This window comes from Notamacropus eugenii, chromosome 1, assembly GCF_028372415.1.
Source record: "Notamacropus eugenii isolate mMacEug1 chromosome 1, mMacEug1.pri_v2, whole genome shotgun sequence".
Taxonomy (NCBI): domain Eukaryota; kingdom Metazoa; phylum Chordata; class Mammalia; order Diprotodontia; family Macropodidae; genus Notamacropus; species Notamacropus eugenii.
Window position 1 is genome coordinate 227,150,428 of NC_092872.1, and position 138,132 is coordinate 227,288,559.

Sequence of the window (138,132 nt, forward strand, 5' to 3'; positions counted from 1 at the left end):
ACTTTGAAATTAGAATTATTAGGATTAGACAGCTGATTAGGTATGGGGTTGGAGAGAGGGCCTGAGAAGGAAGAGTCACAGATGACTAAGGTTTTGAGCCTGAATGATTGAGGGGATGCTTGTTTCATCAGTAAGGAATTTGGAGGGGGGCAGATATTTTGGGGAGTGGGGTGAGATGAGTAGTCTTGGGTATGGGGCCTGGTCCCAAAGGCAGTTGGAGGTTTTGGGCTTCTGGGGAGAGACTGGGTTTATTAATCTATCTAGGAGTCCAGTGCTAAGAGGTGATCACTGAAGCATTGATTTAGAAGGGAGAGGAGAAACAGAGCTTCGGGAATGGTGGCTTCACTAGGAGTATATTCACTTGGTGGGTAAGGGGAAAGTGGAGGTTGGGGAACCTAAGAAAGAATTGGTCTGACTGCCTGGAGAAGCTTTGAAGTATCATGAAAGCTTAGGGAGGAAGGAAGGAAGGTATCCCTTTGTCTGTCGTACAATGAATGCTCCCGGAAGGTCTTGGTTAGAGAAGTCTGTGAAAAGACCACAGGACTGGGTACTTAAGACACCATTGGTGATCTTGACCAGAGTTGGAGTGGTGGGATAGTCTAATGCTGTTCCGGTTGCAGAAGTAGGTGCTGAGGAAGTACAGAAGGGTACTAACTTCCTAAGAAGTTTAGCCACAGCATCTTGAAGGGTAGACATGCCGTTTCTTGAACTAATAACTAAATCTTGTGCTCTTTTTGCCAGTCTCGTTGTCAATTCAATTGACATTTAAGGCCTCCCACAATCTAGATATCATGGTACCTGGTTCTGGGTTCCAATCCTACCTCCCATACTTACCACTGGGTAGCTTTAGATAAGTCAATTTAACTTTTCTACAACTCAGTTTCCTCATCCATAAAATGGGGGGAGGAAGAGAAGGCACACTAACCTGCAATCCATGAGCTTGGCTGGTTTTCTTTTTAAATATTTTTATAATTGCATTTCATTAGAAAGGTTTCCTTTGTAGTCCTATATATTGTATTTTATTCATTTAAAAACATTATCCTGAGAAGGGGTCCATCATGGCATTTAAAAAGTTAAAAACTTTTGGACCAGATGATGACCAAGATCCCTTGGAGCTCTAGATCTGTGAACCTAGTTCTCACCACATACTTCTATTCAGGCCCTCTATGTTTTAATCAAACTGGGCCCCAAGCAGCCCCTTAATCTTATTCTGCTCTTTCCTGCCAGAAGCACACTCCCCACCCCTTCAGGAAACCTTTCCTTATCCCTCCCTTCCCAAACCCCAACTAAAAGTCACTCCCACCTCAAATGTTGCTCAAGAGAGCTACAAAGTCATAGAAAACATAGATCATGTTCAATTCTCCCATTTTACAGATAAAGAAACTGAGTCTTCCCCCCTCAAAAAAAGGCTGAGTGGCTAATGAAGAGTTGCACATAGGTATAAGTGGCAGAGCCAACGTTTAAATATTTTGGCTTGAAATCCAGTGCTCTTTTTTCCCACTGTAAAATATCAACCTTTTATCATACTTACTTGTGTCTTATGTCCTTCCTCTCTTCCAACTGACTGCAGGTTCCTTAAGGATATGAAACTCCACCCTTTTTCATTTTTCTATCATTAGCCTAGCACACAGACCTCCACATAACAATGTCTAATTAGGAGGACTCTGCTGAACTTTGAGAGAAGTGTCAGCAGAATGATGGAGGTAGAAGTCAAACTTCGAAGGGCTGAGGAAAGAGTGGGTGGTGAGGAAATAGAAGTTACAGACAAGGAACCCACCTTCAAGTAGTCTAAAGAGAGGAAGAGGTAGGCAAGGAAACTAAGGTGCCTCTTTTAGGATAAAGGAAACACAAGCCAAAAACCAACTCACTTACAAGTCTCTTAGTATCTGCCCAGGAGCATAAGGATCCCTTTGGAGGTATCTTGACTTAAAAAACCATACATTAACATCATCTTTATTTTATTGTATTTTTATTTATTTGGTCAAATACTTCCCAATTACCAAATTTTGTCAATCTGTGATCTGTCAGTTGTGTAGAATCCTTCCCAACTGCAATTTAATCAGTTTTGAAGACTGTTCTGCCACCTCTGACTCAAAGCACATAAAGGTTGGATGACTTTGTCCAAAGTCACATACCAGTGTGATTTGAACCCTGGTCACACTAACAGCAAAGGACACCTCTTTATCCAACATACCACAACTACTTCAATAACCTGAACACATGTCAGTATAATTTATGGAAAAAATCCTCCAAGTAACAGTGATATTCAACTGGAATTGAGCCTGAGCAATACTGAGGAGAGAACAATAGGAAAAAGTAACTGATCCATTTCTAGACACCCCTTTTCACCCAATCCCAATCACATTCAGATTTCCTGTTCTGGACTAGGTATACCTCAGGAAATAGAAGGCAAAAAACCCATCCTAATGGATTTCTCTTTGTCCTCTGACTTATCCATACAGCACTTTAAAAAAATGCTTTCATATTCATTTAAATCAATAACAAATTCAGTAAAACAAAAATCAATAAAAAAGAAATTCAAGTCTGCATCTTTCTGGAAGCCCAAAAGCTCAGGATCATAGAATCATAAAACTTTAGAACTCAGAGAGACCTCAGAAAATGATCATTTCCTCCATTTACAAAAACCACTAGTGGTGAGATCTTTCAGCATATTTCTGAGAAACCTAGTTGAATCTAAATTATGGAAGCTTATCTCATATGACCCACTCAACTCCTAAAGGGTTGGGCTCATCAGTCACCTTGATGCCAGATACTTCTTGAAACTGAGAACTCAGAATCTTGAGTTTTGGATTCCCCATTAGAAAGGGAAACTTGGGACCTTCAACGCATTGTTGCCATGATGGAAGTCTGGGAATGTTAACTCAAAGTTCTGTCTCGAACATATTCCAAAAAAAATTTAAAAAAAACTATGCCCCTTCTGGACCTAAACATCAAGAAAAAATATATAATACACAGACACATCTGCATCTCCTTTTCCTCCAGCTAAATTGCTGGGTTTGCATTCCCTACAATACAGACGGGAAAGGGGGGTTGGGAGACAGGAGGGAGTACAGTGACTACTCTTACTTCCTCTTACAAAGGGGAGAAAGCAGAGGGGAGCAAACTGCTTTTTAGGATTTCACAAGTTCTTCTGGTGCCTGTGCAGCAAACAAGATATGGTGGGGCCAGAAGAGGGAAATATTCAGCTGCAGAATACACCCAAGGTACAATTTGGTACCCCAAACACTGCCCAGATGGTTTAACATTCAATTATTTTCACACACCACAGTTTTCCCACTGCCAAAATCAGATGCTATAAATACACATACACATGGCTCTCTTTAAAAACAAGGAAACAGTGATACATGTATCTGTTTGAGAGGTTTTTGTAAATGCTCTTAGCAAGATTGCTACTCTCCTCCTAAAGATAAACTTAGGCTTTCAGAAGCAATAGAGACCAATTGTCTTCAATGCACAGCTCACTCTAACTAAGCACACTCCAATTCTTTCTAAACACTTTTCTACTTTCTTCTACAAGTGACTCTAGCTGCCACATGGAGCCCCAAAGATGACACACTATGTATAAACTCAGTTGGCTTTATACCTCAATTCCCTAGGTACACCCTAGGGAAAGGCCACCAAGATGGAAAATAAGAAAATCTCAACTAGTAGGTGAACTCTTGATATGTACAAATCTATCAACTGTATTTATATTTTCATACAATATTCATTAAAGAAAGGCCAAAACCTCAAAAGCACAACCTAAGAAATAGCAAAACCTGAGGCAATGTGAACTTGGGAGTTTTAAGAGACCTAAGTTTGAATCTAACTTCCCATGAGCAAGTCACTTACTTCCTGAGCCTCAGTTTCCCCATGGAGATAATTATGCATCTACCTCACAGGGTTATTGTGAGGGTCAAAGAAATAATAAATATGATATGTTTGCCATTGAAATGACAGCTAATAAAATTACTACTTTAGTCACTGAAGACCGAGAATTTAAAACAATACCTCCACCCCCACCCAAAGCCCAGGGCAGGAAGTGAGTTACAAAGACTATTTGGTTTTGATGCTACTGCCTCCTTCAAACATGGCTGCTCCCAGCACACCATTAATCACATCCCAACAGAGACAATGAGATTTTCAGGCTGGGGTCCCATTGATTCAACGACCCTCATTACATCAGAGTTCACGTTTACTCTTTTGAATAATGCCAAGCCTAGGGATCTCACGATCTCACTGAAAAAGCTGTCGGGGGAGAGGGGGGAGGAAAAAGACCAACCAATCACGCCAACCACTGGCAGAAGCAATCATTCATCAGTCAGCAGTCAAACATTAACCAACTCAAACCACTAAACCTCTCTCAACTTTAAGAATTGGGATAAGGGAGAACCAATCTCCCAGGGCCTGCCGGGAGGAGGGTAAACACCGCCACTGTCAGGACTCACAGGAGGACTTTGGATGTGGGGTACGGGTTTCCTCCAGGTCAATGGACCGGCTGTCTTTACCCAAAGAAACTCATTTCTCAACCAGTCTCACTCAGTTTCCTTTTTAGAAAATGAAAGATCTCGCTTCTTTCCATGACCCACCGACCACCAGTGGAAAGACTTAAGAAACTTTTACCTGCTCCACTGCTAACCCACTCTAGAGCTTCTCCCTGTGATAAAACCAACCTGTTCCGTCAGTCCACTTCCATCTGGGAGACTTCTTACATAACCCCTAGCAGCTGCAACTTAAGGCTTCAACACAGCTTATGGCACACAGGAAACGCTTAATAAATGCTTGCTGACTGACTGAGCAGGGCGTAAAGTAGCCACTTCAGGGGACTGAGGGGCTTGGTGCTTTCTTAAATGCATTTCTGAAACCCACTGACTTAAAAAAACCACTGCCCTTCTTCCCTACCCCCCCCCCTCACCCCAGGGGTCCTTCACGAGGCTTTTACTCAGGCCATTGGCCAGAATAAAGTCAGCAGGACCCGGTCTTCCCTTTCCCTTACCGAGGGCCTGACCGATCTCCCTCTTTCTCCCCACGTCCCTACCCGAGGGTGACACCCTGCAAACAAGACCTCCCAACACGTTCTGGAATGGGGCAGGAAAGGGAAAGGAACTGAACTCTCGGGGGAGTCGGCGGGTGGGAGGCGGGGTCCTGGTAGCCGGGGCACCCATCCCCAGAGAGGAGCCCAGGGCACAAGGAGGCTGCCCGCTGGGGTGCCAGCCGTGTGTCCCGGAGCGTGAGAACAAGTTGGAGGCCCAGGACTGAAAGCGAAAGGGGAGGGGAGGCTCGAGCGGCCGAGAGGAGCCCCGGTGGCCGGAGACAATGAGGGGAGGAGAGCCCAGCCTGGAAGGGGAGCCCCTCGCGGGCGATCGGCAGCGGGCACGGGCGGGGGGCTCCCCACTACTCACCCGCGGGGGCGGCGGCGGCGAAGGCGCTCTGCCCGGGCCGGGGAAGTTTGAGCAAGTTAAGCCGGGAGGAGGAGGTGGCGAAGCTTGGGCTCACTCAATCCATCCGGGTGCCCCGAGCATCCGAAAAGGGGGCGGGAGAGAGGCGGAGACACTGAAGCGGAGCCAGAGCCCCCGAAGCTCGCGAAGGAAAGGAGGCGAGCCTGCCAGCCCGCCTGGGCGCCGGGTGGGATCCTGCCCCTGGCACAGCGGGGAGCGCAGCACGTCTCGGGAAAGGAGGCACGAGAGGCGGGGAGCGCTTCAAGGCCCACGGGAGGCGCTCGCCCCCTTCGCTGGATGGGTGGATGGATGGATGGATGGATGGATGGACGGATAGCTCGCCCTCCCCGATATTCACAGCGCCAAGCCTGGTCCCCTTGTTGTTATCTGAGGAGAGCGGAACTTCCTTGCACTGCTGGTCTGCCCGCCCCTGGACCCTGCCACCACGCCCCGCGCCCCGCCCCGTCCCTCAGCCCGGCCCAGCCCCGCCGCCGGCGCGGGGACCTGCGCCCACCCCAGAGCCCGGAGACCTCGGCTCAGCCTCCTCCCCGCCGCGCGCCCCGCCCTGCTCTCGCCTCCTCCGGAGGCTTGTCCCTTCTGGCCCCCTCCTCAGCCACCTTTGGAGAGCTCACGCTGGCTCCTTTGCTGCCTCTTCTGGAGCTGGAGCGGCGCCTGCTTCCATTGTGTGTGCCACGCGTGTTCCTGGAGCGCCGCTGGCCAGGGAGAGCCCGCTGATCGTGAGCGTGGACATCTGTGCCTGGTCCTTTGTAATGAGTGCCCTCCTCTGACAGCTCTCATTACCCTGTCCATGCACATACTAGCTGTTTGTTTGCCAGCTGTTTCATTAACCTGCGAGCTCTTTGAGAGCAGGGAACTCTTCCTTTTTTTCCTTTCTTTGGTTCCCCAGCGCTTAGCACTGTGTGTCGCACCTAGTAGGCGATTAATGCCGACTAACTATCTGATTAGGGGACTTAGAAAGTGTCTGTGCGTGTTGTGGGGAGGGGGACCGGGATCCCTGGGACCCGCCCTGCCTCGTGGCCCCTTCCGAGACCATTCCACCGTTAGCGGAGAGGCTGTCTTAATCTCCTGCCCCTCCACACCTCCTAGAGGAGACAATTCGGGAAGGCTAACCTCTAGGTGCAGAGCCGGCAGGATCGGTCTAGGCAAAGTGACCCGTTTAGTTGGGCTGGGCCACTTCATTCTGAGGAGGAGGGGCAGGAGGTCTCAGTTCCCTAAGGTCTGTAATTATCTTTGGGGGAGACTGAAGCTCCCACACAAACCAATTTCCATGTGTATGCAAACCACACCGAACTACTGACGACGTCCAACACACCCCCTCTTGCGGCAATTTCTACCCTGGTGCTAAAAATAAATTCCTTTTTTGGCTAGCACGCTAGCCAACCAAGATTTTGATCCAATCTCACAAGGCTTATCAAAAGGGAGCGGTAAGACCTTCTTGGTGACTGGCCTGTAGCAGTGGGGCAAGAGGTACCCAGTTTACCCTCATATTTGGTGACCTCTCTTAATTTGCATACGAAGACCTACATATTTGCTCAAAGTTTATCAAAGAAGCCTGTTAGGTCGATAGACAATGCAAAAAAAACCCAAAAAAACCCTCTTTCCTTACTCTTTTTCTATTGTGTATTCAACTTAATTCAACAAGCAATTGTTAAGCACCTACAGTGCGCAAGGAAGACCCTGGGACATAAAAACCAAACAGTCCCTTTCCCCAGATTAGGCCCTACTCGAGGAACAGAACATGTTCACAAGTAAAAACAAAGTAATTTCGAATGGGTGAAGGTTCAGATTTAGGGAATCAGGGAGGGTCTCCTGGGATCATGTGACAGCCTAAGAGTAAATTCAAGGAAACCAGGAATTCTACAAAGCTTCCAGAGGGAAGCTAGCAGGCTAGTTTGATTGGAACAAAAAGGAAAATGAAAGAACAGGGGAAAAGTAGGTAAGAGTCAGATTGTGGAAGCTTTCATTTAATGCCAGCTGGAGGAGTTTATCCCTAGAGGCAGCTGGAAAGTGTTGAAGATTTTTGAGTAAGGGGGATTACATGGAGAAAAGTGACTTACAGTCTCACAGATATTAAGTGTCAGAGCTGAGATTTGACACCAGGTTTCTCCTTACTCCAAATCCAGGGCTCTTTCCTCTATAACTAAAGTATAACAACTCCTACTATGTTGTCTTCCCATCCTACCATTCTACTTTGTGACTGGGTTAAACCTTGTAAAAGTCAAGGTGGATTCTTTCCTGTCATTCACATCATAGAATTATGAATTTAGAGCTTGAATGGATAGTGGGGATCATCTGGTCCAAGGGTTCTTAACCTGGGTACTGGATATTTGATTTAAAGACACACACAATTTTTTTCAGTATAATTGTTTTTATTTATAATCCTCAGGTAGCTTATTGTTTGTCTTTAAAATAATTATTCTGAGCAGAGATCCACAGGCTTCACCAGACTGCCAAAGGGGTCCATGATGCAAAACAAACTAATATACTCCACAGTCTTCATTCTACAGATGAGGGAACTGAGGCCCAGATAGATTGCCTAAGGTCATACAGGTAGTAAATGGCAGAGGTAGAATCTGAACCTAGCTCCTCTGACTCCAAACTTAGCAGTGTTTCCAAAGTATCACACTGCCTTCCTATGTCTTTCTAATAAATTGTACTTCCAGTTCAGTGATCACGAACCCCGGCTTTACATAGAGGCTACAGTGCTTTTGAGGTATATGAGCTGCTCAAGGAGAACTAGAACCTCTGGGCTGAGGCCTTGATGAGCCTTGTTCAGGGTTGCTCATTCACCTTTGGTGTTCACCTGTCACCCAACTCTCACCTCTGGCTCCAAAAAACTGCAACATTCACCACAACCCCATAAAACTGTCTTGGTAGGTAGGCTAAACTATATTGAGAATAACCAACAGGCCTCAAACCTATCATCGAGTTAGGGGGATATCTACCCCAAATATGTGAAGACTTTCCCTGGTTGAATGGGTGGATGAAAACAATTCGTTCCAATGGCCATGAAGGCTGCTGAAGAAGTCAAGGTGGTGATCAGACTTTGAAGATGCCAAGTTCATCCTCTGCATCTCAGGCCATTGCCAGTCATCTTGACTTTTGTCCTGTCACTGGCCTTCAATGACTTAGGAAGAGTGAGGCTACAACTTTTTGAAACTGCCCCACTTAAATCCAATTCATAAGAAAGTCAAGACATCAGCCTGTGATGTCATTGGCCCTCTTCAAAAAAATGAAGAATAAACAACAACAGTGCCTTCAGGTACTTGAAGGGGAAAGGAGGAGGGAGAAGTGCCAGGCCTAGAGGCCTGTGGGCTACCCGAGTCTTCTTACCTCACCTCCCGAGGTCTTCGGTTGGCCAAACCGGATGCTCGTATGAGAGAAAGGACGTTCCAGAGTCGAACAAGGGTTGAGCTTTATTTCAGGGTCTAGTTACAAGTGCAGGGGAATTCTTCCTTAGGAGGGAAAGAGAATCTCCCAAGGAGGCAAAGATCTTACAATAAGGGATTGGAAGTAGAAGTGTAAGTGGGGAGAGAGGGGGAGGGGAGAGAGGAGAGAGGAAAAGTGGAGCCTTTTGTCCTGTCCGCTCCGCGCCCCTCCCGCCAAGAGAACTTTCAGGCTTTCCTGATCCTACTTAGACTCTCCAGCAGCATAGTTTGCATCTGAATACCGTGCTGTTAGATAACAATAGTGTGCCCAGATCCGGGACAATCTCGAGGGCGGGGAGAGCTCTCTCCCATCACGTTTAGAGGCGGAAATACACGAGATAGCTCGGTTCACCTCGATTCCCAGCCGTTTCCTGGGGGGTCTCGTGAGAACTCTAAGATTTAGAAGTTCCCACCTTTACCCGCCCGAGACTGTCCACATGGAATTGAGCTTCCAACCCTAGCAGAGAAGGGAATTCAAAAAAAAAAAATAACACATCAAATATATTTATTTTATTTCATTTTTCTCTTATAGAAATAAATTAGTACAAAGGTGCTCTTCTACTAAATGAAAGGGCATGTTCAAGTTTACAAGTTGGTTATAATTAGTTGTTAGTTTCCCAGGCCAACCCATAAAAGCCTATTTAACTGACGTTGTAGCTACTTTCTAGTTCCAATGATACTAAAAAGCCTGAGTTCTAGGGCTTGTGGGGCTGGAAGAGGAAGAGAGTTTCCTTCCCTCATTATTTCCTGTCTTAAGGCAGAAGTTCAAAACACAAAACCCTAGTGTTTGGCATCTTCCCAAAGAAGGGGCATTCTGGGATAGTAGAGAACATGCTGGACCCAGGAGGGGAGGCACACTGATACCTAAGTGCAAAGACTCCTACTTACCACCTGTGTGATTCTTGGCAAGTCATTTAACCTCCCTTGACTATGGTTTCCCTCTCTTTAAAATGAGGGGTCAGACTATAAGGCCTCTAAGTACTCTTCCAGCTCAAAATCTACAAGCTGATGATCCTTCAAAGCAAAACTCATTTCCTTAAGGCAGGTGATCTCAGGGGTAAAGAAGAAAGCAATATTATTGTTTAGTCATATCAGTGGTATCTGACTTTTCATGACCCCATTTGGAGTTTTCTTGGAAAAGATACTGGAGTGATTTGCCATTTCCCTTCTCCAGCTCATTTTACAGATGAGGAAACTGAGGCAAACAGAGTGAAATGACTTGCCCAGAGTAACACAGCTAGAACTTCTCTGAGGTCGTATTTGAACTCATAAAGATGAGTCTTCCTGGCTATTTACAGAGCTACCAAGCTGCCACAAGAAAACAGTAGACTTAAGCTAATTCATGGTAACATATAATGACTAAGAGTGCCTTATCCCTTTCAGAATACTTTAGTTTTGGAGGTTTTATTTTGTTTTGCTTTTTAAAAGGTGATTTGTTAGCCTACATGAATGGATATAATTACAACAGTCTAACAAAATAAGAGAAGACCAACACAAAAATAAGTTGGAAGTCTCTGCTTGAGAAACTGCTTTCAGCATTAGGTCCCCTTACTGAACAACTGTCTTTTCTTACATCTTCTCTTCCTCTACTTTCAAGCCCATGTACATTTTCTAAATGTTCCAAGTGCTTAACAAGGGCTGTGGCCTCAGAGACTGTAGCATAGCCATTTGTAAACAGGAGGTCTCAGTAAATTCAGCGCTTGTAAGTTAAGAGCTACATAATCAACAGGGTATTTTTGTTGCTTTGGAGTTATAGTTCCAAACATAGCTTATCTAAATGACCATGTAAGACTGACTTGGAACTATCTGTCCACAGCTCCTTGTTGAAGATTTTTAAACTCAGGATACAGCTTTTGTCTTTCTTCTTTGATCAAATCCTAGTGGTACTGTGGAAAGAACACTGGCTTTAGAGAACCTGGATTTGCATTTCATAAATGACTGAATCAATCGTTATAAATTGCATTGTCATTAAAAAAAATGAACCTGTTCATTTTCTAGATGTTATATCAACTGAGGTTCATCTGTGTGGCCTTTGGCAAGTCACATCATCTCTCAGGCCTCAGTTTTCTCATCTGTAAAATGAGGGGATTAGACAAGATGACTTCAAGGTCCTTTCCAGGTCTGAATCTATGAACCTGTGATCCCACTATAATGTGCCAGCTAGCTTTCATTTGGTGTGTGTGTGTGTGTGTGTGTGTGTGTGTGTGTGTGTGTGTGTGTGTTGTTTTCCCCCATTAGATTTTAAACTCCTTTAGGGCAGGGGTTGTCTTTTTCTTATTTGTATCCCCAAAGCATAGTACCTGACATATAGTAGGTGTTTATTAAATTGAATTATTTTCCCTAAAGTTCTCTCCATCCAGAATGTCTTCTGCTCTCTCCTTCAGCTATCCAAAGCCTGTCTGTCTTCAAAGCCCAGATCAAGCCCCAACTCTTCCAGGAAGTCTTCCCTGAATATATACTGTTCATCTTTTCTCAAACTTCTAACAGCTTTTAGAGTTTGTAGGACTACATATTATAGTGTTAGGCTTTGAGTCTGGAAGATCTTAGTTCTAACTGTGGCATTGATATTACCTATAAGACAATGGTCAAGTTTTTTCACTTCCCTAACACTCAATTTCCTATCATTGAGTAGGACTGAAATACTAGTAACATTGGTATCTATTTCACAAGATTGTTGGAACTCCAGTGAGAGAATGTATCCATACTACTTTTCAAACCTTGCAAGGCTTCTTATACTTTTTCCACTAGTGATCCCTTCAGCAACCCCATATGGAGTTACAACCTACAGTGCTTAGAATACTAAATAAATATCAATTGTCATCACCAAGATAGCTAAAGTTTAGTACTAACTTATGTATAGTCTTGTACTGTTTTCTTATTTCATGTAGTTAATTCTTGCCTCTTCAATGACATTGTAAGGTCCATGAGGACCAGGATTACCTCATATGGACCTATAGCGATAAATCTTTGTAGATTGATTGATCATGATACCAACTGACTGGAATGTTAACAGGCTTTGATTTACTCATTTCTTTTCTTTTCTCCTTACCAACTCTCCAAATGCAATTCTATTTAGCATTTTTATATTGCCATGCTTGGTAACAGTGATTTTCAATGAGAAAAAAAATCCATACTAATTAGAATTACCATCATCCTTTGTTAAGATAAGGGAAATTAGATCCATGGAGAACTGAGGACTTACCTTGACTTGAATGGCACATGATGGTAAAAATCGTCTGTGAAATGTCTTCTTTAACATGAGAACAGACTTGGGAACCCAACGATGTTAGGCCTTTCTCTTGCCTAGATTCTCATTTGGGCTGAGGCACAAATTCAGTTTTGGAATCACTTTTGAAGAGGGTATACTTTCCTGCAGAAAAGTAGTGGTGGATTTGTGAGACTTGTGAGTCAAACCGGTGTGACTAGATGGGGAAGTAGGAAATATCAAGAATGGCTCATGGAGGGAAGGGCAAGTGGGGGGAAGGGAAAGGGAAGGACAAAGGATTTCTTGGCCACTCACACAAAGCAACAGAGTTCATTAGGAAAATCAAGATTTAAAAGGAACGTCAACCCTCAAAAGGTTGGCCCTCAGAGGCCAACCTTGGCACATGGTGTTTTCTGTAGATTGTACCACCAAGCCTCTGTCCATCACAAAATGAAACATGTAGCCATAGAAAGTTAGAACTTGGGACTTTCAAATATGGATTCGATTCGATAGTCCCCGAAGTTGTGGAACTAGGTTGAGGCTGAGGACAATTACAGTTTTCACAGGTATGTCCATATTGCCCCAGTCCTGCTGCTTGACAGTAGTATACCAAGGACCAGGGGTGCCTCGTAAAGATATCATTCTGCCTGCACAGTTGGTCTGTGTCCCCCATGAGATGTGTACTTTGCGGGAAGTTCTGCCCATAGTGAGTAAAAAAGTCACCATTCAAAATTAGGCCTTCAAAATAATTCAGTAAATCTCCATATTTAAATAATAATAATTGTAACAACTAGCAATTACATAGCACTTTTAAAGTTTGCTAAGTGCTTTACAAATAAAATTTCACTTTATTCTCATAACAACCCTTTGAGATAGGTGCTATTTTGCCCATTTTATGGAAGAGGAAACTGAGGCAGACAGAAGTTAAGGGGACATGCAACTAGCAAGTATCTAAAGCTGGATTCTAACTCAGGTCTTCCTGATTCCAAGTCCAAAAAGGATCAGTCATCCATCCAACATTACCCAGTGAGCTAGTGACCAAGTGGAGGCTAGAATGGACATCTCATTCCCATGCTAATTAAATTAAGAACTATAGTTGAAAACCAGATGGAAAACTCCTATGCAGTAGAGCACACCACTTTTGTTAAAAGAAATACTTATTGGAATAAGGTAGATCTGTTGCTGGTTGATTGATTTTTCTATGTAATGTGTGGCATTTTTGAGTTCAGTATTAATATACGGTGACACATAGTCACTTCACTTCCTTGACTTCACTTTATTCAAGTCTAAAATGAAGGGATTAGGCTATAGGATCTCTAAGGTCTCTTCCATTTCCTAGAATTTTATGAGTTTACACTGGTAATCTTTCCAATAAATTGATTCAGTTCAACAAAAGAAATGGATAGAATTCATGGAACTCAAATCAACCAGCAGAGGTCTCTGCTAGATACTATAGCAGACTTCTCAGTTCCCTGATCTCTTACTTGTAAACATAATGTGTATTTTTTTTTCCTTCCTTAAAACCTCCCTGAAATATATATTATAGATATTAAATACATGTTTAAAAAAGCCAAGTCTCCTACACCTCCACCACCACCTCCCAAAATTCTTTTTAGGATTTAAATTGGAACTACTATTTTTTCTTTAAATAGTATTTTATCCCTTCCCCCCAATTACCTATCAAGAAAACTATTAGCATTTATTTTTATGAGATGTTGAGTTCTAAATTTTTCTACCTCCCTTCCTTCCTCCCCTCCCCTATTCTGAAAATGGTAGGCAGTTTGATATAGTTTATACATGTACTATCATGTAAAACATATTCTCATAGTTGTCATACTTGTTGAAGAAGAAACAGATCAGGAGGAAAAACAAAACACACGAAAGAATAAAGTGAAAAAAATATGCTTTGATCTGCATTCAGAGTCCATCAGTTCTTTATCTGGATATGGATAGCATTTTCCTTCATGAGTCCTTCGTAATTGTCTTAGATCTTTGTGTTGCTAAGAAGAGCAGTCATTCACAGTTGATCATCACACTCTGTTGCTGATACTGTGTACAATGTTTTCCTGGTTCTGCTCATTTCACTTTGTATCAGTTTGTATAAGTCTTTTCAGGTTTTTCTGAAACAGTATTCCATTTTATTGATAAACCACAGCCTGTTCATCCATTCCCCAACTGATGAGCATTCCCTCAATTTCCAATATTTTGACACCATGAAAAAAGAATGCTATAAATATTTTTCTACAAGTAGGTCCTTTTCCCTTTTTTATGATCTTTTTGGGATACAGACTTAATAATGCCATTGCTGGATCAAAGGGTAGGCATAGTTTGGCTGTCCTTTGGGTGTAGTTCCAAATTGCTTTCCACAATGGTTGGATGAATTCATAACTCCACCAACAATGCATTAGTCTCTCATTTTCCTCACAATGTCTCCAACGTTTATCATTTTCCTTTTTTTATTGTATTAGCCAATCTGATTGGTATGTGGTGGTATCTCAGGGTTATTTTAATTTACATTTCTCCAATCAAAAGTGACTAAAAGCACTTCTTCATCTGCCTATCAAAACCTTTGATTTCTTCATCTGACAACTGCCTGTTCATGTCCTTTGACCATCTATCAACTGGGGAATGGCTTATATTCTCATAAATTTGACTCACTTCTTTATATATTTGAGAAATGAGGCCTTTATCAGAGACACTTGCTGTAAAGATTGATTCCCAGCTTTCTGCTTTCCTTCTAATCTTTCTTGCATTGGTTTTGTTTGTACAAAAGCTTTTCAATTTAATATAATCAAAATTATCTATTCAACATTTTGTAATTTCTCTCTCTCTCTCTCTCTCTCTCTCTCTCTCTCTCTCTCTCTCTCTCTTTCTCTCTCTCTTATCTGGTCATTAATTCTTCCCTTCCCCATAGTTCTGGCAGAAAGACTATTCCTTGCTTTTCTAATTTGATTGCTTCATTGTCTACAGTACCTTTAAGCAAGATGTAGTTTCCTTCCTTATCTCTTTTAATTAGGTCTATTTTTCCTTTAGTCTGAGATCAGGATTGCTGCCTCTGCTTTTTTTTACTTCAGTTGAAGCATAATAGATTCTGTTCCAGCCCTTTTTTTTTACTCTGTATGTGTCTCTCTGCTTCAAGTGTATTTCCTGTAAGTGACATTGTAATATTCTGGTTTTTGATCCACTCTGCTATCCATTTCTGTTTTATGGGAAGAGTTCATCCCATTCATATTCACAGTTATGATTACTGTGTATTTCCCTCTATCCTATTCTTCCTCCTATAAGACCTCTTTCCTTTCACCCTTTCCTACCTCACTAATGTTTTGCTTCTGTCTCCCACCTTGATCTGCCCTCCCTTAGGTCAGTCTTCACCCCCATCCCCTTTACTTAATCTCCTCCCCTCTTACTTCCCTGTCTAGTAAGATATTCAATTGATTATGTATATTGCTCCCTCTTTGAGCCAATATTGATGAGAGTAAGGTTCAAGTGATGCCCATCACCCACCCTCCCTATTTCCCCTCTACTGTAATAAGTCTTTCTTGCCTCTTCATGTGAGATAATTTACCTCATTCTACCTCTCCCTTTCTTCTGCACCCATTGTACTCCTCTTTCTCATCCCTTATTTTTTCTGTCATTCCCTCAAATTCACTTTATGCCCATACCCTCTGTGTATGTATGTTCCTTCTATCTGACTGTTAATGATATAATTTTTAAGAGTTACAAGCATCATCTTCTTTTGCAGGGATGTAAACAGTTTAGATCTATTGAATCCCTCATATTTTCTTTTCTCTTTTTATCTGTTTATGCATCTCTTGAGTCTTGATATTAGAGGTCAAATTTTTAGTTTCGTTTTGGTTTACTTATGAAGGCTTGAAATCTTTCTGTTTCATTGAATGACCATTTTTTCTTCTTGATGTATGGAGCTTAATTGTCTGGTGATACTTGGTTGTAGTCCTAGCTCCTTTCCCCTCTGGAATTATGTTCTATTACTTCTAATTCTTTAATGTTGCAACTTCAAAGTCCTGTGTGATCCTAATTGTGACTTCCCAATGTATGAATTGTTGCTGTCTGGCCACTTGTAGTACTTTTTCCTTGACCGGATAGTTTTGAAATTTGACTTTAATGTTCCTTGAGATTTTTTATTTTGGGATCTCTTTCCTAAGGTGATTAGTGGATTCTTTCAGTGCCTATTTTGCCCTCTGCTTCCAGGACATCAGGGCAGTTTTCCTTGATAGTTTCTTGAAAGATGATGTCCAGGTCTTCTTTTTGATTATGGCTTTCAGGTAGTCCAATGATTCTAATATTTCACCTCTTGGATTTGTTTTACAATTTGATTTGCCTTACCCATGAGGTATTTTATATGTTTCATTCTTTTGAATTTATTTGATTGATTCATGATGTCCTATAGAATCATTAACTTCCACTTGTCCAATTCTGACTTTTAAGGTGTTTTCTTTAATTAGTTTTTGTACTTTCTTTTCCATTTGGCCAGTTGTACTCTTTAAGTAGCTGTTTTTTTCAGTGGATTTTTGTATATTTTATTCTATTTGGCCAATTCTGCTTTTTAAGGACTATTCCAAGCTGTTGACTTTTTTTTTTTTTTTGGTAATTCTCTTGCATCACTCTCATTTCTTTTCCCAATTTTTCTTCTGCCTCACTTATATGATTTTAAGCTCTTTTTGAACTCTTCCATGAGTTCTTTCTGCACTTAATACCACTTCGTATTTTCCTTTGGGATTTTGCCCACCAGTGTTTTGACATGATTGTCCTACTCTGAGTTTGTTTTGGTCTTCCCTGTCACCACGAAAACTTTCTATGGTCAGATTCTTTTTTTGTTTTTTTTGTTTTGCTTTTTTTTTTGCTCTTTCTTTTAAATTTGAGCTCTGCATCCAGGGTAGAAGGGGCACTGCCTCTGGCATCTTGTGCTAGTGGCTGCAGGCCACTGTTTATCTGCTGCTACACTGATGTTGCCCTGAGGCCCACGGGGGACCCTTGTGTCTGGTACTGCTCTGAAGGGATGGATTGGGGCTTGGCTGGTACTGCTACAGGCTGTAAAGATTTGGCAGCTTACCTGGTGCTGAGTTGGGTTCTAGCGGTGGTGTCTGGCATATGCCAAGTCCCAGTATAGTGTTTCTGCATTCCGTCATGTGGTGATTTTTGGAGCTGGAGTCTACCAGTTCTCCTGGCATGGGAATGGGGGAGGGGTCCTGATGTTGGCATTTGCTTGCACCACTATACAGGGGTTTAGGATCTCCTGATAGTTTGCTGAGGTGGAGCTTGCTGCTGGCTTGCTGGGATGCTTCTCATCCTGGATTGCACTCCCCTTTCACCCAAGTGAGACTGACCTTTCTTGCCAATCTTCCAAGTTTCTTGGATTAAAAGATTGTTTCACGCTGTCTTTTTGCTGGTTTTGCTGTTTCTAGGATTTATTTGGGGACTCTATTTTATGGTCGTTTGGAGATGAGTATGGGAAAATTATAGTGATTTACTGCTTACCCTGCCATCTTGTCTACTGGAAGTCTGGAAACACTATTTAAAAGAAACCAATCAGTTACTTAACCTAGTCCTTTAATTAAAGAAATGGGCTTGGTTCACCAAACATTTATCAATTAGCTATTACATGGAAGGCCCTGGATCAAGAAAAGTGATGGTATCTCTCTCCAAATACCCATTTCAAACCTTGGGACAACAAAGCAGAGAAAGAAAAAAAAGAGAGACAGACAGACAGACAGAGAAATGCAGACAGAGATAAGGATGATGGATTATTTACCCTTTAAAAAAAAGTTATGAATGGAGCATTACAACTATTTCAGCAGGCGACATCTCCAACTCCCCCAGCAGCAGTCAGACCTCCCAAAACACCAGACCCCCATTTTTGTAAGTTATTTTTCCATGTGAGTAATTCCTTTAAGTTTGAAGAAAAGAATAAGAAGACCTCTGCTTAAGTCCCATGACTTTGAACCAGTTGCAACCTCTCCAGATCTCCATTTCTTCCTCTCTACTGTGAGGGGATTGTATTAGATGATCTTTAAGGTCCCTTTCAACTCAAAAAATCTATGACTCTAGGAGGCATACAGGGAGAGGTGCTAATTGCCCAAAAGTTTCACAACTACAAGTTAATTAATTAATATCTTCTGTGACATTGGTGGTATTACTTCCAGTACCTGGGCCTCACCTCGAGGATTAGACTAGATAATATCTGAGGTCACTTCCAACCTTCTGATTCTAGAAATCTGTAACTCTGTTATGGTTACAGTAATAATTTTTGTTTTCCCATTTTGTTCTGTGGCCCCAATTCACCGTCCCCTGTCTTCTGCGCTGTATGTCCCAGATACATGGATTGTTGAAAATGATGACTTTCTTGATGTAGGGAAACTATGACTTCTATGATGTAGAAAACTCCCAGTGTGAAAACTCTCCCTCCTAGTGTAGATGCTGGACCTCTGAGAGGTTAAGTGACTTATCCAGAGTCATACAAATAATATGTATCAGAGTTGAGACTAGAATGGAGGTGTTTCTGACTCTAGAGGTGAGATATCTTTCCACCATGCTACTTCTCATAGTAGTGATATTATAATAAAATTTGAAGAATTACTTACTGCAATCTCTTTATTCTATAGAGGGTAAAGAGATTACTCTGACTTGTGGTCGTATGGTATAGTATAAAGAGTACTGGCTCTGGAGTCAGAGGATGTGGGTTGAAATTCTGCCTCAGTAACTTATTATCTGCATGACTCTGGGCAAATCTTTTCCATCTTTTCTTCTGCAACTTTCCTCTGGATGTTTTTACAGCAAGACTGTGAGGATTGTTATGATTCCAGTCCTCTAGCAACATGTCTATTTGTTGCTCATTGGATACGGTTCTAACATTTATAAGGATAACAACCAAGTGTACATTTGTTCATGGCTGAAAAACTATTTGACTTAGTACCTTTTGTCCCTTTTCCCCATGTTTGCCACCATCACTGCAGAAGCAGAAGGGACTCATTATCTTTTCTTACATGAGTTACCATCATGGTGGCCAGTCTACTTGTGATATGCCTTTCCAGGATTAACTCCAAAGGTCCTTAGAATAGAGACTCTACAAAGCCTTCCAATGCCTCATTGTGACCACGAAGGTGACCTTTTAATTTTTACATACTGTGAAAGTAGAGTGTAAGTTCTGATAATATCTCCTATGTTGGAAAGACCAAATAATCTTTTGGAAGAGCAGCCAAGTTAAACCTTTCTATAAATGCATTTTTAAAGTTTTGTTCTACTAAATTTGGTTTTCTCTCCTAGACCTTTAAGAGAACAAATATATCCAATCCTGCATGATGAATGCTACTGAAGTTATTGAATGTGAATTTTATATCATATTACAAGGAGAGAATGGGAGAAGCCTAGTTAAAATTAATAAAGTAGTTGTGGGAAAAAACCCTCATTTTTGTTTTAAGGATGCAAGGGTCCTTAATGCCAACTATTAATACAAGCAACTTAGAATGATAGAATCTTAGTAGGGGAAGGGACCTTAGAAAAGAATCTAATGTAAACATTTCATTTTACAAGTGAGAAAACTAAGGTTAGAGAGGTAAAGCTATGTGACCAAAGTCACATTCCTAATCGGAATGCTTTCTGCTTGAGTGTATTGAAAATAGTCAGATCTCTTTCAATATAGAAAATAACAAAGGTTATTATCCAGAGTATTAACAAGGGAAAGGTAGATAGGTGGTGTGGTGGATAGAGTGCTGGGCCTAGAATCTGAGTTCAAATCTGCTATCAGACACTTACTAGCTGTGTGATCCTGAGTAATCTCCAAGGTTAACCTACAGACACACTCCAGTTAACACAATAATAATAAGAGGGAAAAAGACTTAGAGCCCAATGTCCTGTGAACTGGAACCTTAACTGGTGTCTTATCTCAACTTCCTCCACTGATTCTTAGAAACTCCCTTTTTCACCATCATTGTGTAGAGAGATCTGCTTGAGGATACATAAAGTCCAAAGCAATATATTTAATTTAATGTTGCAGGACCTGAGCTGAAATCCAGACCCTACTACCTATTACCTGAGTTTCAATCCTAAAGTGAGGAAGGTAGACTAGACCATTGGTGTCAGACTAAAATAGAAATGACTGAGTCCAAGTTTTACACAATAGATCTTTTTATTAAGGAAATTTGTTCTGTAACATTTGGATTCAGTCAAAAGGCCGCGCTTGAGAGCGTAGAGGGCCACATGCGGTCTCAAAGCCACTGGTTCCCCACCCCTGGGATGATTTCTAAGATCCCTTCTAGCTCAGTGCAATAAGGCTGCATAGTAGATGGGAACTAGAATGCTGAGGACTATTCCAGGCTAGGTGTCAGCATGCAGTGGTGGGTCAGTGCAGGGTTTCAGAAGGATAGCAATGCAATCATGCCCATGAATTAGGGAGCTTACTTTGACAAGGGTTCAAGCACCCCACCAAGTGCCTATTCATAAAGTCATAGTTTTCAACAGTCAGGTCATTTTTAGAGGAGGGAGGACACCCCACCTTCTAAATACCTCAAATCTTAGCAATAATCTAAACAGTGTCCCCTTAATGCTAATATTCCTAACTTGATGGCCAACAGTCCTAACCATTTTGAAGAGATGTTGTCTGCCATGCTGCACATCCCCTACACTGAGTTAAACAGGCTGGGGGGTGGAGATGGAAGTGAGGGGGCAGGAGTGTGGGGGGGTGAGAAATCTCCTCCCCTCATTACTTTCTGGATCCAGCTGGTGCTGATTTCAAACCTCTTTTATACCTCCCCAATAATTATCACTCATTTACTTGTCTTCATGACTCTGATTTCATTCTGCCTTCCCAGAACTGCTGCCTCCTTCACTGGTTTTGGGGATTGTACTTTGTATCTGCAGAATCTGGTTCTAGTTGATTTCCTGTTTCTGAGATTTGAATGAGAGCTTCTGCCACTCAGGAACGAATTGCAAATAAACCCCCTGGAGCTCAAAAGCTTTGCTTTTTCTCCTCTCACCCACACTAGTGGAGCCTGTCTTAGCTTTGCTCCCCTCCACATGAGCTCCCCATTCTAGGTCCTTCCACTGCTATGTTTCCTCGGTGGCCAGGTGTCCTCTGCATCTAGCACTATCCTGCAACAGGAGAGTATCAGTGTGAGCCATTTAGGGCAGGAGCAGTCAAACAATTCATGAATTACAGGCATTTCTGAAGAGCCTACTACCTCTCCAGGAACTGGTAGGTAGGTGCTGGGGATACAAAGATAAGTATAAGCCTCTGCCTTAGAAGAGCTTACGTTGTATTGGGGTGATATCAACATACGATACACAAAAGAAAGGCATGGTAATTTTGGTGGGGAGGAAGGAGAGAAGTCACTGCCCTTCCCTTATATGCCAAAATAGGGATCAACCTACCAACCTTTTGAAGTCTAAGCATAGAAATGCATAAAGCAGACAAAGTTCAACGAACATTTATTAAGCACCTACTATGTGCTAGGCCCAAGAAAAAGAGCCAAAATGAAACACTCCCTAATACCAAGGAACATGTGTTCTAGAGGCAGGAGGATGAATGTTTACAACAAGTACACAGATAAACAAATGAAAATCATGTGCAAATTAAGCATAAAGTAGTTGGGGGATAAGGTAAGTGCACTAGAAGTTGGGGGAAGGCATCTGGAATCAGAAAGAGTGTCATGTCATTAGAAAGTCGTGCCTGAACTGAGCACTCAAGGGAGTGATAGATTCCAAGAAGCAGAGGCAAGGGGAGTGTGAGCCTTCCAGGCATGAGAGACAGATTGTGCAGAGGCAGCTAGGCTAGTTTGTCTGGAGCACAAAGCATGTGTAAGGCCCTAGAGGAAAATCAATCCCCAAAGACACGTTGGAGCCAGACAGTGCAGAGTTTTAGATGCCAAACAGGCATGTTTGTATTTTCTCCTTGAGCAAAGGCATGGAGTTCAGGATGGAGTTGATGGTGGTGGTCCTCTGCATCCCTAATGTTCCTTTACTATGTTTTTCCTTAGTCTTTGGTTCAGGCTGCAGGAAGAACCTCTGTCTCTTTTCAAGTGCCCAGAGACCTTGTGTTCTCTCCCTATAATTCCTATCTAAACCTCAGGCAAGGCTCAGTTCATTATTATCTTATCCTGCTGAATGAATAGGGCAACCAGGTGGTGCAGCAGATAGAGTGATCTCATCTTCATGAGCACAAATCTGGCCTCAGGCACTTACTAGTTGTGTGACCCTAACCAAGTCACTTAACCCTATTTACCTTATTTTCCTCATCTGTAAAATGAGCTGGAGAAGGAAATGACAAACCATTTCAGTATCTTTGGCATGAAAACCACAACTGGGGTCACAAAGAGTTGGAAAGGGCTGAAACAACTAAACAGCAAAACTGAGTGACTATGTCACTGTACTCCCTCTGTCTCCCCAGGGGCTTTGCATTTTAAACTTTTATCTCCCAGTGTGTCTTCAATCCAATTAAAAGAATTTCAGGCATCAACAAGCAGCTGGAATGCTCAGGGCCTTAATCATAATTACTGTGGGTTCAACCTTAGGGAGAACTCAGCTCTAGAACAGCAACTCCACTCTTTCTACCAAATGCCCAGTACTTTTCCAGTTCTGGCCTCATTGAAAACACTACATTCAGGCAAGGAGGGCATCATTAGCATCATTCTCCCTTCATAGGCTAAGAACATTAGACCCCAGAGCAGTTAAGCAGTTTGCCCAGAGGTCATAATGAGTAAGAGGCTAAACTAAAAACAGAAATCACATCATCTTGGTAGGATCTCCCTGGCGAATTATTCAAGGACTATAATTTTCTAGCTTCAAAGTTCTAGGGCTGGGGGTGCTAAAACACCTCCCACTTTCTGGGATTGGGCTATGCTTCTTTCTCCCTTGGGGACTGTGAATAAGGTATCTGTTGGAACAGGTTTACTAGCTTCCTCTAAGTTAAAGCTAGCATCAAAGGAATCTGGGTGAACCATCCGGGATCCTTGGCAGATGAACAATGGGGAGAATTGGGGACAAGAAATACATTCCTCCCACCTTCATAAGACTCCACAGAAGCCAGACCAAAAACAGCAGAATTTTTATCATTCTCTTGTTTTATTTATGTTTCACATTGCCTTCTGCAGGCTTGCAGTTCTCTCCAATTAAGTTGGCCTTTTGCAGGTAAATTGAAGAATATCTAAACATGGGGGAAATGGGTAAACTTCAGGTCAGGCAAGTTGGTTCCCATTTTCACGTTTGTTGTTGTTCAGTTGTGTTTGACTCTTCTTGACCCCATTTGAAGTTTTCTTGGCAAAGATATTGGAGTGATTTACCATTTCCTTCTCCAGTTCATTTTACAGATGAGAAAATGGAGGCAGTTAAGGTTAAGTGACTTCCTCAGGGTCACATAGCTAGTAAGTGTCTGAGTCTAGATTTGAACTCAGGAAGATGAGTCTTCCTGATTTCAGGCCCAACACTCTATCCATTGTGCCACCTGCTGACCCATGTGAGATTATCACATAGTAGATATAATCATTCATTTAAATAATAAACATTAAGTGCCCTTTGTAGAACATTATGCTTGAGCGATATACAGTTGAGCTAAGAAACTGTTCTTGGCTTCATTGATCTTGTGGAGCAGTAGGGGAATAGGATACCAATATAGGTAGCCATACTGTATAGCAAAATTAAAAAAAATCTGAAGGGGGATATCAATACTACCTGGAGGATAGGGGAAATCAGGAAAATCTTCTAGGAGAAGAAAGAATTTATGTTGGGTTTTTAAAAACAGGCAGAAACTCAACATCAAAAAAAGTGGAAGGAAAATATTCCAGGCCTTGGAAGCATAGAAGGAGGCCAGAGAGTAGCCCAATTTGACCAGAAAATAAATGCATTGAGGTGACTAATTTATGAGATAAGACTGGAAAGGGCTGATTGTTGGAGGGCTTAGAATGGTCAGTCAGAGGAGTTAAAATTTTCTCATTGGGCAATAGGGAGTCACTGAAGATTTTTGTGGAGCCTCCCAAGTAACATGATAAGATCAATGCATAAGGAAGGTTATTTTGGCAGTGGCGTTAAAGATAGACAGGCATAGAAAGGCAGGTGGAAAGAATGGAGGTGGGACAACCAATTTGGAGGTTATAGAAATAATCCAAGTGAGAAGTACTGAGTATATGGTGTTAGCAATCGGAATAAAGAAGAAGGAAATGAGTTAAATTTCTGCTACCTTCCTGCTGAGGATGGAAGCTCAATTCCAGGTGGACAGTCTCAGGCGGGTAAAGGTGGGAACTTCTAAATCTTAGAGTTCTCACGAGACCCCCCAGGAAACGACTGGGAATTGAGGTGAACCGAGCTATCTCATGTATTTCCGCCTCTTCCCATGAGAAACGTGATGGGAGAGAGCTCTCCCCGCCCTCGAGATTGTCCCGGATCTGGGCACACTATTGTTATCTAACAGCACGGTATTCAGATGCAAACTATGCTGCTGGAGAGTTTAAGTAGGATCAGGGAAGCCTGAAAGTTCTCTTGGCGGGAGGGGCGAGGAGCGGACAGGACAGAAGGCTCCACTTTTCCTCTCTCCTCTCTCCCCTCCCCCTCTCTCCCCACTTATATTTCTACTTCCAATCTCTTATTGTAAGATCTTTGCCTCCTTGGGAGATTCTTCACTCCCTCCTAAGGAAGAATTCCCCTGCACTTGTAACTAGACCCTGAAATAAAGCTCAACCCTTGTTCGACTCTGGAACGTCCTTTCTCTCATACGAGCATCCGGTTTGGCCAACCGAAGACCTCCGATAGAGGTAAGGGAAGACTCGGGTAGCCCTCAGGCCTCTAGGCCTGGCAGTTGGTGCCCCGAACAGAGGACTGGGAGCGCAGATATTCTGGGTGCTTTGGGAACACCCGGAAGGGGCTGTGAAAGACACGAGTCCCGAATCCTAGATTTGAAAAGAGAGAAAGAGTGAGAGTAGCTTCCCACACCCATGGGAAAAGGGCAGGGATGGGGAATCAATTGCCAGTAATAAAGCCAGAGGAACAGGAGGTCTGGGCTGAGATACTTTAGAGGGAATGCAGGGAGGTGGGGGTCACTATAGAGTTAAACGACCTCCGAGAATTTTGTAAAAGGATTTGGAAAGTTTCTCCTTGGCTTGAGCAGACAGGAATATCAAGAGAAAGATGGGGAGCGGTCGGAGAACAAATGACCGCTTATGAGCAACAATGCCCCGGGGAGCTGGAGGATTTAGATTTCCTGATATTCGGTGTAATTAAGAGCCTTTTGGAAGGGCCGGAGAGGCCAGGGCGGGATTGGAATGAGAGTGGAAGCGGAGAGAGGGGAGAGGAGAACCCTGGTGAGCAGAAAGTTAAGGAGTGTAGAGAAAAAATAGATTCGGAGCTCCATCTAGCTGATGGGAAAGGCGAAGCAGGGGTGCATACGCCGTGTCTTCCCTCTGCGCCTCCTTATAGCATGCTCCATTGGTCAGACAGTCCAGGGCCACAGCCCAGTTTGGAAAAGGGAATACGAAAGGCTATAGAGAATGGAGAAGACGTAGGGACATTTCCTGTGCTAGAAATAGCGGACCCCAGTGTCCCCGGTGGGGTTCGGAGGAGCCACATACCTATAGAGTGGAAGAGAGTAGCGACTCTCAAAGAGGCTTGTACCAAGCATGGCCCCAATTCACCCTTTGTCATAGCCATGCTTGAGACTCTCAGTGGTCAGTTCGTTCTGACTCCTAATGACTGGAAGAGCTTAGCTAGAGCCTGCCTTACCCCTGGGCAGAATGTGATTTGGGTATCAGAATTTTCTCAGAGGGTAAAGAGCACTACCAGTGGGCTAGGGGCTCAGGGCCCCCAGGCTTATCAGCGATTTACAGGAACAGGGCAGTTTGAGGCTACAGGAAATCAATTACAGTACTCGGCCACCGATTATGTCTTGATTGCCGGAATGGCTATTGCTGCCTGGAAGGTTATAGCCTCTAAGAAAGAGAGAGAGTTTCCCATGACTAGGATTACTCAGGGAAACACTGAGCCATTTACTAATTTTGTGGCCAGGCTGCAGGAGGCAGTAGGCCGAGACATGGGAGAGGAGAATCAAGGGACAGAGATAGTGTTGAGGCTGCGGCAGAATTGTAATCATGACTGCAAAAAGGCAATGCTGGGACTGCCAAAGAATGCATCTGTTGAGGAAATGATACAAAGATGTGACAGGGTAGGAAGTCAGGTCTACTTGGCACAGGTGCAAGGGAAGTACCTGGCCACAGCCTTAAGTAATATCTCTTTGGAGAAAAAATGTTTTAATTGCGGAAAACCGGGACACCTTAAGAAAGAGTGTAGGAAAGAAATAAGTACAGGGAGGGGCCAGGACCCTTATTTTTCATGTGGAAAGCCAGGTCACCTAGCTAGACAATGTAGGAAGTCAGGAAACAGGGTGAGGGGCCCCTCGAGGGCCCCGAAAGTGTACCCTTTGGCAGAGAATCGGGACGGCTCCTTGGAGGGAGAATACAGGAGATTATGGGGCCAGAGGAAGGAATGCAACACCTTTACAGCTTAGAGAAGTGCCAGCTTGCTGCTCATCAGTTTACTATGATTCCCCTGAGAGACCCCATACAGGAGGAATCCCTGATATTACAGAACCCCTTTCATGCACCCGTAGTTATATATACAGGAGTTTATCCCACCGGCACCACAGCACTTCCATGCTCCAATGTGGTAGCCGAGCCAGCTCATATAGACAATCAGCTTCCCATAGCTATTGCCCTTCCCTTAAAGCACTCAGTTCAAATCCAGTTACTAAAGGAAATAGGACAGAATAGACCTGAGTGTACAATCTGGCTCAATGGAATTCCCATGACTGGCCTCCTTGATACTGGAGTGGATAGGACCTGCCTTAGCGGTCACTCAGTACCCTGGCACTGGAAGCTCAAAGAAAGCCAGAGACCAGTATGGGGAATAGGAGGGTGCCAAAATACCTTAGAGAAAATGCACCCAGTAAAGTGGGAGGCAGAGGATCGCCAAGGGACTGTATGGCTGTTGGTGATTCCAGGACTTAGTTTTAACATCTGGGGCAGAGACATCATGAGCCGCCTCGGGATGAAGCTATCAAATTTTTAGTAAGGGCCATTGCTGTTGCACTGGAGTCCCCACCCTTGAATTGGAAGTCAGACACCCCGATTTGGGTGGAGCAATGGCCCCTGACTCCAGAAAAACTCCAGGCACTACAAATACTGGTTAAGGAACAATTAGCACCCTGGAATGCTCCTGTGTTTGTTATAAAGAAAAAATCCAGGAAATTCAGGTTCCTTACAGATGTTAATCAAGCATTTGTGAGCACCTGGCAGCAGCTATACCAAAATAAACAGCCAGTATGCAGCCTTACCAATCTCACCTTAAAGGCGATTCTCGCTAAACAAAAAAGGGGGAGATTAAGAGGTCGCCTAACACAATCAGAGCTTGATACAGCTGTGTATACACACAATTTTTTGCATATCTCAAAAAACTCACATACTACTCCAGCTATGAGACATTTTGTGACTATTCCAAGACAACCCCGCAAGGAAAGTAATACCCAGGCTGGAAATAAGGACACATGGGCCATGGTAAAGGATATGGCCTCAGGGAAATGGAAAGGTCCGTATAAGATACTAATATGGGGTCCAGGGTATGTTTGTGTCTCCACAGGAAAATGGAATGCGTGGATTCCCATTAGAAGGATCCGTAGGTGGAAACCGATGTCGGAGACGGCGGAGACGCAGGAAGCGGAGACCCCAGAGAGCCCGGAGACCCCGGAGAAGGATCATGCACCACCTGAATCTGCTGATGACAGCCTTAACCCTTCTGCCCAGAGAGGAAGCAGCACTCATCCCAACATTGCTGACCACTCCATCTAGGCATCTCTTTCCAGCGGCTGAAGGAGGACTTTGATATCACAAACCCAGGACATTGGGGGGGAAGGGGTGACCAACTTTTCGGGAGATGACCAACTTTTCGCCTGTATACCACAGGCTTGGCCATTCAGGCTTGGCCGTTGAGATCCATTTGCATGACTGAGGGGGGGGTGATGTGTAAGGCGCCAGCACTAGCTGCTTCTCTTAGAATATGCTTTGGAATTAGTGATTGCCCTTTCTCTTGCTGTAACTCAGCCATTTAGCTTCATCTTTGTTTTATTTGATGCCTCTCTTTGTCAGTTGTGCTAGCTGCAGATTTCTGTGTAAATGAAGTCTTGTTGTGGGGTACTCATATGCTAAAGGCCTTCCTAATCCACTCAGCCTCCAGCCACTGTTTGCTCTAGAGCCATGTGCACGCAGCGCAAAACAAAAAGGGGGAGATGCTGGGGATGGAAGCTCAATTCCAGGTGGACAGTCTCGGGCGGGTAAAGGTGGGAACTTCTAAATCTTAGAGTTCTCACGAGACCCCCCAGGAAACGACTGGGAATTGAGGTGAACCGAGCTATCTCGTGTATTTCCGCCTCTTCCCATGAGAAACGTGATGGGAGAGAGCTCTCCCCGCCCTCGAGATTGTCCCGGATCTGGGCACACTATTGTTATCTAACAGCACGGTATTCAGATGCAAACTATGCTGCTGGAGAGTTTAAGTAGGATCAGGGAAGCCTGAAAGTTCTCTTGGCGGGAGGGGCGCGGAGCGGACAGGACAGAAGGCTCCACTTTTCCTCTCTCTTCTCTCCCCTCCCCCTCTCTCCCCACTTATACTTCTACTTCCAATCTCTTATTGTAAGATCTTTGCCTCCTTGGGAGATTCTTCACTCCCTCCTAAGGAAGAATTCCCCTGCACTTGTAACTAGACCCTGAAATAAAGCTCAACCCTTGTTCGACTCTGGAACGTCCTTTCTCTCATACGAGCATCCGGTTTGGCCAACCGAAGACCTCCGATAGAGGTAAGGGAAGACTCGGGTAGCCCTCAGGCTTCTAGGCCTGGCACCTTCCCTTTAATTCACTTTGGAACTTCCATAATTTCACTCTTGTATTTCTTATTTTTTCTTCATGGGGATATTAAAATCCATTTTTGGTTACTTAAGAAGACTTCCTGTCTTTAAGGAATATTAAACAGTGTTTTTTGAAATTTTAATATTATTATGGTTTTTTTTCCAATGACAAATAAAGACAATTTTCAACATTCATTTTTGAAAGATTTTAGTTCCAAATTTTTCCCTCTCCCTTTCCTTTGCCGTCCCCAAGATGGCAAGCAATCTGATATAGGTTATACATGTACAATAATGTAAAGCATATTTCCACATTAGTCATGTTGCAAAAGAAGAAAGAGAACAAAAGGAAAATACACACACATACACACACACACACACACACACAAATGAAAATAGTATGCTTCATCTGCATTCAGAGTCCATCAGTTCTTTCTCCAGACGTGGACAGCATTTTCCATCCTGAGTCTTTTGGAATCATCCTGAATCATTGTGTTACTGAGAAGAGCTAAGTCTATCAGAGTTGATCGCTGCACAGTATTTCTGTTGCTATGAACAATGTTCTCCTGGTTCTACCTACTTTACTCAGCATCAGTTCATGTAAGTGTTTTCAGGTATTTCTGAAATCTGCCTGATCATCATTTCTTATAGCAAGAATATTAAATTCTTGGTGCCATTGACATTTCTTATGAATGACTTCCCACAAACCTTTCACCCCTCTGAGGAATCTGTCCTTCTTATCTATTTTCCTATTGCCCCCACACTTCTTCCTTCCTGCTTGTATGTGCCCTGAAGACATCTGCTATGTCCTATGAAAAGGTCTGTTCTTTATTTGATGCCATTCCCTTACCATGTAGGGTGTGGGACAAATCCCTTTATCCAGAATGTAAAACCATAAGAAACAAAGATGTCCCTGGCTAGTTGTTGTTGTTGTTGTGTTTGTCCTTCATTTTTGAAGAGGACCATGACATCAGAGAAATGATGACATGACTTGCACTTGACTTTGTTTTGAGTGAGGGAGGGCTGTGCAGGTCACCAGCCTCACTTTCTCCTCCTGAGCCATCTGGATCCAGTGATCAGATATTCATCAGGATGACTGGAGATGGCCCAGGATGCAATGGGAGACCTTGGCCTTTTTCGGCTAAGATCTATTCAGGTACTCACTTAAGTAAAGTACAACTAAATGCTTGCTTAGGTATTTAGAAATGAAAAAGAAAGAAGGCAATGAGTCAACTGAATTACTCCAGTAGGTCAGTGGCCATTCATTGTTCATTCAGGCTGCCCGAACCTTTTGAATTTCCAGAGGAACTGGACACTTTAGGGGGAGCCAGCCCTCATAGAAATTGTGCCCTAGTTATTGATGAAGGAACAAATATCACATGTCTTTGCTTCCTTGAACATTTATGAATACTTCTTTTCTGTGATCAGACACAATTGAGGAGCATAAAGATTCACAAAGACTTAAAAGAAACAGCAGAAATGGAATGGAGGCAGTGAGAGGGGGAAAATTTGATTCACAAACATTTTAGATTAGGAGGGGAATAGTGGGGTTGTCATTGATCTAACTTCAAAGAACTCCTTTGTTTTCACAAATGACATGATGTCAAGGTCTACTCCTAGATCTGGATCACAATATGGGCTTTATTTGACTTCAATATGAGTGTATGTGTGTGTGTGTGTGTGTGTGTGTGTGTGTGTGTGTGTGTGTGTGTGTGTGTGTGTGTGTATCATTAATGGAAAGAACACAGGAGGAGAAAAAGGTGGAATCTCTGGCCCCCATTTTAGCTCATCCACTTACTACCTGTGTGACTTTGGGCAAATCACTCAATCTCTCTGGTTCTTGCTCTTTTCGTTTTTGAAATGAAAGTCCAAGGAAAGGGAGGGGGCATTTTTGTGTCCTTAAAAAATATTCTGGGCCCGATACAATCACCCCACATATATATGAAGATGTTCCTTTGGCTTGACACTAATGCTTAGATAGAAAAAGGCTGTTTATATATAAAGTATAATCTTTGCTCAAAGGAGATGAATTTTTATTCTTTGTTTTCAAGGATGCTCTTTGTGGGAGAGGAAAGCGAGAGGAGTACACTGGGAAATGTAGATGATGTAAATAAAGCAAAGAATATGTGTATTTTTAATTGAAAAAGATAAAATTTGAACAAAGATCTTCTTGACTCTGAGTCACTAGTACTAGACTTAGAAGGAAGAGCTCCCTTCATCGATAGAACACTTACAGAATGCCTGCTGTATACAGGACACTGGACCAGGGGCTAGGGAACAATACAAAGATGAACCAGGCAAATTCCTTGTCTAAAGGAAAGGAGGACAAAATTACGGTCAAATCAGTGGCAAATTTTGACTTTAGAAGACTAATAATGAGTCCCGACTCTTGGTAGAGTGGTGGTAGACCTTAGTGGAGAAGGGAAAGAGAACAAGCATTTATTAAGTACCTACTATGTGCTAGACAGTATGTTAAAGACTTTATAAATGTTATCTCATTTGAACCATAAGTATGGAATGGTTAACCTTTTGATATGCTTTGCATGATTATACCCTTTTTCCACAAAAGGAGAGTTCCATTGATAGGCAAGAGAATAGAGCTCTTACAGTGTGATTGGAAACTGACAGCTATGTTTTCTTTTCATTCTTTTTTTTTCTTGGACAGCTATTTTCAAAAAGAACATTAATTAAACCTTTTTTTTTTTTTTCAAAAGAAAGGGGGGAAGAAACTTTGAAGTATTGTAATATAGTAAATAGGATGAGAGGCTTGGAATCTGGAAGATTTAAGTTCAAATCTTAGGGAGTCTTGGACTAAGATATGGACAAGTCCCTTAATCTTTTGACCTCTATGAGTATTACATGGTCCATTTGTAAAATGGAGATATTTATACTTATAGTATTTTATTTCAGAACATTGTTGTAAGGGTCAGATGAGATTATGAGTATAAAGGACAAACTTTCAAAGGATTGCAGAACCTGAGAATCAGAAGGAACTTCAGTGATTATCTTATCCAACCCATATAGGAAATGAATTTCTATTATAATATAGCCAATGCTTTGACATCCACTCTCTGCTTGAAGAAGAGGGAATCTATCAGCCCTCCAGGCAGCCTTTTCCACTTTTGTATAACTCTAATGGTTAGGAAATTTTTCCTGACATCATCTAAATGGTTACTTTGAAATGCCTACCCATTGCTCCTGGGTTCTGCCCTGTGGAGACAAACAGAACAAGCCAGATACCACCTCCATGTGACAAACCTTCAAATAATTGAAGGCATCTACCATTCCCCAACCCCTATCTCAATCTTTTCTTCTCCAAACTAACCATGCTCAGTTCCTTTAAGTAGTCCTCATGTGACATTGACTCAGCCCTGGGGGTGGCAGTAGCTCCTTCTGGAGCTCTTGGCCCACAGAGAGTGTGGGATCCAGTGACTGATACAAAACCCTTGAAGCCTGGGACAGAACACCTACTGCACTCCCACCCCCACCTCCACTGGAAGCAGAGTTCTACCTTGACAAAAAGGTCTATATCTGGCTGGAAGAATGAGCAAACAGTGTAAAAAAACCCTCAAACTATAGAATCTTACTTTGGTGACAAAGAAAATCACACCATACAACCAAAAGAAGACACCAAAGTCAAAGCACCTACATCAAAAGGCTCCAAGAAAAATATGAATTGCTGACATGCCATGGAAGAGCTCGAAAAGGATTTGGAAAATTATGTAAGAGAAGTAGAGGAAAAATTGGGAAGAGAAATGAGAGTGATGTAAGAAAATCATGAAAAGTGAGTCAACAGCTTGCTAAAGGAGACCCAAAAGAACGCTGAAGAAAATAACACCTTAAAAAATAGACTAACCCAAATGGCAAAAGAGGTCCAAAAAGCCAATGAGGAGAAGAATACCTTAAAAAGTAGAATTGGCCAAATAGATAAGGAGGTCCCAAAGATCACTGAAGAAAATAATTTCTTCAAAATTAGAATGGAGCAAAAGGAAATTAATGACTTCATAAGAAATCAAGACATTATAAAACAGAACCAGAAGAATGAAAAAATAGAAGACTGTGAAATATCTCATTGAAAAAAAACCACTGACCTAGAAATTGATCCAGAAGAGATAATTTAAAAATTATTGGACTACCTGAAAGCCATGATAAAAAAGAACCTAGATATCATTTTTCAAGAAATTATCAAGGAAATCTTCCCTGATATTCTAGACCCAGAGGATAAAACAGAAATTGAAAGAATCTACTGATCACCTCTTGAAAGAGACCCCAAAAGGAAAACTCTTAGGACTATTGTAGCTAAATTCCAGAGTTCTCAGGTCAAGGAGAAAATATTGCAAACAGTCAGAAAAAAATAATTCAAGTACTGTGTAAATACAATTAGGATAACACAAGATCTAGCAGCTTCTACATTAAAGGATCAAAGGGCTTGGGACAGGATATTCTAGAGGTTAGAGGAGCTAGAATTAAAACCAAGAATCACCTACCCAGCAAAACTGAGAATAATACTTCAGGGGGGAAATGATTATTCAATGAAATAGAGGACTTTCAAGCACTCTTGCTGAAAAGACAACAGCTGAATAGAAAATTTGATTTTCAGATACAAGAATCAAGAGAAACATGAAGAAGTAAACAGGAAAGAGAAATCATAAGAGACTTATTAAAGTTGGACTGTTTACATTCCTACATGAAAAGATGATATTTTAACTCATGAGACCTTGCTTAGTATTAGAGTAGTTGGAGGAAATATAGATAGATATATTAGATAGATAGATAGATAGATAGATAGATAGATAGATAGATAGATAGATGATAGATAGATGGACGGACGGACGGACGGACGGATAGATAGATAGATAGATAGATAGATAGATAGATAGATAGGTAGGTAGGTAGGTAGGTAGGTAGATCGATTGCACAGGGCTAGTTGAATATAAAGGGATGATATTTAAAAAAATTAAGGGGTAAGGAAGAAAGGAGAAAAGAAGAGATAGACTGGGGTAAATTATCTCGCATAAAAGAGGCAAGGAAAGGGTTTCACAGTGGCGGGGAAGAGTGGGGAGTTGACAGGGAATGAGTGAATCTTACAGTCATTGGATTTGGCTTAAGGAGGGAATAACATAGGCACTCAATTGGGTATTTACCTTCCAGGAAAGTAAGGGGAAGGTGATAAGGGGAAGGGCATGATAGAAGGGAGGACAGATTGGGGAAGGAGATAGTCAGAAGCAAACACTTTTGAAAAGGGTCAGGGCCAAAGTTGAAAATAGAATAAGAGGGGAGTGGGATAGAATGGAAGGAAATATAATTAGTTGTTCACAACATGACTATTATAGAAGTGTTTTCGATAACTCTACATGTTTAACTTATATTGAATGGCTTGACTTCTCAAGGAGGGTGTGTGGAGAGGGAAGAAGGAAGAGAATTTGGAACTTTAAGTTTTAAAAACAAATGTTAAAAATTGTTTCTACATGCAACTGGGAAATAAGATATACAGGCAAAGGGGTATAGAAATCAATATTGCCCTACAGGAAAATAAGGGAGAAGGTGATGGGAGGATGACAAAAGGGAGGGCAGAATGAGGAAAGGGGTAATCAAAATGCATGCCATATCAGGGTGGGGGATGGGAGAGATGAGGAGAAAAAATCTGGAACTCAAAATCTTGTAGAAAAGAATGTTTAAAAATAAAATAAATTAATTAAAGAATAGAAAAGAAAAAAAAATTCTCCTCTCTTCTTCAGCTCATGAAGATGAGTCTTCCTAATTCCAAGCCCATTGCTCTGTACATTGCACCACCTAGTCATCCCAATATGGTATTACACCTAAATAATTTGTAAACCCTGGAATCATGCTCAAAATGTTTTATTTATATATGTGCAATATTAAAAACGTTTGCAAATTTCTACTCTAGTCCACATCTCTCCATCTTCTCCACAGAAATAATTTGAGATAGTCTATTAAAAGCTTGCTAAAATCTAGATGAACTATATACCCAGCGTTCTCTTTATCTAGAAGTGGAATAGCACTGTCAAATCAGGAAATGAGCTTTGTCTACTACTGCACAATTTTCCATACCAGTCGAGATTCTCGAACTTTTTTTTTCACTACTTGTGTGTTTTCTCTCTTTTGGCATTTTCGTGACACCCGTCAATGCAGCGCTTGGGCACCCGCTTGAGCAAGCTAAAAAGGGATTCGCTTTATGCAATGTTTGATTATGCATGAGTTTAAAACATGAGACAGCTCTGCAGCAGCTGGAAGCCAAGAAGACTTATGAGCTCATCCACAAACAGCCTCTTGTCAGGCAAAACCTTTTCAATCAATCAGAATGTATTTATTAAGTAGAGGCAAACCCCATTTAAACTTGCTAATGGTTTTTAAAATAAAAACACCATCGTGCAAGTTGAAACAATGTCTTGGACGCAGTGAGCTCCACAGGAATCATTCTGATATGTACACAATACATAATAAGATGATGTTTAAAGGACATAGGCAGTTCATGCCCCTGAAGTCCATGACAGAACTTAAATCATTATCACTCAATCAGTCAGTCAACACATATTATCAAGTGCCTACTACATGCCCAGATCATCAATCATCTGGTAAGTATTTTTGGGGGCTCATAAAAGATGCAAATTGAATCTCATGGTGTCACAATTGAGTTTGACTATATTAGTGACAATACTGAGAAACAGAGTTGTTGAAATTATGTCAGAGCAAATTTATATAGAGAAATTCCTCCCCACAATACTCCGCACCTGATGAGCTCATAGTCATGCTAGGGGAGCCAACACATAGGTGCAAGAAACAATTAAAGAATGACAAGAACCTGTTTGTGATTAAGGACTAGATTGTGTGGTTCCCAATGAATCACTCATTTTCACTGAGGAGAAGCTTTCTCAGAAGCCTTTGCCCTATTTCTTTCTAGCAATTCTTACTACTGTGCTTCCAGGTTTGAAAAGTCTGAATTCTGCATGCAAGATACACTGGTCTGACTTGCACCATTCTCCATGTCAATTCTATTTGCAATATTCCTGCCTATCATTTCTCCTGTCACTGTCTCTCCTAACTGTAAAACCACTAGCAAGAATTGTTTCCAAGCAGTCTGGTTTTTAGAGAGCTAAACTCCCTTGCTTTGGCTGAATTCAGAAAGGTTTTTGGATGTGCTCATCCAATTCACTAGGACTGTAATCATTAATTCCAAGGAACTAAGAGGTCAGTCAGAGTTTCAGGACACCAGGGAACTAGAGCAGTTAGGTGGTGAAGTTGATAAAGCACTGAACCTGGAGTCAGCAAGTCCTGAATTCAAATCTAGCCTCAGACATTTATTGGCTGTGTGATCCTGGAAAAGTCACTTGACCTCTATCTGCCTGAGTTTCCTTATCTGTAAAATGGGGATAGGTAGCTAACACCAGTCACACTGATCTATATCTTGTTCCTGGACCCAGATGGCTCCAGAGGAGAAAGTGAGGCTGGTGACTTTTCATAGCCCTGCCTCATTTAAATCCCAAAACTTGCAAGTCATGACATCACCTTCCTGAAGTCTGAATAGTTCTCTTGGAGAATGAAGGATAAGCAACAACAAATTGAGGATAATCATAGCACCTATGTGCCAAAGGTTGCTGTGAGGGTAAAATGGAGAAATATTGATAAAGTGTTTTTCAAAAATTAAAATGCAATGTTAAGTAGTGAGGTAGTGTCTAACTCTTCATGAAACCAGTAGGGTTTTCTTGACAAAGATACTGGAGTGGTTTGCCATTTCCTTCTCTGGCTCATTTAACAGATGAGGAAACTGAGGCAAACAGGATTAAATGAGTGACCTAGGGTCACACAGCTAATTAAACATTTGAGGCCAGATTTGAACTTAGGAAGATGAATTTTCCTTTGCTGATTCTAAGCCCAGTGCTCTATCTATTGTACCATGCTGTTGCTGATACTGCTACTAATACTATTGCTGCTTTGCTTAACCTATAGGACCTTTGAATTCCCTTCATGTTCTAATGGACAGACCTCTAAGAGGGGCAGTGAGTTATCACAGAAAGAAGTGGGAAAGAAAGTAGCAGAAAGGTCTGGATTCTAGGTCCATTTCCACTACTTCTCTAAGTGTTTGACCTTAGGCAAATTGCTTAACTTGAGTCTCAACTACTTCATCTGTAAAATGGGGATACTTTAAGGAAAGTGCTTTGTAAACTATAAAATGCTGTCTAAATGTGAGTACTTCATACTCATATTTAAATTAGGTAATATAACATTTCATGATTCTATGGATGCTTAAGTCAATCAGGGGAAAATTCTCATTAGAACTCATGATCCTCGGGGCAGAGCCAAGATGGTAGAGTACAAGGACAGACCTGCTCTAGCTCTCCCCCATAGCTCACAAAAATACTTGTAAAAAATGACTCTAAACAAATTCTGGAGCAGCAGAAGCCACAAAACGACAGAGTGAAACAGATTTCCAGCCCAAGACAGCCTGGAAGGCTGACAGGAAAGGTCTATCACACTGGGCTTAGGGCAGAGCACAACCCAGCCTTGGGTGCACCCCATGGCACAGACAGGACTGGGGTAGGCTTCAGGGTGCAGAAGCATGGGTAGCAGGTGAGGTTCGCAGATTTCTCAACCCACAAATGCCAAAGACAGCTTCAAAGGTCAGTAAGAAAGCTCTTCCACCTAGGTGGCAGGAGAGTGTGGTCTGGCTCCAGCCCCAGCCCCCAGTGGCAGCAGCATACTTTTGGAGTCCTTAGCCTAAAGACCCTGGGAGAATTAAGCAGCTGATCTGGATCTCAGCCCTGAGTGGTAGTCCTGGGGTGAGGAGGAGTATTGGCATGGTGACTGTAGAGAGGGAACACTTCTTGAAGTTCCAGGGCAGAAAAGAATGCTTGTGTGTGCTCCCAGACCAGAGCACAGGCCAGGAGAGGAGTAAACTCTTCTCCCTTAATTGTACCACCTTGGAGGAACTGAGAACTTACAGGTCCTTAGAGCATACCCTCCACTTGACAAAGGACTCAAAATTCAAGTAACTGGCTGGGAAAATGCCCCCCAAAAGGGAAAAAAATAAGACTATATAAGGTTACTTTTTTGGTGAAAAGGTATTTTCTTCCATCTTTTCAAATGAGGAAGAACAAAGCATACCATCAGAGGAAGATATTAAAATCAAGGCTTCTACATCCAAAACCTCCAAAAAAAAATATGCAATGGTCACAGGCCATGGAAAAGCTCAAAAAGGACTTTGAAAATCAAATAAGAGAGGTGGAGGGAAAATTGGGAAGAAAAATGAGAGCAATGCATGAAAATCATGAAAAGTGAGTCAACAGGTTGCTAAAGGAGACCGGAAAAAATGCTGAAGAAAATAACACTTTTAAAAATAGACTAACCCAAATGGCAAAAGAAGTCCAGAAAGCCAATGAGGAGAAAAATGCTTTAAAAAGCAGAATTAGCCAAATGGAAAAGGAGGTTCAAAAGCTCACTGAAGAAAACAGTTCTTTAAAAATTACAGTGGAGCAGTTGGAAGCTAATGATTTTATGAGAAACCAAGAAATTATAAAACAAAACCAAAAGAATGAAAAAATAGAAGACAAAGTGAAATATCTCATTGGAAAAACAACTGACCTGGAAAATAGATCCAGCAGAGGTAATTTAAAAATTATTGGTCTACCTGAAAACCATGATCAAAAAAAGAACCTAGATATCATCTTTCAAGAAATTTTCAAGGAAAACTGCCCTGATATTCTAGACCCAGAGGGTAAAATAGAAATGGAAAGAATTCGCTGATCATCTCCTGAAATAGATCCCAAAAGGAGAACTCCTAGGAACATTGTAGCCAAATTCCAGAGTTCCCAGGTCAAGGAGAAAATATTGCAAGCAGTCAGAAAGAAACAATTCAAGTATTCAATTCAAGAAATTCAAGAAATACAATTAGGATAGCACAGGATTTAGCAGCTTCTACCCTAAGGGCTCAAAGAGCTTGGAATACGATATTCTAGAGGTCAAAGAAGATAGGATTAAAACCAAGAATCACCCACCCAGCAAAACTGAGTATGATACTTCAAGGGAAAAAGTGGAATTTCAATGAAATAGAGGACTTCCAAGCATTCTTGTTGAAAAGACCAGAGCTAAAGAGAAAATTTGACTTTGAAATACAAGAATCAACAGAAACATGAAAAGATAAACAGGAAAGAGAAGCCTTAAGGAACTCATTAAAGCACTAAAGCTGAACTCTTTACATTCCTACATGGAAAGGTATTATGTGTAACTCATGAGATCTTTTTCAGTATTAGGGTAGTTAGGCATATATATACACATGTATATGTATAGATATATATGTAGGTGTGTATGGGTATGTATATATTATATATGTGTAGGTATGAATATCTACATGTATGTGTATGTGTATATATGTATATATGTATTCATAGACAGAGGGCACATGGTGAGCTGGATATGAAGGGAAAATACTTAAAAAAATAAAATGTACTGTTAAATGGAATGTATCAGGAGTAAGAGAAAGGGAGAGGTAAAATGTAGCAAATCATTTCACATAAAAGAGGCAAGAAAGGGCTTTTAAAATGGAGGGGAAGTGGGGGAGATGAAAGGAAATAATTGAGCCTTACTGTCATGGGATTTGGTTTAAGAAAAGAATAACATTTCAACATTGAAGTCTGTTTTACCCTGCAGAAAGGCAAGGGGAAAGGGGACAGAAGAGGGAAGATAATAGAAAGGACAGCAAATTGGGGAAAGGGATAAACAGAAGCAAACACTATTGTGGGAAGACAGGTCAAGGGAGAGAATGGAATAAATGAAGGGCAGGATAGGACAGAGGGAAATGTGATTAGTCTTTTACAACACAAGTATTATGGAAGTTCTTTGTATTGTTACACATGTATGACCTATATTGAATTGCTTGTTTTCTCAATGAGGGTGGGGGGAGAGAGAGAATATGGAACTCAAAGCTTTAATAATGAATGTTAAAAGTTCTTTTAGCATGCAACTGGAAATTAAGCTATACAGGCAATGGAGTATAGACATCTATTTTGCCCTACAGGAAAATAAAGGGGAAGGGGAATGGAAGAAGGGTGGGTAATAGAAGGGAGGACAGACTGGAGGAAGGGGTGGATGAAGTGCATGCTATCCTGGGGTCAGGGTGGGGAGAGATGGGGAGAAAATTTTGAATTCAAATTCTTGTGGAAGTGAATGTTAAGAACTGAAAAATAAATAAATTGTATATTCTTTAAGAAAAAGAACTCATGATCCTCTCTACTCATGGCATTCCACTGCCATCAGGGGACTAGGAAACATATTTCTTTGTCTTCAAATGTAGAAAATATATCTAAAAGAAGGGAAAAAATGGATTCCCCTTTTTCCCTTCCTTTTTAAGCCATCCAAGAAAGATGAAGATTAATTGTCAATTTTGGACCAAGGGTGTGTGGATTAATATTGGTTGTTGGCTGACTTACAAAAAGTCTTTTACTGTACTGACCTTTTATTCAATAATTGTCTAACCCTATGTTACCTTTCCAATTTTACCTTCCTACACCTGCTCTCTGCCCTAGACAGACTAGTTTTCTCAGTGTTTTAAAACAAGTATTTCCTTATAACCCTATCTAGAATTCTCTTCCTACTTCTGTGCACTAGTTCAAACTCTACCCAACCTTCATCATCCAGACAACATCACTTCCTTCATGAAGCTTTTTCTACCCATGATGTTCATTCTCTCCTTTGAACTCTACTAACACTGACTATCTATTCCTCTCCTTTGGCATATAGCATACCCTGGAGAGAAAGGCAACTAGCATTTATGAAGCATTTAAGCGTGCCTTATGCTGCACTAAACACTGGGAATACAGATACAAGCAAAAAGAAAGGCAGCCCCTGCCCTCAGGAAGATTACATTGAGTGAGGAAAAATAGCATCCAAAGGGAGCTAAAAAAAAAGGGGAGACAGAGGAGGAGATTGATGAATTCCAGAGAATCAGAAACAGAGCCAGAAGGGGAATGAATAAAGGATGTCTTATACGCTATATCTTTTCACGGCTTAGCTTCTTACTAGACTGAAAGTAAGTTCTTCATGGGCAAGAATCCTAATTTATACTTCTTTGTACCCCACATAGTGCCAAGTATAGTACTTTCCATTACAAAGAATAACAAACTATTGAGCCTGACCTTAAAATAGGATTTAGAAGTAGAGAAAAACTATAGAAATCATCTGGATGGGTTTTAAACTTTTTTTTAAGACAGTTAGGTGGTGCAATGGCTGGAGTTTGAGACTTAGATCTAGGAAGACCCAAGTTCAAGATCTGCCTAAGACAACTACTGAGTGATCCTTGACAAGTCACCTCTCTCTCAGTCTCAGTCTCCCCATCTGTAAAATGCAGATAACAATAAGACCTACTTCACAGGGTTATTGTAAAGCTCTAATATGATAACTCTTTGCAGACCTTAAACCACTATATAAATGCTAGTTCTGGTTATTGACCATTATTTTATGTGTGCGTCATGGACTTCTTTGACTGTCTGCTGAAGACTATGGACCTTTCTTCAGAATAATGTTTTCAAATGCATAAAATAAAATTACAGGATCATAAAGGAAACTAATAGTATTGAAATCTAGTTATCAAAATACTTTTAAAAAAAAGACAAATTCACAAACTCCAGGTTAAGAATGACTGTTCTAGTCTAGTCCATCTAGTTCATTTTACAGATGAGAGAACTGAAGTTCTGAGAGGGTAGGATGACTCACTATTTGACTCCCTCCAGAGCCAGAATTAGGTTCCTGGACTTCTGAGTTCTAAGGCCAGACACCAACAATGGCCCCTCAGTGTAATACATATTTCCCCCATTTCCCACTTTATGTGGCCTGCCTTCATGCTGACAAATTGAACGTTTTTTGGATCAAGGGAAACTTCAGTCAGCATACCATTAAACCTGAATATAGATTGCCTTTCTAGTAATGCACTTTTTCTGTTTGTGAGATTAATAGGTTCTGTTCTGTTGAGTCCCAGGCTGGGACTGGAAATGTTAAGACATCTCCAACCCCTTCTGGGGTTTGAGATATTCACTCCATCTGTGCTTTGTACTCTTTTCTCACACACACACACCACAACCCCTCCCCAACCCGCAACCTTAACCCCCCAGACTTCCTTCTCTGTCACCATCTCCCTCTACTGATTAAGCTATCTGGTTGAGAGCAATGCATCAGAAGTTCCTGAAAGACTCTTCCTTCCTGAACAGACTTGTAGGGCCATAGAATGTGAGAACAGGAAGGGACCTCATAGACAGTCTAACCTTAATTTTACAAATAGGCAACTAGAAGCCCAAAGAAAGAAAACAACTGACCAAAATCTAGCTTAGGAGAATCAGGGCTAAAACACTTTTGGTGTAATGGATAGAGTGTTGGATTTAATGTCAGGAAAATAGAATTTGAATCCTTCCCCTGACAGTTACCAGCTGTGTGACTGTAGGCAAGTCACTTAACCTTTCCCAGCCTCAGTTCCCCAATTGTAAAGTGATAGGCTAGTTTGACTCAAATGTCTCTAAGTTCCCTTCCAGCTCAAAACCTATTATCCTACAATCACAACTCCAGTATCTGAGTTCAGGGCTGTCTCCATGTTGTATAAAAAGTTGAAGGGAAGGACTTTGTGAAGACTTCTTTGTCCTTGGATGTTTCATTATGTTTCACTTTCTTCTCTCTTCTTGACTCTCTATAGTTTGTTTTCTGACCCCATCCTTCAACTCAAACTAAAGTTACTAATGATCTCTCTGTTGCCAAATTGAATGACCTTTTCTCAATCTTCCCACAGTCTGAAAAAAAAATGGGAATCATTCAAAAACATTTTTAATTATTGAGACTTTGATTATATTAAAAACCACCAATCAGAGTAACAGTTCAAGGTATTATAGTAGCCTTGTTAGACTATTAGTCAAGAAGATATAAATTCAAATCTTGCTTCTGATACAGTAACAGTATGACTATGAGGAAGCTGCCTTTGAGCTTCAGTTTGTTCATCAGTAGCATAGGGATAATAATTCCTATAAGAACATATTTTTAAAATGCTTTTAAAATGCTACATTTTAATGTCAGTTATTATATTCATGTTAATTATCAGGTGAACTCTAGTTGCAGGTAGCCTACTGGACACTAACACCCCTCAACTTCCAGTCACTTGAGATGAAATGCTTTAGTTGACCAAAAAGCCTCTGAGTTCAAGGCTGATAGTGAAGGTGGAAGAGCATTGGTTCTGGAGTTCAGAAGATATTGGTTCAAATCTTGCCTCTAATGATGACCACTAATGGGATTCAGGGTAAGTCATTTAACCCTTCTAGGCCTCAGTTTCTCATTTTGTAAACTGAGGGAGTTGTACTAGAAGACTTTTAATTTCCCTTCCAGTTCTAGAACTATGATCCATAGGTTTTGGCAATAATATTGGGAATATTTTATCCTCCTAGAACAGCCTAGGTGGGAAATGATACATATTTCTTTTCTTTCTTGCATCCCCTCCCCCATTAATTACTATGGGCAGTTAGGTGGCACAGTGGATAGATCACTGGACCTCAAGTCAGAAAGACTCATCATCCTGAGTTCAAATCTGACCTCAGACACTTAATAGCTGTGTGATCCTGAGCAAGTCACCTAACAATATTTGCCTCAGTTTCCTCATTTATAAAATAAGCTGGAAAAAGAAATGACAAATCATTCCAGTATTTTTACCAAGAAAACCTCAAATGGTGTCTTGGAAAGCTGAACACCACTGAAACAACTCAACAACAACAAAGTAGTTTCTAAAATCAGTCTAGTTTATTAAGGCATTAACTCCCTATATACCCTCAGGCTAGTACTTCACCTCACTGCTGTACCTCTATTTCCCTTCTATAAAATGGGAGGATGATAATATATAGTTCTCTCTCTCTCTCTCTCTCTCTCTCTCTCTCTCTCTCTCCAATAACACATGTTATGTATCCAACTTTCTAATCTCATTTGATCCTAACAGACTTGAAAGGTTGGCAGAATAGAGATAATTTTTTCCATTACATATAAAAAAAAACAGAAAAGCTCAGAGAGTTTTCAGTGCTTTGCCTGAGGTCACAAAACTGGAACTTGACCCCTCTGTGCTTTCAACTTACACCCTATTCTCTCTGTGTGCTACTAAGATCAGTAGTGTCCTGGTATGTGGTGTGGTGTTTATTTTTCAAGTATTTTTAGAAGGGGTCTGAAAATGAATCATAGGCCTTATAAACAATTACTGATGCAATTTGTAAGGCCTGAGATTGCTCTGACATTTCTAAATATCAAAAATCACATGTATCACCTCTCTCCCCTCTGAGTGGGCAGGTCATTCAGCTCAAGGTTGGATGCTAACAATGATCTTTCAAAAGCAAAGAAAGAAACCAAGTACTTAAAGATAAAAAAAAGTATATTGGAGTTAATGAGGTTTAGTTAAAAAAAAAAAAAAAAAAAAAAGATCTGGGCTACAGAAAAAAGAACTTTTTAAGTCCTATTTCTGAGTAGTGTTAGTTCTTTCTCCCTCAGAAGAGGCAGAATGGGTCAGTGGAAAGAATCCATGGTTGGGAGGGATGAGACCTGAGTGCTAGTCTTAGGTCTGCCATTGACTTTGCCATGTGCCATGTGTGTATACACACACACACACATACACACACGTATACATATATTGCCTCTCCCTTCTAGGCAGGCTACTCAGCCCAATGTAGGATGCCCACCAGGCTCTATCAAAAGTAAAAAAGAAACCAAGGATCTATAGACAAAAAAAAAAAATGGTAGAGCTGGTGGGGTTTAGTGAAAGAGGTCTGGATTATGGAATAAAGAACTTCAATGAAAGAGACTCACATGTAACATAATAAAACAAAGGAGTCTGTCTTAGACACAGAATTTGGAACTAGAAAGACTCTTAAAGGTCTCTAGTCAGTTTCACGATAAAGAATAGCAAAAAAACCACCTTAGATGTTGTCTAGTTTCACCCTTTCATTTGACAGCTGAAGCAACTGAGACCCAGAGACATCCATGACTTACCCAAGGTCACACCAGTAATTAGAGGCACAGTGGGGACTAGAATCCAGGTCACTTTGCTCTCAGCCCATGGCTGGCTTCATTAAATGGCTCTGCCTCCCTGGGTGAGCAAGAAGAAAATGACAAGTTAGCCTGGCCTTGGCAAGTCCAGAAACCTGCTGAAAGCTCTTTGTGCATCAAATTGGAACCTATGGGTTCCAGGAAAGCTTCAAGATCAGAAGCCGTTAGAGAAGGCACCCAGACCAAGAAGCTTGTGATTCTTAGTCATCATACTTAATTCTTGGTTGAGAAAGCATTTCTGCTTCATCATACCTCAAACACACAGACCAGGGTCACTTCAGCAACAATTTCCCATATGTCTGGACAGTTCCTTCTCCTTTTTATCTGTCAGATTGCTGAGTCACGGCCAATTTTCTGTGAGGTCTTTCTCATATCCTCTATCTCATGAAGCCAAGGAACAATTTGCTAATATCAGGGAAGTGTGATCTGAATCTTATGCATTAGAAACCTAATAGCAGACTCTGAGGCAACCAACAATGATTGTTCTTGTCCTGGCTTTGCAAGAGACCAACTAAATGACATGGGCTGAAGCACTTCTCCCTCCTACCCTATCCCTGCCTTGGTTTTGTCATCTGTAATGAAGTAATTAAGGTACATGGCCTCTAATGCCTGTCTTCATTTACCAAGTGCCATGCCTCTTAGCCAAAGCTGATTTTGGAAGCTCTCTATCAATAACCTGAGAGAGGCATATATAAATAAATGGTAGCACAGAAGGGTCCTTCAAGAAATCTATGACTCTATGCCTGCCATCATCTTTCCTTCTTGAATGGGAGACATCTGTAGCAGCATTTTGGCAACAAAACCCCATGGTTTCTTTAACATGAGAGGAAAAAGGAAAATGGAATCCACAAAGAATCACAGATTCTTTATGAGAAATCAGTCAAAGTTCTGTCCTGGCCCTCTACTTTTTTCTCTCGATATACTATCTTCTCAGTTCCCAAGGACTCAAATTATAATTTGCATTCAAATGACTTCTAAATACATATGTATATGTATACATATATATGCATAAACATGTATGTATGTTCATTGACATATATCCTACATACAACCTATTTACATAGCCTATATTGTCTATGATTAGAACTGGACTTCAGAAAAGATGAAGACTATTTATATATCTAGCCCTTCTATCTATCTATCTATCTATCTATCTATCTATCTATCTATCTATCTATCTATCTATCTATCACCTTCCTCTTTCCTGAGCTCCAGTTCCAATCATAGGCAAACTGCTTAACTCTTTTGGGACTCAGTATCCTTATCTATAAAATGGATGAGTTGGAATAAATGACCTCTGAGGTTCCTCCCTTCTAGCTCTAGAGTGATGATCCTTTGAAATAAGCAAGGGAAGGAAAGGAAAGACTATAACTCACAAGCAAACACTAGGAAAGACAGCATGCTTTATTTGATTATCAAAGGCCCTGTTTTCTGTTTTTTCCCAGTTAGAATTAAGATAATTTCTTTATTCTTTATCTAAGTGGCTCAGTGGATAGAGCATGGGACCAGGAATCAGGATGACCTGATTTCAAGTGTGGCCTCAGATACCACGTGACACTGGGCTAGGGGTGGGGAACCTGTAACCTCCAGGCCCTGGGAGGCTGCAGGCTCCCCATCCCTGCACTAGGCAAGTCACACCTTGTTTGCTTTAGTTTCCTCCTCTGTAAAGAGGGGATAAAAATAATACCTATCTCCCAGGCTTGTTGTAAAGATCAAATGAGATAATAATTGCAAAGTACTTAGCACAATGCATGGCACATTGTAAGTGCTAAATAAATGTCTGCTATTCAAGCAAATATAGGATCAAGACTCCCAATGAGGAAGTCAATGAATGTAATCAAAATCTTCAATTATCCAAAAAACAGTCACATGGAACAAGGGTTAAATTTGTTCTGCATAGTTCTATGGGGGGAGGTATCTTTCGGTCTAGACAGAAGAAAGCGGAAAATTGAAGTAATAGGAAAAGAGGCAAAGATTTAAAAAAAGGAAAGAAAAAACAAATGGAAAAAGCTTTTGTGTAAATTTTGAAGTGAGATAATGGTATGAATGCACATGCAAAATTTAGCTAAATTGTTAAAGCTACAGGGAAGGCTGCCGCTACAGTGGAAAAAAATACATGTGGCAGGATAGGGACTGGATCTATGATTATATTGGTAAAAGAAACTCCCAGAAGAGGGAATTCTCTCCACCAATGCAGGCAAGTACCTTGCTTTCAATTGACAGTTTTAGAGTTGTCCGAGCCACAGGTAAAGTACCCTTTCATGGTTATACACCCAGCATGTGCCAGCGGCAAGACTTTACATCAGTCTTCCTGTCTCTGCTTCTCTCCAGGGCATTCACAGTAGTAAGTAATCCCTTAATTTTCTATATCAGTTTTAGTTTACAAAGTATTTCTATTTGCAATAGCTCATTTAGTTCCTTTAGGAAATTTATCATTGTTATTGATCTCTTTTGCTCTTATATTACTCTTATTTCCAAGTATATTTCTCTAAATTAGGGCCACTCACTGCAGGAATTGGAATGAAGGAGCCTTGGGAGAGAGTTTTTAAGTAAGGAAGAGACTTGATTAGTTTCTCCAGCCCCAAAAGAGGGATTATGTGGACCTAAAGATTGCCTACACAAATAAGGAGGGGAAAAGGAAATCTATAAATAAGACTTTTGCATCCAAAAGAAGTATATTAAAGCCTATTCTTTGCGGTTGTCTGGAGATAGGAGTAGGAGACTAGAGACCTCTATATCTGCATTCACAAAGAGATGCTATTTGAGTCATTCAGTTTGGAGTGGTGTATCACCTTCTCCAAGATGGCTTCCCAGCTTCAGCTTTCTCTTTTTGTATAAGGAAAGTTCCATCTCTGATGTGAGAAATGCTCCTTTCTTTCTGTGGATTCTAGGATTGTGATTGATGGGGAACCCGGCATTATCTAATATCTCTGCTTCCTGATCTACAATTTGGGATTTTTGACTGCAATAATTGAAGGGGATGAGGGCATGAGATTTGAATATTACTTAATTTACTTAGGGTTAATTAACAAAGGTAATATGGTGGGTCTTGTTTATGATGCCAGGTGCCATCTGAGCCTAGGTAAAATCTATAATCTGATTATCAGGAAAAGAGAGGACTTCCTTCTTAGTTTTAGGAATAAAAGCAAAATTCAAGGAATGAGTAGCATTTTAAGGAGAAGAAAAGAGTCTTTCTACAAATTTTAGAAAGAAGAGGAGAATGGTCTTGGGCTATTCCCTCAATGAGGAATCGAAGGCCTTATAGAGATGCTGGGTTTCCCTCTTCTCTTCTCCTTTGAATATTAAATATGAAATGCTAACTCAGATCCCATGGAGGTGGAGGAAATAACTATCCCCCCCAAAAAGCAAATTTCCTAACAAGACTTAGCTTATGGCAATCTACGTGTATATATGTTTGTTCTTTGGGAAGCAACATGGATTCATTCTCATTTTTCTAGAGTTAGAAAACAGTACTTGCAGTCACAAATTTTTAAGGAGCAAAACCATATTCTTTTTATGCATGGAATAGGGAGTCATAGAAACCATAGAAACCAAACCAGACATTATGGGAAGCATTGCAGTTAAAAGTTCTGTCATATCTTTTATTCCTTACCTCCACTGTGCCATTCCATAAAATAGGAAAGAAAGGGAGTGAGGTGGAAAGAAATTTAGTGAAACTAATCAGGCCATCAACCAAGGATGACACTATATCCAATGCCCCACACCCATGATTTCCCATCACTATAAAAAAGGAAGTACATTTTTCCAACTCTTCTCTGATTTAATTTAATTCTTACAGTTACTACTCATCTTCTGTCTCACTCCACATCACACCATAGAGCTTGCCTTTTTTTTTAATGTTCTCTTTGTTCAGGCTGGAAAACTTAGTCATGAAATCATGAGATTTAGGGCTAGAAGGGGATTTATAGATTATCTGGTCTAGTTCCCTTATTTTAGAGATCAAAAAATAAAAGACTGAGGAGTTTGAGTGACTTATCCAAGGTTACCCAAGTAGTGAGTGACTGAACTGGAATTTGAAGCAAGGTCCAAATTCAGTTCTCTTCAAGGTGAGTAATGTGATATTTTGAAAACACTGTTAGACTTAAGTTTGATCTAGGTTCTAATCCCCCTCCCTATGTTTAATAGCTATGTGACCATAATCAAATCCCTTAATTTTTTTGAGCCTGTTTCCTCATTTCTTTTTTGCCTGTATTTGCCTTACCTGGCTAGTTTTTGGAAGGAAAGCAAAATTCAAAGGAGGAATAACATTTACAGGATAAGAGAAGAATCTTTCCAAGAATTTTTCAAAGAATACTGGGACAATGGTCTTGAGCTATTCTCCCAAGTGAGGAATCAATATATACCCCCAGTAGATTACCCTCATAGAATATAAACTAGCTGAGAGCAGGAATTGTCATACCTTGCATGCAGTAGGTACATAATATTTGTTGTATTGAAATGAATTGTCAATGGTCATATATCTAATACATTGCTGAGTATCTGAGCCTTGGTCTTCTGATTTCAAGTCTACTCCCTCTCCTCTGCCATGATCTTTCACTTTTTCTATTTCATTTCTTCTCTCTCTGTATTTTGACCATATTGTAAAGTTGACCAGTGGTTAAGTCCTATAATCTCCTAAATATCTTGGAAGTCTCCTCCTTTCTATTCCTACTGCCACTGCCTAAGTTCAAACTGTCATTGAGAGAGAGAGAGAGAGAGAGAGAGAGAGAGAGAGAGAGAGAGAGAGAGAGAGACAGAGAGAGACAGAGAGACAGAGAAACAGAGAGAGAGCAAGAGAGAGCGAGAGAGCGAGAGCGAGAGCGAGAGCGAGAGCGAGAGCGAGAGCGAGAGAGAGAGAGAGAGAGAGAGAGAGAGAGAGAGAGAGAGAGAGAGAGAGAGTATTTATTAAGTATTTTCTTTGTGGAAGCCATTGTGCCAAGTGCTGCAGATATAAGGAAACAAAACAGTTGAGACTAGACCTATAGTATTTCAGTAATCCAACTGGTTTTCTCACTATTAATCCTGTCCTTTTTCAATCTATTTTATACAACATTTCCATATTAATCATTCTAAAACACTGCTCTTATCATTGCATCCTCTCCTGTTCAAATCCACTTCAACAGCTTTTTATTACCTATCAAATTCCTCAACCTGCCATTCAAGGACCTCTACACTATGACCCCAACCAATCCCTCCCTCTGTAAATGCTTTGTCCCTCCAGCTGTTATCATGACTGTTGAAACATTACCCATCCTTTAATGAAAAAATATATTATGATTAGGAAGACTTAAAGGTTTTAGTTAACTGATAGCTTAATCAATAGGTTGTTTTTAGGTATTTGAAAATACTGATTAAAATAGCTAAAAAATATATGAGAGAATAGGTCCACTTTCTTTTGCATTACTAATACTGCATTTTAGTCCTGAATACCACATCTTAGTTAGACAGCTAGGTGGCACAGTGGACAGGGCATCAGACTTGGAGTCAGGAAGACTTGAATTCAATTTGACTTCAGACACTTACTAGCTGAGTGACCCTGGGCAAATCATTTAATCCTGTTTGCCTTAGTTTCCCCATCTGTAAAAGGAGCTGGAGAAGAAAATGACAAAAGACTCCAGTATCTTTGGCAAGAAAACCATCCAAATGGGATCACAGAGTTGGACGTGACTGGAAACAGCTACTACAATCATGTTATAGATGGGGAACTGACAAACTGGATGATGGTTTAAAGAAGGGCAGTCAGGATAGAGAAAGGACTTACAATCATGCCTATGAGGAACTGAGATGATTGTCTTAGGGAAAAGAAAACTGAGGAAATTTACTATCACTGTCTTCAAACATCTGAAAGATTATCCTTAGGAAACGAGTCTAAACTTAGTCTAAGAAGTTCCAGAATGAAAACCAGACCTAATCAGTGGAAACTATAAGGAGATAGTTTTCAGCTTCATATAGAAAGCCATTCTAGCCATTAGAATGGTCTGAAAATGGAATGAGATGCCTTAGGAAATAAAGAATTCCCTATCACTAGAGATATTTAAGTAAAAGTTGGACAATGGCTTGCTAAGGAAGGTATAGAAATGATTCATGCATCATGCACAGGAATGGATTAAACCAAAGTCCCTTCCCATTCTGAGACTAATTCCAGAAATGCCTTCTCTTCCATTAAGTCTTTCTGGATCTAAGTAGACCGGGTACAATGCAAAGAGGATCTATGTATGTTCAAATTCTGTCTTTCACTTATTACTTGGGTGAATCACTTCTCTGACACCCCAGTTTCTTTATCATAAAAATGACAGGGGTATATTAGATTGCCTCAGAGATCCCTTCCAACTCTAAATTTATGATTCAAAGATTTTCCTTCTCTTAATCCCTGGGAAATTTTGTAATTCTTATCACACATCCTTATTTCATAGTTAGTGGAGTGCTTCTCTTAATCTCTTCCTAAACAATAAACACCTGGAGGACAAAGGGTGTATTTTACTCACCTTGACATCAGCTTATCCCACCCAGCACAATGCAAGTGCAGAGTTGGTGCTCAATAGATATTTGTTCAATTACTTGAATTGAGGTCATAAAAGCAGGTCAAGTCTAGAAGCCTTTATTAAATACCTACTATGTGCTAGGCATTGTGTCAAGTGCTGCGGTTATTCACCACCCCATTTGATGGATAAGGTATAGACTCAAGAAGGTTAACAAATTACCACACACAGAATTAGACCCTTCTGAGGGTTTCCAATTAACTGTTGGAGTACCTAATCAACACAGTATTGCTTTCACTTTTAACAGTTTTGATAGTGACTTCCTGGGGAGTCAACATACTATTTTTTTCTATTCTTAATGTTTTATGAGAAAGTTTCTTACTTTTCAAAGATACACAAAAACATAGTTTTCTTGAGCATGATTTTATTATAGCCAGGTATCAAAACATTTTCCAGTAGGACAAGCTTCTAATAATATATTAAAAATCAATGGGGTCAGAAGATTTGTTGGGAAAAAGTCAGTTTTGCCAGTACACATCTGTTCCATAAAATGAAGGATATTTCTATTTATATAAAGTCATAACAACATACTCATACATAAAGATTCATTATTTTATCAGTACAGACTGCGTTTTCTCCACAATGCAGCAGGCTGTTTTACGGCCCCTCCAAATTTGTCTAGGCTGGTCCTTGTATGGATAGATATACTCCATCCCTGGGGAACGCACAATACCCTACACACACAAGGAAAAATCCAGCTTTAAGGTGAAATTCACCAAACTCTCAGAATATCACTCCAAAAATTGTACATGTCAGAGAGGCAACATGACATAGTGGAAGGAGCACTGGATCTGGTATCAGAGGATCTGGGTTCAAGTCCCAGTTCCAATGAACAATAATTCACATTTATATAGAGCTTAAAAGTTTACAAGGCAACTAACCTATGGAATAGGTAATGAGAACAGCTGACATTCACCCACAGTGCTTTACAGTTTCCAGAGCACTTCACATGCATGTTTTCCTTTGAAGTTGGTACTAGAGGGTTTGGTTTTTTTTTTTTAACCAAATTCTTGATTTCATCAGTGTAGGGTGCCCCAGGTGAGCAGCCATCTTCCTAAATGGAGATTTACCCATCCTTAACAATATATGGTATTAAAGAGTTGTTTGCGAGCAACTTGCTAAGTGACTTGCCTAGGGTCTTATAGCTAGTAGGTGCTGGAAACAGTCTTAGAACCCAGCTCTTCCTGCTACTTCACCCTGCAGATCCCCAACCCTGTCAACTGACCTACTGTTGTAACCAGGGGACTTCTTGATTTTACCATCCAACCCTCAACTTCAATCTTAGTCCCTCCAGTCATACTTTCTTAAGTGTGTTTATTTCCTGGAGATTAAGGACTATATCACTTTTTCTCTTTGTATTTCCCTTACTTAGAACAGGGTGTGGCACATAGTGAGCTCCAAATAAATGCTCATTCATTAATGCATTCATCTATCCACCCATTCATTCCTAACTCTGAGGCCATCTATTTATCCATGATGCCATGTTGCTGCCGGTCATTATAGGCATCATTACTCCTTTTAATAGATGTGGAAACTGAGGCTCAGAGGGGTTGTTACTTAGGTGTTATCACACAGATAGCCTCAAAGGCAAGATCTGAACGTTGGCCTTTGTTAACAATACAGCACTCAAGTCGTTATGTCATGTCTATTATTATCCTTACTAAATATCATAAACAAACGAGGAAACTAAGTCTCATAGAGGTTAAGCAGCTTGCTGAAGAGCTAATAGAGGTCAGGGCCAGCATTCAAACCAAGGACTCCTGAGGCTGAATTCAATGCTCTTTTCATTCTGCCCTGACCCTTTTGGGGGGCTATTAGATTCAGGGCAAGTCACTTAACCTCCACATCTGTCTTCTCCTATGCCAAATCCTTACGCTGCTTGCTTCCTTGGGGCATTGAGAGAGAAGCACTTTGCAGATCTCCAAGGGGCTACAAATGTGAGTGAGGTGAGCTGTGATAAATAGCCCAGAAAGCCAAACCTCACATTTCTCTCCTTCCTCCGTGAAAAAACACTGACTAACCTGCTTAGGACAGGAAAAAAGAAAGAGAGAGAGAAAGAGAGAACACATAAGAAAAGAAGTGAAAAGAAAAAAGCATTTTGTTTTCCATTCTAATTGTTCAGCCAAAATAGAAATTCCAGAATCCAAGAATGAGGCCAGATGAGGTTTAATCCCTAGGAGAAATACTTAATGCAGACAAATAAGGAAGTCCTCTGTGGGACTTGTGAAGCCCATGTCACATAATCACTGTCTCATCTTCCTGTTTTACCCCGAGATCAGCCATTACATTTGATCATTTTCCCTCTAAGGTTGAAGCGTGGGGCTTTATCTTTTTGGCAGCTTCCAGAACAGAGGCGGGGTTGACTTTATCTCCAAACTCTTTCTCTCGATGTTCTAGGAGAATCCCCTGACAAGAAAGTGAGACAGAGTTAGTTCTTTCTTGTTAAAGGTGGAGGAAGGGAAGGGGAGGCGCAGAGGCAAGAAGGGGCTCCTAAAGGTGGCCAGCTATGGCCCTCCAGGTCCTCAACTGCAGATCTTTGACTGAATCCAAACTTCACAGAACAAATTCTGGTCCCAGGCACATACCCTGAAGGCAGTCAAAGGCAGAGAGAAAGGCCTCAGACGAAATAAAAATCTTCGTAGCAGCACTTTTCAGGGTAGTAAAAAATTGATGACAAAGTGTAAGTCTATTGATTGGGAGATGGTTAAATAAGTTGATTTTATTTTGAGTTCTAATTGTTCAGTCAAAATAAAAATCCAGAATCCAAGAAAGAGGTTGGATGGGGTTTAACCCCTAAAAGAAATATATAATGCATATGCATAGAAGGAAGTCCTTCTGTGCTAAGAAATGACAGCTATGGGGCACTCAGAGAAACGTGAGGAGCCTTGTATTTAAAGTCAAGCAGAACAAGCATAATACACACAATTACCACAGTAAAGGAAAGCAATTCTCAAATGAAATCAAACTGGTTACTTGTAATGTCAAATCTAAATCTCAGGTATCATGCAGAGTGTTGGGGATAACGATTACAAAAAAATGAAAAAGAAAAGAAACAATCTTTTCTCTATTTTTAAAATTCAATTTCATTTAAATTTCCATTCCAAATTCTTTCCCCCTTCCTTTCCCCACTCATTGAAAAGGAAAGAAAAATAAAATCTACTTCAAATATGTATAGACATACAAAACAAATGTCCACATGGGTCAAGTTCCAAGAAAAAAAAAGCAAGAAATAGGAGAAACTATGCTTCCGTCTGTACTCTGAATCCATCAGCTCTCTGGAGGTGAATAGTATATTCATCACGAGTCCTTTGGAACTGCAGAACCCCTACTCTAAAGGAGCTTATAATCTATAGAGGAGATAATACACACAAGTATATATATACATCTATGTTCATACACATGTGTGTATACATATATATGTTCACATAGAATAAATGCATAATGAATATAAGGTAGTTAAAGGGAAGGAGGCACCAGTGATCAAGGGCATCCTGAAGACCTTTGTGTAGAAGGTGGTATGTGAGATTTATCTAGAAGGAAGATGGGTAGTCTATGAGGTGGTGGTGAGAAGGGAGTGCATTTAGTACAAGAAAACGCTGGGGCAAGGGCATGAAGATAGGGGATCTATTTCTTGTGTGAAGAACAGATAGAAAGCTAATTGGAATGTAATTGGGGAAAAATAAAGTATTAAATTTACCACATAAAAGGGGAAAAACAGAAAAACAATTTGACCAGACTGTAGAATATGGGGACCATAGTAATCATGATGCTAAAGACGGGTTAGGGCCAGATTGTACAGGGCTGTAAAATCAAATAGAAGAGTTTATATTTGATCCTGGAAGCAAAAGAGAGTTTATGGAGTAGGGGAGAGTACATGGTTAGCCCTGTCCTTTAAAAAAGTCACTTAAGCAACCATACAGGGTGGATGGACTGGGTGGGAGAGACCTGAAGCAGGGAGAGTAAGTATTGTACATTTTAATAGTCTAGGTGAGAGGTGATGAAAGCCTGCACGAAGGTGGAAGCAACAAGTAGAGGGATGGATTCAGATGTGAGAGATCATATAGCATTAGAAATAGCAAGATGGGTAATGGTCCCCATACGTGGAATGAAGGAAGGTGAAGGATTGAGGAAAACACTGAACTTACAGACCTAAGAGATTGTAAGAAAGGTGGTGCCTTGGACCAAAACAGGGATATTTAGAAGAGAGAGGGCACTGGGGAGAAAGTCAGTGAATTCTTTTAGACAGGCTGAGTTTCAGGTGTTTTGGGGTACTCAGTCTGAAATGTCCAGTAGGAAGTGTGTGATATGAAACTGGAAAATTGGGGAAGAAAATGGGGTTAGATATATAGGTCCGTGAGTCTTCATAGAAAGGATAATTAAACTTGTGGCACTTGATGAGTTGACTGAGAGAATATAGAGAGAGAAAAGTGCCTGGGACAGAGGCTTGGGGAACACCAATGGCTAGGAGTCATGATAAGAATGATCCAACAAAATAAAAGAGGGGAAAAAAAAGTCAGGAGGGCAGAAGGAGAACCGGGAATGAGAGTGTCCTGGAAATCCAGAGAAAGGAGTATCTAGGAGAGGGTGACCAACTGTCCAATGCAGCAAGCAGGTCAAGGAGGATAAGGACTGAGAAAAAGCACCAAATTTGGCAATTAAAAGACTGCTGGACAATGGCACATTCTCCCCTTCTTTTTAGCACCAGCACATGGTAGGCGCATAACATACTCTTGTTGAATGACTATCCGAATGGTACAAAAACCAAATGTTGCATATGCTATCACAATTGTTGTGCTTATTGAGTGTGTTTATTTTTCTTTGTTACAATGGAGGGTTCAACAGAGCAGAGTTGGAGATCAGGAAATTAATGTAAAACCCCAAAGTATCACTAAATCTTTAAAAAAAAAAAAAAGTAGGGGAGAGAGTGTAGACACTCAGCCTGTTGCTGGTCTCCATAGGCAAAAGGATTTTTAAAGATTCTTTTTTTAAATTAAAAAACCCTTTTTATTTATTTTTAAAGGGGTTTGATTAAAATATCTTATATTAAGTTGTCCATGGTACTGAAAGAAAGGAAATTAATAGGCAAGCAAGACAGGAAAAGTAGGCTGTGGGAAAAGCAGATTGGACTCCAAATGTTTGCTGTAAAAAAATAAAGAAGACAAAGGAATGTGTATGGTATTCTAAAATCACCCCTAGAAACTTAATTTTGAAAATTTTTGCCTTGATAGCAACTGAAAAACTTTCCATTTTCTCAAAGTAAAATACTTTAGAGGGATAGATACAAAAACAAAAAAAAATGGAATTACCTTTGCTATAATTTTGTTAAGTCAACTGCCTGTCTGATCATGACTTTGATGATTAAGAAATCAATTTTCTCTATGGGAGCCACCTCCTCTCATGACAGGCCCTCCTGAAAGTGTGAACAAGAGTCAGAGCAAAAAACAGACTAAGTTCCTTTGTCCTTCAGGAAAGAAGTGAGCTGGTTGCATTGCCCAAAGGACATTGGAATGAAGCAATGAAATAATAAATGTATCAAAGTAAAGAAGGGAAAGGAGAGAAAATTCATTGTCAATAAATACTTATTGAATGACTGCAGCCACAACAGCAACGCTGACACTGCAAGGTGATGCCACAGTGTGTGGAGTGCTGGACTTGGAGGCAGGAAGACCTGAGTCCAAATCCAGTTTCAGATATTTACTTAGCTGTGTGACCTTGGACAGGTCATTTAACCCCTCTCAGTCTCAGTTTCCCCATCTGTAAAATGAAGGTAATAATAGCACTTATTTCCCAGAGTTGTTGTGAAGACAAAATGAGATTTTTATAAAGTGCACTGCAAATCTTACATTGCCATATAAATGCCAGAAGTAGTAGCAGTAGTAACAGCGAAATCTAGCATGTAGTGGTTGTGGTAACGGTGGTAATGGTAGAAATAATAGTGGTAGCAATGATGCTAGTAGTGGTGGTGGTGATGCTGGTGGTGGGGATGGTAGTAATTACTATTTGTGTGACCTTGGAAGTCAAATCATCTCCCTAAGACCATTTTCTCATCTGCAGGATGGGACGATAATGACAATGCTTGATTATTGGAAAGAAAGTGCTTTGTAAATTTAAAGGGCTTTATAAATACTATAATTATTGCTAAGAAATCTGGGTGTCTGCCAGCAGAGTCAATTTGACATCAAACCTCCTTCTCTAAGGATACAGGGTGGAGATCTTTGTAAGAACACAGTCAAACAAAATTCTTAGCAACATGGTTTGTAGGGGAGGGAGAGAAAACAGCAACTTCTGCTGTGAATAACACACCCCCCAGGGATGAAGGTGGGTGTGCCACCCATGATGATCCTTTGGAGCAGAACCTTTCTTATAGGAATGAGTACCCAAGGAGTCAGCAGGAGGCAAAATCTAGCATGTTCGCCAAACCCTGGCCCAAGGGGCTACCAATAAGGGGTGGAGGAAAACAGCATCTTAGAACATTTGAGCAGTAAGGAACTTTAGAAATCTCTCCAAGTTCATCATTCCAAGGTAGAGTTAAATAAAAGACTAAGTTAGCAGCAAATACAGAATTAGCACTCAGGACAGCCTCCTTACTAGGCTTAGAGGTAGCTAGGTGGCATAATAGATAGTACTGGACCTACAGTGAGAAAGACCTCCGTATCCCATCTTGAGACACTTACTAGTTGAGCAAGTCTTTGAACTTCCCAGCTCAGTTCCCTCATCTGTAAAATGGGAATAATAGTGTCTACCTCCCACAACTGTTCTAAATATAACATGAGATAATAGATGTAAAATGTTATATAAATTTTGGCTATTATTATTAATGACATTTTTCTCATGAGGGACGCCTCATTTTTTTTACCATGAGAAAAACTAGTAAGTGATTTTTTCCTTCAGTCTTATCTATCTGAAACATTGGAAAGGCAAACAATTAAAAGCAAGAATGCATACAGCACTTTAGAGCAATCATTTCAGATTATTTTCACAAGAACCATGTGAGGTAACAAAGATGGTACAATCCCACCAGACAAATTAGAAAAGTTACCTACACAGAGGTGCAGTGATTTGTTCAAAGGTTCACAATTAATTAGTTAGCAAGACCAGGACGGAAAGCAAGGTCTCCTATGCTCTTTCTAACAGGTTATACTGCCAAAGGTGTACTGCTCAATAAAATCAATTAACTGAAGAATGAAACTGCCAAATTAATATTCCTAGAATACAGATCTGGTCAGCACTCCCATTCAGAAACTTTCAATAGCTCCCTAAGGCCTCCAGGATGACATATTGAAAAAAAAAATCATCGGCCTGGATTTCAAAGGTCCCTATTCTCTGATTCCCCAACCATCTTTCTAGTCTTATTTCAGGATATTCCTTTCAACATACTCTTCACTCCAGACAGATAGGCCTGCTTGATGTTTCCTCTCAGAGCCTGTAAACAGGTGGTTCTCCAGTTTCTGGAATTCCCTCTCTCTTCACTTCTTCCTCAGAAAATCCCCAACTTCCCTTAAAATCATGTTTTCAAGTACTACAGCCCACACAAAATATTTCTGTTCCCCTGTGGTTAGTGCTCTCTCCTTAAGATCACTTTGTCTATATTCTCTATTTATTTGTCAGGGTACACATTATATCCCTTGGTGAAATTAAGTACCTTCAAAGGCAGAGATAAATTTTATTTTGGTTCTTTGTATCTTCATTCCCTAGCAAAGCACCTTCCACCTAATATGTGTTTAATGAAACTTTGCCAAGTTGGATCGAAGAGTAAAGAGGCTTTTGAGGAAATCCAGCAAGAAAAAACAACAGTAAAGGTTAAAATGAAGTTAGCACTTCTAGCAGAAAGGATTCTGGATCCTATTTACTCATCAATCCTGGAAGTTCTGATTAAAAATGATACTAATTTAGAGAAAGAATCAGCCCATCCTTGGGGAAAGTTGAACTAGCCATGCAGGTAAAAGTAAAGCTAGTCAGGAGAAGGCCACTCTGAAGGTTCAATTCCTGGTGACTAAGCCTGGATTCCTACAGGTGGCTTTAAGGAAAGACAGTGGCAGAGGTTGGGGTGTGTGTGTGGGGGGGGGGGGGCAGAGTATAAATGAATACTCAAAGGTCCACAAGGTACGGAGTTTGGGGCTCCTAAATCCTTTATATAGTATTAAAATGTCAGAAAATAATTGAGGGGCAGCATAATATAATCCTAATAAATTACCATTGTGACTGGCCTTCTGTTTCTTCTTTTATAGAATAAGGAGGTAAGGGTGGGGTAGAAAATGTAGGTGTGGTAATGCACACCGTTCTACTAGGGAGGATGAGATTGGGGAAAATCAGGAGCTTATTCTGAGCTGCAACAGGGCTAAAGCCAATTGGGTATCTGAGCTGTCTGGCACTAACATGATGAGAGCCCAAGAGTGCAGAAACGCTGGGGCATAGGGAGTGCCAGGTTGTCTAAGGAGGGGTGAACTGGCACAGATCGGATGTGGAATGCTTCCATGCCAATCTATTTGTACTTCCAGCCTAGATAAAATAGGGAAATACCGTCTACAAACAAATAACCAAATGAGCAGGTTGGATTAGACTGTTTCCTCAGTCTGTAAAATCCATAACATGTCTCTGTTTCCTCTTTGTAAAAAGGAGGTGATATTTTTAATACCTACCAGACAGGACAGCTGTGAGAAAAGCACTTTGTAAACTTAAACATATATGAGAGTTATTGCTGCTGCTACTTTTGCGGTGGCTGTTCAGTTTCAGTCCTGCCCTACTCTTCATGCCCCCATTTGGAGTTTTTTTGGCAAAGATACTGGAGTGGTTTGCCATTATCTTCTCCAGCTCATTTTACAGATGAGGAAACTGAGGCAAACAAGGTTAAGGGACTTACCCAGGGTCATGCAGCTAATAAGTGTCTGAGGCCAGATTTGAACTCAGGAAGATCAGCCTTCCTGCCTTCGGGTCCTGTATTCTGAACTCAGAGCCACTTAGCTGCCTCGAAAACATGTAAGTTCAATTTATTGCTGCTGCTGCTATTACTACTGTAGGTATCAATGCAGAGATAGCTCTTAATAACTACCCCAGAAATAAGGGAGACTTAGGAACATACTTGATCTTACCTAAGACCATTCCATAAGGGAGAGAAATGCATCATCTGGTACAAGAGAAGTATAACGCTTTGTTTCTAGTGTCCAACAGTTTCAGTGGTTGAAGAAATGTCTACAATCACTCAAATGAAAGCTCGTCTTGTTATAAGGGGATATGGGATGGGTACAATAGGGTATCAAGTCCTGGACTTGGAGTCTAGAAAAGGTCTGGGTTCAAATCCCACCTCTACCCTCTGTAATTATATCAGTGACATTTCCTCATATGTAATATGGGGCAGCTAATGGATAGAGAGAGGCCTGAAGTGAGGAAGAAGATTTTTCCTGAGTTCAAATCTGGCCCCAGACACTTACTAGCTGTGTGACCCTGGGCAAGTCACATAATCCTGTCTGTTTCAGTTTCCTCACCTGAAAAATGAGCTGGAGAAGAAAATGGCAAACTGCTCCAGTATCTTTGCCAAGAAAATCCCAAATGGGGTCACAAAGTGTTAGACACAACTGAAACGCCTTGAACAAATATGGGAGAAATAATCATATGCTAATATTTATCCTAGCAATCTCTCAGCGCTGTTGGGAAGATCAAATGAGGATACCCTTGTAGCAGGTGTCCATACAGGTGCTTCCCCTCTCCCCCCCACCCAGCATAAGCTGCTGCCATTTTGCTCCACCACCTAGGAGACCAGCTGCCCCCATGTATCATTTGTTGCTGGATTGTGTCCCCTGATTGGCTACTGCGTTAGAACGGTATGATTATACTAAATAAGTCTCTCACCTCTCAATTTCTCTCTTTCTTCAAAGCATGATTATGACTTTTGAGGCTGTCTATAGGGTCCCTTCCCCCAACCCATCAACCTAGATAGAAGCTGGTGCCTAGGATGGGGCTACTTCCCTTTTTGTGTCTTCTTTATTTTGGTTCAGGGCCTTGTGAGAACTCAAAAAGGCCTACAATGGCAGAGAAGGTGACAGCAGTAGCCTCCCCTGGAGCTGCCATGACTGAGTACAGGGGGAGGTGAGCACACTGGGCAGTTTGATCACTGCTAGGGGAGAATGCCTAAGCAGTGACTGAAGCAGGTTAGTGCCAAGAGAAGAGCTGGCATCAGAGAGAAGCTAGCAGAAAGAATATCAAGGTTGGCTATTTGAGTGGACGATGCCCAGGGTAGAAATGAAGTGTGAAATGGCAAATTAGCAGAACTGCCAAACTATATTAAGTCTTATTGAAACTTATTACCAGACTCTCAGCAAATTGCAGGCTGACTGAAGCTGAACTGGAGAATCCTGTTTAAATTGCTGTGCTGATGTGTTCATGCTTTTGACCTAGTCTCTCTGTGTAGGAATAAAGTACCTGTCCCATACTTGATTATATTTGTACAATTCATACCTTCTTAAATTATTCATCTTTTGAGGAAAATCCTAGACTAGAACCCAAAATAGAATTGTTTCTGGAGTAACTGGGGTGGGGATGATGAGTTAATAAATGTGAGAATGGAGAATCCAATCTCCTACAGAGATGGCTGGTTCCCCATTAGAGTCAAATTCAGGTAAACAGAGATGGCAGGTGAAGTGCAGGACCTTTATCCTGTGACTTCAGCCAACCAGTACCTATGACAAGCTCTTTGTGAACCTTTGAGTGCTCTGTGAATATCAGGGGTTACCATGAGCCTGGGGAGTTGGGGAGGATTTCTGGCTTCTCTCTCCTGGATAATGGGCTGGTAGATATGACTTCCAAGCTTGGAGAAAATGGGAAGTTGGGAAAAAGGAAACAGTCGTGGGATTCTCAAGGAAAATCAACAAGACAACATATAAACTCAGATACACAAAGGCACACGCACACACACACACACACACACACACACACACACACACACACACACACTCTACCTGTTTGCCTGGCCCAATCACATAAACACCTCCAAGGATGAACCCTTCTCCTTCCAGGTTACCAGAGAAGCCCTTACTCCTGGCCCGGAAAAAATTCTGCCAAACACCCAGACGAACGAATCCCATAAACATCATCTTGCGCTTCTGGGGACCATAAAATTTTTTCTGCAGAAAAGACAAAGATGCCGAGTTATTGATGCTTGTGTCTTTGTGCCTTCCCTTCTCTCTCCAATTTGCCCTCACCTCTTCAAGTACTTAGTTCCTACAGGGGAAAACATCATGTCTATCTGCTGGCACATGGGAAAGTTTTATGTGAAATAAAGCCCTAAACTAACACAGAATCCCAAGAATTAAGTTGAAGACTCTCATTAAAAGTAACAGGGTAAAGGCCTAGTGAGAATGTACACAGAACTCTGATCCTACATCCTAGCTGAATACTCACACTTAGACTTTAAGTTTTTGTGATATTGGGTGGGTGGGTAAGGAGAGGGCAGGATACATCCATGGACACTACTCACAACCACTCTATGACTTTTTAAACTATTTTTGAGAGTTTCTGCGGTTGAAAAAATTAATCTCCCAAGTAAAACAATAAGGAGGATCATTGGCTTTGCAGTATACAGACCTAGGTTTAAACCTACCTCCGACACTTTCTACCTTGGGCAAATCACTTACCTTTTGGGGGGTCTCAATTGTTTCATTTGCAAAAATGAGAGATTTGGGCTTTTTTTTTTTCTCAGTTTCCTCAAGGCTCTAAATCTACGATGCTATGATCTATACTTAGTTAGGCTGGTGCTTAAATAGTCTTTCTAGCTTGAGAAGCCCTGCCAGAGCCTACACTCTCCTGACAGAGTTAGTTGATACAGTGGACAGAGTCCTGGACATAAAATCAGGAAAACCAGAGTCTAATCTTGTCTGCCTCAGACCTTTACTAGCTGTGTGACCCTGGGAAACTCATTTAACCTCTGTCTGCCTCAGTTTCCTCATTTGTAAAATGATGACAATAAGTTACCTACCTCCCAGAATTACTGTAAAGCTCCAATTGTAATGCACTTAGCATAGTGCCTGGCATCTGGCAAGCATCATATAAATATTAATTATTATGATCATGAGTATTATTACATCCACCTAACGAATAGCTATTGGAGCAGGAACTTAGTGGAAGAAAAAACTCTAGCAGCCTGAAATATTCTTGCTCCCAGCTGGATGGTAGCAGTCTTCTAGTTTTTGCTATAATCCGTTGGGTACAATAGGAGGTAAGAAACATTGCCTCATCTGTAAAATGAGGATAATAGTAGCATCTACCTCCCAGGGTTGTTGTGAGCATCAAATGAGAAAATGTTTGTAAAGACTGAGCCAGTGCCTGGCACCTAGTAAGTGCCATATAAATGTTAGCTATCATCATCATCATCATCATCATCATCATCATCATCATCACCACTCTTATTCTCATCATTTATCATTAAGCTGGCCACAAGCAGGTCATGACAAGTGGTGAACTAAAAGGAGAGGAATGGGCCACTTCTCTCTTACCCGTAAGTCCATTTCCTTGTGAACGTTTCATTGTATTCCATCACAGAATGAATTAGCCCATCTTGACTTTAGCGACAGGTCAAGCTCACAGAACTCTATTTCAAGAAGCATTTAAGCAATAAGCAAGAAGAAAGTTCCTATAATCCCCTAATTATGTTATCCAAGGTGCATGAAAAAGATAATTGTGTGAGAATATGGCAGGCAAGAAGGTCACTGGGTTTTCAAAGGAACTCAATATAGCCTATAGAGAAATCCAAGGCTGACATTAACTGAGATATAGAGCTGTTCAAATAATTTATTTCTATAAGGCCAATTTCAGGCCAAGTCTGCCAAAGCCTGGCAGCTCAGCATTCAAGCTACCACTAGAAATTCAACCAAGCAAAGAGCCAACTGTAATTTGGCAATGTGCAAGAACACACAGTATTGGAATAAGTTTTGCAACACATGTACCCTTTCATCCAGAAAGATCTTTCCTTTGAAATATGGCTGGAAATCCTCCACTTCTGACCCAATCTTTTCTTTCACCACAGCATAGAGTGGGATGCCCAATTGGTCTAGCTGTGGTCTGAGAGCAGATAGGTCAGCTGCTTCCTAAGAGAAAGAGAAAGATAGGTTAATAGACACACACATACACACACCAACAATCTTCTTCCTCACTGATAAAAGGCTTCACAATCTCATCTTAATCTTAAGCTTAAAAAACCCCCACTCCATCCCCAAATCCAAAGATGTCACTTCCTGAGAGAAACCAGAGCTGAAAGTACCAGTTGTCACTGGAACTGAAAGACAAAGACAGTCTGTCTTCTCTTTATTGCTAATAACAGCTCGCTTACATTTTGCAATATTATTCAGTTAACAATGACCTACAAACAAGAACCTTGTTTTATAGGGTGACCCTGTCTGATTTGGATACATCAAGACAGCACATGGAATATTTTGTTACCCTTACAGGCAAAGGCTTTCATGATACAAATGGGAAAGGGGATGCTTATAGTATAGCAGGAGATTTCACCATTGACAAAAGATATTTCATCAGAGGCAAAGACCCTACCACGGAAAGTCTTCCATAATTGGGCTCCAATTTATGTCTTCAATCTAATGAAGGAGGCAGCATGGTGTTTTGGATAGAGTCTCCTTCTTGGAGTAAGGAAGACCTAAGAGCTTGACCTGTCGCTAGAATGCTTATTAACTATGTACCCTATGTGTCCTTGGATAAGTCACTTAAACCTTTGAGAGTTATCATTCATTCATTCAGCAGGCATTAAGCATCCATGAAGTGCCAAGCACTCTGCTAGACTCTTGGGATACAAATACAAAAATGAAAGGAACTGATCGTTTATTAGGGGAAACTTCAGTTTTCTCATCTGGAAAATAGAGATAAGAATAGTACCCACCTCCCAGAACTGCGAGGATCAAGTAAGATAGGGTATACAAAGCAAACTAAAAACCCCATATAAAAGTGAGCTGCTGTGATTCCTCTTATTCACAGGTCCATAGCCTACTATCAGTCATTTGTGTTTAATATTTGGTAGTCTACTGGTCAAGTAGAAGAAATGATTGCTTTTTATGACTTTTATGTTATTATACAGAGTCAGCCTCCTTGACTCTAAGGACAATTCTATTGTCACCAGGCCACACTGCCTCTGACACCTATTGGCTGTGTAGCCCTGGGCAAGTCACTTAACTAACTTCAGTATTTTAGGTAACTGTTAAGATTTTAAGTTGTAGTGAGGATCCTGACCTGCACTGGTAAGAGTGGGCTTCCTCATCTAGTAAGTTTCTCAAATTAATGAAATCACACATTCATTTCCTGTTCTTACTCCTATCATCATCATCCTCTTCTTCTTCTTCTTCCTCCTTTTTTATCTTCATCTTCTTTTATTATCAGTCCCTGTAAGACCACACCACTCCAGCCAGATGAATCCACTAGTTGTCCTTCAAATATGCCTTGCCAAGTCCCACTATTTTGCCTTCTCCCTTCACATGGTATGCCTTTCCCCTCCTCCTTTACTTTCAACCTCAACCCTACCTATTCTTCAAGACTCAGCGAAAATGCCCACCTCCACACGCTGCCTTCCTTGATAATTCTGCCCATAGGGACTGAATTAAACACAACAAACACTTCCTGAGTACTGGCGATGTCCAGATCTCTCTAACCTTTAACTTCAATATGCAAACCACTCATTTGACACTTAATATCTTGTGATATCTCCTGCATGAACACTTCTATAAAGTTATTTATTTTTATGCTATTTTAAAACTTTATACAAGTGTATGTCTTATCTCCTCAACTAGCTTTTGAGCTCTGTAGGAACAGCTAAGGTGGCACAGTAGACAGAGCCCTGGGTTCATCTTCCTGAGTGAAAATCTGGCCTCAGATGCTTACTAGCTGTGTGACCCTGGGCAAGTCACTTAATCCTGTTTGCCCCAGCTATCTCATCTGTAAAAGGAGCTGGAGAAGGAAATGGCAAACTACTTCAGTATCTTTGCCAAGAAAACCCCAAAGGCGTCATGAAGAGTTAGATACAACTGAAAAGACTGAACAACAAGGGCAGGGACCTGTGTGAGCTGCTTATCTATTATTCATTCTACACAAAGGTAGGAGGGAATAGCTAATATACTATGATGATAGAGTTAGGATCCAAAAACACCTAGGTAGTCTAGAACTTTGCAATGAGGCAAACAGATGAAAAGTAGAATAGACTGCCTTGGCAGATAATGAGCTCCCCTTCATTGGAGGTCTTCAAGGAAGGGCTGGATGATCACTTAATGGAGGAAATTTTTGTTGGACTAATCAAGGAGGATTAGAATACCTCTAAGGTCCTTTCTAACTCAGATTTGGTGACTCTATAGATAGCTTTCTTACAGCATTATGCACATAGTAAGAACTCAACAGTTTTTTGTTGTACGAATGAATTTCTATTAAAATAGGAGAGAAGTTGTATACTTGGAGAGATGGGGCTCATCTTTATAGGTCATGAAATATGCAGACCCTTTTCTCTATTATGCAAATGCAATGCTAAAGCTTCTTTTTTAGAAAGGAAAATCGCAAAATATTGGTCCACAAGCCAGTTCATGGTCAGGACACATGTGCCACAAAGCTTGGGCATCTCAGCAGAAAAATATACTCTAGAACATAGTTTTCTCTTGGTAGAGAGGTGAGGTGTGGAATGAGGCATATGCTGTCAAACACGGTTAATGTGTCCTTTTGTTTCATTTAACTGTATTTCCTTGTAAATCGGAAGGAGTCAATTGATGTGGGAGCAGGATTGGGAAGTCCTTTTAAAAAAGTTAAAACTTTTAAAAAAGTTACTGCAACCGAGAGTTTGTTTGCATTAAGGCTGAGGTGCTTTCAGTAACAGCAACATTGTGCAAGGACCAACTTTGATAGATTTAGCTCTTCTTAGCAATGCAAGGATCTAAGACAATTCCAAGAGACTCATGTTGGAAAATGCTATCCACATCCAGAGAAACAACTATGGAGCCTGAATGCAGATTGAAGCACACTATTTTATCTTTTTTATCCCTTCTCATGGTTTTTCCGTTTTGTTCTGATTCTTCTTTCACAAGATAACTGTGGAAATATGCTTAATATTATTGTACATGTATGGTCTATATTGCATGCTGTCTAGGGGAAGGGTGAAGAAAAGGAGGAGGAAAATTTGGAACTCAAAATCTTATAAAAGTGAATGTTGAAAAATAAAAATAATAAATCATTTTTAAAAAGGCATGAGTGTTTTGAAATGTATCAAGTCTACTTCAGTAGGAGTATTATATATGTGTGTATATATATATATATATATATATATATATATATATATATGTATGTATTGCTTCCTTTCTACATCAAAAGCAAAAAGGAAAACCTAAATGGAAAAATCATTTCCTCAAACACATTTATCAATAATTTGATTAAACAACAGACTCAGTTAAATAAAGAGGGCACACTCGTACTACAAAGGTCTGACATTGCTTGGTACATAGTCTTGCCTGGTAAAATGAAAGGTTTCTCTCGTTTAGAGGAATCCATCTTTCACCATATACGCTAGATGAACTAATACTATATATATTTCCCTCTGATTAGAGGGTGAAGGGCTCTCCCAGAATCTCTGTTTATAGAGGGTTCCCTGGGCAGCCATCTCTTCATTTTTCACAAGGTTTCACTCCCCTAGATTTGTCTATCATGTCCCCCTTTTTTCTTTTAAAATGAATATATTTATTTTTAGTTTTCAACATTCACTTCCATAGAATTTTGAACACCAAAATTTCTTCCCATCTTTTCCCTCCCTCCACCCAAGATGGCATGTAATTTGATATTACATATCAAATGTACATATACATTTGTATTAAACCTATTTTCACATTAGCCACATTGTAAAGAAAAATTAGAACCAATGGGAGAAACCACGAGAAAAAAAAAATGAAGAAAGAGAGAGCAAATAACGTGCTTTGATCTGCATTCTGTCTCCATAGTTCTTTCTCTGGATGTGGACCGCATTTCTATCACGAGTCTTTGGGAGTTGTCTTAGATCCTTGCATTGCTAAGAAGAGATAAGTCTATTAGAGTTAGTCTTCGTACATTGTGGTTGTTAACTATGCACAATGTTCTGTTTCTGCTTCCCTCACTCAGCATCAGTTCATATAAGTCTTTCCAGGTTTTCCTGAAGTCTATCTATTCACTATTTCTTATAGCACAATAGTACTCCATTACATACCACAACTTGTTCAGCCATTCCCCAACTGATGGGCATCCCTTCAATTTCCAATTCTTTGTCACCACAAAAAGAGCTGCTATAAATATTTTTGAACATGTGGGTCCTTTCCCCATTTGTGCAATCTCTTTGGGTTACAGCCCTAGAAGTGGTATTGCTGGGTTAAAGGGTATGCACATTTGCATCGCCCTTTGGGCATAGAGGAACTGTTTTTCTTTTTGCTTGTATTTAGTTATTCCTTCCACATGGAAGGTAGGAGGGAGGGGCTAGGGTCACCCTCCCCACTTCTTCTTATAATCTGGAAAATTCACACAAAATTTTTTGGCTCTTCGTAGCAGAGAAGAAATCTGAATTTTTTTCTTTTTCTTTTATGGTGTATTTACAGTACCTTACTGTAAAATTTGTGAGGTCTGCTGACCTTTGCATGGCATCTGTGGTTTCCACAGAACTCCCCCCAAATTCCCACTTAATTTCTTTTGCCAACCTGTGATATATCAAAACTGCAATGAGGAAAGATGTGATATGAAAAGGTAACTGTATATTCCTACTGCTTAGCACAATTCCTGGTACATAGTAAGTTCTTAATAAATGCTTGTTGACTTGCTTATAGCTCAGGGTTCCTTAATTAATTAATTAATTAATTTAAATGAAACTTTTATATATACACGTGCATATTCTCTTCACTCATCCCCTGGAAATAAAAAATTTCCATTAACATACCACCATTTAATTAATGTTGGAAACTTTTCTAACTTCTCAGGTCACTCTGCTTTCAAAATGAAAGAAATTAAGTTGGCACAAACTCTGTTGCTGTGCAGAGGCAACACCCAACAAATGTAAATGGGAGTTACTCCCTTGGTGTCATTAGAGATTCCCTGTATTTTGCCAAGAAAGCCCAGCCCAGCCGACCTAAGATAGGTAGGGAGGGGACCCAGGCAAGACTGAAAAAACCATGAGGGAAATCCCTTTAGGTCAGGGAGTGGAAAAATAAAAATGTGAATGTCATTTTCACTGTTACTAATTAGGACACAAAGTGTGCCAAACTGGCAATGACTCAAGATTGCTAACAATTAGAGCAATCCAAAGCAGTATAGGCTACCTTGCATGATAGTGAATTCCCAATCACTAGGTCTTCAAACAAAGGCTTGTTTGGCTGTGTTTTAGAGGGGATGCTTACTCAGAAGCAAGTTTGGACCAGATGGCACTTGAGCTTCTCTCCAAATCTGACAACCAATCAATCAATCAATGAGCATTTATTAATATGTGTGTGTGTGTGTGTGTGTGTATGTGTGTGTATTTACTACGTGCCACATGGGCTAAAAGCTGTGGATACAAATACAGTAAGTGAAACAAGGAAACTAGGTTCCAGTAGGGAAACGTTAAGAACATATGGAATTATACACAAAATAAATGCAAACAGAATAAATACAAAGTAGTTAAACATAACATAGTTTGGAAGGGAGGACATTAGCAGCTGAGGGGATCAGGAAGAGAATTCATGTAGAATATGGTGCTTGGACTTAGTCCTGAAGGAACAAAAGGATTCTGTGAGGTAGAGTTGAGGAGGGAGCATATTTCAGGCTCCAGAGAAGCCAATGTAATGCACAGAGACCAAAGATGGAGTGTCTGCTGTGTGAGGGAAAAGAGGGAAATCTAGTCTGACTAAATCACAAAGTCCTGGACAGACAGTGATATACAGTGAGGCTAGACAGAGAGGTCAGAAGATAGGGCCAGAATCAAGATGACGGAATGAGAAGAACCATTTTTGCCTAGTTCACCTAGCATACCTTTACAATTATCTACAATTCTGACAGACCAGATTCTAACTTAGAAAGACAAGAAGTTACAATGAGTCATTTTTTCAGCCTGAGGAAGCTCAGGAAGACAGACCTAGAAAGGACTGTTTACTGTGGAGCAGGGGCTGGCCAGGGATGAGTGCAGTGCCATAGAAGGGAACATTCTGGAACCCAAGGGTGGACAGGGGTCTAGGGAAGGAAGCACTGGAGCAGAAAGAGATCTTAGGGGATCCCCTGAAGTAGAACTGGGTGCAAGAACTAGTGTTATTTGGTATCTCTCTGTTGCTTATTACCCAATTCCAAATCATAGATACAGGGTAGAGAGGAGTGGTAGTGAGCAAGTGGGACCCCAGTGGTGTACTGAGTAAAGAACAGGTTCTGGAAACATACCTGTGCGGCTCTAAGACCAGGAGGAGAATGGTAACTCAGTTCTTGAGTCCTGCACATAAGCCTGTGGTAGAATAATCAGAGTGGGAGACCAAGACCAATAGGTAGCCAGTAGTTCAGTGGCTAGGGACCTGTAAAAATCTCCCAGAGGGCTAACAGTGACTGAGGCCAGCAACAATTTACTGAAACTCAACCACACACAAACCACCAGACCCATACCAGGGTCAGAAACTTGCACAGCTCAGACCAGGAAGGCAGTTAATAGACTTTCCCCTGGATCACACCACTTGGGGAGCAGTGAAAACTTGCAGGCCCTCAGACTGAGATGTGAAAGCAGCAGAAGGACATAAGAGGGCAGAAACTCAGGCCAGACATCACTCCCAGAAGTGTGCAGAGCTCAGCACTAACATAAAATCCAAAATCAAGAAGTAAGCTGTAAGAATGAAGAAAGAAGGACCTGACCATAGTTACTGTGGTGACAGGAAGCTCAAGACACAAACACAGAAAAAGACAATGTTTAAAAAATATTTATAATTTATATAAATATAAATTTATATAAATATATAAAATATAAATTTATAATTTATAATTCAAAGAAAAATGAAGATTGGACACAAGCCCAACAAGAATTTCTACAAGTTTAAAAAAGTGATTAAAAAGATTTTAAGAAAAAGAATTTACAACCCAAAAAATAGACAAAGTGGGAAAATGGGGAAAGAAGTGAGAGCTATGCAGGAAAATTATGAAAAAAGAATTAACAGCTTGGTAAAAGAGGTACAAAACCTCACTGAAGAAAATTAGAATTGGCCAAATGGAAGCCAATGACTCCACAAGATATCAAGGAATTAATAAAACAAAGTCAAAAGATGGAAAAATGGAAGAAAATGTGAAATATTTCATATAAAGATAGGTCAGAGCTGAGTTATGAAAGACTTTTAAAAGCTTAACAGAGGAGTTGGTATTTGACTGTAGAGATCATTAAGGTTTGTTGAGTAGAGGATGACATACTTAAGAAAATTACTTTAGTGGCAGTGTGGAAGATAGACTGCAGTGGAGAGAGCCTTGAGGAGGGTTCAGTTGGATTTAGGTGGGGTCACCATCTAGCCAAACCCTCTCATTGTATAGTTGAGGAAATTGAGACCCAGAGAGACTAAGTCATTCATACACAGCTACTAAGTCCCTGAAGAAGTCACTGCTTTTCACTTGATGAATAGATAGCACCTTGTACCTTGTGGGTATTTAGCTAATGTCTGTAGAATTTGGCCAAGTTTGGAGTATTGGGAGATTGGAAGAGAACCCTAGAGAAGAGAGAGGTACCAGGGTTGTTTTTTGCACAGGAAGATTTCCCTCATCATTCTCATCAGAAAGATGGCAGGAGGAAGGGGTGATGCCTGTGGCTCTAGGGAGAATTTTTAGAGTCATCAGGACAGTCATGTTCACATGTGCAGCAAGGTATGATGGCTATGCAGCTGGCCAAGTACAGAGGTCAACTAACCTGGTAGAAGAGTCAGTGTTTGTGGTGAGTTGTGTACATCAATGAGGGCAATGAGTGAGTGACTTTCATATTGTGTGTATTTTGCATTTATTTATATAAATACATGTTGATTCTGTCAGCAAGGTAGCAAAGTGGATGCAGCACTCAGAGTCAGGAAGACTTCCTCAGTTCAAATCTGGCCTCAGACACTTACTAGCTACGTGACCCTGGGCAAGTCACTTAACCCCATTTGCCTCAGTTTCCTCATCTATAAAATGAGCTGGAGAAGATAACAGCAAATCATTCCAGTATCTTTGCAAAAAAAAACCAAACCCAACCCAAATGGGGTCATGAAGAGTCAGACACAACTGAAATGACTCAACAACAATGAGTTGATTCTCCTCAGTAGCAGCAAGGGAATAATTTTTATTTTCATTTCTTTCTTTATATCCCCAGGGTTTAACATAGGCTAGCTATTCAGTAGGTTGGAGGCTCATAGAATCATAAATTTAGATCTGGAAGGGAACATAGGGGCCATTGAATCTAACTCCTTTTTTACAGATAAGGAAAGTGAGTCACATAAAATTTAAGTGACATGCCCAGGGTCATACAGCTAGTAAATTTCTAAGATGGAATTTGAACCCAGGACTTTGTGACTCCAAATTCCATATTCTTATCCACAAACTCAACTTTCTTTCCTAATAGAGTTCACTGAGTTGAACTGATTAATGAAATGGTGATCAAAGAGGGGAATCTGACTAGCTTCCATTTCTTCTTTTTTTGTAAACAGCATTTTATTTTTTATAATTACACTTAAAGATAGTTTTTGACATTCATTTTTTATGAGATTTTAAGTTCCAAATTTTTCTTCCTCTCTCTTTTCTTCCCTTCCACAAGGCAACAGGCAATCTGAACTAGGTTATACATGTCAAGCTTTCATTTTTGTCCTATCCCTACAGCCTGCTGAAGAAAAGATGGTTATTAAGTCAAGGACCTCCATAAGGCTGTTCCTTCCATGTCGCAGATTCCAAGTTGCAAAGGTGAAATGAACAGTGTCTATTGGCCCTGATTGGCTTGTTCAGGACCACATCCTTCTGTGACATGTGCTTCTCCTTCTCCCTAAGAAGCAGCACTAACCACTCATTAAATTCTAGTTCTTTGCAAATGTAGGGAAAGTGTTATTGGAACCTCATTGATGATGATGAGGTGAGGGAGAAACCCAGAGTCATCACACTCATATCAACGAATCAATAGTATTGACTATGTGCCCAGCACTACACAGGGAGTCAGTCAGTCTATATAAAAGAAAAGTAAATCAGAGTACCTATCCCTGAAAAGATTGTAAGAATCCTGAGAGCCAAGACCACACTAACTGTGTGACCCAGGGCGAAACACTTAAACTCTGCCTGCCTCAGTTTCTCATTAATTAAATAAGGATGATAGCCACAGCTACCTCACAGGGTTGTTGTGAGGTTCAAATGGACTAGGTATATAAAATGCTTTACAAATCATATAGTATTCTATACCAGTAATTATTATTATAGACACTCAAATATATAAAGGAGTCTTGCTTTGGAAGATAAGACATTCACTCAGAATTGCCAGTAGGATAAAATTCAAAAACCCAATGCTATAATGTTGCAGCTAATGGCTCAGTACATAGAGCACCAGACTTGGAGTCATGAAATCTGAGTTCAAATGTAGCCTCAGACACTTACTAGCTATGTGACTCTGGTCTCATAGTCATTTAACCTTGTTTGCTCAATTTCCTCATCTGTAAAATGAGCTAGAGAAGGAAATGGCAAACCCCTCCAGTACAATAATCCGAGACAATTCCCAAGGATTTGTGATGAAAAAAAAATACTATGCACTTTCAGAGAAAGAACCGACAAGCTTTCAGTGCAAATGGAAGTATAAATTTTCTCCCTTTCTTCTCTTCTTTCTTTTTAAAAATAATAATGTTAATATGAAGATGCTTTTGCATGTTTTCACATATATAATTGATAGCATATTCCTTGCCTTGTAAGGGAGGGAGGGAGAGAATATGAAACAAAAAATTTTAAAAGATTGTCATAAATAAATAATACATTTTTAAAAACCACAATGCTACAAATAACGGTGCTACAGTGTAAGTGAAGTACAAAGGTCTTTTACATATCATGGCTCTTACCTACCTCTCGACATAAAAAGCAGCCCGGCCTTCGGACTGCCATGATCACTGCCCCACGGTGTTCCCAGAGTTCTCGGGCTTTGAAAGTCTTTGGAGATTCTGGAAAGGAAAGAAAGGTATTCAATGTTTTTCAATTCATATTTCACTTCTTGGCTCTAAGGCACTGACACAGGCCCCAAGCCATCAGAAGAGCTCACAAAACCAAGAACACAAGGTTTCTGGCTGAACTCATGTCCTGAATTATCCAGGAACAGTGCTGAGCTCCAAGGCTCAATTCTCACCATTATCCAGGGTTTTCAGCTCGATGTCTTCCAGAAACTCTAGGGTAGCTGTTACTGATTTGGTCAGAAACACATCAGTGTTGGCCAGGATCAAGCTTAAAACAGCTGCGCCCAAGGCTCCAGCCCCCAGAGACCACATCCCCATGGAAAGGAAACTCAGGTCCAGGAAAGACATTTCTGGAAATCAAAAGCAAGTTCGTTACTCCACTACCCTAACTAGAGCTTAAAGCCTGTAGAGAGGACCTGGCAAATATCCACAGAGAAGCTAATGTTAAGAGTCATCCTGTGTCTACTAAATGCTTACCTTGGGAAGAACTCTAAGGGATATAACAGTCATAAAAGCTAATCCAAGGCAGCTAAGCAGATCCCAAGATGTCAGGCCAGCTCACAAAATACGCCTGGGGTCACAACCAGTCACCAAGGAAGACCATTTCAGTCTCTGGGAGGTAGTTCTCACCCTTTCCCTGAGGTTGGAGCATTTTTTTTTTTAAATAATTACAAGTCTTGTTTATAGTGCACTTCTAAGTTGGTAAAATACTTTCCTTGCAACAGTCCTTTGAGACAGGCAGTGTAAATGATTTATCTTCAATGGATGGTGAAGTTTCAGAATAATTCCTAAGATAAATACTATAGGTATGGAGACTTAGCACATAGTAAGCACTTCATAAATGTTTACTGATTGACTTGCAATTTCATTGGTATGGAAAACTCCATTTCATCCTTTCCCTCCAAATCCAACACTCTTCCTAGGTGGGCCTGGAGTCAGGAAGACCTAATTTCAAATCTGGCCTCAAATACTTACTAGCTGTGCAGCCATGGGGAGGTGATATAACCTCTGTCTCCCTCAGTTTTCTCAACTTTAAAATAAGGATAAGTAACACCACTCAGGTTTGTTATGAAGATGAAATGGGAAAATACTTGTAAAGTGCTCAGCATAGTGCCTTACACATAATAGGGGCTTAATATATGTTTATTTCCTACCTTCCTTCCTTCTAGGTCCACACAGCTAGTAAATACCACAGACGGGATTCAAGCTCAGATCTCTCAGAGGTGCTCTATTATATACTACTCGATCTGGGGTAAGGAAAGGGGACAAAACTCAGAGTCACTTAGAGGGCAGAACCAAATTTAATGATTGGCTGGATATGATGTAGTGAAGGAGACAAAGGCTGACACACTATAATTTCTGGGTCAATACTGGATAATGTTCAACTGAGGCTGTTCTGTTCAGCAAACACTACAACAATGGTGGAAGGGATTGCATTACCACCTGAAAAAAATCACAAGTCAAAATCACAGTGGAAGTTCTGGCTAAATCAGCCATGCCATGCTAGATGGTCCATACCCCAAGATCCAGAGTCCTCTTCCACCCACTTAGACAATTCCTCTAATTTCCTGATATGGATGTATGACTCAGATGGAAATACTGCTCAGTTGTTGGATCAAATTTCAACCTTAACATTTTACCCAAGTTTTCCCCAGAGGGACTTAAGGCATGATAGTTTCTGAGTCTGTCTGCAAAGGTCAGTTCAGTCTTGCCCTGCAAGAGGTTTTGATAAAAATAATAGAAAAATTAACCCCCCTAGAAGGCCTTAATTTCCTCACCTATGCAAGAAAGGGGTTAGAATAGATCAATGGCATCCAACTCAAATAGAAACAGAGGCCATTCATATGTACATAAGGATCCCAGTGGGCTGCCTATGGACTTAATTTTAAAATGTAATATTATCTATGTTTTAATGTATTTTTATTTGTTCTGTCACATATTTCCCAATTACATTTTAATCTGGTTTGGCTCACACTGTGGGAGTGCTGTGGGCCGCATATGGCCCATGGCTCACAGGCTTGACACCTCTGTGGCTTTGACAAAGCTGCATCCTCATGGTTTTTTGTTGGTTCCTCTCCTACCTCTCAGACCACTCCTTTTTCATACAGTCTTCCTTAGGTGGAACTTCATCTCCATCATGCCTACTAACTATGGAAGGCCCCCAATGCTCTGTCCTGGGCCCTTTTCCTCTATGCTCAGTAACTCAGGGATCTCAATAGATCCCCAAAGATTCAGTTAACATCTCTACACATGATTCTCAGATCTCTATAGCCACCCTTTATCCTTCTCTGAAGACCTAGTCCTACATCACTGCCTACTGGAAATTGTGAACTGCCTGTTTTGTTGGCATTTCAAACTCAACAAGTCCCAAGTGATGCTTGCTATCTTTCCTCACCCCTGCCCTTCTGTACTCTTAAAAAGCCCTTATTTTACTGTCTTACTGTCATGGATGCAATTAGTCACTCAGTTTGTCAAGTTCAGTGTTATCCACCATTCCTCACCCTCACTAATAGCAAAGATCTAATCAGTTGCCACATTTCATAATTTCTTTGTTCTCAAAGGTTTCTCAAATATGTCTCCTCTCCACCCAAAGAGCTACCATTTTAGTCTAGGCTTTCATTACCTCTCATCTGAATTATTGCAATAGCCTTCTAATTGGTTTCCTTGTCTCAACTTGTCCCTCACTCCAATCTTTCCTCCAAAAAACTGTCAAAGGTAATTTCCTAAAACATAGGTTTGCCCATATTACTCCCCTACTTAATAAGCCACATAAACGCCTTTGCCTAACATTTAAAGCTCATCACATTCTGATCCTGTCTTCTCTTCTCACCCTTCTTACGTATGACTTCCATCTATGTGGTAGAGGGTCCAGTCATACTGGCGCATTTATCATGCCTCCTACACAGTTCTCCATCTCCCTTTGGACTGGCTAGCTCTCACGAGCTCTCAGAATCTCTGGCTTTCTGCAAGATACAACTCAAGCAACATTTTTCTGTAAGAGGTTTTCAGTGGTTCCACCTGCTGCTAGAGTCTTTCTCTTTAAAGTCAACTTCTATTTAATCTTTATGTATCCTTTACTTACCTATTTGTGTATATGTTATCTCTCCAGTTTGAATGTAAGCTTTTTGAGTGCAAGGACTATGTATGCTTTTTCTTTGTATTCCCAGAGCTTAGCACAGTGCCTAGTAAATATTTAATAAATAATTCTTGTTGACTCATTGCTTGTTGTCTTATCTGGCCAGGGGGAAGGGGCAAATATATTTTCATGACTCTGATAGCAACAACAACTATATGTATGTATAAATACACATACACACACATATATATACATACATGCACACACATCTATCTATCCATTTATCTATCTATCTAGTGCTTACTATGTGCCAGGCATGGTACTAAGTACTTTAAGGATATTACTCATTTGATGTGTAGAGCACTTTCAGGTAAGTGCTATTATTATCCTCCTTTGACTGGTGAGGAAACTGATTTAAACAGAGGTTAAGTAATTTGCTCAGAATCACTCAGCTAGTTAGAGTCTGAGGCTGGATCGGCCCTCAGATCTTCCTGATTCCAGGCCCAGCATTCTGTTCACTACGTGACAGTCAACAAACATCTATTCATCACTTACTACATGCCAGGTGCTAGAAGAAAACATTTCTAAAGATGTTCATTTATATTTGTAAATACCTAAGATTGTTTCTATGACTCATCAGAACTCCTTGGTCCCCTTTTATTCCTCATCCTATTCCCTACCAGTCAACTTTTTAAGTCACAGGGATGATTTTAATTCCATTTCATTAATCCAGGATTAGAGAACAGGACGTCTATTTCCTTAGCTCGCTAACTAAACTTTGCAATTCTCATCATGATACATCTGTGATATCCATAAGTTTACAAGGAATAAAAGTAATTATGAGGTGGAGTCCAAATCTGGGAATGAATATGGAATAGGGTTTGGGGAATATAGTTAAACTGAAAATAGAAGCATGTATTTGGGTTTAAATACATATATGTGTGTGTATAAAATATTAATATTTATGATATAGTATACACATATATGTTTATTATAAACAATACACAGATCACAAAGACATACTCATTTGCAGTAATAGCTGATATTCACATACATTCTCTTATTTGAGGCTCATAAAAACCTTGTGAGGTTAGTACTAGAAACAATCTTAAATGAGGAAAGATTCAGAGAAGTTAAATTATTTGTCCACTGAAATATAAGTATTAGAGGTGAGATTTGAACACAGGTCTTCCTGACTCCCAATTCAAGATTCTATCCACTCTGCTGTATTTCTTCTCTACATATAAGGATGTAAGAATACATGTGCTTATTTATCACTTAGACTATGCAGTCCTCCATGAGACTGTGAGTTTCTTGAGAACAGGAACTGTCCTTTACTCCTCTTTGTTTCTCTCTCATTTGGCACAGTACTTGGCACATAGTATCTGCTTAAAAAGAGTTATTGACTGACTGATAGGGTCTTGGGTCTAAATGAATTACAAAAATAAAAGTAGCATGTGTAACCAGTATGTATTTTCCCAGAAGAGTGGGACATCACCAAATGGACCAAGTAGCAAACACCCTAATTCCTGGTTGCTGACTTCGGTTGGTCAGGCACGATGACATCCTTTAGAGATATGGTTGTAGATACTAACCACTTACTATTTCAAATACAGCTCATGCTCCAAACCCTGCACAATCAGTTGCAGATCACATGTGATCTGAACCACAACAGTAAGTGGGGTGACTGTCTAACCAGTGGGCAACACCACAAAACCAAACCAAACCAAACAGAGTATATTAGATCTTATCTGTTTTTACAGTAAGGTAATTGTACGATAACTCTTGCTTACTAAACTAATTAAAACAAAAACAGCAGGAAGAAAACAATCAGATCTAGGCAAAGAATAAAACAGAATACAGGTTAGATTTTTTTTAAAAATGTCAGTTGATGCATTTTCCATTTCCTTAGAGCCAGGGAAGATGTTGGTTTTGTGTGGGCAATTTATGAGGCACAGCCTCCTACTGATGGAAAAGCTAGACTTAACACCAAAGCCCTGAGACAACTTGGTTGATCAAGAAAAATTAGCTCCAAAAACATTTGTCTGCCCCATTCCCACTCTAAAAACTGCCAGACTGCTCCCCCTGTCCACTTTGGTCTGTCTGAGCCATATGCTCCTTCTAATGCTTTCTTTGCTGGGCCAGTTAGGCAAATTCCAGAGCACCTGACTATAGTCACCGCAGCAGGTGTTGCTGAATTCTGCAGGGAATTCTGAGTGAAGGGACTCACCTCCAATATCCAGGGCTCGGAAACGTCCCCACCCCCACCTCCTCCACACAGGTCTCTTGCTGTCAAATGTGAACCACTGAGAAAGACAAAAGTTGAGTGCTGAAAGTGCCCTTTCCAATGGAATTAGTCCTTATGAACAGCTTCTGATTTATCCCTGAAACTGCACCCCTTGGGTGGGACTGGGCACAAGACCAACATGACTGACCAATCAGATTGAGGCATCTATCACAGGTGGCCAAGTGCCAGGTTCCCCAGGGGCCTATCAAAAGGTTGGGAGAAACAATCTGAGTCATTGGTAATTGTGCAGGTTATGACATCTGGCAAGTGCCAACTGTTCTTACTCCTTCCCTACTGCCGCAGGGCCGAACTACCCACATGGTGTTTCCACAATAAGGCCTCCTAAACCGAGCTGTCTGTATTACTAAAGGGAAGACCACTTTTTATCACACATTTCTGTTCTTTCTGATTGCCTTTTCATAGAATTTTGTTGGTAGAAAGGGCTTTAAGAATGTTCTCTCCCCCACCCAAATTCCTCACTGCACACCCAGGAAGTATGACTGGCATTGTGGCCCTCATCCTGATGTTAAGAAATCTGTGGAACACTTAGCCTTACAACATAGAATACTTGCAACTTGCAAAGTTCTCAACACTAGATCATCACTAGGTTGCTAAATTTTTAACCTAATATTCATTCATTTATTAATCACCAGCTATATGCTAGGATAATCCATGCAGACCACATATATACTCTCACAAAATTAACTAAAAGCAACATAAATACATTTATGAACTTGGAGTCGGGAAGGCCTGGGTTTAAATGCTTCCTGAGACACTTAGTAACTGTGTAATTGTATTTAACTTCTCTGAGCCTCAATTATCTCATGCACAAAATGAGAGATGTGGACTCCCCAGGCTCTAATATAGATTCCAGCTCTAAATTCATCATCTAGGAGAATACAAGGTCCCACAGTGCTTAGCTTCCTAATTATTAAGAAAAAATAAAAGTACTTGAGATGGTAGAACCTTGAAGACTCACTTCCAACAAGGTATTTCCCATGTGTATGTCAAGATTATGCAAGATTTCTAGAAAGATATTATAAATGGGATAACGGTGTTCAAAGATCCTTTTATTATTAATATCAAAGGAGACATAAGAGAGGGGAAAGTTGTCACTTTTCCAAAGGTGTTCACCACCATCATGAAGAAGATCTTGCAGAGCCTCGGTTGAAGAGGCATTGCCTCTTCATCCTCCAGATACTTATATCTGTGAATGACATTGTGCAGATTGAGATAAGCCTATGAGGTAGCAAGGCCCAGGGAAGAGAGGATTAACTCGGGGGTCAGAGGACGTGGGTTCAAATCCTACCTCTGATGTTTACTAACCACGTAACCTTGGTCAAGTCACTCAGCCTCCTTAGGTTTGAGTTCCTCATCTTCCTCAGTTTTACGAAATGAAGAGAAGAGTCTCTTCTAATTCTAGCTCTACGAAAACTACAAAAAATCCTAAATAAAATCCATAATTACTCAAAAGTATTGGGTCTAATCATCCACACAGGAAAAACAAAGTGGATGAAGAATCCTTATTGTTCTGGCTATATTATATAACTGATTGGATAATTTGTAGAGCTCATCTATCAGTGTTTGTGTGCATGTGCATGTGTGCATATATGTGTGTATAGACACATATACTGTTTTTTATATCATGAAAGACATTATAAATGGACAATGAATCAGACTCAGAACTGAATGGGGATGAATTGCCTTTAGGAAATTGCAAAGGTCTTTTAATGGCTTCCCCTCTCCCTAAGCTTCCCTCTGAAAAAAAAAGCCTATCTTTTCAACCCTAATGCTCTTCTGGTGATATTAAATATCTGTGAGTCATGGAACATTATAACCTATGAACATGAGAAACTTAGGATTCCCCCAAAGGACAATGGAGATATGAATAGTGGGCATGATCAGGTTGTAATATTTACAAATGAGACATTACATTGGAATCATGATATAAATAATGTTATCAAAAAATGTATGATCAAAAATGATGGGCTAGTGTCTTAGGGCAAAAGTGAGCTAAAAACTGAAAGATAAGTCACATGGCCCACTGTGTGTATATTTTTGCTATATGTAAAGAATGCAGGGAAGGCCCTCAACATGTCAGATGGATCCCCCTTCTCCCCTATAGTGAGCTTAAGAGAAGAACTATATATGATAGGCAGGCATGGTTGGGGTGAAATTTACATTATTCAAGAGAAAACCCAAACCAAAGACATCATACAGCCATGAGAGTATTGGAGTTTTCTTAGAGTACCTTTCTTACAAGGTCAAAAGTAAGATATGTTTGCAGCTATGCTTTCACTAATGGGTAAAAAACAATCAGACAGCTCCAGGGCATCCCTTGTTATAATGGCTGTTCTTTATTTATATTGTCTACAATGAAGGGGCCCTAGTCAGCGCATACGTAGCATATGATCAGCTCTGGGTACCATGCTTTAAAAGGGAGTCCATTGATAAACTAGAGAATTTCCAAAGGAAGGTAACCAAGATGATGAAAGCTTTGAGATCATGTTCTATGAGGACGGGTCTTCAAGCAAAGGGATGACCACTTACTAGAGAGGGCTTTCTCAATCAGTTATTTGATAGACTAGTCAGGGGAGGGGAACCTGTGGCCGTGAGGCCACATGTGGCTTTCTTGGTCCTTGGGTGTGGCCTTTTGAATGAATCCAAGTTTTATCAAACAAATCCTTTTATTAAGGGAATTTGTTCTGTGAATTTTGGATTCAGTCAAAGGATAGCACTTGAGGACCTAGAGGGCCACATGTGGCCTTGAGGCCACTGGTTCCTCACCCCTGGACTAGATGGTCTCTGAGGACTGCTGGCATTATGTGATTCTATGATTAAGTGCTAGGGATAGAAGGAAGTACAAAGATAAATAAAGATATCTATGGTCCCTGTCCTAAAAGAAGTATAAGACTTTACGCTAAGTGATGCCCACAGATACTGCTGTCTGGGCTACAACAGTTATCTGAGATAACTCTTTCCATATTTGTGTTTTATTTAAAGAAAAAAGAAGGAAGAATAATGTTATTTTTGTCAAGACACTAAAGAAATTACTTCAGGAATTCAAGGACCTCTCATTTCATTGGCATGGGAATTCCCTTGTAAGGCCCTTGAAGGCAATAATTGTGGGGGGGTTTTGTCTTTGTAACCTCAGTGTTTTGTACATAGTAAGCCTTTTATAAATACTTGTCATTTGAAAATTAACCTTCTGTGAGTTTGAAGATAACTTTAATGAACTGCTACAGTCCAAATGATTGATCTCATAGTCAACCTTCACCCAAGGTGGAAAAGCTTTCCAACCTGGCTAGACTGAACTCAGAGGCAAGAAGACGGTTCACCACTGGGCCCAAACTTGGAGTCCTTCCCACTTGGTAGAAGCTGCTAGAACTTGTATTCTGCTTAGAACCCAGTGCTAGCTCATACCATGATGAAGCATCACAGGGTGGAGTGGGGGATAAATGAAGTTATACATAATTATGGAAAGTCTCATAAGTAAATGATTAATTTCTGCCAGAAACAAGTATAGACACTGTCATATTAGAAACCTTACCTGTACACAAGACCAACCTGGGTGCCTCCCCGCAGAACAGTACCTCCAAGAAGATATTGGCCTGAGGCATAGGTAGGGAAGCAGGAAAAAAGGGGAGAGGAATAAAGGAAGTAGGTGGGAGAAGGTAGGAGTGACAAAGGAAAGAAAAAGAAAGTGATGCTTATAATGAGATCAAATAGAATGACTTCAGGTACCCCTCCTTCGCTGATATGGCCTGGGCCAGAGTTGGTCTCCCTATCTTAGCATCTTCCTATTTTCAGGTGGTAGAGGTCTAATTTCTGTTTTCCCCTCACCTCATGGAAATGCTAGGACACTCCCAGGAAACTGTTTCCAATGTTACTCTTTCATTCTATTCATTAATTCAGCACCTACCATGTTCAATGTATTATGCTTGGTACTGTGGAAATTCAATTGTTAAATAAAACATAGCCTCTATACCTCAAGCAATTTATAATCTAGTGTCCAGACTATTTGCCTAGAAATCAGAAAATTCAAACTAATCTTATTCTTACCTCCATGCACAGTTAACCTAAGGAAAAGACCATTTATTATTACTACTAATGATAATGTGTTAGCTAACATTTAGATAGTGCTTACTACATGTCAGGCACTGTACTAAGTGCTTTATAATTATTAACTCATTTGTTCTGCACAAAAATCTTGTGAGGAAGATGCTATTATTATCTTCATTTTACAGATGAGGAAACTAAGGTAGACAGCAATTAAATGACTTGCACAGTATCACACAGCTAGCAAGTGTCTGCAGTTGGATTTGAACTTAGGTCTTCCTGACTCTAGGCCCAGTGACTCTAGCCACTTGTGCCACTTAGCTGCCAGTTATCAAAAGACTTATTAAGTCTTTCAAAAGCTTAAGTGTGAGACAGTTTCATGTAAAGGCAAGAACTCAATAGGAAATTTTAGAAATAGCTCCCAGTGTAAAGGAATACAATCTCCCACTGTTCCAACCATTTTGGAGATCAATTTGGAACTATGCCCAAAGGGCAATAAAAATGTGCATACCCTTTAACCCAGCAATAGCACTTCTAGGGCTGTATCCCAAAGAGATCATACAAATGGGGAAAGGACCCACATGTACAAAAATATTAGTAGCATCTTTTTTATAGTGGCAAAGAATTGGAAATTGAGGGGATGCCCATCAGTTAGGGAATGACTGAACAAGTTGTGGTATAGGAATGTAATGGAATACTATTGTGCTATAAGAAATGATGAATAGGTGGACTTCAGAAAAACCTGGAAAGACTTATATGAACTGATGCTGAGTGAGGGAAGCAGAACCAGGACAACATTGTACATAGTTACAGCCACACTGTATGATGACTAACTTTGATAGACTTGGCTCTTCTCAGCAATGCAAGTTTTTTTAATACCAATTTTATTTATTTTTAGTGTTCTACAATCACTACCATAGAACTTAGATTTTTTTTCCTCTACTACCTACCCCTCTCCTCCCCCCTCCCTCCTCAAGGCAGCATACAATTCTACATAGGATCTACATATGCATTCTTATTGAATACATTTTCACTATAGTCACGCTGTATAGAAGAACTAAAATGAATGGGAGAACTCATAAAACACACCAAAACATAATACGTACACAAAAAAAGATCTGCTACATTCTGCGATTGACTTCCATAGTTGTTTCTCTGGATGTGGAACGCATTTTGCCTTAGAAGACCATTTTTTTTTTAAGTCCTTGCAGCAATGCAAGGTTTTAAGACAACTCCCAAAGGCTCATAATGGAAAATGCTATCCATATCCAGAGAAAGAATTAGGGAGTCTGAATGCAGATTGAAGCGTACTATTTACTCTTTCTCTTTTTTGTTTTGTATCTCATAGTTCATTCCATTGGTTATAATTCTTCTTTACAATATGACTAATGTGAAAATATGTTTAATATGAATGAATATGTAGAGCATATATCAGATTGCATACCATCTTGGGGAGGCAGAGGGGAGAGAAAGGGAGAAATTTAAAATTCAAAAGTCTGTGTAACTGAATGTTGCAAACTAAAAGTAAATTAATTTTAATAAAAGGAAAAAAAAAGAAAATTTACTTCATGTCCAAAATAGTAAGGAGAATTGATTTTCTCTGTTTACAAGCAGAGCAACTAGGTAGTGCAGTGGGAAAAGTGCCTGGCCTAGAGTCAGGAGGACCTGAGTTCAAATCTGGCCTTAGATTCTTCCTGTGTCACTCCGGGTAAATAACTTAACCCTGTTTGCCTCAGTTTCCCCATCTGCAAAATGAGCTGGAGAAGGAAATGGCAAACCACTCCAATATCTTTGCCATGAAAACCCCCAAATGGGATCACAAAGAATCAGACACAACTAATTGACCACTAAACTACAACTGTCTATGTAACTGCAGTTGGGTTGAAGGTCAATTCTTTCCTGTCTACTCCAACAAGCATTTATTAAATGCCTCTTATTTGCAAGACACATAATATCCTTGCTAGGTTCTGTCAATACAAAGATGAAATGGAAAAATAGATTCTGCCCTCAAGTGCCTGATAGTCTATGGCGGAGGAGGGGAGATACATTACACAAAAAAGTATGCATATACATGTTAATTTGAAAAGGGCAAAAGCATTCCTGTGGGAGGTGACCCATGAGTTAAGTCCTGAAAAAAGTTAAGGATTCTTAAAGGTGAAGGTGATATTAGCCTAAACAAAGCCAAATCCCTCCAAATCCACACTGTAAAATGAGGGAGGATGCAACGGTTAAGTAAGAGAATGTCAGGCTTGGTGACATCCAGTGGGGACTTTGTGTTGCCTGAGACCACAGCTGAGAAGGCCTGAAAGGAACTCTGGAACAATAGTAAACTAGGTGCTGCAGGATATTTGGTATCTCTAACTGGTTTAGCACCCTAGTCAACAAATCAGAAAGACCAGTACCTCACCTGGTGAAAATTCACTTGGGCAGATGGTACTGACCACCATTGTGGGAAAACCACAAGTTTGCATGAAATAGGATGACAAAATGTTTTCATCAGACACCAGTATTATACATGACAAAACTGCAAACATATCTCACCACAATTCTAAGCAAAAGCTTCATGCTTGCTGCTTTTTTACAATGTTAGTTCTAGGTCCAAGTCACACAACACATTGCAGATCAATTATGATAATCATGAGAAATGACTTGTAAAAATGGTTATTAATAACCAATATTGTGGAGATTCAGAGCCTCTCCCCTCCCCTCCCCTTATTTCAAAATCTGGATTTCAGCTTTAGTTTTTCTTCTGAAGGACATTATTGACAAAGAGATTGCAATCACTTGTCCTCCTCTGGTCAGCCCATACCCAAGCAGGCAAGTAATTTAATCTCAAGCAGGGAAGGCCATTGTGTTCTACTCCCACTTGAGTGGAGGCAGATTGTTTTTCAGCGGTGGGGGAACCTTTTTCATGTGCCTTTAAGGCTACTTGAGGACCTCTAGGTCCTCAAATATGTACCTTTGAATCTAAACTTTTGCTCTGTGAAATTTGGATTCAGTCAAAGGGCCACACCCCACCCCTAGAAATAGCCCAAGGCTGGGAGTGGTCTGGTATAGAGATATTTTTCTAGTCCAGAGGTAAAATGACGATGGAATGACATCAGCCCTTGTTGAAAAAGATGTAATTACTAAATAGTAACTGTTTTTCTTTTACCCAGGAACCATGAAAGTCTTCCTCTCCCAGTTTCATGTACCTATCTCTATTTCTTTCTTTCTATCTATCTATCTATCTATCTATCTATCTATCTATCTATCTATCTATCTATCTAATTAAAGGGGTCATCCCTTGAGTACCTACTTAAAGAAGCCTATTCATTGAATGGGTGCATCTCACTCAAAGTGAGAATGTGATAAGACCTTAGCCTGAAAGGGCCAGGGTCTCACACTGCATCCTCGGCCATATCCAGTCATATTGATGAATATTGGGTCACTGGATCAAGATGGTGTTAGAGGAAAAAGTGAGGCTGGTGACCTTGCACAGCCCTTCCTCACTCAAATCAAAGTCAACTGCAAGTCATGTCATCATCTTGATGTCATGGTCCTCTTCAAGAATGAATGACAAACACAACAACAAACTGTGCACCCTAACCTCAAAGTGAGCTCAGTTCTAGCCTGGCTCCCATGGATGGACATGCTTCTGCCCACTATGAGATAAATAAACACTGTTACAACCTGATCTTCTTTGTCTTCCTTAGACCTAACTCTGAAGGTTGACAGCCTTCATTCCTAAACAAATGAAAGTTGAAATCAAAGAGCTACTGAAATCTAAAAAAAAAAGTTGAGAAACCTAAGACCAACATATATTTTAATGCAAACTCCAGATACTCTACATAATAACCAAATGGATAATAAAATTAATGCCATTATCTGATATGATTTTGAAGCAAAGACCTGAATTTTAAAAGTTTCCTTTTGAGTTTGAGTTAGGTATAATGAAAATGCTAAAATTATTTATTTGAATTTTTAATATTTTATTTTCCCCAATTATATGCAAAAACAATTTTAACATTCTTTAAAAAAGAATTGAGTTCCAAATTCTAAAACCATTTATTTGATGCACACATGGAAAATATAATTTATTTTATTTATAATCTGTTTAACATAAAAAACACTGATACAAAATGTAGCATCTTTCAGGGATACAGTTTAAGTCCCTTATGGTTGTGCTTAACCTTAGACCTATTATCATTACTCCTAAACAGAAGTGAGTATGGCTTTCAAATTAAGGAGGAAGTTATTCTTTTTTTTTTTTTGGAGCTATTTTAGCATTTTATTTATTTATTTTTTTTAATGTTCTACAATTACTACCATAAAACTTAGATTTTTACCCCCCCACACCTACTCCCATCACCCCCCTCCCTCCCCAAGATGGCATACAATTCTATATACGATCTACATATACTTTCCTATTGAATATGTTTTCACTATAGTCATGCTATGTAGACGAACTAAAATAAATGGAAGAAATCATATAACAAATCAAAACATAATACACACACACACACACACATACACACACACACACACACACACACACACACACACACAAACATGATCCGCTACATTCTGTGAATGACTTCCATAGTTCTTTCTCTGAGTGTGGAAGGCATTTTGCCTTAGAAAACCATTGAGAATTTTTTTTTTTAAGTTCTTGCATTATTACGAAGTTCCAAGTCTACCAGAAAAAACTCTTGCACACTGTGGTCATTGCTGTGCACAAAGTTCTCCTGGTTCTGCTCCTTTCGCTCAGCATCAGATCATATAAGTCCTTCCAGGCCTCCCTGAAGTCTTCCTATTCATCATTTCTTATAGCACAATGGTGTTCCATTACATTCATATACCATAAATTAATTCATATACCATAATTTATTCAGTCATTCCCCAATTCATGGGCATCCCCTTGATTTCCAGTTTTGGGCAACTACAAAGAGTGCTGCTATAAATATTTTTGTACATGTGGGACCCTTTCCCATTTTTATGATCTCTTGGGGATACAGTCCTAGTAGCGATATTGCTGAGTCAAAGGGTATGCACACTTTTGTAGCCCTTTGGGCATAGTTTCAAACCGCTCTCCAGAATGGTTGGATGAGCTCACAGCTCCACCAACAATGAATTCGTGTTCCAACTCTCCCACATCCTCTCCAACATTTATCATCTTTCTGCTCTGTTGCTACTATGAGCAATGGAAAACAACTTTTCAAACCCAAACGATATTATAAACTAACTATTTCTGTTAAGTGTCATTTGTCTGGATCCACAATTACTCAGTCTCTACCTATAAGAGCCTGTTTATAGTCATTCCATTTTCTCATCCTCATGTGATTATAATTTCATGAAAAGATTGGTTATACTATTATTTTGCATTTATATAGCATCTTTCCTCTGAGAAGCTCAATGGATTAGCAGAGGCCCTGTTCCTTAAATTTTCCATTTTGGTGAGTATAAAACCCATCTCAATGACTCTTTTCCATAACCTCCTCCCCAAAGCTCTACTCTAAAGTCTTGGTGGGGAGGTGTTTCCTTCAAGGGTAGACCCAAGTGCCCTTTACTCCATAAAGCCTTTTCCAAATACCCCTCTCTGCACATGCTAATGTCTTCCCTCCTTTCCACTTTGTATCTATGTCTCTTTATGTAAATATTGTCTCCCTCTGACTAAACTGTAAACACCTTGAGGGCAGAGACACTGAAATTCTTTTGAGAGATTGTAGATCTCATTTAAAGAGTCACTACATCATAGGACCAAACTGAATTAGTACACAAGCAAAAACACCTGGGATTCATTCTTCATGACAGCAGCAAATGCCTTTGGTGAACATGTTTCTCTGCTTTGTTTCATATTAATAGTTAAAAGGTCAAACAAAGTGATTGCTGCTATTGCCTTTTTCAAAGAACTTTGAATAGCTTTTGACATAGGTATGAGTCAGTTTCCTGAGCTAGATAAAAATCCTGACCCTAGGTCCTGTGACCCATCCTGATTCCCAATTCCCCTTCCTCCAAGTATTCAAAGAGACAAGGGTGAAGAAGGAGTATATTCTACATATGGGGAGCAGCCAGTACAAAGGCATGGAGGTGGGAGATTGTATTGAATGAGAGAGAGAGAGAGAGAGTAGTAAGACCAGATTAGCTGGACCACCGAGTCTGGCATGGAACCGAGTAATATATAATAAATCTAGAAAAGGAAATAAGAACCAGGTTGTGAAGGGCCTTAAAGGAAAAAAACATACGCTCAGTCCAAGAGGCATTGTTGATTGAGCAGAAGAGTACTATGTTGAGATCTGTCTTAATCAAGGAAAATTGCTTTGGCAGTTTGGGTGGAGGATGTATTTGAGAGAAACTTAAGAGAGAGGGATCAATTAGGAGGCTATCACAGTTTTTCAAGTAAGAAATTATGAGGGGGTTGAGCCAAGATAGTGGAGTAGAAAAACAGGCCTGCTCTAGCTCTCCCCCCATAGCCCATAAAATACCTGTAAAAAATGACCCTAAACCAATTCTAGAGCAGCAGAAGCCACAAAATGACAGAGTGAAAGAGATTTCCAGTCCAAAGTAGCTGGGAAGGCCGACAGGAAAGTTCTATACACTAAGCGTGGAGTGGAGTGCAGTCCACAGAGCACAGCCCAGCCTTGGCTGTGTAGCGTGGCAGGGACAGGACTGGAGTAGGCTTCAGGGTGCAGAATCATGAGTAGCAGCTGCAGTTCCCAGATTTCTCAACCCACAAATGCCAAAGACAGCTTTTAAAGTCAGTGAGAAATCTCTTTCACCTGGGTAAGAAGGGAGCAGGGTCCGGCCCTAGCTCTGGTTCCAGGGCAGTGGCAGCTACTGCTGCAGCAGCTTCCATTTTTTGGAGCCCTCAGCTTAAAGATCCTGGGGGAATCGAGTGGCCAATCTGGGTCTCAGTGGTAGTCCTGGAGTGAAGAAGAGTGACTGGTATAGTGGAGCTGGTGGAGGATTTAGAGAGGATCTTGGGCAATATACTCCTCTCCCTTGATTGTGACACCTTGGAGGAACTGAGAACTTACAGGTCCCTAAAGTATACCCTCCACTGGACAAAGGACTCAAAAGCCAAGTAACAGGCTGGGAAAATGCCCCCCAAAAGGGAAAAAAATAAGACTACAGAAGGTTACTTTCTTGGTGAACAGGTATTTTCTTCCAGTCTTTCAGATGAGGAAGAACAAAACATACCATCAGAGGAAGACATAAACGTCAAGGCTTCTGCATCCAAAACCTCAAAAAAAAAATATGCAATGGTCTCAGGCCATGGAAGAGCTCCTAAAGGATTTTGAAAATCAAGTAAGAGAGGTGGAGGAAAAATTAATAAGAGAAATAGGAGCCATGCAAGAAAATCATGAAAAGTGAGTCAACAGCTTGCTAAAGGAGACTTAAAGACATGCTGAAGAAAATAACACCTTTAAAAATAGACTAACCCAAATGGCAAAAGAGGTCCAAAAAGTCATGAGGAGAAGAATGCTTTAAAAAGTAAATTAGCCAAATGGAAAAGGAGGTTCAAAAGCTCACTGAAGAAAATAGTTCTTTAAAAATTATAGTGGAGCAGTTGGAAGTTAATGACTTTATAAGAAACCAAGAAATTATAAAACAAAACCAAAGGAATGAAAAAATAGAAGACAATGTGAAATATTTAATTGGAAAAACAACTGGCCTACAGAATAGATCTAGGAGTGACAATTTAAAAATTATTGGACTACCTGAAAGAGCCTAGACATCATCTTTCATGAAATTATCAAGGAAAACTGCCCTGATATTCTAGAGTCAGAGGGAAAAATAGAAATGGCAAGAATTCACCAATCACTTCCTGTAAAAGATCTGAAAAGAAAAACTCTTAGGAATATAGCAGCCAAATTCCAGAGTTCAGGTCAAGGATAAAATATTGCAAGCAGCCAGAAAGACACAATTCGAGTATTATGGAAATATAATCAGGATAACACAAGATGTAGCAGCTTCTACATTAAGGGATTGAAGGGCTTGGAATATGATACTCCAGAAGTCAAAGGAACTAGGATTAAAACCAAGAATCACCTACCCAGCAAGACTGAGTATAATACTTCAGGGCAAAAAATGGTCTTTCAATGAAATAGAGGACTTTAAAGCATTCTTGATGAAAAGACCAGAGTTGAATAGAAAATTTGACTTTCAAACACAAGAATCAAGAGAAGCATAGAAAGGTAAACAGAAAAGAGAAATCATAAGGGACTTACTAAAGCTGAACTATTTACATTCCTACATGGAAAGATAATATTTGTAACTATTGAAACTTTTCTCAGTATTTGGGTAATTGGAGGGATTACATGTATATACATACATATATATGTGTATATATATATATATACATACATATATATATACACATATATATGGAGAGAGAGAGAGAGAGAGAGAGAGAGAGAGAGAGAGAGAGAGAGACAGAGGACACAGGGTGAGTTGAATAGGAAGGGATGATATCTAAAAAAATAAAATTAAGGGGTGAGAGAGGAATATATTGGGAGGGGAAAGAGAGAAATGGAATGGGGCAAATTATCTCTCATAAAAGAGGTAAGAAAAAGCTTTTTCAATGGACAGGGAAAAGGGGTAGGTGAGAGGGAAAAAGTGAAGCTTACTCTGCATTTGGATTAAGGAGGGAATAACATGCACATTCAGTTTGGTATGAAAATCTATCTTACACTACAGAAAAGTTGGGGAGAAGGGCATAAGCAGGGTGGGGGGATGATGGAAGGGAGGGCAAATGGGAGGAGAGAGCAATTAGAAGTAAAAACTGTTGGGGGGGAAAGGTCAAAAGAGAGAATAGAACAAATGAGAGGCAGGATAGTATGGAGGGAAATATAGTTAGTCTTTCACAACATGACTATTATGAAAGTCTTTTGCATGACTATACATGTATGGTCTATATTGAATTGCTTACCTTCTCAGTGGGGATAGGAGGGAGGAAGGGAGAGAAATTGGAATTCAAAGTTTTAGAAACAAATGTTGAGAATTGTTTTTGCATGCAACTAGGAAATAAGAAATACAGATAATGGAGTGTAGAAATCTGTCTTGCCCTACAAGAAAAGAGAGAAGATGGGGATAAGGGAAGAGAGGGGTGTGATAGAAGAGAGGGAAGATTGGGAGAAGGGATAATCAGAATGCATGGTGTCTTGGGATGGGGGAAGGGGAGAGATGGGGAGAGAATTTGAAACTCAAAATCTTGTGGAAATGAATGTTGAAAACTAAAAATAAATAAATAAATTTAAAAAAAGAAAAGAAATGATGAGAGCCTGAACTAGGGGTGGCTAATGTGTGAGTATGTGGGAAACAGACAGGAGAGATATCATGGAGGCAGAACTGAGAAACTTGGCACTAGGCTGGCTCTCTAGGGTTGCAAACCTGGGTGACTAGAAGGAAGGTGATACACTTGACAGAAATAGGGAATTTCAGAAGAAGAGCAGATTTGAGGGGAAAGATAGGAAGTTCTATTTTGGACAAGTTGAATTTAAGAAGCCCACAGAACATCCCATTTGAAAAGTTCAATAGGCAGTTGATGATGTAAGCTGGAAACTCAGTAGCATATTTAGGGCTAGATAAATAGACATGGGAGTCATCTGCATAGAGCTGATAACAAAACCCCTGGGACCTAATACAGATGCCAAATGAAAGAGTATGTAGAGAATAAAGAAGTTGGGGGGCTTGAGATTAACGTGCCAGATATGGATGATGATACAGCAAAGAGGATTGAGAAGGAACAATCAGATAGGTAGAAGAACCAAAAAATAGCAATGGCATACGAGCCCACTGAGAAGGCATGAGTCAATATGTCAAATGTTACAGAGAGTCTAGAAGGATGAGGAAGCCACCATGTTTGATGATTAAGATTGCATACACACATACACATATATTTTATGTATTACTGATAACTTTAGAGAAAACAATTTCTGTTATGTGATATAACATTAGAAGCCTGAATACAAAGGAATGAGAGGTGGAGGGGCAATGAGAATATCTTACTTTTTTCTAAGAAATTATCTAGGAAAGAGAGATGCAGGGCTGTAGAATGAAATAGTAGGGTCAAGAAGTTTTATTTTTAAGCATCGGGAGACCTGGGATAGATCCCCATATGATTTATGAAATGACACGGACATGAAAACACAAGGCATGGGTCATAATTTGTACCAATGAAGAGAGTAGTCACACCAAAAAAAAAGATCATGAACCTTTTGTAACATCAAAACAAAAACCCCTCAATGAAACCAAAAGAATTCTCCCAGAGAAAGCCTTTGATAAAAAGAGTTTCTGCTTCCTTAATCCTAGATGGGGCTCCACAGTATTGCAACATGCCCCTGCCATATGACGACCAGCAGGCATTGTCCAGGGGCAGCCAGTAGATCCAACAGCTGGGCTTGGTTACTAACCAGTAAATTTGTGACTGATCACAGAATCATTGAACCAAATACCTGGGCATGGGAATTTCCAGGCTTTCGATGTTGTTTTAGAGGAGAAAATAAATAAATGAATGAATAAAGGAAGAATGAGTAAATAGGTAAATACATATATACACACTTACAAAAATATACATGTATACAATGCCATTGAAAAATGTTAATATTTTATAAGAATGATCAAGAACATCTCAAAGAATAAGGACCTGTGGTTTGCTGAAAGATCTTCAGTTTTGAGAAAAAAAATGAATGAGTTTTCTTTCTAAAAAGAAAAAAAATGTACACTCACTTGGGCTTGGTGCCATTTTGGATGCCAACCCACACTACCTGGGCCACACTAGGCAGTCTCTTATCCTGGGTATGCAACCTTTCTTCTGCCTCAGTGTGTTCTTTATTCTTCCAACTGTAGTTCCAGAGTATTTAAAAAAAAATAACTCATTTCCCAGCTTCCCTACCAAAAGAACGCAAATGGGTTTCACTAAAATAAGCATGCATTTTAGCAGTGACTGGTCTTTCAGCCCAGTGTTTTTGGGGAAATTTTGAAGAAGGAAAGAAGGAAAAAGTAGAACCCTAGAATCAGTCAGAAGCCCTGAGCCTTAGTCCTACTGCCTACTGGTATATGTGTGACCTTGGACAAGTCACTTAACCTTGGGAGGCTGCATGGGGCAGTGGAAAAAGTGCACAATTTGGAGAAGATCTGAGTTACAATTCCAGCTTTGCCACATATTATTTCTGTGACTTTGGACAATACATTGAACTTTCTTGGGCTTTGGTTTCTTTATCCAGAAAATAAGGTTGGCCTAGAAAGTCTTCCCGTCTCCTCCCCCCAGTTCTAAATTTATGACCCAATGACCTCTCAGAGTTGTAGCCATCTATAATAATTGAGAAAATAATATTTAAATGACCTCCTCTTATGTATGAGGCTTGAATGATGATGACGATGATGACAGTAGTTAACATTTATGTAGCACTTTCTGGTTTGCAAAAGTGCTTTACCTCTGTCATTTTGCTTCTTTCTGGGAATTATAATGTACTTGAAATTATTATTCCCATCATACAGAAGAGAAAACAGAGGCTGAGAGAGGTTCACTGACTTACCCAAAATGAGTATCTGAAGCAAGATTTAAACCCAGGTCTTCCTGGTTCCAAATCTAGGAGTCTATCATCTCTGCCCACTAGCTGCCTAATGAAATAGCATGTTGTAAAGTAGTTTATAACTTTAACCTGCTATTAACATCTGTCATTTATAAAACCCCAGGAGAAATTAAAATATTCAGTAGGGAAAAAGGCATCCTTTCTCAGTCTTTACCCCTAGGAGACAGGATATTTTAATGATAAAATCTTAATTTAACTCTATTTAGGTTTTTGGTTCAGTCCAGTGATTTTAGCAGTTCAGTAACTCCCCCTCTGCCCACAGAGAATGATGACCCACTGTTTTTAAGAGGTATAGTGTTAAAGAATTTCCCAGAGGGCAGTGAGAAGTTAAGGAATTTTCCCAAGGTCACACACTGAGTACATATCACTGGCAAGACTGGAATCTAGGTCTTCCTGACTCCAAGGCCAACTTTCTGCCTCTTAGAGCCCTACCCCATTATCTTCCCATTTGCTCATCTAATTCTTATGTTCAATGTAGGAGCCTGGATGGCCTTTGTATAAGAATGACCTCATCCTAATCTCATGCTATCCAAGCACAGTCCAAAAGTAAGAAGCCTCATTCATTACTTAAATTAACCTGTCCTTTTGTGGGTTAAACCAAACAGACCCACACAAACTTCCAAACACAAAGCTTTTCAACAGAGTAAACATTTCTATCTGCCTCCAGAGAGCACACGGAAGAAAACTCTTCTTAACCATAGCTAGCTTTCAATAAGGATGGGGTTGACTTACAAACAGGTATCTCATAGGGGGTATCTTTCCAGACAGCAAGAATGTTAAAGTAGCAATAGTAGCACCCTTTTCAGACTAGCTGTGACAGGTCCACTTTTACCCGGAGACAGCTCTGGTTATAGTGAATGATGAGTTGGGAAAAAGGACTTCTGAGACTTGTTAACCGTCATTCCCAAGACCGCTAAGAAACTCAACTTCCTGGGCCAGTTTCAATGTGCTGTGATCCCAGACAACAGAGATGATGCAGAGACTGCCTTATACTCTGCCAGACAGCACAGTGCTACATCACCTATCCTTACAATCCTTTCTGAGATGGGTAGTGCAAGTATTATTATCCTTCTTTAACAAAGGAAGAAAATGAAGGAGAGAAGGCTAAGTGATCTGCTTAGGATCATGTGACCAGTAAATTTTAGTGCCAGTATTTAAAACTAAAACTCACACTTCCAAAAAAATGGGAGACTTTGGACAGAGTATTGTGCATTTTGCAGATAAGATAACAGAGACCTTGAGAGAATATAAGCTCTCCCAGAGGTCAGGGATGTTCTCATTTCTGTTTAACAGAAGGTCAGGCAAATAGATCCTTGATAAGTAGGTGCTGACTTGAATTGTGTCTTGCCTAAAATCACACAGGTAGTAAATGGCCAGACCAGGATGTGAACCTGGATCCTCAAACTCCCAATTCATTGCTTTCCTCCCCCTATCACTCTACTCCCAAGAATACTGTCTAAGTATAAACAGAAAGCTGGTGAGTATAAACAGCATCTCAAGAGTTGGAACAACTATATAAATGTTTATTCCCTTCCCTTACTTTCTGCCTCTCTCTCTCTAACTCTCTGTATCTGTTTGACTCTCTCTCCCGCAATTGGATGTCACTTAATGACTAATCCAGGATCACCCAGCTGGTTAGTGTCTGAGGCCAAATTTGAACTCGAGTCCTTCTAACTTCAGGGCTGAGGCTCTTTTCACTGTACCACCTAGTTGCCCCACCTTTCTTCTTCCCTTGAAAGGTATCCCAGTGGCCATTTAGTCCAGTACATACCCAAACAAGAATTTACTTTACAATATTCTCAAAAAGCAATCATTCAGCCTTTGTGAGAATGTCCTAGTAAAGGGAATCTATGACCTCCTTGGCCAGACCATTTCCCACCTTGTCACTGGTCTTTGCTACTCCTACCCACTGGTCCTAGTGCTGCTCTCTGGAACCAAACAGACCAAGTCAACTCTTTCTTCTGCACGACTGTCTTACAAAACTGGAAGACAATTACCATTTATTCTACTAAGTCTTCTTTTCTCTAGGTTAGACATCCCCAGTTCCTTTAATGGATAGCCATACAGCATGAACTCAAGACCCTTATTGCCCTGTTTACCTTCTTCTGGATATGTTACAGCTTATGAACCCTAACCCTTCTCGAAATGTACTGGCTACCTGCTATATTCCCATTCTATAGCTTGTTTCCATTTCCCAGTTACTCAATTTCCACTTCTCTGCTACTACAAAAAGAGATGCTTTTCATCTTTGTCTCTTATGGTAATGGGATATTATTATATCTTAAGGAATGGTTAAACTTTGGAGGACTTGTATGAACTGATATAGAGTGAAATGAGCAGATCTAGGAGAACAATTTATATAACAGTAAAACTGTAAAGATAAGTAACTTTGGAAGACTTTAGAATTCTGATCAATGTAAGAATTCACCACAATTTCAAAAGAAGAGATGAAGCATGCTACCAACTTCCCAACAGAATAGGGATGGATTCAGTCTTTAGAATAAGACTTACATCACTTTTTGGACATAGCCAATGTGGAGATTTATTTTGATTGACTATTCATATTTGTCACAAGGGCTGTTTTTTTTAAAAAAATATTTTAATGGGGTGGAAGAGAGAGAAATGAGAGAAAATAAATGCCTGTCAACAGAAAAAATAAACTTAAAAAAATGGTGGTATCCCAGAACACCCAGAATATTCCAGATTCAGTCTGACTTCCACATGGGAATCCGTAGATGTAGACACTATATATGAAAGACAGACATTAATGCCAAATCATGACACAAGACTTGGAACTGTCTGACTTTTTACCCAGTAGCAAATGCCCTGCTAGAAACATATTTGCCCTTTGCCCCAGTAGGCAAAGTACTTAAAGAAGGCCAGCATTGTTCCTGGGATAAAAGCCTGGATTCCTGTAGTCCATTCTCAGCCAACTTCAGCTGAAGAGACTCACTTAAAGGCAAATCTTCCTGCCCCTTGAAATCTCTAACAGGAACAGGGAAGTAATGAATTGCTGAGATTCAAGATCTACAGGTCAAAAAATGTTAACCTTTTTCTTCCAGAAGCAGTGAAGTCCACTGAAACTTCAGTTTAGAAGAAACCTCTAGAAAGGGGGAGTTCTCATTAAGAGAATTTTCTGGATAAACAGGGTTTACACCCAAATATTTTATTTAAACTCCTATTTTAAAAAAAATCTTTCTAAAACATTTAACTTCTCTTTCCTGTCTTAGTAAACAGAATACATTGAACAAAATGAGCTCTTTCTTTGCTGACTAAAGGTTTTGTAGGGCATGGGGGAACTTAATCTTAAATATTAGTTCTTAAGATCTATGACTCGAATGCAAAAAGTGAAAGAGATTAAGGTCTTAAGTAATATTAGTAACGGGACACATACATCTAGTGGTCAAGAGTTTGTGAAGTATTTTATATCCTCATCTCACCTGATCCTCACAACAGATCTATGAGGTAGGGACTGTTCTTCCTATTTTACAGATGAAGGAACTGAGGCTGAAAGAGGTTAAATGACATTGCCAGGATCACACAGTCAGGAAGTGAAAGTGAAAAAAAGATCTAAACTCAAGTCTTCCTGATTCCAAGTCCAAAGCTCTCATATTTACCCCAGGATGAACTTAACATCAGTTTAAAAACAGCTAATACCCTTTTCTTGTTGTTTGAATCTTAGAAAGTTAAGGCCTGGAAGGAAGGAACCAGAAAGACTGTCCAGACCAGCTACTCATTGGACTAGCACGGATCTGACCACATCATGCCTTATTCAAGTAAACTCCAGCAGCTCCCTATCATCTATAGGATTAAGTAAAAAATATGCCAGCTTTTAAAACCCTTCATAACATGGCTCCCTTCTACCTTTCTAGCCTTCTTAGATCTATCCACCCTCACATTCTCCATGCTCTGCAAAATTACTGTGGCTAGTGTGTCACTGGCCTCTGCAAACAAGACACTTCATCTCTTTACTCTGGGCATTTTCTCTGTTTCTTTGTGCCTGGAATTATCTCTCTTAGTATTTCTTCCTATGGCTTCTTTCACTTCAAGTCCTACATAAAACCTCACCTTCTAGAAGAAGCCTTTTCCTGTCTCTCTTAATGTCAGTGCTTTCTCTTTAAAAGTAGAGTCAGTTAACCCTGGAAATATCTTGTTGGTACATAGTTGTCTGCATGGTGTCTATGCCCACTAGACTGTGAGTTTCTCGAGAGCAGAGACTGTCTTTCATTTCTTTGTACCTCCAGCACTTAGCCCATTGCCTGGAACATGGTAGGTGCTTAATCAATGCTTCTTCACTTGAGGAAACTCAAGCTGGGAGGGTCACAGATATCACCAAACTAGTCTGTGGCAGTGAGGACCAGACCTGAGGTTCCCACACATACAATCTAAGGCTCTTTTCTATATTATACTATATTTTCTCTTTCTTTAGTAGAGATATAGTGACAATACAGAATACAACAAAAGCCAGAGGCTCTTTTGTTTGTTGCAAGAATCAACAACAACCAAGATTACTTATATAATGTATGTAACATATTTATTTTTATATATTTATATCTTTTACTTGTATGTATATGTATACACACACACACATACACACACACATATACATACATGATAAACCAGAAGTATGGGCTAGGAGGATAAAAGAGATTGACTTCATCTACTACTCTTGACTTTCTGTGTTTATTCTATTTATTTGCATGCCAATTTGGGAAGATGCTGGGAGGGAGGGAGGCCTTGTGGCCCCCAGCCTCCACATAGCTCTCAGGATGTGTGTTATTGGGGTTTTTTTTGCAGAATTCCTAGAATAGGCCTTGAGGACATAGGATTCCCACAAGGGGTTAAACTGGAATTCTGAGGAATATTCTAATCTTATATCAGATAGTTGTCTGCACCCACAGACTTAAAATCAGGACAAGAAAAAAGCAATCAAAAGAATAGGTATGCTTAGCCTGGAGGTGCTGTGACTGGCTTCTGTTGGTGACCCAGGACAAAGATAAATGTGGTGGTTCAAAGACTTAAGAACAAAGTAAAGGAGCTGTCTGAAACTATCCTTATCAGGGAGAGGTTTCCTAATCACTGCACCTTAGCAAGTGGGAGCAGAGTCCAAAGACAGTAACAGAGAGTAACTAAGACACCATCAGAGCTTCTCAGTAGAAAGCAGGGGCATGAACTTCTGAGGAAATCAGTATAATGACTATAGTGTAATGACCACACCAAAGGATATGACAAATCTCTAGCTCTAGAGGTGTGAATGGCCAGGTCACCTGGGTTCTAGGAATGTGCCTCTGGCTATGCCTTCTTCTCATAGGTGATGTATAAGCCTGGGAAAGAGTGTGTTCAAATAAGCACGGAGAGATCTTTTTTTGCTGTGCTATTGATCAAATGTCTTTTGCATTCTTTCAAATGTAGTGGATAGAGTACGGTCCTGAAGTCAGGAGAACCTGAATCCTCAGGAGAGAGAAACGAGAAACTAGGGGTCAGTCTGTGTGAGCAGACTGACATTAGGGAAAATAGACCTTAGACACTAAACACGTACTAGCTGTATGACCCTGGGAAAGTCACTTCACCTCAATTGTTTAGCCCTCCCAGAAAATGTATCTCAATTGTTTCATTTCAAAATACAGATATTTGCAGGGGTTTGTGAACTACAGTTTTGAGTGAGTGCTGATGACAGAGTACCTCTAATATAGGATAGTTTGGGGAGACCTACATGGGACAGTAGGCACTCTGAAGGATTTATTACTAAAAAAAGTGGGGAAACCAAATTAATTGAAGACTATGGTTCCAGTGAATCAAAATCTCATTTGAATATAGGTTAGGTAAGCTCAGAAATGTTTTCCACTCCCATGCCCCTTCCATCCAGCAAAGTATGTTCTTTCATGGGACACAACTTGGATATAGCTTATGTCCATATTCATCAGCCTCTGGGCAGAGTTTTAGTGAGGTCCACTCTTCTTGCCCTATTTGTTTAAAAGCCACCCCTTCAGTGGGGTCTCCATGGGTACTCAGTTAATATTGCTGTTCTTACTCTCTTCTAAGAATGTGATACAAATTCCTCACATGAGTCACTTAGAAGCAAGAATGTGGGGCAATGACCAACCCTAGTCATTAAATTGTCAGTGTGATTGATATCAAAGCAAAGAGGCTTAAGGACTTAAGTACTTGAACCCCAAAAGACTTGGTTCAGATCTCAGCTTTGACAATGTACTGCCTAAGTGACACTGTTCAAGCCTCTGGGCCTATTTCCTCGTCTTCAAAGTGAGGATAAGCATATTTATACCACCTTTGTCTAGTCATTTTTCAGTCATGTTGGACTCTTCATGGATCCTCTTTGGGGTTTTCTTGGCAAAGGTACTGGAGCGGTTTACTGTTTTCTTCGCCAGCTCATTTTACAGATGAGAAAACCAAGGCAAACAGGGTTAAGTGACTTACCCAGGATTATATTACTAGTGTGTGTCTGAAGTCAGATTTGAAATCAGGGAGATGAGTCTTCATGACTCCAGGCTGGATGCTCTCTCTACTGCAACACCTATGCCACCAACCTCACAGGTTAGTGGAGAGGAACATTAATATATATAGACACAAACTATTATTTCTTTACCTTAAGAAGAAACAAAAGGTATGAAATTCTGAATTTGAAAAAGGCAGGAGAGGAGTCACTGACACACAAACACATATACTTTGTAAGTCCCTTATGATTGCAGTAAAAGACAGTGTCCAAATGAAAAGGGATGACAGCTTCTCTAAATATCCACTGGGCCATCTCCAGCCATCCTGATCAATATCTGGCCTGAAGGCTCAAGAGGAGAAAGTGAGGCTGGTGATCTTGCACAGCACTCTGTCATTCAAATCAAAGTCAACTACAAGCCATGTCATCATCTCGCTAAAGTCATGGTCCTCTTCAAGAATGAAGGACAAACACAACAAATATCCAGGAATCCCTTTATGGGTGTTCTCTGATGGCTGACCAAAGTTTAGTTTCTGCATCCATTTTCCCTTCTGTCTGTCTGCACACAGACTGACCCTGATGGGGTGCTTGGATGCATGTTCTTGGCCCCAATTTTAAAATCATACCCTCTCTTTAAAAATCACATTTCTCCCTAGCCTCAAAATACTCTCCCAGGCAGTTTCTCTCCAGCCCAAGCACACAGCCTGCTTCAGCAACAACCATTATCTCCCTTCCTGATACAGCAGCCAGCCGCATCTATAGAACTTATTAGGCTGAAGTGACTGTGCTCTAGGTCATAACGACATTTACCACTCATATGTATCCAAGACTTAGACATACGTACACTCCCTTACATTTATCTTGTCTAACAAGACATTGATGAGAGCAGCCTGGTATTTCTGAGCCAGCTCTGACCACTAGTTGACTTAGGGACGTTTCAGGCTTAAAATCACACCTCCAGGTAGTGCCCCCCCTCCCCCACCTTGGGCTATTTTCCCATGAATTTTGGGTAAAATACCTGTGCAATAGATACCAAAAGTGCATGTTCCTTTAAGAACTAACCACTCCTTAACCACTCCCTAATTCCACCCCAAAACACCTAGTTAGCATATTTGGCACATGCTTCACTATGGAAAAATCCTACATTAACTTTCCCTGTACCCCTCTAAGGCTGCAGGTTCCCTAAGAACTCTTGACTGCTGAAAAGCATAACAAATCTTTACCTTGACCTCATGAATGCATGAGTCTTTGAATTCATTCCAGGCGACCTTCTCCCGGTTCCCTGGTCTTTGTGGGGATCTCACACCCCACTTCTAGCCCTTATCAGCCCCAGTAGATTTTTCTTTCTCATTTCTCTCTCCCAACAAATCCTTGCAGTGTATGGCATATATTCAGTAGCTATTAACATTAAAACCCATTAGTATATAGTTTGTGTTCATTAACATTATGAATACTTTTAAAAATTGCTTTGAATTGGTTATTTTTTGTTTTTAATCACCTTCATTTCTGAATATATCCATCCTCCAACATACTCAGTAAGCCGTCCCTTGTAACAAAAAATAATAGATGGGGGATAAAGCCAAACTAGCCAACATATCAACTTAGTCTGACAATAGATATAATATTCCACACTTGTAGTCCCCCATCTTTCTAATGAAGGGAGTTCCACAACAAATCCTAATATAAATTCAATTAGAGATATGAAAATACCAAAAAAACACTCTGACTACTTTCCTGTTGTAGCTACTTATGGTCTTTCCCTCCTAATTAGTTTTTAACATTTATTTCTTTGATTATCTTGGAGACACTCTTGGGAATGTTTTCATTCTACTTTAGTTGAGCTTCCCCATCTCTGAGCTTATTTTTTCATTTACATTTTGGGACACTCAAGTGTTAAGAAAACTAAATCATTCTGCAGTCACAACTTTTTTCCACTGTCCCCTCCCCACCAAATGAAACTTTAGAACAGAGCAGAACTTCACCCAACCTACATAATCCATCATATGTTTCCCAACATTGTTTTCCCTCTTATCCTGCAAACACTTAACAACACAGTTTGTGAAAAACAGAATCATAAACCCCGTGCTTCGTATTTCAGGAGATTACCAGCTCTGCAAAAGAACTCCTTGGGAGCCCCTCTCTTATTCTGAGCTGGAAGCAGTCAACCTATCTGAGATTGTGGTTTCTGATAAGCCACAGAAACTGCAGAAAGGCAGCAGTTCACCAAATAAAATTTTGGCTATTCTCCTCCAAACTCCAACCAGATAGCTCAGCAACTACTGTCTGCCATCCTCATTCCTTAAGGAGAACCTCCAATTTATAAATAGGTTTAAAGGAATTTATTTGAAAATGTTTATTTTTAAAGTGATTTAAAGGAATTTATGATGTAAAAATTGGTTAAAGCATGAGAGATCTGGGTATCTGGAAGAGAGGCAACCCAACATTGTGAGTAACATGGTTCACTAGGGAATCAGAAAGAGAGGTTCAAATCTACCCCCATCTTCCCAACACTAGCTCTGTGATAATAGGCAAATCACTTAACTTTTTGGAGGCTCAGTTTCCTCATCTGAAAATCTGTTACACCTATGTCACAAGGCTGTGAGGTTCAAATCAGATAATCTATGTAGAGCACTTTGCAAACTTTAAAGGTCAGTTATTATAAAAATTGGTTGTCAGATGAAGTAAGTTGACAGGTATGGTTATTCAGGCATTCAGGTACAGCCCTAGTCAATGCTCCTCATAACTTTGTCTTTGTCCTCCTGCTAGACTATGAACTCTTTGAGGATAAGGGCCCTGTCTTCTTGATGACTCTATACTCTCAGTGTCTAATTTTTAAACAGCTGGTAATACCTCAGTGCAGTGGGATCTCCGTAAATGTGTGTTAAATGAGTGATTTAATGGATGAATGAATGAACTGTTGCTGGTTGTTCTGAAGAGCCTTTGTCCAAGGGAGGCATGTATTTCAAGGACAGGCTCACTCTAGATAGGAGAGAAGGAAGGTGTCCTAATTGCAGAGTCACAAGTTCTTCCCTGACCAGGGACTTTGCCCTATGGTCAGCACCATTGAAGCTGGGAAAGAACTGGACAATGTCATCCACCTCCATCACATGGGAAGGGTTATAGAAGACACCCTGTGAATGGAGAGAGAAAAAATAAATCCCCCTCTATTCTTTGCAGGCAGTGGGGAGCATGGATTACTTTTTGCCAATGACTTCTGCTGTCCATGAAGAACAATGCTATTATTCTCCTCCCTGCCTCACCCCTGATTATTGCTATAAATTCTGTGAAAGAACTGAAATAAATCCTAAACAGGGAAACTTCTGTATAATTCTGAGTAGTCTTGGAAGCTGGTTCTTTTGGGGGATACAAAGTTAGTTTCAGAAAAGGAAACATCCACCTTCAAGATCCAGAACCATTCTCTTCTAAATCTCCACTCATCTTGGGGCTCTCTCACTCCACTACAGAGTGAATGGGGAAGTGGGAGAGGGGGAGGAGAGGAGAGAGGACCCTGGGAGTCTGGATTGCTAGGGCGCCTCCAGGAAAGAGGTCCTGGTTCCTGCGCTCTCCGTGCTAGGCTGAAACTCCACGTTTGCTCACCTGACATCAGTGGCTGTACTGCCTAGTCACGCTTCTGATAAGCTGAACTAAGGCCAAGCCAAGCAGGCGTTATCAGGTCACACCACCCGCCCCTCCAGTCCAGGGTCCGCCCCGCCGGACTGGGCACACAGGGCCAGGGCCCTACCGGTAAATAAGCAGCTGCTCAAGACCAAGCCCAGCCCGGCACCTAGCACTCACAGAGGAAGGCCCTGGGAGGGGGGCGCGCACGCTCTGCACACACCTGTGCAGGGGAGGGGTGTCCACATCACCTGGCCGGGCCCGGCAGGTTCCCGCAGCACCGCGGACCCAGCGTGCAGCCAAGGCTGGGGTCCTGCTGACATGTGGGCGGGACTCCGGGCTGGGGGGATGAAGCCCCGCGCCCCTCTCCAGCCCCAGGCCCCGGGAGGACAAGGGAGCGCAGAGGTCACAGACCACAGAGCCAGGGATGGCTGTCCCTCCAGCAGCCCCTCAGCATCACCTTGGCAAAGCCCCGGCCAGGTGCAGGATCCCTGGGGATGGGGGGGCCCTGCAGGAGGGTTCGGGGCGTTAAGATCGGGAAGCCCCAAGGACCACGAGCAAGCCCCCCACCCCCATCTCCCAACCCTCGTGCAGCTGCTACTTACACTGCTCCTCCTCCTCCTGGTTCCCAAATCCTCCCGCTGCCCCTCCCCCCTCGCCCTGGAGCTTGGGGGTGGAGCTCCGAGCCTCTGGGGGCGTGTCCATGGCTGTCCCGCCCCTAACCCCGCCCCTCATCCGAGCCGCTGGGGCGGAGTCAGAGGCAGTTCCCTCCCACCCTCACCCCGGAGCTCCCCGGGCCTGGGGGCGCTGGAGGCTTCCAGCCTGCTCGTCCGCCTGCTCTGAAGCCGCAGAGGTTTTAAAAGGGAGCTTTCAGCCCAAACAAAGTCCTTTCGAGCCCTAGGTGCCCCTGCGAGCAGAAGCTGGCGAGAATGAAATCGTGTCTGAAGCCAGGGTTCTTAAGCGGAAGGCACGTGGTCCCCAGGGGATGGCTAGCTCCCCCCCAGGGGAGGGGGCTGGCAGGAGGGGAGCCTTGGGGGCGGTGCGCCCAGATAACGGTCTCCTGGCTCCCACTCCCCCAGAGCTCCGCGGGCACAGTTAGGGCGTCCTTCCCAGCCCCGCTCCGGCGCCACCCGGAGTCCTCGGGGTGGGCTCAGGACAGCGGGCAGCGGCAACCCGGGGCTCCGATCCTGGATTCCGTGATACGCTCGTCCTGCAGTCGGATTTCTGCCAGGCTCCAGGACTGGGCTGTGGGGACCAGTGTCTAATCCTCCCAAAATATTTATTGAAGATAGACAAAAACGACACAAAAAGACTGGCCTTAATTCCTGATTTATTGTTAGATGGGGGACACGCGTACTGAGTAGGGTAGTTTTGGAAAGCTTGGAGGAGAAGGTACGATTGTCGGTCAATCAACAAGCATTTATTAAGGTCCTACTATGTGCCTGGCACTGTGCTGGACATGAGCCAGACCTTGAAAGATGATAGACAGACAGACAGATAGACAGATAGATAGATAGATGAATGATAGATGATGGATGGATGAAAGGATGGATGGATGGATGGATAGATAGATGGATAGAGCATTGTTCCAGGATATGATCTAGACTTTGAAAGATAGATAGATAGACAGACAGATAGATAGATAGATGATGGATGGATGGATGGATGGAGTATTGTTCCAGGATGTGATCTAGACTTTGAAAGATGATAGATAGATAGATAGATAGATAGATAGATAGATAGATAGATAGATACGTAAATAGATAGATAGATGATGGATGGATAAATGGATGGATGGATAGATGGATAGAGCATTGTTCCAGGATATGATCTAGACTTTGAAAGATAGATAGATAGATAGATAGACGGACAGATAGATAGATAGATGATAGATGAATGGATGGATGGATGGATAGAGTATTGTTCCAGGATGTGATCTAGACTTTGAAAGATGATAGATAGATAGACGGACAGATAGATAGATAGATGATAGATGAATGGATGGATGGATGGATAGAGTATTGTTCCAGGATATGATCTAGACTTTGAAAGATAGATAGATAGATAGATAGATAGACAGATAGATGATGGATGGATGAATGGATGGATAGATAGATAGATGGATAGAGTATTGTTCCAGGTTGTGATCTAGACTTTGAAAGATGATAGATAGATAGATAGATAGATGACAGATGAATGGGTGGATGGATAGATGGATAGAGCATTGTTCCAGGATGTGATTTAGACTTTGAAAGATAGATAGACAGACAGATAGATAGATAGATGGATGGATGGATGGATGGATGGATGGATAGATAGATGGATAGAGCATTGTTCCAGGATATGATCTAGACTTTGAAAGATAGATAGATAGATAGATAGATAGATAGATAGATAGATAGACAGATAGATAGATGATGGATGGATGAATGGATGGATGAATAGATAGATGGATAGAGTATTGTTCCAGGATGTGATTTAGACTTTGAAAGATAGATAGATAGATAGATAGATAGATAGATAGATAGATGACAGATGAATGGGTGGATGGATAGATGGATAGAGCATTGTTCCAGGTTGTGATCTAGACTTTGAAAGATGATAGATAGATAGATAGATAGATAGATAGATAGATAGATAGATAGATAGATGATGGATGGATGAATGGATGGATGGATGGATGGATGGATAGATAGATGGATAGAGCATTGTTCCAGGTTGTGATCTAGACTTTGAAAGATGATAGATAGTTAGATAGATAGATGACAGATGAATGGATGGATGGATAGATGGATAGAGCATTGTTCCAGGTTGTGATCTAGACTTTGAAGATGATAGATAGATAGATAGATAGATAGATAGATAGATAGATAGATAGATAGATGATGGATGGATGAATGGATGGATGGATGAATGGATGGATGGATAGATAGATGGATAGAGTATTGTTCCAGGAGGTGATCTAGACCTTGAAAGATGGATAGACAGGCAGATAATAATAACAGCTGGTAAAAAATATTCAAATAGTGCAGAGCATTTTACATTTGTTAATCTCATTTGATCCTCACAACACCTATGTGAGGTAGGTGCTATTATTATCCTGATTTTCCACATAAGGAAACTGGGGCAGACAGAAGTTTTGTGACTTGCCTGGGGGTTACAGAGCTAGTCAGTGTCTGAGGAAAAATTGTAAACTGAGATCTTCCTGATTCCAAGCCCAGCTTTCTAAGCAATGAACCACCTAGCTTCCTAGACAGGTATCAGATGTTGCATTTATTAAGTGTTCATCATGTATCAGGCACTGTGCTCAGAGCTTTCTATACAAATACAGACAAGCAAGACAGTCTTTGTCTTCCAAGAGCTTAATTCTCATAGGGAAATGAAGCTATAAGGAGAAAGAGATGACTAGCAGATTGCATGGTGTGAAGGTGGCCTGGAGGCTTGTTAAGATAAGGTTCACCTACCAGAGGTCTATTTGGTATGATATGGGTAGAACCATAACACAATTTCACCCCATAGGGGCTTTTATATTTGGTCCCCACATCCGAACTACTTGAAAAGGTGGGAAGAAGGATTCAAGTAGTTGTGGGCAAGTATGGCCAAGGCTGTCCCATTGTCCATCCTAAGGAAGGTTCAACAGAGGTTAAGGGCTTATAGGAAAGTCAATCTTTCAGTAGCAAAGCAGGAAACAACGTCCTTGTCCCTGAACATTCCCAAGGACCATTAATCAATTAGCAAATCTTTCATGTGTCAGGGGCTGTAGAATTAGTTTGCTGCAACAGGAAGGTTGCTTAGGGTTTTTCCTAGTGACTACAACAAGTTTGGCAGTAAGGTAATTACTTATCGAATGCAAAAGCCCATGATCACACTTCCCTAACATTCCTGGTTTCTGAACTTCAAAAGCCTGAATAGATTTGACAGTTCATTAACCGCAAGCTTTACCCAGCTTCTCTCTTTTCCTTTTTTTTTAAAGAGTAAGAGATCTAAAAGCTGTGCTCATTAAAAAGCAGGAATCAGACTTGAGGGATGAGATCCAGGCAAGTAGGGACATGAAAAGTTTAGTTACTATATTGGGAAGACAGAGAGAGAGAGAGAGAGAGAGAGAGAGAGACAGAGAGACAGAGAGACAGAGAGACAGAGAGAGAGACAGAGAGACAGAGAGAGAGAGAAAAGGAGGGAGGCAGGGAGGGAGAGAGGCGAAGAGAAGAAAGAAAGTGAATAAAATTACAAAAGTGAAAAACATAAAATTCTTTTGAAACTATTATGACAAATAATTTTGGTGTCCCAGGGTCTCCATAAATTTGTATGAACCATGAAAATATGTGACCTTGGATCATTTTTAAACATCCTTCTTCTAATCCAAACACCTAAATATTTGCTTCTGCTTAATCCTTAAAGAACAATAAAGGCATTTACTTTCAAGCAACACTTTCCAGCTTTTTTTAAAAGTAGCCCTACAGGAATAAGGACTGATCTTGTGATTTTATACTTAAGGAGAACTCTCAAGTGGAGAATCTATCTGCCAAGGCAGAATGGCAATCTTCTTGTAACCTAGGGCTTCCTAGAGCAAGGGAGTCAAATCAGCCCACAAACACTCCCCAGTGCTTTCCAGAACCAGGCTAAAATGTCGTTGTGGAATATTTAACAAAATAAATAGAAATACAATAAAACATAGATGCCATGATTGTGTGGATTTTAAGTCAACGTGTGGCCACAGGAATCCTTGACCGCTGAGAGAGTACAGGTTTTACCTAGGGCCTCATAGCCACTGTGTGTCAGAGATGGGACACGAAACAAGGTCATCCTGGTTTCAAGACTACTTCCTTACCCACTACCTGTGATTAGAGGACCTGCACTAGTAAAGAAAATTAAAAAAAAATTGTTTTGGTCAACAAACAATGGCACAGACCAAGCCCTTAATAAATGCTTGTTAAATTGAATTATTTTTATCATCAACCCCACTGGACAGAGAAGGAAACTGAGAGAAATAGTTAATAACTGCTTATTGACTGACTTAGGATCCAAGAGTTCAAGTCATTTGTCCAAAGTCAAAAAGGCTGAGCCCAGGCCAGAGGTGAGAAATTTGTGGCCTCTAGACCCACTAGATCATCAAGTGTTGCCCTTTGACTGAATTCAAAACTGCATGTTTTCTGGTTCAGGCTTTCAGACTTCCAAGTCAGAGCTTTTCCCATTACAATATAGTTGCTTCCCATTAATAAGGATGATAGGCAACATGGGCTTAGTTCTTTGCATCATCCTGGATTGTTATCAGTTAATATTTAGTAAGTATTCATAATACAAGAGGCATTGAGGTGGTGCAGTGGAGAGAGCACCAGCCCTGGAGTTAAGAGGACCTGAGTTCAAATTTGACTTCACACACTTAGTAGTTGTGTGACCCTGGGCAAGTTACTTAGCTCTGTCTTCTTCAGTTCCTCATCTATAAAATAAGTTGGAAAAGGAAATAGCAAACCACGCTAGTACCATTAGCAAGAAAACCCCAAAAGGGGTCACAGAGAGTTGAATATGACTAAAAGGACTCAACAGTAACAACATAATGCAAGAGAAATCAAGAATCTATAAAATATAACTCTTCAAAATAAACAATACACTAAACATAGTCTGACCAATGGCATTCAATCTGAGGCAAAGAGGTCTTATGGAGAGCTTAATAGAGAATCACAGCTGGAAGTGATAGTGGCTCAGTGGACAGATTGTCAGGCCTGGAGCCTGAGTTCAAATCCAGCCTCAGACATTTCTTAGTTGTGTGACCTTGGGCAAGTTATGTTTCCTCTGTCTGCTTCAGGTTTTTTTTTTTTTAATCTGTAAAATGGGAGTAATAATAGCCTCTACCTCACAGAGTTGTGAGGATCAAATGAGATAATGATTGTAAAACATTTAGCACGTTGAGAGAAATGCTACGTGCCTGGCACGTAGTAAGACAGCTAGATGGTAAAGTGGATAAAACACAAGTCTTGGAGTTCCAATTCGACTTATTCGCTATGTGACCCTGGGCAAATCATTCAACTCTGCCTCAGTTTCCTTATCTGTAAAATGAGCTGGAAAAGAAAATGGTAAACGCCTGCAATATCTTCAGATGGGGTCATGAAAAGTTAGACACAACTGAAAGGACAAGAACAATAACAAAATACCATACAAATGTTTATTATTATTATTGACTAGGATTATTATTGAACAATCCATTTCAACAAATGTATCTACTATATGTCAGATATATAGATGAAAAAGTAAAGAAAAAAGAAAAGTAATGCTACCCTTCTCCTCAAGGAGTTAGTAGGGTAAAGTCAGATAGAAATAACTATAATGTGAGTTAGGTCTGATTTAGTACATGGGAGAAGTTTAAAATGTAGTATGAGAGATTCCAGAGTGGAGAAGTTTCTTGCTGGGGGCAAATCAGAAAAACTTTAATAGATCAAGTAGTACCTGAGATGGACCTTGAGGGAAAAAAGTTTGTTAACTGTTGTTCATGTGCTGATTTCTTTATAGAACATATAAAAGATATAGCCTTGCCCAGAGAGCATGGTCAGATTTAACACAGAGGAAGCCCATTTTGGAATTCATCTTTTATATCTGTAACATTATCATCCCTATCATAAATCACCTTAAGTATTACCTAATATTTTTTCCAACATCCCTTAGATGTCCTCTTACAGACAAGGGAACAGGTTCAGAAGAGTAAAGGTGCCCATTAAAATCTGGTCTCCAGCTTGTTTTTCTCTCAATGTGCTATGTGCTACATAAACGGCTGGATTAAGGCTGCTCCAAACAGTGATAATCTTTCTGAATCAGACCTCCAGGGAAATGTGATTATATAGTAAAGTATTTCCGGTCCATAACTGGTAGTTTGAGGACTGTGACCTGGAGCACACACTGTGCTGCTGTTATTTTCCATCTATCCTACATAAACATACTATCGACCTCCTCACGGGTTGGAAAAGAGGTAAGCTAATGGATATGTCATTTCTGGTTCAAGAGCAAGGAAAATTTTCTTAATCACTAACTGAGGTGGGTCTAAACAACTTGTGTTAGGGTGAGCATAGCTGAATCTAAGAGTGTGCCTGGGACGTGGACAAAGTTTGTATAAAGTAAGATGGTCCGGGAAGAGGGGGATCCCACAATTATCTAGGCTCAAGAGGAAATACCTTGTACTTTCTAACTTTAGTGGAGGCCCTGTGATTCTAAGCAGAAGTAAAGATGCCAATGAGGGACCTGGAGATAAACTAGGCCTCACTCTCGTTGCAATGCCATGGGTTAGGAGTTCCCTGGTTCCCAAGGACCTGTGAATATCTCAACAACAGAAGAAAACTGTTTATTTCAATCATAACCTCTCTTGTCAAACCAGGGACCATCAACCAGACCAGATCCCCAGTCCAGGATTTGCCTATTGCTGGTTCTTACAGATTTGATGGGAGATAACATCAGTTGTTAGTAATCCACATAAGCTGCATCCCTAACAGCTATGTCTTATTCCCTGTTCTTCACCTGTGTAACCCTTTATTTACTTTGTTGTGAGACTTGCCACTGAGATGTTAAACTGAGGAAATAGCCAACTGGACCTTGTTCCAAATTTCAGCAGTTTGCTGATATGGGTTTTCTTTACACAAAAGAGACTTCTGGGAAGGAAAAGTAGGGAGAGAATCCCTTTTGGATGCCACATAATAGAAGGGCAGGGAGTAGTGTCTAGTCCAGGGGCCTGAAGCCTTGAGGCCATATGTGGCCTTCTAGGTGCTTGGGTACAGCCATCTGAGTCCAAGTTTTATAGAACAAATCCTTTTATTAATGGGATTAGTTCTGTGAAATTTGGATTCAGTCAAAGGACCACACTTGAGGACCTAGAGGGCCGCATGTGGCCTCAAGGTCGCAGGTTCCCCACCCCTGGTCTAGTGTTAATGGGTCTGATCCAAGAATACCTGCTTCCTCTAGGTGTGAGGTAGACTACTGTTGCGAGATGACATTGGTCATCTTTTATGTTATGATCCTGTATTATTGAGTACATTACACAATTTAGATGGTTATTATTTAATTTATAAACATGCTAAACGTTTACTGTAAGGGTGGGATGTTCAATAGTCTTCTGAACCACTCAATAGCCACAATCCTGCCAAATAAGAAGGAAATAGCTACTCGTCAGACAAATGTTAATAATTACAGTTTCATAAAACACCAGGTATTGTGAAAGTATAAATCATTTCAGCCTAAGATGGATAGAAACACATGTGAATAGTTTTTAAGTATGTATAAAATAAAAACCATGTCATGTAGTATTTTAAAAAAATGTTGTTGGTAAGAATAGATGAGTCACTTAACCCTGACTGCCTAAAAACAAAACAAAACAGTAGATGAGTTTGCCAGAGACTATTGGGAGCTGACTAGTATAATAGTGAAGTATGAAGTGTTGGGACTGCCTTGATGTCACACTTTTACCTGCCTCCTAAAGGGACTTAGCTCAAATCCTCCTAACTCTTAATGAAACTGTGAGATGCTTGCTGTCAAGCTTTTCCCTTACCTGTTCAATTTGGGTAGGGACAGACAGGGTTCCAGTCCTCTTAGGCCTTTAAACAAAAGTAGTCTGCGGTTATGTTCTTCACCTTCTGAATGTACCCATTTGCACTTTTATATCTGGCAATGAATTAATAATAGAAAATATGGCAACCATCTAAACCTTTATTTCTGTTATTAATGTCAGCAGTAGAGATTTGGGAAGAGGTTTTCCTTCTTAAAGAGATGAGAGACAATATCCCTTGGGGGTAGAGGGGAAGAAGTTGACAAGGAAGCCATTTGGATTTCCCATAACCAGGGGAGTGCCATTTTTCTCTTGCCCCAGGTGCCATGGTTTTTGTTTCTGATTTAGTCTGTGGCAGTTTGGCTGGTTTACTACAGCAGATACTACAGCTGAGTAACCAGGTGAGTGAGGCTGGTGACTTTGCACAGCCCTCCTTCCCTTAAACCCAATTCACTTGCAGGTCACGGCATCACCTCCCTGATGTCGTGGTCTTCTTTGAGGACAAAGGACAAATAGCAGCTCCCTTCACCTTACTGAGAATAGCTCAGATCTATCCCTCATTTATATAAGCTCTACTTAGCCCTCACTCCCAACTTTCTGTACCTGTTGTCTGTCTTAGTACTGAATTCGTGGTTTTCTCTAAAGATTTGTTATTGTTACACAGCCACATATGAACTGGCAAAGGTGATGGATTTGGAGTTAGAGAATTTGGGTTCAGGTCTCAGCTGTTCTGCTCACTACCTGGCTGACCCTGAATAAATCTCTAGCCCTTTCTGGGTCTTGGTTTCCTCATCTGTAAAATGATGGGACTGGATTGGATGATCTCTATGATTCTTTCCATTCTAAATATGTGATTTTGTGAACCTTAGGTATCATTCATTCCTGAACCAACCTCTTCATTTTTACAAATGAGGAAATTGAGGCCCAGAGACGAGAAGTCTGTTGCCCATATTTACATAGTAACTTAGCAGCAAAACTGAAACTAGAATCAAAGTCTTTGGAATCGTAGCACAGAGTTTCTTCCTCTGCAACACAGAGAATTAAATATCGACAATGAGGTAGCCAAATGGAGCAGTGGATAGAGCTCTAGGCTACAAGTTAGGAAGATCTGAGTTCAAATCTGCCCTCAGATACCTACTAGCTCTCTGATCCTGGGCAAGCCACTTAACTTCTCTTAGCCTTAATCCACTGGAGAAGGAAATGGCAAACCACTCCAGTGTCTTTGCCAAGAAACCGCATGGGCAGTATGGCCCATAGGGTCACAAAGAGTTGGACATGACTGAACAACTAACAAAATGTTGCTGGAGGGAGAAAGTAAAACGAACCTACCTGATTTTTTTTCTAAACAATTTACTTCAAAGAAGTGTGCCTCCATGATAAATGGACTTAGGTTAGTTTTCTTGCATATCAACAGAGGACGCTCCCGTAGGAAAAAATTAATAATATAATAAATCATCCTCGATGTGGAACTGTGTACTGAATGGACAGAGGCCCCATATGGAAAAACAAAATACACAAGCTCAGTCCTCTAGGAAGCCTTTTAAATTCCTTATTAGGGAAGGAAAACCAAATCTTAGTTCTGAAGGCAATTCTACAGATTTTTCATTTTTTTCCTCAGAGGCATACCATGCCTGACTTGGTTTGAAGGATGTTTTCTGGAACACCTGGCATGTAATCTCCAATCTTTTCTGACAAGCTGTTGCATGACCCATCCAGCAAATCCTCTTTGTTAATAGAACAGGCGTCCATGATCTCTATGGAGAGAGCTTCTCAGCTAATGCTCTGATGGAAAGTTATGATTAGCTTCAAGGACTCTTGGCCTCTCCATGCATTGTCCTAATGAATGTGTCTATTTCTGTTCCCTTTCAGCTATTATAATACATAGAAGCATCTTATTTGCTGCAAAGAATGAACTCCAAGAAGTAAAAATTTTCTGAAATGTAGTTCCCTCTTTCTTTCCCTCCTGTGATTACCATGAATGGGTGGTGCAGTGTAGTGGACAGTGTGTGTACTAGGCTTAGCAATCAGGAAGACCTGGGTTTAAATCCTGCCTCTGACATTCTGTAGGTGTAGAATCATGTCACCACCAGACCTATCTGAACCTCGGTTTCCTCATTTGTAAAATGGGGATATATCCAATAATACCTTTTTGTGGGACTTAAATAAGAACATATATGCAAAGAGCTTTGCAAACTTTATGGGGCTTTAGAGTGTGTCAGCTGTTATTATTAGCATAATACTCTGTACCTAGGAGGTGCTGTGTCTGAATGTTGTTTTTGTCCTTAGTTTTCGAAGAAGACCATGACATCAGAGAAATGATGACATGACTTGCACTTGATTTTGTTCTGAGTGAGGGAGGGCTGTGCAAGGTCACCAACCTCACTTTCTCCTCCTGAGTCATCTGGGTCCAGTGATCAGATATCCATCAGAATGACTCATCTGAATGTTAACTGAATGTTAGATCACCTTATCAAAATGTTTTGCCTATCATTAGATATCAGATTTGCCTATCTTTAAAGTGGGGATAATATTTTTTTTACTTCTGGAGAGTGTGATGTTGTTCATAGAAAGTTAGAGCTAGAAAGGGCCTTGGAGGTCACCCAGATCAACTCCCTAATTTTATGGATAAAGAAACTGAGACTCAGAAAGTTACATTTCTATGGGATCAAAGATATAGAGATGTAAGGAGCCTTAGAAATCACTTTGTTTCAGTCCTTCTTTTTACAGACAAGGAGACTAGGATCCAAAGAGGGAACTTTGACTTTCCCAAAAATCAGTGGTAGAATTAGAACTAAAATCCTAACTAGCCTGGCTGTAGGGCACTAATAGGCAGTTCAGTTAACCTTTCTGCTTGGAAGCCCCCTTCTTCCTGCAGTAAACAAACACAGTGAATCATCCCAGAATTTTGCCTCCCTCTACCTTCCGTACTGGTGCACCTCCCTGGAAATAAGCCTTGTTGGGTGTATGATCAGACAATACTCTCTCCCAAAACAACAACATTTAGACCATCTTCTGGTTTTTCAGGTGCTCTGTCCACCCTCTCCTACAAATTTCATGTGCCAGACAAAAAAGATTCCTAGTTATGTCTGATTAAGACTCAGGTCTCCTCACTAGTCTAGAATTCTTTCCTTTATAGCAGGCTGCAGAATAATAGTGTCTGGGTAGAGAATGTAAGGATCTTAATGGAACTCCTAAATGCTTTGAAAACGGATCTTAGAGGCAATCATTTGAAGGGTGATTTTCTCATAAATCTTCTTTCTATTCTTTTTCGGACTCTAATCATACAATTAGGTTTCCTCTAGATAGCTGCTGACCTTGAATTGGAGACAAATATGAAGTGACCACAGAAAATAGAGGAACTTCACACCATGTCAAGGAGATAATAGCAACAAATGACTCTGAGGGGTTCCCTAGTGAGAAAACTCGGGAATAGACAAGTCTTTTCTTATACTCCATAATCCATCAGTGTTCAATACTTTCTAAGCCTGCAACTTGCTGACTTTTCCTTTTTTTTTCTGGCTTGGTTGACAGGTTGATTCTGCCTGAAGTTTTGTTTCTTGCCCAGACCTAAGTGGCCATGGTGGTGATAGATATAGGAAACACTTCAGTTAAAAAGTATCACAAAATCCTGCCTCCTCAGCCTCATTTCTGTGGCTGTTAAGTGGCAGGGGTGTGAGACGTTCTCAAGGGCAGAACTAGACCCCGTGAGCAAGAAGTTGCAGAGGTTAATCTAGGCTTGATGCAAAAAACAAACAAATGAAAATAAATCCTAAAATTTGAACAATTATTGCTATCCTTCAAATGAAACAGACTGTCTTTGGAGGCAGTGGATTCCCCTTGCCTCGAAGTATTCAAACAAAGACTAGATGACTTCTCAGGTATATTAGAGTTTTTATTAGTTCTTTTTCAGTTGTGTCTGACTCTTTGTGACTCCATTTTAGGTGTGATTTTTTTTTTTTTTTGCAAAGATATTGGAGTGGTTTGCCATTGCCTTCTCCAGCTCATTTTACAGATGAGGAAACTGAGGCAACCAGAGTTAAGTGACTTGCCCAGGGTCACATAGTTCATAAGTGTCTGAAGCCAGATTGGAACACACAAAGTTGAGTCTTTCTGATTCCAGACCCACTACTCTATCCACTGCAGCACCACCTAGTTGGCGATGTAATAGAAGGGATGCTTACTTCATCTATAGGCTGGACTTAATGGCCTTAGATGTCTTCTCTCCCTACACTATGATCTGATTTTCCCCACCTAGAGGAAATAGAATCATTGACACCTATTGCTAGAAAGGATCTTTCACTTCTCTTCTAACTCTTGATTCCTGATTCTTCCACTTTGGGGATCATTTTTTCACCCTTTCATTTTACAAGAAAAAAAATACAACAACATTGAGTCCTAGAAATACTAGTTTACTTGCCCAAGGATAGTGAATCAGGACTAGAACCCAAGTCTTCTAACTCCTAGGTCAGTGCTCATTGCACTTCACCAATCTTTTCTAAACCTTGGATGATCCAGAGACAAGGAAGGACCAGGCACAGCAGAGATTTCTCTCTCTCCACAGACATTACTGATTCACACAAAAAGGGGCATTAGGTATACCAGTGGTCTTCCTCAAAACAGATTGACCCTGAAAAAAGAGGCCATTCTAAATTCTTTATGAGATTCAATAGATATTTACTTGGTGCTGGACTTTTAATGAGCACTTATTTAAAAAAAAAAAAAAAGCTTTAGAGTGTTTTTCTGGGCAGACATCCTCATTTTGCCCCGATATGAGTGCACTGCATTTGCATGATTTCCTCCCTAAACCAGAAGGGTGATATATAAGCAAAACATGAGGCCTCCTGCAGATATGCAAAGCTCAGCCCCCTTATACTCCCTGCTCCCTGTACTCAGGCTCCAAGTAAAGTTTGTCTGTCTCTTTCCATACCCTCCTGAGGTTTCTTCAAGCTGACACTGTTGTTGGCTTCTGGGCTTGCTTATTTCATCAGCATCAGCCCCATAATTGCTTTCTGTAGGCTGAGACTGCCAGAAATTCAGGACTGGGGCCAAGTGGATGTTGGGGATCCGGGACAAAGTTCAGTGTAGAGAGTTCCTACAAGGGCCTGAGACAGGGCTATGGATTGGGCACATTCACAAACACTTTAGTATTAAAGCTCTCATTAATCTCCACCCTGATTGCTACCACAGCCTAATACTTTCTTCAGGAGTTCCAGCTGTGTCTATTTGCCCAGGTACTTTGATACATTCAAAGTATCTCTACTTGGAAAGGTTTTTCCATCATGGGGACTTCTAGTTATAGGCAGTTAGGTGCCCAGTGGATAGAGCACTGGGCTTACAGTCAGGAAGACTCACCTTCATGAGTAGACATTTATTAGCTGTGTGACCCTAGGCAAGTCAGTTAACCCTGTTTGCCTCCATTTTCTCATCTGTAAAATGATCTGGAGAGGGAAATGGCGAACCACTCAGTATCTTTGCCAAGAAAACCCCAAATGGGATCATGGAGAGCTGGACACAAGGACTGAACAACAACTTCTGCTCACATATGACTTCTCATCGTGTGTGACTCTTGTTCATGATTTCACATAAGCCCTGGCAAAAGAACCTACTCAATTCACTGGAAGCCTTTCTTTTGATCTCTTTTCCCACCCAGGGGTATCAGAGTAGCAACTCAAGCTGTCCAGCTTTTTTTTTTGTCTTACATTCTTGAAGCATGACTGACCTCTATTTCTGGTCACTCATTATGGGTTTTTTGATTGCTGGGTCATTTCAGTCCTTTTTGCAACCCCATTTGGGATTTGCTTGGCAGAGATACTGGAGCTATTGGCCATTTCCTTCTCCAGCTCATTTTACAGTTGAGGAAACTGAGGGAAACAAGGTTAAATGACTTGCCCAGGGTCACAAAGCTAGTGAGCATCTGAGACTGGATTTGAACTCAAGATGAATCTTTCTGACTCAAAGCCTACTGTTCTATTGGTTGCGCCACCTAACTGTCCTAGGCTATATGAAACACTAAACAACTTACATTTGTTCCTCATTTTAAGAGTTGATAGCCTGGATCCAAAAGTCCTTTGCTCTGGATTATAGTGTAGTTGTGCATTTAGAATGACATCATTTTAGGGCTAGGTAAGAACTTAGAGATTGATAGACCTTCCCAACTTGACTTCAACCTTCTTTCCCAGGCTTCTTTTGCCTTCATAATTTACATCCTACATTCCAGCCCAAATAAACTACCATTTGTTCCTGCTAAATTCCACCTCCCACTTTCATGAATTTTCACAAGCTGTCATTCATGCCTAGAACATATGAGCTCCTTATCTCAGCTTCTTAGAATCTTCCTTCTGGGCATGACTCACATTGCCCCCTACTCTGGAAAGTTTTCACAATATAATCCAGGTGTTAATGCTTTTTTTCTTGCATTCATTCACTCGCTCATTTGTTTTAGTTTGTTCATGTGGTTATTAACATTTATTTTTATAAATCTATTTTAAAAAACCTTATTTTCTCTGCCTCCCTCAAGAAAAAACAAAAACCTTTTAATAAATCTTTATTGACTGACTAACAAATATGCAGTCAAGCAAAGTTAATGCCATATTGAAAAAAAGCAATTTCCCAGTCTGCATCCTAAGTCCCTCAGTTCTGTCAAGGGTAGGTAGCACATCTAACCATCTAGAAATCCCTATTTATTTATCTGTGTACATGCAACCCCAAAGTAGACTCTAAGTACATCGAGGCCAGGGACTATTATATTTTTGTCTTTGTCAATCCAGGGCCTAACATGGGGCCTGGTACAAGCATTTAAATGCTTGTTGAATTGAATTTGCATCTCTATAGCACAATACAGTGCTCTGCCCTGGGTAGATATTTACTAAAAGTTTGCTTGGTTGAATGGGTTTGTAGGAAGTACATTCTTGAGTTAAAGAAATCCACTCTTCTGCTACTCTGACACAAGATTATTAAGAAATGTGACTTGATACAAACTTATAAAGTTATTTTTAGTCAAATCAAGAAATGTCTGTGATGTGGAACATTGCTTTTAATATTTATTCTATAATGATTATGCCAGTGTGTTTTCTCCCTCTATTAATTTCCTTGTCATACCTACAGAACCCTCAGGGAAATAGTAAGAACTTATCTACATAAACCTTGGGCAGCTAGGTGGCGCAGCAGATAGAGTGCTGGACCTGGAGTCAGGAGGACTCATCTTCCTGAGTTCAAATCTGATCTCAGACACTTACTAGCTGTGTGACCTTGGGCAAGTCACTTAGCCCTATTTGCCTCAGTTTCCTCATCTATAAAAAGAGCTGGAGAAGGAAATAACAAACCACTCCAGTATCTTTGCCTAGAAAATAATAAATAGGGTCATGAAGAATCTAACCAGAATGAAAATAACTGAACTACCACGCACAAACCTTAGGCGCTACTGGGGATGGGGACCCTGGGTTCTTGAAGACTCTGACAACAAAACATATGTTTTAGCCAGTCCTATCGAACTGGAGAAGGATATCTATTGGCCCTGTCAAGGACTATTATGTCCTTAGCATATAGAGTGCTGGACTTTGAGTCAGGAAGACACTTGAGTTTAAATCCTGCCTCAGACACTTACTGGCTGTGTGACTCTGGGCAAGTGATTTAAACTCTCTTACGTCTCTGTCTTCTCATCTGTAAAATGAATATAATAATAGCATCCATCTCATGGGGATTTTGTGAGGATCAAATGAGATGTCTGTAAAGCTGTGACAGGGCCAATATCTACTGGAGTTCCCCCTGCCAATTCTCCATGTGGGTTAAGCTAGATTTCCCCCCAAAGGTGACAAAGCTGGGATTTGATTGGACAAGATCAAGCTGTGGTTTTTTTGATGGAAGTTTCTGGGTAACCTTTAGTTATAGTGATGTGGCTTTCAGGTCACCTAAGGACATAAAAAGGCCCACCTACATGGGGTCTGAGACTTCAGACTAGTGGATGTCCAGAGACCACAAGAATCACCACACCCTCTCTTGCAGACCAGAGAGGGAGGGGCATACATCTACAGTTAAGTATTATTGAATGTCCTTTCTAAATTAAAGCTAAGCAAACTTTGTTTTGTTTTGCTCAATGACCAAGGAGTGCCTCATTTTATTCCATTATCGAGTTTGAACTATTGTGGTATATGAATCAGTCTGCTCCTCCACCCCCAGTGATTTGTTATTAATTAGAACATTACAGCCTCTCATAATTTAAGTATAAAGGTGTGCAGGGTTGTACCACTCACTATGAATTTCTCTAATCCAGGGATTTTAATCTGCAGTCTCTGCTTTTTTTTTTAATATGATAATTGTATTCCAATATAATTGACTTCCTTTGTAATTGTTTATTTTATGCAATTAAAAACATTATTCTGAGGAGCCCATAGTCTTCCAAAGTGATCCATGATACCAAAAAAGGGTTAAGAATTCCTGTTCTTAGTTTTAAAGCTGGGATCACTTAATAGTAACATGTCAATAATTTCATGCTGGCAGCTGAGATTGATCCTGCGTAATGGGGGTCTGGGGCATGGGCAGCTTCTAATGGTTCAAAAAAAGGAAAATAGGAAAGTGGTCTACAGGAAAGTTGGAAGGACATGGCATGGAAATGCCTTGGAGAGATTGTGGCATATGAGTGGACATTCTGAGGAGGGTTCAGCCAGCTATGTAGTAAAGAGGAAGTATGCTAACCAGCCACAGTTGCATTCCAGAAGGCCTGCCAACCCTGCTCTAGACCCTTTTTTGGGGCCATTTCTCTTGCCTCAGTCCTTTCACCTGTTCTGTTCCTGGTTGGACTCCTGGTTAGACAGATCTCAGGCCTGGGCCTTTGCATTTGCTGTTTTTCCTTTTAGGTGAAGGAGATTAATCTAGGCTTTAGAAGAGCAAGTCACAGGAATCCCTGAGTTAGAATACAAAGATGAGTCTTACTAACCCCAGCATAGACATGAGAGTAACAAGAAGTGACCTTTGGGATCCCTGGTCAAGGTAGTTGAGATAAGGGCTCATACAGCATTTGTGCATTCTGGAAGGGAATCTGTTGGGATGCATGTATATCTGGAAAATGTACTAAGAGTGAGTCTCCTTTCCCTAGAGAGGAGGTAGTAGGAAGGAGTATGTGCCTAAAGTGATGGGTGAGTGGGGGGAGAGGGTAGGGTAAGATGTTACTGTGTTGGTTTTTGCAAAACATATTCAAGGTGAATGTCCCTTTGTAAAAACTAATTGAGTGGTTACATGGAATTGGGGCACTGGCTATAGCATATGGACAGATGTACAGGCTGCCTATTTCCAGGGGACTAAACTCACTGTTTCTCTCACTAGTGTGAGGGGTTTTCTTTCCCTTTCTTACTTTCTTCCTTTCTTTCTTTCTTTCTTTCTTTCTTTCTTTCTTTCTTTCTTTCTTTCTTTCTTTCTTTCTTTCTTTCTTCCTTCCTTCCTTCCTTCCTTCCTTCCTTCCTTCCTTCCTTCCTTCCTTCCTTCTCCTTCTTTCTTTCTTTCTTTCTTTCTTTCTTTCTTTCTTTCTTTCTTTCTTTCTTTCTTTCTTTCTTTCTTTCTTTCTTCCTTCCTTCCTTCCTTCCTTCCTTCCTTCCTTCCTTCCTTCCTTCCTTCCTTCTCCTTCTTTCTTTCTTTCTTTCTTTCTTTCTTTCTTTCTTTCTTTCTTTCTTTCTTTCTTTCTTTCTTTCTTTCTTTTTCTTTCCTTCTTTCTTTCCTTCTCTCCTTCCTTCCTTTATTTCAACATTCTATTTTTTAAAATTTTGAGTTCCAAATTTCTCCCTCCTTCTCTTACCTCCCTTCTCTCTAAGATGGTAAGCAATTTGATATAGGTTATATATGTGCAATCATATAAAACATATTTCCTTTTTATTCATGTTGTAAAAGAAGAAACAATAAAAACAATAAAAATAAAACAATAAAAACTCATGAAAAAATAAAGTGAAAAATAGTATGCTTTTCTGCATTGAGTCCATTGGTACTTCCTTGGGATGTGGATAGCATTTTTTATTGCGAGTCCTTTGGAATTGTCTTGGATCATTGTATTGTTGAGAAGAGTGAAGTCATTCACAGATGATCATCGTACAATATTGCTGTCATTGTGTACGATGTTCTGGTTCTGTTCACTTTGCATCAGTTGCTGTGTTTCCAAATTTTTCTGAAATCTTCCTGTTCATCATTTTTTAAAGCACAGTCGTATTCCATCACTATCATATACCACAATTTGTTTAGCCATTTGCCAGTTGATGGTATTGAGTATTTCTGAAGATCCATGTATAGAGCCTTAGTGATTACAGCCTTGTTCTTGCTACTATTCTAACCCTGTACTATGGTTCTAATCTTTGCAAACTGGCTTGACTAAAAATTCACAGTGTGATAGGATCCTAGCACTAGAGCTGAAAGGGACCTCAGAGACTGCCTACTCTAATTCCTTCATTTTATAGATGGGGAAACTGAGACTGAGGGAGGTTATGTGACTTGCCTAAGGTCACACAGGTAGTATGCATCACAGCCTCTGAATTCAGAGCCAGCACTCTTTCTGTTATACCAATGTCACTGAATCAGAAGCTCAGTGAGGAAAGGCATCTCAAGGATGCCCAAGTTCAACCCACTCTTGCCAATCCACTCTTGACCAAGAATCCCCCTCTATGACATAACCAATGAGTGGCTGTCTAGGTTTTGCTTGAAGATCTCCATTGAGAGCTAAACTCTCTTTCTGGAAGCAACCCTTGAACTTTTGGATATTTTTAGTGGTTAGGAAGTTTACTCTTACATCAAACCTATCCTCAGCTCTCTGTAGTTTCCATCCATGGCTGTAGGAATACAAAGACATATTGTCCATGCCTACAAGGAACTCACATTCTAATGGGAAAGATAACATGCAAACAATTATATGTCTAGTCAATAGAAGGTAATCTGAGAGGAGAAAGCACCAGAGAGGGGGAGGATGAGAAGGAGAAGAACCTGGAAAGAACTCTTGCAGGAGGGAAGATCTGAATTGTCTTCAAGGAAGCCAGGGAAACCAGAACATTCCTTTATTTCCTTCTGCCTGATTCACTTGACTAGATGTTCTACTCAGCTGCCAAAATGTTCACCTATCATTTTCTGCTAACTCTACTCAATGCCAAGTGCCTGCTTAGACATTCTTATGTAGTCTGATGTTCTCTGTGATTCAAGCTGCTTAGTCACTTGCCATTTCCCCTGGGTCCCTTCTGGCCAATCCCAATTCCAACTAAGAGAAAAGTAATCTTTCATCTTCCCTCAGGGAGAAACTGAGTAAAGTTAGGATATCAAATGCATGCCTCTGGAAGAAGTCATTACTTATTTAGTTTACAAATAACTATTACAAATGACCCTCAGAAATTACATTTAAAAACCTCATAGCATTGACAGCTACTCATCTGATTGTATTCAGCCAAAAGGGCCTGGATCCTGGGGAGTCCCAAACTCACTGACCATTGGTACATGCCTTTCTGGGCCTAAGTTCAGGCAAATGCTGAACTCTCTTTTTCACAAAGTTAATCTCAGCCCCACCTTTTTTCTGACAGGAGCCAACTCATGGTCATGAAATGAGTGGATTTATGCATGTATGCAATTAGAAACCTGCCCTTGTAGGCCCCATCCAGTGGCAAACCCAGAGTTTGTACCTGCCAACAGGGAGCTCCTATTCTAATGTGGACAGAACATGCAAACAACTATGTACATACAAGACAGATACATAGTAGATGGAAGGCAATCTGAAAGGGGTTTTCATTGAGCCAGAAGTCACGTGGACTTGACATTTTGGAACTGGTGCTCCCCCAAAGGAAACGAAAATGCTTGGATATTACATACATTGGTCATTGCTCCTAGGATAAAATCAATAAGCAAATGTAGTGGATAGAGTGTGGGATGTAGAAGTCAGGAAGATGGAAATTTAAAATTCCACTTCTGACACTTAATAGCTACTGACCAATTTCATAACCTCTGTAAGTTTCCATTTCTGATTATACAAAACGAGGGACCTTTGAGGTCCCTTCCAGGTTTAAATCATTTCTATGAAATAGTACACAATAGACAAGAAAACAAGGCACAAAGAGAATGTGACAAGTGGCTGGGAGCCTTCTCCTCTCCTTGACCCTGTAAGCACCTTGCCCACACCCAGTAGAACAGAAGCTGCTTTGAGCTCAGGAGTTCTTGGAAATGCACAAAGTTCTTTGAATCCTCCTTTGAATATCTCCCTAGCTGACCTTGGCAATAGTATCTCCCTGCCACAGATATGTCTCATCATTTCCTGTGGCCTTTCCCTAGACATGCCCTCCCAGGCTCTCTGAAACAGGAGAGGGGAGGAGACAGATGGGTCAAGAGGATCTCTGCCTACAAGTCAACAATTAAGCTACAAATAGCTATTATGCATATATGTGGCTGTAAATTAGTAGAATGAACATTGGATTTTGGGCCCGATACCTCTGGTTTATATCATGACTCTATTGCTTTCCACCTCTCTCACCTTGGTCATGGTGTTTCAACTAATTAGGCTTCAGTTTTTTCATCTGTAAAATGAACAGAATTGAACTAGATGGTCTCTGAGGTCCTTCTTAGCTCTAAGTCTTATGGTTCTAACTAGGAGTAAGTGCCCAGAACTTTGAGAGCAGAGGAGATCAGCACCACCAAGGAGAAATGAAATCCAGAGCAAAGGTGTCAAGCTCCCAGCCTATGGCCAGCAAGACTCTCGAATGGCAGGAATCAGGCTAAAATGTAATTGGAAATGCTTGACAAAATAATTAAAAATGTAATACAACACACATCGTGCTAATTTTTGACTTTCTAAGCCAACATGCAGGCAGAAGAGGTCCTTACATACAGTTCAGGGCCCCATTTCTATTTGACTTTGATAGCACTGAAAGAACTTCTTGACGGAAAGGTTACATCATGTCAGTAACCTGTGGTGACCTTTTAACAAGTTTTGTAAGAGTCCCAACTGGAGGGTGGGAGGGTCAGGAAAGGGTAGAGGGAAGTTCCCCAAAACATGTTTCACCAAGTCACCACAAGAAAGCCCTGTTGATAAGCTCGGACCCAGGCATCTACAATTTCAAAGACTTTCTATGTTCCTTTCTATGGTAGTTTGAAGGTTTTATTGTTTTGTAACCCATTCAAACAAAATTTGCTTCTGAAAAGAAAGCAATCTATTTTGAAGTAAACTTACCTTAGTAGGGTCAATGTTGGGTGGCTGGTAACACCAGTGGTTAGGGCATTAGGCACTTCCTGAAATCAGGAAGACTGGAATTTCAATTCAAACCTCAGACTAGCTGGGGCACTGATCCAAGGCAAGTCACTTATTCTGTTTTCCTTGGTTTCCTTAACTGTAAAATGGAAATAGTAATAGCACCTGTCTCACAGGGTCCATGTGAGAATTAAATGAGATAACATTTGTAAAAGTGTTTAGTACAGTCCCTGGGCATCTAGGAAGTGTAATAGAGATGCTTATTCCTTTCCCTAAATGTTGGTTAATAGCAATGGCAGAGAAAGGAGTGGAATGAGGAAGGACTGTGCATGTAGTCTTCATTTTACAGAATAGGAAGTGTTCAGAGACTGACTTACTAAAGACCCCCCCGCTTCAGTCTAGTGTTCAGAAATCAGACTAGACCCAAGTCTCCTGAACCCCAATTTGAGTCCAGACTTTTTCTAAACCACTGCTCCTTTTTTAAAAAAACAAACAAACAAAACCAATTCATGTCTTGCTGGGTTTTTAGCAGGCATCCCTTCTGGGAAGAAAAGGTTTAGAAGACCACAACATTAACTCTCTCCAAAGGCTAGCCAATGCCCCAGCTTCCTCCTCTTGTCCTTTATTTATTTCTAAATGGCCCATGGTTTCATTTCTTTGACTTCCTTCATGTAACCCAGTTCAAAAAATTAAAAATATAAAGCAAAAATATAAAACATATAGATAAATATATACATTTATATATAAAATAAAAAATATATGAGGAAAGTCATCTGAGTGAATATAGGAAGGTTTCTCAGGGGTCGTCTAATTCAACTCTCTCATTTTTTACAGATGAGAAAACTGATTCCCAGAGAGACTTCACTGAATACTCCAGCTCCCAGAGGTCATAAGTGACTGTGCCAGGATACCTGATGTACCCTGAGTCTCTGTGGATGCCAGGCACACTTCACATACACCATCAGCTACTAGGGACCAAAGGAAAGCACAGCTAAAATTTTTGTTTCCTCTATAGATCCCATCGCAGACAAACCTACTCTTTTTAATAGACTTTTTAGTAGACTCTATTAAAACACGCACACACACACACACACACACACACACACACACACACACACACAGATACATCTGGCTAACATGTTTTCTATCACAAGCCAATCCTGTGCAAATGACTAACCTGTAGTTCCAACCTTGAGGAAGCACACAAAGAAGGACAAAGGCTGAGATGATCCCTCAGAAACAATTCAGTTAAGTTGGAGGGTGGGGGGTGGGAAAGCAGCCCATCCGCTAATAGTTAATGGATCACTGGTGACACCTTCTGGCCAGGAAAATTGAAACCAAAATTTTGTTTTGTTTAGGATGGTGGCACCAAGAAAGAGTGAAGACAATAGAGAAAAACCTGGAGTCAAGCAGAATGAGAAAGTTCAGAAATCATCTAGCCTCACCTTCTTATTTTACGGATAAGGAAGCTAAGGCCCAGAGAGACAGCAGAGCTGGGACAGGAATTCAAGTATTCTGACTTCTAGGTCAATGTGATCTTTCAAATAAAAATCTGTCATTGAGTGCATGGAAGCTTAAAACAACAATTACCAAGATGAAAATGAATTAAAATTGAGCATTTCCTCTTTTGAGACTCTATTGCAAGACAGTCTCTTCTGCTAATACAAGGACAAGAATTTTGGCCCTTTGAAACTGGGTTTAAAATGTAAGCTAATTATATACACACATTTCTGCTACTTGATTATTTCACTCACACTTTTATAAAAAAAAAGGTTTGAATGATTAAATCCCAGCAGCTGGGGATTTGAGAAGGTTAAAATAATTACTAACGTGAAATTCACTTGGAATTTCAAAATCACTGTGAGAACAGCCAACACCTTTTTGTAGTAAAGTCCTGATATATTAGCACAATGAATAATATTTTCTCCATGGAACTTGTACTATATTAGTCCAAATATAAACTGCACTTCCCTCCCCCCCTCCAAATTTAGCTTGTTGACACAATCTAAAAGTAGCTGCTAGGAGACCTGGAGCATAGTGTTGGACTTGGGAGTTAAGGACATTTGAGTTCTTAATTCTGCTTCAAACACTTGCTGGTTTCCACAACCCCATTTGGAGTTTCCCTGGCAAAGATACTGGAGTGGTTTGCTATTTCCTTCTCCAGCTCATTTTACAGATGAGGAAACTAAGGCCAACAGGCTTAAGTGACTCATGTAGGGTCACCCAGCTAGTTAAGTGTCTAAGGCCATATTTGAGCTTAGGAAGATGAGTCTTCCTGACTTTAGGTCTGCACTCTAGCCACTTCATCATTTGTGTGACCCTTAGAAAATCACTTAGCTTTTTTTTACCTCAATTTTCTCTTTTGTAAAATGGGGACAGTGATACCACCTACCTTCTAGGATTTTTGTGAGGATCAGATGAGATAGCACATGTAAAGCTCTTTTCAATCCTAACTATTAATGCAGACTCTGCTCAATCCTAGGAAAATAAAAACAAAACAAAATCTTTATGAAAGGAGAAAAATCCTGTCCATTTAGGATCATTGTATGGCCAAACTTGGGGCAGAATAAAGTGTATCATCATTTATTCAGCCTTGTTCCTCTCTACTCTGCAATATACAAGGGGAGGAGCTGGGATAATGTCATCTAGCCATGGGACTGGGAGTCAGGAGGGGACCTAGGTTCTGGGTGAAGCATAGTGCTGGGGGTTAGGGACACAAAGCAAAAAAAAAAAGAAATAGTCCCTGTTCTAGAGGAGTTTACATGCTACTTTCAGGGGGATAGGGAGAAATAATATGTATCTAAGATAAGTAATGCCTACCATTATGAATCACTGCTAGACCTTGCACCAGTTCTGGTGCTGTGGAATTTTTAAGTAAAAAAGTTTTATTATTTTCCACATTTTTATAGTTTGTTTAAGAGAAAATAAAAACATACAAAGCTATGTAATCAATAAAAAGAACCAAGAGACTGGAATTCTCTGTTCTATTTTTTCCAGATCTGCTGCATCCTTCTCATATTACTGGACTGATTTGTAAAAAAAAAAAAAAAAAAAGACCTGCAGTGGTTCTGTACTGCCTATCAGATTAAATACAAACCCCTGACTGCCTTTTAGGGCCTGCTGTAATCTTGGCCACCATCCAACTCTATCTTACTACCCTGTAATACAGGGCTGGAGCCAAACTGGGCCATTTCAAATTATTCTTCTGATTTGACAATGTTCAGGGATCCAGATGGAAGTTCTTTCCTTGCTTCCTGTCTCTGATTTAAAAGAAAAAAAAAGAGGTAACCCTTAATTATTTTTGAAACAACCTTAGTACAAGATTTCTGCAAATTCTTCCACCATGAGTGCTTTCTTCAGATTGTAATGTTCTGTCTGCCCCTAGTATGTAAAGGAGGATTATGATAGGGTCCATGGTGCTAATTGAATTCTGCCCTGATTGGAGGGCAGCTAATTAGTAGATAGTCTAGCCTAGAGTCAGGAAGACCTGAGTTCCAGCCCAGCTTCAGACACTTACTAACTGTGTGACCCTGGGCAAGTCATTTAATCATGTTTGCCTCAGTTTCCTCATCTATAAAATGAACTAGAGAAAGAAATAGCAAACCAATCCAGTATCTCTGCCAAGAAAACCCCAAATGGGGGTCATAGAGAGCCAGACATGACTGAAAAACAGCTAAACAGCAACTATTGATTGAAGTAGAGGATCAAAAAGTAGTAGAGAAACCTTGGTAGAGGTCAAGGTCAAGAAAATGGTGGACCATATTAATAGCAGAAAGTAGACAAATCCCAGGTAACATCCTACCTTCTGCAAGAAGCCTTTCTCTGTTCCTTTAATGCTAGGGCTTCCCCTTTTTAGATTATCTCTAATTTACCTTGTGGATATCTTGTTTGTAAGCAGTTGTCTTCCCTATTAGATTGTAAGCAACTTGAGAGCTACTTGAGAGTAGCTTTTGCCTCTCTTTGTATCTCAGATCCTTAGCAAGGTGTCTGGCATATAGCAAGCACTTCAATGCTTATTGGAGGCTTTTTGACTGAAGTCTTTGAGTGGGAAAGTACCCGAGGTGAAAGACAATATCAGAGACAGAAATAAGGTAAAAACTAGAAATTCATCACAAGGCCTGAAAATGGCTCTTCTAAGAAGCAAGGTCTGGATTCCTACCTGCAAGGGTTCAGTACCAAGTAGGTGGTAAAAGAAAATGAACTGAAAAAGAGAATGGGGTCAGCCTGTGGAATTCAAATACCTCAGAAGGGTTTTAATCCAAGACAACTGAGTTTCCTCATTTGTAAAACAAGCTGGAGAAGGAAACAACAAACCAATTCAATATCTTTGCTGAGAAAATCCTAAGTGAGGTCACTGGAGAGTTGGGCATAACTGAAATAACTCAACAACAAACATGTCCTTTAGCTTCTCCCCAAATCCTTTCAGCTGCAGGTCTTTCTATGCAACTGATGCCTTCAAGAACATCCACCAAACCAATGGGACTGTGGTCTCACCTATACAGATAGAGAGAGAGAGAGAGAGAGAGAGAGAGAGAGAGAGAGAGAGAGAGAGAGAGAGAGAGAGAGAGAGGGAGAGGGAGAGGGAGGGGGAGGGGGAGGGGGAGGGGGAGGGGGAGGGGGAGGGGGAGGGGGAGGGGGAGAGGGAGAGAAGGGAGAGGGAGAGGGAGAGAAGGAAAAGGACAGACAGAGAAGGAGAGGGAGAGGGAGAGACAGAGACACAGAGATAGACATAGAAACAGATAATAATAATATTAGTAGCTAGTATTTATACAGCACTTTAAAGCTTGTAAAGTGCTCTACATAAGTTTTCTTCTTGCATCCTCACAACAGCCCTGTGAAGTAGGTGGTATTAATATCCCCATTTTCCAGATGAGGAAACTGAGACTATGGGAGATTATCCAATTTGCCCAGGGTTATACAGCTGGTATCCATGGTAAGACGTGAACTCAGGTCTTACTGACTCCACGTTAAATGCTTTACCCATTGCGCCATCTTGAAAGAGAAATAGTACCTAGCCTTGTGTGTAGCAGGCATTCAATCAACATGAATGTAATCAGTGAAATGGTGATCTACTAGCTTGTATTGTTTCTCTGCTTATTTCATGTGAATAAATCATATAATAAGAGGGTAATCAAGCTCCTATTGGCCATGGACCGTCTGGTATTTATTTTGTACTTCTATCACATCTGTCATTGTGCTGGAAGAAGGGTGGGGATTTCAATGAAAAGTTGTTGATTTGGGGTGTGAATCTATGGCTCTATGTGGCATGCCTCATTTTTTTCTTCTGTAAAATGGGAATAGTGTGTGTCATCAACCCCCCAGACTTACTGTGGGGACTAACATACTATGGCTGAAAGATATTTTGAGATGCCTAACAAAGTATGTAAAACATGATTACGTATGTAAAATAGGAAGTGCTGGACCTAGAATCAAGAAGACTTGAGTTCATATCTGTCCTTGAATCCTAGCTGTGTGACCCTGTGCTAGTAACTTAACCACTGTCTTCCTCAGTTTCCTCATCTGTAAAATGGGGGTAAAAATAGCACTTACTTCTCAGGATTCTTATGAGAATAAAATGAGATAATATTTTAAAAGTGTTTTGCCACCTTAAAGTGCCATATAAATGCTAGTTTTGTTGTTATCTTAGACTATTTAAATCATTAGGAGGAGTAGCCTAGTCAATTTTTTCCACTCACCAAAAACCCTAAACAAGATACCCTAAAAACACCTTATCATTTGTCTTATATTCTAGAATAGTTCAGACTCCTGGGAGGTCTTGACTAACCTTATTTGTGGATTTCCCAATACTGGGGGGAATATTCTTGAGGAATTCTGTCCTGAATAAAGTTAGACACTGAAAAGCGATCATTCATAATTTAAAGATTTAAACATATAATTTATGAACTTATTCTACTAGTAAATTTATTATAGTTAGAAATTGTTTCTGAATATCCATTTGTCTATCAGCTTATACAAAAGGTTTTCTGATTTAAACTGCAAACTCTTTTTTGTTGTTCAGTTGTGTCTGAGTCTTCATGGCCCTATTTTGAGGTTTTCTTGGCAAAGATACTGGAGTGGTTTGCCATTTTCTTCTGCAGCTCATTTTACAGATGAGGAAACTGAGGTAAGCAGGGTTAAATGACTTGCCCATGGCTACATAGCTAGTATCTGTGTCCCCCATGTGCCTGCAGCTTCTTAGTGAGTCTTTTAAACCTTTGGACAATCTCCAAACAATATCATGTGTTTGTACCTGATAAATTAACTTTCCTATAAATGGAAAAATATTTCTAAATTTTATTATATAGCACTTAAAAATGATACTTTTAAATATTCTTTAAAAGATACTCATATTATTTTTGGTCTATGTGACTGACCATATTAAAAAAAAATTTAGATTTCTAGACAAAGAAGCATCAAGATCCACTGGGACCTTGCTATAATACTGTCCTTATGGTATGGGCCATGGAAACAGATATTGCTGAGACAACCTTATAATAAGTTCCTTTCAGTATTTCCCTAATGAAACCTCTTTGGATGGGGTCCAAGATGGATTTGCCTTATATTGTACTTGGTTCTATAAAGATAGCATTCCGGCACTGTCAGTAGCATACTTCTAGTTGTGGGTAAACTTAATGGAAGGAGTTAGTTACTCCCTTTTTCTGTACCTCTCACTCCCCTCATTTGGGCAGCAACCTTCTTCCTAAGCTCCTCCCTTCAGGAAGGACTTTTCCCCTGGTCGATGTCTTTAGCTCCATTCCCAGGGTTGGCTTACTTTTCAAACCTGCTCTGAGAAGAAAGGAATAGAATATGTTTGAGATAACTGCCTCAGAATCACTACTCCAACTCACTGACAAACCCTTTCCCCACTCAAAATTTCTCAGTCTAATTGGGGCTAGGTACTGGTTGGGATTCATATATTCTCTGCTTTTTGGAAACTATAAGAATAAATACCAATAAAAGCTCTTTTGTTGTTCCAAGTTCCTAATTCCATGACAGAGAATGCCTCCCACAGCAGTCACAGAAACTACTAATCTTTCTCTCTGCCAGCCATCAACTGTCCTCTTGTCTCAGTGTGTTTCCCCCTAAGACTCACCCTAAGGAATCCTCCAGTGGATGACCTCACTGCCTTAGAGAAACCAGTTTCTTTCAAAACACGTAATAAAACAGAAAGCAAACAAACTCTTAGAGAATAAAGATTGGGGAAAAGTAAGCTCTCTTTTGAGAGAGCCAGAAGGGCACAAGGAAAATAGATGATAAGGCTTACCAGCTCTGTCCTCAGCTCCCAGTTACATCTCACACCATTTCTGTCTTGGTGTCTCAGCTTCCTCTTTTCTCTCCACAGGCCGGTGCCTCTCTCAGGATACAGCACTCAGAGCATCCTGTCTTGACTGCATGCCCTCGTAGCAGCTCCAGCTCACTGTGGCAAGGGTAGCATGACAGTTTTCTTCTGTTGGGATCACTTCCTTCTTCTCTGTGGCAATGGACCTGCTGGTGTGGCAGCCCACCTCTCTAAATACTCTCCTCCTATGCTGTTTAATGAAGTCACCCTTTGTGACGCATCTGCTTTCTCCCTCTCCCTCCTAGGAATGGGAAGGACTAAGCTTTAAATTACAGTGTCATAGATCTACAGAAGCACAAATAGATAAACAATGGGGAATTGATATTCGCCATTGGACACCAGTCTCTAATGTGCCATTATACTATCACATTACATGGAGATCTTGATGTACTTTCTTATAACATAGATGGAAAGAACAGAGCCATGGAGTCTCAAAGTACAAAGGGCAGAGAGAAGCTTCCATGATGATATTTTTTGAATTACATAAATACTCCTTAAAAACTAGTTTAATGGTTCAAAAGTCAGCAAATAGCTGCTTCAAACCTCTCAATTCTATTTCCTCTTTTGGATAATGACTTAAATGAGCTATCTAATATCAGCCATGTCTATGATCAAATCATGTTTAGGTTTTTCATTCCTTACATCATTTAATGACTGCTCCTCGATGGTTTCACAGTGCATTGCCTATAACTTTTACATGCATTTATCAATATTCTAATTTTATTACAGTTATTGAAATTCCTGTCTGTATTTGTCAGATTGTTTATGCACTTCAGAGTTAGAAGGCTCCTCAGAAGTCATTTAGTCCAACCTCTGCCTGAACAGGAAATCTTTCATACGACGTTCTTGACCAGCCTCTTCTGGGAGACTTTCAGTGAAGGGAAGCTCATTGCCTCCTGGGACTCCAAACTGTAGCTCTTATTGTTAAAAAGATTTTCAGGCCTAAATATATGTCTTTGCATCTTCTTCCCCTTGCTCCTAATGATGCCCTCCAAAGTCAAGCAGAATAATCTTGATCCAGCTTCCACCTAACAATCTTTTACATAGATGAAGGCAGCTATCAAGTTCCCTTTTCACTTTAAGGCTTGATGTACAAATTGTCCAAGGATTAGTTGATAGCCACTACTGCCAATCAAAACTATCCATGCACAGATGCATTTTTAAACGTAATTTATTACGTGCTTAGAGCAGAGGAGCACAGTGTACAAAAATAAAATAAAACAGAACTCCCAAACAAACAAGAACGAAACCCAAAAACAGTGAGTTCCTGAGCATCAGTTTCAGCAACCTTATCTAGGTCTTAGTTACATAGGAAGGATGAATATAATGAAATTTTACAGATGGCAGAAAGGGTAAAGATTTATACATCAAAGAACAGACAGCAGAAGGGCAAGGTCTATGGTAGGTAAAATAATAAACTGGCCAGTAAACACCAGAGATACACCAGGAATTTGCAGACTCATAGTTAACACCAAAGTCATACATAGTAACTTGACATGTTCAGCTTAAGTAAATAGAAGTTGAAAAAAGCTGAGTGAGAAATTCTCTGGTCACTCACTTACTGGTTAATCACTGGAGCTAAAACTTGGTGTTTCAGCTAAATTCTGCATGCTTCAGTTAGTGATGTGACTTGCTGTTTCAAGCAAATAACATCAATATAGCTAGACCAGAAAAATTCTCCTCATCTCTGAGTAAGATTTTGGCCTTCGCGGGGCCTCTGTCCCTGCTCTGTCACCTCCACTGTTTCTGACTCTAGAGTCTCAAAGGAGACGTAAGTTCTATGAGGGCCAGTTCTATCTTATTGACTTTTTTATTTTTCTAGCCTGGAGCAAAGTGGCTTGCTCACACCAAGCACCTAATGAATGTTTGTTAGATTGAATTATAAATCATTGGTGGCTGTAACAAGTATTAGAAATGCAGAAATTAGGTTGTGTTCTTCCCTATGGAAATCCCTATGGATTTCTGAAAAGCAAAATCATGTAGCAAATCTTAGTAAAAGATGAATGATAACTTTTTCTACTTGCTACCTCCTTGTTCTTTTTTTCTTTTGCATCTCCCAGAACTTTCCTCTAGGAATCCTCCATCCCTTTCTGTATCTATCTTCAGTCTCTCTCATTCTACTAGCTACTTCCTAACTACTCACAAAAATGATTAGGGATCCCTAATCCTTTGAAAAACAAAGCAAAACCAAACCCTGTAACTGTTACCCTACATCTGGGATAAGCATTGGGCCCTTGGAATTTTGGAGGACACACTGGAAAATTCTCTACCGAGACTGTTTATTGGATGCTCTAATTTTCAGGGTCTGTTAGAGAAAAATTTAACATTTTATCTCTATTTTGTTTTAGATTGAATTTGTATATTAATGAGATCTCCGGTATGTTTCCTCAAAAATAAGACCTGTTTCTTTTATAAAACTTTTGCTTGTTTAAATGCTTATTCACTAATGTCTGAGTATTTCAACTAATGCGAAAAGCCTATATTTTGCATAGTGCTTAGAAATTCATACTGACAATACTATGATAGTTTGAAAATGCTATTATTTTTCTTTTTTACTTGCCTTATTTGTGACATTAGGTCAGAAACCTTCTCTGAGACCCTTATGGACTGCAGGTCCCTAGAATAAGGTTTTCTGCTGGTATAGAAATCTCAAATAACCAACCATAGCATGGGGATGATATAGTGCACAGAATGGTAGGCCTGGAGTCTGGAAGCCCTCAGTTTCATAATCAAATTTGGCAATTAACATTCTTCAATACTTTCAAATACATGGCAATACAATTTAACACACAATATAATTATCCGAGTTCTAATAAGCAAACCATCTGCCACTAGGCAAATCATTTAACCTCTGTTTGCTTCAGTTTCTTCATCTGTAAAATGGTGGTAATAACAGCACCTACCTCCCAGGGTTGTTGTGAGGATCAAATGAAATAATCGTCTTAAAGTGCTTAGCATAGTGCCTGGAATTTAGTAAATGCTATATTAACGTTAGCTTTATCACTGTCAGTACTTAAATGGTTTTGAGGAGCTCCACATTTTGGGGGGGATGGGGGGGAGAATGGGAGGGCTTTTCTCAGTACATTTTCTTTCAGTTAACCTGTTCTGAGTTATCAATGCATTTGAATTGTCCTTATAGTGGTATGGATCCATTGGGTAAAGTTTCAAGTAAGCTTTGGTAGAGGGATCCAGAGGAAATCTGCCTGGGTCCACAAGGGGACTATTTGCCACAAGGTCTATAAGGTCTATGGAGCAAGGACTCCTACAGAACTTTTGATATACATCATGTAGAAAGACATT

The 138,132-nt window shown here is 40.4% G+C and overlaps 2 protein-coding genes across 5 annotated transcripts in view; both read right to left on the reverse strand.

Annotated features, from left to right (window-relative positions):
• Positions 1–5,540, reverse strand: part of TSPAN14 (tetraspanin 14) — a 79,554-nt gene extending 74,014 nt beyond the window's left edge. The window contains exon 1 of the mRNA XM_072627977.1: positions 5,403–5,540. The gene's annotated coding sequence lies outside the window, so the exon portion shown is untranslated. The remainder of the gene's footprint in view (positions 1–5,402) is intronic.
• Positions 5,541–51,931: 46,391 nt separating this feature from the next.
• On the reverse strand, positions 51,932–106,706 carry PRXL2A (peroxiredoxin like 2A). 4 transcript variants are annotated; one of them, XM_072627989.1, is made up of 8 exons: positions 106,386–106,415; positions 83,630–83,690; positions 75,871–75,963; positions 74,890–75,066; positions 74,613–74,707; positions 64,520–64,660; positions 62,537–62,701; positions 51,932–53,990 (listed from the first exon to the last, which is right to left on the reverse strand). In XM_072627989.1, exons 4-8 carry the CDS (start codon positions 75,062–75,064, stop codon positions 53,877–53,879), a joined length of 690 nt encoding a protein of 229 aa, XP_072484090.1. In that variant the 5' UTR covers positions 75,065–75,066; positions 75,871–75,963; positions 83,630–83,690; positions 106,386–106,415; the 3' UTR covers positions 51,932–53,876. The 4 variants fall into 4 exon arrangements, with proteins under 4 accessions (XP_072484090.1, XP_072484088.1, XP_072484089.1 ...); XM_072627987.1 differs by lacking the exon at positions 75,871–75,963 and having other exon boundaries at positions 106,386–106,480; XM_072627988.1 differs by lacking the exons at positions 75,871–75,963; positions 83,630–83,690 and having other exon boundaries at positions 106,386–106,706.
• Positions 106,707–138,132: the final 31,426 nt, after the last annotated feature.

Bases quoted from the DNA above. Each gene is read 5' to 3' on its own strand.
- PRXL2A (XM_072627988.1), bottom strand. From the start codon at position 75,064: ATGTCTTTCCTGGACCTGAGTTTCCTTTCCATGGGGATGTGGTCTCTG. The intron at 74,708-74,889 runs GTGAGAATTGAG...TTTCCTTTCCAG, and splicing joins GCTGAAAACCCTGGATAATG to AATCTCCAAAGACTTTCAAA. The intron at 53,991-62,536 runs GTAGAGTGTGTG...CTTTCTTGTCAG, and splicing joins TGATTGGGCCAGGCAAACAG to GGGATTCTCCTAGAACATCG.